This window comes from Geotrypetes seraphini, chromosome 3, assembly GCF_902459505.1.
Source record: "Geotrypetes seraphini chromosome 3, aGeoSer1.1, whole genome shotgun sequence".
NCBI classification, from domain to species: Eukaryota; Metazoa; Chordata; class Amphibia; order Gymnophiona; family Dermophiidae; genus Geotrypetes; species Geotrypetes seraphini.
This window is the reverse complement of record NC_047086.1, coordinates 127674912-127819090: the sequence shown is the minus strand read 5'-3', so window position 1 is coordinate 127819090 and position 144179 is coordinate 127674912. Positions and strand designations below refer to the sequence as shown.

Genomic DNA, 144179 nt, shown 5'->3' with positions numbered 1-144179 from the left:
TAAAAAAGCCTAATACGGCTTTATAAAAGGGGAGGTGGGGTGTATATTTGGGATGACTGTTTTATGAATTTGAGGTTGTATTTCTCTGTAGTGTTGTAAGATACCTGGGTTCTCATTGGAGGAGGGCAAGCAGATAAATGAAAAATGCAATGCAAAGAAGATTTTTTTTTTTTTAGTAAATGGTATATATAAATTTGTACAGTAATCCTAGTCTATCAAAATCATTCATTAGAGCAGGGGTTCTCAACCTAATCCTTGAGACACACCTAACCAGTTAGGTTTTCAGGATACCCACAAAGAATATGCATGAGACATTTACCTAGAATGGAGGTAGTGCATGCAAATTTATCTCATGCATATTCATTCAGGTTATCCTGAAAAACCTACTACTACAACTTATGTTTTTTTGCACTGCTAGACATACATAGCACTGTACATTAAACATGTAAGAGACAATCCCTGCTCGATAGAGCTTGCATTCTAATAAAAACAAAAAGGGCAAATAGGAGTTAGGGAATTTCTCACAGAGGAAATGATAAACAGAACAAGTGAGTAGGAGTTAAAAGTGGGCTTTAGCCTAGATTTGAATACTGCCAGAGAAGGAGCTTGATGCAGGGCAGGATTAATTCATCGAGGGTCCCTAGGCACACAAGTACACTGGGCCCTCTGCCCCGCCCTGCCCCACCCCACCTTGCGCCCAGGCAGAAACAGGAAGCTGTGTCAGAGGGAAGCTTTGGGCAAGCAGCACCGCTTGCACAATTACAGTTCCCATTGCCTTTCTTACCCACGTTGCTTGCTTGTCTTAATTTCCGTCGATGGGGGGGGCTGTGTTGCCGATCGATGCTGGAGGGGCCCATCGCCGTTTGGAAAAAACAATTTTGATGCCCTCCTTCATCGGGCTCCCCTGACAATTTCGGGCCCTAGGCACGTGCCTACTTGGCCTATTGGTTAATCCTGTCCTGGCTTGATGTTCTAACTCAGACAGTCTGTTCGAAGCATATGATGAAGTCTGGAGTTGGCAGTAAAGAATGACACAGGGACAAATTTTCCCCCTCCCCGCTGGAGCTCATTTTCCCGTCCCATCCCCGCGAGTTCTTTTCCTGTCCCCGCCACACCCTTGCAAACTCTGTCCTCATCTGCACAAGCCTCAAACACTTTCAAATCCTAAGTAGCAATATTCTAGAGCTCAGATTGTGATGTCATAATGCCTCATTCCACCAATGTCTAAGCTCCGTCCTCATCTGCACAAGCCTCAAACACTTTAAAATCATAAGTGTTCGAGGCTTGTGCAGATAAGGCAGAGTTTACAGGGGACGGGATAGGAAAATTGAGTTCCTGCGGGGACGGGGATAAATACAGGGTACAGATAAGAAACACTTACCTATAAATGGAGTTCCCAGACAGGAGTACAGAGAGAGGAGAGAAACTGAGGAGCTGCCATTACAATTTGGAGTAATCTACCTGTTTACAGTAGGACGGATATCAATTACTTAAGGTTTTGTAAAAATTTGAACACTTTTTTATATGACGTAATATTCATGTTATGATATTTTAATTATTGATTATTTTTGTATTTTCCTGTAGATTTTACAGCCTCTTTGAATGTAAATCGACTTGAACCTTTTTGGTATAGTACAATTAATAAATTATGGATTAGATTAGATTAGAATTGTATGCGGAAATGGATAGGAAGACAATTAAGTGACTTGAGGAGAGAGGCAATGTAAGCCTAGTGACATTGGCGGAATATAAGTTGTGCAGCAAAATTTTGAATGGACTTGAAGGGAGAAAGATGGTTTACTGGAAGACATATGAGAAGCAAATTGCAGTGACCTAGGCAAGAGGTGATAAGAGAGTGGATATGGGCTTTGGTAATGTGCTCAGAGAGGAAAAGTCAGATTTTGGTGATATTGTAGAGCACTGTTCTTCAACTACCGGTCCGCAGAAAATTTCTGCCAGTCCGCACAGGGCCAGCGAGATCGAGTCGGCAGTTCAAGTTCCTGCCGACTGTGGTTCCTGCCGACTGCCGTTCCTCCCAGCCTTGGGCGATCAAGACAGGCTGCCGACGTCGGGCCCTTCCCTCTGTGAGTCTTGCCTGTTCGGAAACAGGAAGTTGAAACAAAATAGGCGGGACTCAGAGGGAAGGTCCTGACGTCGGCAGCCTGTCTTCATCGCCCGAGGCTGGGAAGAACCGCAGTACCCTCAAACTATCCCATTACTGTCCCATCATCCCTAAAACTTCCCAAGCCCCCCAAACTATCCTCACCCCAAACTACTTCTTTGCAACTACCCCCTCCTACTACACCCAAAGAGCTCCACCCCTAAAACTACCAATGCAACTGCCCCCCCACTCCCCCAAACTGTTCAACCCTCCCAAATTACTCATCCCGCACCTATCCCACTACCCCAAATTATTCAACCTACAAAACACCCCTAGCAATTTCCCCTCACTCCTAGAACTAGCCCTCTAACAGCTCAAACCTCTCCCCCACACCACCATCACCCCAAACTCTATCACCCCACAAATCTACTCTTTGCATTTGCTCTACCATCTGCCCCATCCCTAAACTTACCCCCCTGCAACTAAACCTAGACCCCCAAAATACAGATACACACACACACACACAGACAAATAGGATTTATAAATAATTCCCTGTGGGATACATTTAATTCATTCTACAAGGGGTGCTGAAAAGTTCTCACCCCAACCAAGAAGGGAATGACAGGAATATGATTCAATCAATGATCTGCAGGGAGAGAGCTGCAGGTACAAGGGAGATGGTCAGCGTGTGCGGGAGCAAGATCCTGGGAAGCCTTCAACAGTGGCTGTCTCCCCTCCCAGCAGCTCTACTTGCCAGGGCAGTGATTCACCAGCAACTTCCTCTTTCCTCAGAGGGGGCAACGGACCCAAGGCTGCCTAAATAAATCACAGCTGCAGGCAAGTACTGAGAACTGTTGGAATGGGAGGAAGCCACTGTAGGAGGCTGGGAAGGTAATGGATAAAGGGAGAGCTGCTACTGGACCTGGAGGGAGGTAGAAGGAGAGATGCTGCTGGGAGGGGAGGAGGATGGGAAGAGAGTTAATGTTGGATAGGGGAGGAGGAAAGGGAGAAGGAAAAAAGGAAGGAAACAGCTGGCAGGGAGATTACAGGAGGGGAAGGGGATCAGGGTGGAATGGAGAAATCAGATGAGGGAAAGGGGAGAGAGAGGAATGAGAAAGTAGAGAGAGACTGATGCTGGAAAAGGGGTCAGCAGAGAAATGAGAGAGGGATAAAGATGCTAGATCTAGTGTAGGAGAGATAAAAATGAATAAAGCAATGAAGCTGGAATGAATGATGTAAAAAGGAGAGAGGAGGCACAGGCTGGATGGACAGGGGAGAGGGGCATAGAAAGAAGTAAGATACATATGGAAGGAGGAGAGGGCAGACAGTGGATGGAACGGGCAGATGCTGGATTGAAGAGACAGGGCAGACGCTGGAAGGAAAAGAGTGAAAAGAAGATGAAAGCAGAAACCAGAGACAACAAAAGGTAGAAAAAAATCATTTTATTTCTATTTTGTCATTAGAATATATCAGATTTGAAATATATATCCTGCTAGAGACATAACTGGGGACTGCAGTATTCTGTTAGCATGATATTTCTGTGTAGCATTCTATAATAACTTGGCTTGTTCAGTTTTCTTGATAGTAGAGGGGATATATGTGAAGGGGAGGGGAGACAGGGGTTTTGTTGGTCCGTGCTCTGTATATTTGTAATTATAAAATCACAATTGTTCAGAATATTGTTTCTTTTTATACTTTAATAAAATGCGTTCAATATAAAATCATAACTGCAGCTTGTGCAGATAGAATCAAATGGTTTGCGGGGACCGAGCTCGCGGAGATGGGGTATAAATGGGTTTTTAAATTTCAGTCTTAATAGTTTACCGGTCCACAAAATAATTCTTTTATTTCTGCCGGTCCACGGGTGTAAAAAGGTTGAAGAACGCTGTTGTAGAGCAACAAATGACAAGCTTTAGCAGTCTGTTGGATTTGTGCAGAGAAAGAAAGAGAAGAGTCAAAGATGACCCCAAGGTAGCAAGCTGATGAGAGATGAAAATGAACGATGAAATGAGTAGATGAAAATGAACGATGTAAATTAAAGAACTAAGGCTGGTACTGGTCTGTTTCCCATATGTGGCTATTTGGTGTAGGATGGGCTGGAGAGGGCATCAATGGGAACTCCACTAACTTGGGACGTGAGGATGTTACTGGCCAGACTCTACTGAAGGGAATAGACTTAGTAGATAAGGACAGGTTGTTCACCCTCTGCAAGGTAGGGAAAGCGAGAGGGCACACACTAAAATTGAAAGGAGATAGATTCCGTACAAACGTAAGGAAGTTCTTCTTCACCCAGAGAGTGATAGAAAACTGGAACACTCTTCCGGAGTCTGTCATAGGGGAAAACACCATCCATGGATTCAAGACAAAGTTAGACAAGTTCCTGCTGAACCGGAACATATGCAGGTAGGGCTGGTCTTGGTTAGGGCACTGGTCTTTGACCAGAGGGCTGCCACGTGAGCAGACTGCTGGGCATGATGGACCACTGCTCTGACCCAGCAGTGGCAATTCTTATGTTCTTATGTAGATATCCTGCAAACAGGATGGCTGGATAGGCTGGAGTAAGCTTGGACGGCAACTTCAGCATGAACCTTGGACAATACCACATGGACTTTACAGTCTATGAGCCAGGAATACCAAAGAAGAAACAAGTTAATTAATCATGTATTTATAATGGGCATAACTAATGGGCAGACTGGATAGACTGTTCATGTCTTTATCTGCCGTCATTTGCTATGATACTATAACTACAAAAGTTGCCAGGTAAAATCAGCAGCTGAAAGCTGCTTTCCCTTTGTGAATAAAAGTACCTGTGATATTTTACAGCTACGGGGAGTTTCCTTTTGCAAATTCACTTGCAGGTCAGTAAATGCTTGTAAGTGACACATCTACTTTGCTATTGAGACAGACATGGAGGAAGCCACTCCTTGCTCTAGGATTGGTAAAATGGAATCTTGCTGCTTTTGGGGTACCTGTGAACTGGAATGACTGCTGTTAGAAACAGGATACTGGGCTAAATGGACCACTGGTCTGACCCAGTAAGGCTATTCTTATGTTCTTATTTTAGAAATGCTCCCAGAGTGTGGTGTAGTGGTTAGAGCTACAGCCTCAGCACTCCTCCACCTCCCCAGGAACATTAGATAGACTGTGAGCCCACCGGAACAGATGAGGAAAATGCTTGAGTACCTGATTTGTAACCTGTTTTGAACTCCTTTGGGAGGACAGGCTAAAAAAAAAAAAAAAAAAAATCAAATTAATTAATCCCTATATTCCAAAACTGAATTTCATTGAGGAGTCTGGGACAATTCTTAGATGTTCTCGAAGGAAGAAGTAAACCTTGGAGAACATTTCCAGTGAGTACTCCCTTAAAAGACTCATGCATGGATGAGCATCTAGAGTGACTTAGACATGGTAGTGGTAGTGGGGCTTGGTCTTCAACGAACAGCTAAATAAACTGCAAGCAAATATGCTGCTTGTCTCAAAGTATTCATACTAGAAAATGACACGGAGACAAATTTTTTCCTGTCCATGCGGGAACTCATTTTCCCTTTTCCCGTCCTGGTGAGTTTTCTTCCTGTCCTTGCCCCATTTCTGAAAGCTCTGTCCTCATCTGCACAAGCCTCAAACACTTTAAAATCATAAGTGTTCAAGGCTTTTGCAGTTAAGACAGAGCTTATAGGAATGGGACAGGGACAGGGACAAAACTCATGGGAACGGGACGGGGGAAAAAACTGTCCCCATGTCATTCTCTAATTCATACCCAGCAATGGATCTACCTAGGTCTTATTTCCTGTGTTATTGGTTAATAGCGTCCTTTGTCTGAATAAGATTTTTGTAATGGGATAATTATCTCACAATAATTTCCTCATTTGTCACTTGAATTCAACAGCTGCATACTAATTGGCCTCATTTTTAAAATACGTCATTCTTCTAGAAAACTGTTAAAACAGGAAACCTTAAAAACATAGAAACCTAGAAATATGATGGCAGATAGAGGCCAAATGCCTCATTCTTATGTTTGTATTAATATATTTAAGACAAACTGGAGAAAATAGTTCTTCACACAATGTGTAATTAAACTCTGGAATTTGTTGCCGGAGAATGTGGTGAAATCAGTTAGCTTAGTGGGGTTTAAAAAATGTTTAGGTAATTTTCTGAAAGAGAATTCCATAGTACTACCACTATTACTAATCACTTATATAGTGCTGAAAGGCATACACAGCACTGTACATTTGACATGTCCCTGCTCAGAAGAGCTTACAGTCTTACTTGAACAGCCAGACATGATATGTAGGGTTGGGGATGCAGCACCCAAAGTGAGAGGAGTTAGGTGTCGAAAGCACTCTCAAAGAGGTGGGCTTTTAACTGGGCTTTAAACACTGCCAGAGACTGAGCCCACATTAGGGATTCGGGCAGCTTGTTCCAAGCATATGGTGCTGCAAGGTAGAAGGGACAGTCTGGAGTTGGCAGTTGAAGAGACTGGCACAGATAAGAGGGACTTACCAGCTGAGTGGAGCTCATGGCGGGAGGGGGGGGGGGACAAAGGGGAAGATAAGTGAAGAGAGATAGAGGCAGCTGAGTGAGTGCATTTGTAGATCAGTAAGAGGAGTTTGAATTGTATTCGGAAATGGATGGGAAGCCAATGAAATGACTTTAGGAGAGGGGTAGCATGAGTATAGCGGCTCTCCAGGAATATGAGTCGTGCAGCTGAATTCTGGATGGATTGGAGGGGAGTGAAGTAGGAAGGCCTGAGAGTAGTGCGTTGCAGTAGTCTAAGCATGAGGTGATGAAGGTGTAGATAAGTATTTTGGTAGTGTGCTCAGAGAGGAAGGGTCAGATTTTGGTAATATTATAGAGGAAGAAGCGGCAGGTTTTAGCAATATGTTGTATCTGGGTGGTGAAGGAGAGAGAGAGAGGTCAAAGATGATCCCAAGATTACAAGCAGACAAAGCAGGAAGGATGAGTGTGTTGTCCATAGAGAAGGAGAATGAGGGAAGTATTTGGGGTGGGTTTTGGCAGGAACATGAGTAGCTCTGTTATAGCCTTATTCAATTTTGGATGGCAGTGAGATGTCCAGGTGGCAATGTCAGACAGGCAGGCTGAGACTCTGGTCTGGGTTTCAGTAGAGATATTTGGTGCAGAGAGGTAGATCTGGGAGTCATCAGCATAGGGGTGATACTGAAAGCCGTGGGAGGAGATCAGTGCTCCAAGTGAGTGAGTATAGATTGAGAAAAGGAGTGGTCCCAGGACAGAGCCTTAAGGTACGCCAATCGATAGTGGGAAGGCTGTGGAGGAGGAACCACCATTGCATACACTGAAGGTGCAATGAGATAGATAGGAAGAAAACCAGAAGAGGGCAGATATCAAGAAGCAGGCGATGATCAATAGTATCAAAGGCGGCAGATAGATCGAGAAGGATGATGATAAAGTAGAGGCCTTTGGAGTTTGGAAATCCACTGCTTATTCCTGGGATAAGCAGCATAAAATCTGTTTTACTAATTAGTCAAAGACTATTGCAGGATGAAATGCCACTGCAGCATGCTGGTGCAGAAGGGGTGGTCCAAATCCAAATTAGTTTGTTTTTGTCTCAATCATGTCATCTATATATTTTGCCATTTGGACTCCAATCAAATTGCATAGGCTTGACAAGAAAATCTCCAACTTTGCCTTTAAAAAATTGTCAGGATGATATGAGAACTTTGAGGGGCATTTTCAATATGAAGTCCAAATCTGATTTTGGAAGTATTGGTAAAAACATCCAAAACACAGTAAAGAAAATGAACATTTTCAAATCAAAAATAGCTATGTCCTAGATGTATTTGTCCTTAGTGTGTCTATCCTTTTGAATCATTTTTGAAAATGCACAAAAAACAATCATTGGGATATAGAAAGGGCCAGCATTCTTAGCAGACTGGCCATGTCCCAGCACAGCAGTGGGTCACCTTAGGGGGCAGAGCCATGAACTTTACATTTAAGGTCCCAGGTACACATCTCACCATAGCCCCCTTACATTGTATGATGAACTCTGTTAAACTCATCCACAACCTACTGTACCCAATAGCCTTTATGCATGGCGGCGGCGAAAAAAGCAAACAGGATGTTGGGCATGATTAAGAAGGGGATCACGAGTAGATCGGAAGAAGTTATAATGCCACTTTATAGAGCAATGGTCAGACCACACTTAGAATACTGTGTCCAACACTGGTTTCCATACCTTAAGAAGGATATAACTCTGCTGGAGAGGGTGCAGAGGAGAGCCACGAAACTAGTCAAAGGAATGGGGAATTTGAGCTACAGAGAATGCCTCGAGAAACTGGGACTGTTCACCCTCGAGAAGAGAAGACTGCGAGGGGATATGATAGAGACTTTTAAAATATTAAAAGGATTTGACAAAATAGACCAGGATTCAGCATTACTAACATTTTCAGATGTGACACGGACAAGAGGTCATAGCTTGAAACTGAGCGGCAGCAGGTTCAGGACTAACGTCGGAAAGTTCTGTTTCGTACAACGAGTGATGGGCACTTGGAATGCTCTCCCGGAGGAGGTTGTGATAGAGACTACTGTTCTGGGTTTCAAACGCAAGTTGGATGCATACCTTCTTGCTACAATCTGTTATCTAGACTCAAAAGTTTTAAACCTCTTTGAACATCAAAGGATAGAATAGTTAATTGAAAGAGGTCTTCAAATATAAATTTTCTATAACAATTTTTTATTTTCAGAACCGCAGACCTCAGAAACCCATACTGTATGTATAGTGTCTTCAAAAAACATACAGATTAGTTACGGTAACCATGGTCGTCATAGGTCTCTAAAGCATTTTTATAAATATTTTATTGACTTAAGAAGTACTTATCTTATATCTATGCGGGCGGGGGTAGGCACTCCGACATAGACTATGTTTCGCCCCGAATGGGCTGTATCAAGGAATCCCCCTGCAAATAACAAAACTATATTATACCTTATCTTATTTAGAATATTTCTAAAAGATTTGTATCAATAAATATAGCAAACACTCCAACATACCTTATATCAAGCGACTCATGCTTCCCGCTATAGATTTTTAATCAGGAAACATGGCCGCGGCGTTCTAGGCTATAAATAGTCACAGCGTTCAATTAAAAAACGGAGTGACGTATACTCTGGCGTGAGACACACCTCCTGCCTGATTGGACAACTAAAACTACTCTAGATTAAAGAAAACCATTCGAGTTCAGCATTTAAACCTGAAGGTATAACAGTATTCAGTGTGTATATCCATTTCTGTTCTTTAAAGTTTAATTTTTCTTTAATGTTGCCACCCTCCCATCCACATCTAGCCTGATCTATGACCCGCCATTTCAGATCCGAAATCTTATGTTTCTTATCCTTCCAGTGTTGGACAAGAGGTGCCTCTAAGTTCTCTGTATTGATCCTAGATTTATGTTCATTTAAACGAATGTTAATTTTCCTACTCGTCCTGCCTATATAAAGTAATCGGCAAGGGCATTCAATCATATAGATGACTGAAGAGCTCTGACAAGATGTATTCGACCTAGCTCGATAGATCTTATTAGTTTGAGGATCAGTCCACCTAGGACCTTGTAGCGTTAAATCGCACCATTGACATTGGGTACAGGCTTGATGATTAAATATAAGTCCCTCATCATTTCTTTTAATTTCATATCTATGTGTAGATAGAAGTTCTCCTACTGTTCTCCCTCTTTTATAGGAAGCAATCGGTTTACCGGCAGCTGTCAGATGCTGCGGCTTATGTGAAGCTGAATAAAGACCCAACAACGGAGCTTACATTGGAAATAGAAAAACTTATAGAAGAAGGCATAAAAAGAAAGTTTTTAACTAAGAAAGAAGCAGGATTTTTGTTAGAAGTAGGTCCTTCTACTCCAAAAATTTATATGTTGCCTAAGATACATAAAAGGCTACAAGACCCCCCGGGGCGACCCATTGTGTCTACTCGACGATCAATCCTTGAACCTTTGTCTAAATTTGTAGACTATTTTTTAAGATCTGAAGTCCCTAAAATTCCCTCTTACCTAAAAGATTCTGCCCACTTGCTACGCATTATTGAGGAAAATAAAAATGTGGATAATATTACTTTTTTTGTCACTCTGGATATAATATCCCTCTATACAAGAATACCTCAAGAAGCGGCCTTAGAAGTGATTAAAGAAGTACTGATGTCGAAAGACTTAGGCAGATTTAATTATGAGTGGCTTTTAGAGCTAGCCAAGTTAGTGATAACTAATAATTTTTTCTGGTTTGATGGGGACTTCTACAAACAAATTCAGGGAGTAGCAATGGGTGCTACTCTTGCTCCATCAGTGGCGAGCCTGTATGTTGCTTCTTTTGAACAACATAAAGTTTTTCCTGCTCCTAACTTCAAGCATGTCATCCTTTGGAAAAGATATCTGGATGATATTCTAATCTTTTGGGATGGATCTGAACCCGAACTGGAGAGTTTTTTTACTGTGGCTTAACTCTCTCAACCCCTGCCTGAATTTTACTATGACCTACCATTGTGATCATATTTCATTTCTGGATATTTTATTAATGAAAGATAGATACCATCAAATTGAAACAACATTATATCGGAAAGAAGTAGATAGAAATCATTTCCTTCATTTCTCCAGTTTTCACCCTTTTTTTCTGAAATTTAATATCCCTGTGAGCCAATTCCTACGCATTAGGAAATTATGTTCCTCTGAAGAAGAATTTGAAAGACAAGCAAAGATACTTAGTGATCGTTTTTTTGAAAGAAGCTACTCCAAAAAATCTGTTAGACGAGCATATCTTAGAGCAAAATATGCTCAAAGATCTCTTCTCCTTAGAGAGAAAGTTGAAGATGTGGAAGACGATCGCCTAATAGCAGTACTGCCTTTTACACCTCTTAGTACTGCTTTTTTTGCTGTGATTAAGAACCATTGGCGGATTCTCCAGTTGAGCTCCCAATTTCAGAATTAACCGATTGCTTCCTATAAAAGAGGGAGAACAGTAGGAGAACTTCTATCTACACATAGATATGAAATTAAAAGAAATGATGAGGGACTTATATTTAATCATCAAGCCTGTACCCAATGTCAATGGTGCGATTTAACGCTACAAGGTCCTAGGTGGACTGATCCTCAAACTAATAAGATCTATCGAGCTAGGTCGAATACATCTTGTCAGAGCTCTTCAGTCATCTATATGATTGAATGCCCTTGCCGATTACTTTATATAGGCAGGACGAGTAGGAAAATTAACATTCGTTTAAATGAACATAAATCTAGGATCAATACAGAGAACTTAGAGGCACCTCTTGTCCAACACTGGAAGGATAAGAAACATAAGATTTCGGATCTGAAATGGCGGGTCATAGATCAGGCTAGATGTGGATGGGAGGGTGGCAACATTAAAGAAAAATTAAACTTTAAAGAACAGAAATGGATATACACACTGAATACTGTTATACCTTCAGGTTTAAATGCTGAACTCGAATGGTTTTCTTTAATCTAGAGTAGTTTTAGTTGTCCAATCAGGCAGGAGGTGTGTCTCACGCCAGAGTATACGTCACTCCGTTTTTTAATTGAACGCTGTGACTATTTATAGCCTAGAACGCCGCGGCCATGTTTCCTGATTAAAAATCTATAGCGGGAAGCATGAGTCGCTTGATATAAGGTATGTTGGAGTGTTTGCTATATTTATTGATACAAATCTTTTAGAAATATTCTAAATAAGATAAGGTATAATATAGTTTTGTTATTTGCAGGGGGATTCCTTGATACAGCCCATTCGGGGCGAAACATAGTCTATGTCGGAGTGCCTACCCCCGCCCGCATAGATATAAGATAAGTACTTCTTAAGTCAATAAAATGTACTAAACAAATATTTATAAAAATGCTTTAGAGACCTATGACGACCATGGTTACCGTAACTAATCTGTATGTTTTTTGAAGACACTATACATACAGTACGGGTTTCTGAGGTCTGCGGTTCTGAAAATAAAAAATTGTTATAGAAAATTTATATTTGAAGACCTCTTTCAATTAACTATTCTACCTTCTTGCTAATCATATTGAGGGATACGGGAAATCCGGGTCTCCATAAAGGAGTACCTAAATGGGCCTCCGCGTGTGCAGATCGCCGGACTAGATGGATATAGGTCTGATCCAGAGAAGGCATTTCTTATGTTCTTATGTTCTTATGCTTGCGGGTGTCACCTATATGTCAGTACAATGGGTTTTGGTGGGTTCATACTTTCCATCACAAGTGTACTAATTATAGTGAGATTTGGGCCTTCTGTAACTCACTATTACTTAACATCTCCCAAAAAGAAAAAAGAAGACTACAAATTATCCAAAATACAGCTATTAAACTAATCCACAATGCCAAGAACTACGACCACGTTACGCCACTATTGATCGACTCCCACTGGCTCCCTATCAGTCATCGCATTTTCTTTAAGGTTATGCTGTTAATATTTAAAACCTTACACCTTTAATGAACCTCAATTTATAGCTAGAATGTTAATACCCCATAACACTATACGACCACTCAGATCATCCTTCCAAAATCTCCTATCTATACCCTCTCTGAAAATAGTAGGCACGAGAAGATCTGATATGTTCTCCGTAATGGGCCCCCAATAGTGGAACTCATTACCACAATATATTAAAAATGAAAAAGATCTCACCTCTTTTAAAAAATCCTTAAAATCTCATCTTTTTAAAGATGCTTTTAACATTTAAATTTTAGATTTGTTAAATATTCTCAGCTTTTTAACTTTCCCGTTCCCCATTGTTCTCTTCCTTTTTTTGTCTATTTCTTCTAAACAGAGTTGTAACTTTCCCTCCTTTCCTCCCAATTCAAGTTTGTCCTGTCTTCAAGAATTTTGTCATTTGGTTTCTCTTTTTTCCTTTTTTTTTTTTTTTTTTTTCAATAATTTTGTACATCGCTTAGCAAACCGAATAAGCGATTCATCAAATACTAATAAACTTGAACTTGAACTTCTCTGCAGTCCACTGCACCTACTACCAGGCTATTCCAGAGACCTGCATGCTACTCTAATTGGACTGGCCATAACATATCACATTCATATCTTTGGGGGTTGGAAGGGGGTTAGTAACCACTGGAAGAGTAAGATGAAGCCACGACTTCATGTCTTCAGTGGTCATCTGGTTAGTTTGGCCACCTGTTTGGTGCTTATTCATTACTAAAACAGGTCTAGCCGCAAACATCCAAATTTTGCTGTGGGCGTTTTCAGCAATGTCCCATTATTACAGAAAATCATCCAAATAATAAGTCCTGCCCAAAACACGCCCCCCAACACATCCCCTTGAGATTTAGATGCACTTCAAACAAATAGCATAGAAAACCATCTAAAAATATGTTTTGTTTATTTTAAATTCTTTATTAATTTTCAAATCAAATATAAAAGTGCACAGAATATATAATCAATTTATACAATAATCAGCACTTACATCCAAACAAATAATAATATAAAGTACATTTCCCCCTCCCCTCCCTCCCACCCTCCCTGGATGTGTGTGAAAATCAATTAGGAATCAAAAGCTTATTTGTTCAATCAGTTTTTACAAATTCTGTTAATGGACCCCAAGTCTCTTTAAATCTTTTATAATGTCCCAGTTGTTCCGAATTCATTCTCTCGTATCTATAAAATTGACAGAGTTTCCCACCAAAAGTTGAAATTCAGTCTGTCCCAGTTTTTCCAATTTTTTGTTATCAACTGCATAGCTATCATTGTCATTATAAGAAAAGTCTGTTCTTGCTTGCAGTAACTGGACTTTTAGGTTTTAATAAAGTCCCAAATAACACTATGTCATAGGACAATGGAATCAAAGCTTCCAATATCAAGTTGATTTTGCCCCAAATAGACTTCCAAAATTGAGTATCAAAGGACAATAATAGAATAGCAAGTGATCCAGGGTCTCTATATCAAGATGACAGTGCCAGCATCTATTAGATTTTGAACTGTAACTTTTGCAAACAAACTGGGGTCCAAAAAATTCTATACAATAGAAAAAACCAAGTTTGTCTCATAAATGCTGACGCTGTACATCTCATTCTCCAAGTCCAAATCCGTGGCCATTGAGTAGCAGAAATATGGTGCTTTGTCTCAATGCTTCAAATGTCTTGTAGACTTGTTTTAGGTTTTTTATTCAAATATTCCGATATTAATTTATACCACTTGGCAGCCTGGTGCCCTTGCAAATCTGTCTGGAAACATAGGCCTGGCAAGCTATCCTGATTTTTTAAGTTGCGCCAATCAGGGAACCCTATCTGAATGGCCTTTTTCAACTGCAGCCATTTAAATCCTTGAGACTTTGATATGCCAAATGATTGTTGCAATTGTAATAAATTTACCATTTTCCCATTAGAAATTACATCTTCCAAAGTACGTATGCCTGCCTGCAATCAATTTTTCCAGAGGATTTTAGACTCACCAATTTGTAACTTGGAGTTTAACCATAGGGACTGACACATAGGGTTCCTTCCTTGTTCTTCCCCCAGCCCCGCCCCCTCAACCTGTTCGCTTGTCAGGAAGGCATCTACGGTAGACTTTTGTGTACCCTGGTTCTTGAGCTTTGGGCTTCTTTATAACTAATTGACACATCCCTGAGGCAAGCCTCCAGCTGGAGGTCGCAACACGAACCATGTCGGGTCATCAACTGGATCCTTTTATAACAAGGCCATTTCACCTCTAGGACTTTTTTTCATTTGTTTTTTATTTGTGTGTTTTTACATGTAATTGATTTTGAGTGTACAGAAATAAAGGATTGTCTGTCTCAAGGTTGACGTGTTCTATCCCACTCCCAACTTGTGCTCGTTCTGTGTGACGTTGCCACTTTGCATCTGCACATGCACAGATGCCGCCTTGACGTCACTTTTCAAAACCTAAACAAAGTGTCTTTTGAAAGGCCGTCCGGACTCCCGGACATGTCCTCGAAAAGGAGGACATGTCCAGGGAAATCCGGACATCTGATAACCCTAATTAGACAGCCTTTGAACCAGGTGAGGGCTCCAGAGCTCTCCGCAGATGTCTTGCAGTTATGCTAGGAGCAGAGCACTCTATCGGTCTGCAGCAGGAGGTGCAGTGCACTCTGTTCATTAGGAATTTTAGGGTTACCATATGACTCCAGAAAAAGAAGGATGGATTGAGACATCCAGGTTTTACTTCAATTGAAAGCAATGGAAGTAAAACCCAGATGTCTCAATCCATCCTCCTTTTTCTGGAGCCATATGGTAACACTTCAAGAGGACCTTCCCACTGGTCGAGGGCTACCCTGTTCCCTTTGACTAGAATTAATAGCTGTACACTTCAGACTGGAGAACTGGACTCTGGGAGAGCTTCTGCAGGAGCTCTTTTATGGGAAGGACCCAGATTCAGTAATCTCTTACGTTATCTTTTATTCATGGATGCTTATCTGAACCAACCACCATTTACACCAATGACACATAAACTTCCTTTTCTGAAGTTGTTCCCAAATGTTTCTCGTTACTATACTAAGGGCTCCTTTTACAAAGGTGCACTAGCGGTTTTAGCACGCACTACAATTCCGCACGTGCTAGACGCTAATGCCTCCATAGAGCTGGCATTAGTATATTCCGTGTAGTGCAGGGTTAGCATGCGTGGCGTTGTAGCACACCGTAAAAGGAGCCCTAAGCGTAATGATCAAAAAGAAAAAGGACATTATATTCATGTGCTTATACATGTATTATGTTTTTATTTGTGTTTGCAATTAATAAAGCTGAGTGTTTCCAAAGCTGACGTGTACAGTCCCATTCCTCACTTGTTCTTTTGCTCTGGTCTGCTTGACGTAGGGTTGTTGAACCTTGTTTTTGTGGTTTGCTCTTACAAGCACTGCCATTCTGCAATGAAATCTGTTACAATATCTTATGTTTTTATGCGTTATCGGAATACTTGGGGGGTCCATTTCCAAATAGTCTGTGCACATCAAAGAAACCAGGAGCTCGATTCTCAAAACTTTGCGGCAAAAACTGATGAGCTGCTTTCGCAGCCGTTATTGTAGAGATTTCAGGAAGGCTAGTCATTCTCAAAAAAACAGCACATACAAATGAGGTTGGCGGAGAGTAGTGGAGGTCAGCTAAATTTACGAGATGAGTTGCTGGTGAGAGTGACCAGCACATGCGCAGACTATATCATGAAAGAGGCGTAAATGTGCGCATGTGCTGGGAAAAACAACACTGTTAGTGGTGTGGCATTCATAGGCCAGAGAGAAGAGAAGGGAAGGAAGGGGAAATGCAGCACTGGCTTTCAAAAAGCGCACATAAGACATGCCTTTTCTCCCCCCCAAAACTGTTATAATTCATGTAAATCTTGTGATTTGTTTTTAATGTCAAATTTTATCATGAGCCACAGCCAGAAAAACATAAGACACGGCTATAATACACGTGCTCAAGAAGCATGCTTTTGTCCACCTCCACCAAATAAAGACTATAATTTTTTTTTTTTTTTCATGAGCCATAGTCAAAACACATGCCAGAATGCATTTTTCACAGTACCGGCACCCCCGGACCAGTCACAGATTTTTGGTTGCCAAAAGCCGATGCCGTACTTGGAGAATCACTCGGCAATGATGAAGAATCGACTGGAATGCTCATTTAAATATTGATGAGTCCATTTGCATAGCAGAATCGGAGACTGCTAGGAAGCTAAGAAGTCCATTTTGATAATCCACTGCTAAAATACATGCGCACTAAATCTGCTGGAACCGGTTTAGCGACCGCATTAAAGGCAACCTTAAGTTTTTAGAATCTGGCCCTACTTGCTTTAAGTGTCTGTACTTTACACTGATTTTCCCAGGTACAAAATAAGTACCTGTCTAAAATATGTAAACCGTTTTGATAGTAACCACAGAAAAGGCAGTATATCAAGTCTCATCCCCCTTTACCCATTTTCAAAGAGAAACTCTACAGGTACATTCTTGCTAAAAAAGAAACTGTGTAGTCATAAAGCAAGCATGCACTTTTCTCTCACCTTCTGGGTAAATACATTTCTGGGAATACCTCCTCACCATCCAAATTGCACCTACTAAGCAAGCCCATGCAAAATTTTAGCCAGGCATAAGATGTGCATTGTTTGACTATCCTAATTTTTTTTGGGGGGTGAATAGCTTTGCAAATTATCTTCCTCAAGATTCTTCATATAAACGTTATCCCTAAATATCTGTAAAAGTCACCACAAAGCCCAGAAAATTCTCTCTATGGTCCTATGTTTGAGCGCTCTACTCCTAAACTGGCCTCTTTGAAAATTTACTAGGACTGAGGGGGAGAAGATATCAATATGGGCTATAGTTGTGCCATTTTAGCACAGGCCCCATTTTTTAAAATAAGACCTTGGCTTTCTTTTGCTAAGGTGCAGTAGATGTTTCTACCCTGGCCCGGGGCACTAAATGCTCCAACACTGCTCTGACGCTCATAAAAATTAATTTAGTGTTCCGAGCCCTGGTAGAAATGGAGCAGATTTAAGGCCAAGGTAAAAGTTAGGAGTCTGGCACCTGTCTTCAGCACTAGGCTCAAACTACACTTCTGAATATAGACAGATAAATGGCAGGCCTAAATTTATGAGATAACTTAGGGTTACCAGATTTCCGGATTTCCCTGGACATGTTCTCCTTTTTGAGGACATGGCCGGGGGTCCGGACAGTTTTTAAAATCTGGAAATTTGTCCAGGTTTTGAAAAGCTTCCAGCTAGCAGTGACATCAGGACGTCACTCTCATGCGTGCATGCATGTGATGTCATTGCATCACACCAGCTCATGCATAGATGCCCTCCAGACAAGCGAACAGGTTAGGGAGCGAGGGCTGGGGTTGGGACAGGATATGACTTGGGTGGAACGGGGTGGGGCAGGCCTGGGGTAGGTCAAAAAATATTTACCTTTAGCTCTATGAGGAAAAGCACTGTTATATATTCCACGTATTCTTATAATTTGCATATCCATTTTGCTGGCACCAAAGTTTCAAATAGCATGGGGGGTTTTCAGCCAACACTCCTGGAACCAAATTTTATCATCACTAATTCTCAGAACTGCTAATGACCCTGTGGAATGGAGAGAGTTATGGCAGATATCAGGGGGACAAAAAGTTAATGGAGAATCACCATAAGCAATAACACAGAATGGAAGTCCAAAAGAAGAAATCAGTTCTGCCTGAGCTTTTATCTAATAAAGACACCTAAGTAGCTAGCAATATATCATTCTCACCTGGATTTATCTGAGCTACTAGCAAGGAGTTCCTTGCATAGGTGCAGCAAAGTCACCTGGAAAGATGAAAAAGGTTAGAAAGACATCAAAATTGCAAAGTACTATAGCTGCTAATGGTCCTGTGTAATGGAGAGAGTTGTGACAGATATAGGAATGAAAAGGTTAAAAGATAATCAAGAAAAGTAAAGTCTCATAGATCAGCATAAGCAATAACACAGAATAGGAGTCCTAAAAGAAAAAACACTGCTCTGATGGACCTTCTTAAACTAAGCATACCTACATGGCATCTGATGTCATAGGCACCGTTAGGACTTCCCACTAGAAAACTTTCAAATCTGATTGGGCGTGCTTTGGGTGTGGTTTGGCCAAACACAGATGCACTGACTTTTAATAATTTCTTTCACTTTTCAAAGCTTTGACAAGAAGCCATCTGCTTAGTCTGTAGAGGCTCTGTTACCAAATTCTAAACAAAGTTCTCTCTATAGCTCTGTGCCTTAAGGCACTGCTTTTGTCTTCCATAAGTCAGGGGTTCAAGTCTTGAGTGATGTTAGCAAATATTTTATATTCATTTTTCTACCAGAAAACCTTCAAACTCTTTAGCCATTCCTTTGCTTAAACATATTTTAGTTGATCTTTAAAATGATCTGCAGCAATTCTCAGCAGCCTATTCTCTCTCATCCTAAAACCCCCTCCTCCACCCTAACACACACTCCTCAGGCATGAAACCACAACCAGCCAAGCTGAATTTACCAACAGTAATGTATCTAGGATACATCTAAAAAAAACATGTACCTTTCTTCAATACCTGTCCAAGCCCTCTGAAGTTTTAGTAAACTCTTATACCTGTTGCCCTGTGCAGATACTGCATATAAAGAAATCCATTCCTACCACAATGGCTTGTAGCTGAGAGCAAATGAATGTATCTGATGCACCTGTGCCTGCAAACTGCAGAATGCTGATGAAAAACAGCAAAGTCCACCACTTATGAGAGCTGTTAAAATGAGTGAAGGTGATCTAAGATGGCGACTGCATAGGTTGGACGTGAGTCTGCTCCTGACAACCTCCTCGTATTAGCGAATTTTTTTCTTGTAATTAAATCATTTCTTACCAAGGATGCCCAAGCGGAGAGGGAAAAGCGTCGCTGGCGCCTCGCGATGATTCGGGACTCCCGTGGCCAGCGGCATTGAGGAGCTTATCCGGCGCATGCAGGGCATGTCAGCAGAAACAGGGCTGTCCCCACTGGAGACGCTGCAGGGGAACGGCATGCAGCAGTCCTCCTTGGGGCTTGAGACAACTTTCAGCCCTGAAACGCGAGCACCGCCCCTGCATCCTCAAACTGCCAGTACCCCGAGGGAGGGGGAGCTTCCGGGAGCTGGAGTGCTTCCTCTACCAGAGGCAGCAGAGATCGGCCCGGGGAATGGTGATTCAGGCTCTCAGCTTTTACTGGGGAGCTTGAACATGGAGTTTGAGGCTTCAATGTCGGTGGGAGCTGGTTTAGCTCAGCCTGAACAGCAGCAGGAAGACTTGCCAGTGGGTGAGCATAAGACTTTACATTTAAAATTTCCTCAACTTATAAAACCCCAGGAAGTAACGTAGGACTTGGTAGCTACTATACCTAAAACTATAACCTCTCAATTTAATCAAATGGAAGAAAGGCTTAAAGAGCATGATAAAGAAATTTCAGGATTACAGAAAATTGCCTGTGACTTTAAATCACAACTTGAAATTCAACATCAAGATACTAAATCCTTTCAACTAATACAGGAGGCTTTAATTAAAGATAACACTAACTTGAGGAGAAAGCTTTAATCACTTGAAAATTTTTCAAGAAACAATAATCTTAGATTAATTAACTTTCCCAAGATTTCTACAATAACTCCTAGAGATATGCTCAAACGTTATTTAGTGGAAATACTTGAAATTCCTGATTCGTCTATTCCACCATTTACACAGGCTTATTATTTGCCTGTTAAAGAAACTAGTGATCAAAAGAATCTTCAAGAAGTGATTAAACAACCTTTGGATATAATCGCTTTATTAGAGTCCTCAGATAGGGAAGTAGCCACTCCGGCTACTTTGCTTCTTTCAGTTGCTCTTACTTTGGATAAAACATGGTTACTGAAGTTATACTTTAAAAATAAACAGAAGACTTTTTGGGACTAAAAGTTCAAATGTTTCCTGATTTGGCCAGGGACACACAGAGGCGTAGAAAATAATTTTTATTGTTAAGACCTGCAATTACTGCCCTGGGAGCTACCTTTTTTTCTCTGATCCGATATCCCTGTAAATGTATCGTTCATTATAAATTGCACAAGTTTGTTTTCTTTGAACCCTCACAATTGACAACATTCCTGTCTCTGTCACGGCTGGAGAAAGCTCATGATGTATAGATGACTGCCTTATCATAGTTTCACCTATAATTGTTCTTTCCTTTTTAATTGATTACCTTAAATTCCATTTAATTTTATCTTGAATCTTTTTTGAGGACTTGAGCGAGATCTAAGATGGAATTTTTTTTTTTAAATTGGAATGAATGTATCATGTTGGATGTTTTTCTTTATTTCTTGGACCTTGCTTTCTGTACAAGTTTCACTTGATTGATTATATTTGAAAGTATATAAATAAATAATTTTTTTTAAAAATGAGTGAAGGTGAGAGTGGGATTTGAACCAGTGAGCTTGAGAAAATGGACAAAGTGCAACAAGGTGTATTAACTTTGTAAGCTACAAATGGCTATGCTCTGGCAAAGAAGTTTCCTCTCATGACAGCTTAGGATATCTAGCCATGGGAAGGTGAAAATAAGTTTGCCTGGAAAGGGAAATGTGCTGATAAAAAATGGCAAAGTTCACCATCTAGACCAGGCGTGTCAAATTCCCTCCTCGAGGGCCCCAATCCAGTCGGGTTTTCAGGATTTTCCCAATGAATATGCATGAGATCTATTAGCATACAATGAAAGCAGTGCATGCAAATAGATCTCATGCATATTCATTGGGGAAATCCTGAAAACCGGACTGGATTGCGGCCCTCTTATGACAGCTAATAGGAAGTTGTTAAAATTAGTAAAGGTGGGATTTGAACCGGTGAGTTTGAGAAGATGGGCAAGGTGCAACAAGGCACATTATCCTGGTGATCCAGAAATGCTTTTTGTGTAGAGATTGTGATATGATAGCTAATCAGATGATACATAGGCAGGTCAATAAGCTATATGACAGGACAGTGAGATGCACCTGATTAGAAGCTGATATAGCTCAATGTGTTAAAATCCTGTGCTGATTTTGCAGAGATGTGAGTTCAACACCCAGCGCATCTTTTAACTGTGGCATTCTACCTTGCAGGTGCTCCTTGATGATCTCACAATGAGGTCAACTTTGTGCAGTTGCACACCTCTATTTTCAAGGAAGGAAAATGCATGTTAAGGTCTGTATCAGGTTTTTCTATTTTTAAGCTTTGAGAAATGAAGTAATGTGTGCAATATTGATATCATTTTCATGTTCTTTGCTCTCAAGAAAGAGCTGATTGCATCACTGTTTGGTGAGAAAAAAGGGGGTTCTTTTTAAGCAGGAAAGCCAAAGGTGGTGTAATGAGTAAATCATATTACTTTTTGGGCAGAAAAGTACTATGTTTTCCATGCAATATGTTTATATTGATGTGCTCTATTGATATGGTGGCTTATTAAATCTATTAGGAGGGGAAAAAGTGGAAAAAAAAACCGATTCCTGAAGTCTATGTAGAATATATAATTTTGGAAGCCCAAAGCACGTCTATGTTCTGCCCATAGAAACCCGAGTTCAGCCCAATCAGAAAACAAGCAGAAACTACACTTAGACCAGCTTTCCATTTGCCTACAATTTCCACGATGTTTAGATGCAGTCTACCGCCAAAATAGCGTCTATTTGTTGCTTATCCTTAACCACACCCAGGTTACGCCCTCGTTATGCCCACGTCTACATATTTGGATGCGACTTTTCCAAAAACTCGCATCTATCTAGCGTTTATATTCTCATGATGCCTATGTGACGCCTACTTCCGTCTAAGTCCCAATTAACGCTTGTTAAGAACCTTAAATCGCTCGTTAACGACTTAAATCAGACACCTAAACCACGCCTAAGGTTAGGCGCAGTTTACAGAATCAAGGCCCAATTGTATACCCTGTCATTCTGATAATCATTTTCATCTCCCCTAAACTTTTTTTATTTTAGCCTGTTTTAAAGAATCCTTAAACGATGTGTCTGTTGAAAATTCTTCATCTGTTTATCATATTCTTCAGACGGAAATTTGATCTTAAGTTCAGCAGCCATATTGGACAATTTTACTTTTAATTCGTCCTCAAAGGCATTAGTAGGTTCAACTATTAAAACCATCAGGTCACGACTGCAGCGATTAAGGATTGCTGTCCACTTTTCTAGTAACAATTTATCTGTGGTAAATAATCATGGTTCTTTGAGCATTCAAAAGCCCCGTGTTCATCTGGATTCCACTCGTCATTCTGTCTTCTTGTTCCTGTGCTTTGGAATGCTCTTTCTGTTCTATTGAAGAAATAATTATTCTGAAAGAACTTCAGTGAAAACTCATTTCTTTTCATTGGTTTTTGCCACTTGATTTCATAGTAGTAGGAATGGAATATGGTCAAGCAACCTAGAAATATAGGTATTATTATGTGTGTGTCTTTTGGTTGGATATGCGTGTCCTAGTTTTCTTTTGGAGTTCCTTTTTCAGTGTGTTTTTGTATTCAGGTTGAGTTTGGTTACAGAACTGTGATTTTGAGATCAACAGTTGTTTAATATGCTTCTGGGAATTGCTATTCAATCAATCATGTCGGAATGGAAAGGTACTGTAATTCTGAGCTGACTATGACTGGGTGGTGGGATACTGTGTGTTTCTCAGATGGTATAAGGAGATGGTTGCAATTAGAAGCGGTAAAAGCTCTGACGCTCATAGGAGCTGGTGCTCTTACTGCAGTGGCCTGCAATTAAAAAAAAAACCTAGCGCAGCTTCATAAAAGGAGGCCTACGATAAATGCTATTGCCTTACATAGAAATACTGTTAAAAGACATAGGAGGAAATATTTTTTTTTACTAAAAAAGTAGTTAAGCTCTGAAACTCAATGCCAGAGGATGTGGTAACAGCAGTTAGTGTAGCCAGGTTTAAAAAAGGTTTGACAAGTTCTATAGTCTGCTATTGAGACAGTCATGGGGGAAGCCACTGCTTATCCTGGGATTGGTAGCATGGAATTCTGCTACTTATTTGAGTTTCTGTCAGGTACTTGTGACCTGGATTAGCCACTGTTGGAAACAGGATAATATTAATAACTTTATTTTCTATACCGTCAACACCCCGAACATTTCTAGGCGGTTTACAGGTAAGAAGACTGGACATTCAGTGATGAAATACAAATTTATAAAAAACACAGATGAAGTACACTGGTCTTAATCAAGAAGAAATTTTTTTAACAGGTAGGTCTTAACTAATTTCCTGAAAGAGCAGTAAGATGCAGCTTGATGGATCATATCGTCTAATCAGAGTTAGACTTCACCTGCTTGACAAGCCAAAGTTCTATCAAAAAACTTCTTGTAGTGACAGTTTTTAGGATTTGGAAAAATAAATAGATGAGTATGGCGAGTAAGCTTAACTGATCTTTGCCATTCAAAATGTGAGAACAGATAAGATGGAGATAATCCAGATAACAATTTGCAACAGATACAAGCGAATTTAAATAATATTCTAGCTTCAACAGGTAACCAGTGCAGTTGCTGGTAATAAGGGATGACATGCTCCTGTTTTTTCAACCTGAAGATTAAGCGAACTGCTGTATTTTGAATTAACCTTAATCTTCCCAGAATTGTTTTGAAAGATACCAAATAGATTATGTTGCAATAATCAAGAATAGACAAGATTAATGCTTGAAATAGTAATCTGAATGAGGTTGGATCAAAATTTTTTTTAATACTCCTCAATTTCCATAAGACAAAAAAACATTTCTTTACCAAAATAACAATGTGTTCCACTAGGGTTAAGTGATGGTCTAATGTAATTCTCGGGACTTTAAGAGAAGTAACTATTGGATATTCTTGTCCACTGAGATATAATGCCACTGTACAGATCCATGGTGAGACCTCATCTCGAGTACTGTGTTCAATTTTGGAGACCACACTACCGAAAAGATGTGTTGAGAATTGAGTCGGTTCAGCGAATGGCTACCAGGATGGTCTTGGGGCTCAGGGATCTCATGTATGAAGAAAGGTTAAAAAAACTGCGGATGTACTCGCTGGAGGAGCGAAGAGAGAGAGGGGACATGATTGAGACCTTTAAGTATATTACTGGGCGTATAGAGGTGAAAGATGATATCTTCAGTCTTACAGGACCCTCGGTAACCAGAGGACACTCGCTGAAAATCAGGGGAGGGAAATTTCGGGGTGATGCTAGGAAGTACTTCTTCACCGAAAGGGTGGTCGATCATTGGAACGAGCTGCCTCAGCGGGTGATTGAGGCCAGCAGCGTGTTAGATTTCAAGAGAAAATGGGATATTCATGTGGGATCTCTAGGAGAGTAAGAATCAGGGAGTGGGTCATTGGTATGGGCAGACTCGATGGGCTATGGCCCTTTTCTGCCGTCAATTTCTATGTTTCTATGTTTCTATGAGATGAAGAGTCTTTTCCGTAATCTTATCATTTGGGCTAGCAAGGAAAAATCTGTGTTTTTTCAGTATTTCATTTCAGTTTGGTAGTAAATGAGGTAACTGGTATCAAAATGGTGATATTGTCAGCTAGATGGACCATTGGTCTTACCCAGTATGGCTATTCTTATATTCCTATGCCAGATATATTTGTGTAACATATAGCATTCTATAAGTTACATGTCTACTCCTACTTGTACAATATACCCTGTGTAAGATACGTGCAGATTTATAGACTAGCACTGAAGTGGAATTTTGGCATTTACACATGTAGGTGTAAACATACATGTATAAATACCATTATTCTGATCATTAATGTATATATTTGGTGCCTAAATGTTGGCACTCACATTAGAAAATTATCCCCTACCTCTGATGATGTGATTTACTAATTACAAGCATTGATGCATGTTTTGGGTTGATAAATAAACCCCTTAGTTACAAAGAATTTTCTTCTGATATTTGTCTTAGGACCCCTTTTATAAAGCCGTGCAGCCAAGTGCCATGTGGCAAATGCTCCAATGTCCATTCAATTCCTATGGGCATCAGAGCATTTATAGTATAGCTCGCACCACCGGCTTTAGTAAAAGAGGGGGTTAATTTGAGAAATACTAGGCATACTGTATTGGATCAAGGATAAAGTAAATAAAAATGTAAAAAGAAAGTTGCAGACATGAGAATTTCTAAATACAAAACAGAGATATTGGAATGGTCACCTTCAAAGTGTTTCTTCGCTGAAAAGCTTTTAGTTAGAAAATTATGAAATATTTTAAAAATCAAAAAACCAGTCAACTAGGCTAAGTCCCATTTTTTTTTTTTAATTAATTTGAGATGCTGGGAAGACTAAAGTGCTAAAAATGAATGATTTGTCCTGAATGACAAGTACTTGAGCACATCAATTTATTCCTACACTGACTGAATTAAGAACAAACAAGCATTACTTAAAGCAAACAAAAAATAATGGTCAAGATGTTCATGTCTCAGTCTTATTAATTTTCACTATTTCTTTCAAATAAGTCAACTGGAATTTTCTCTTGAACTGTTTCCTGGAATTGAAAGACAGTGATTAAATTAATTTAAAAACAAAAGCATAATGTGTTTTGTTGATATTGCGGGGTTAACAATTCCTAAATATATTCTTAAAGGATAAGGTTGACTTTTTGCCATGGAAATTCTAAAGATATTTACAATGTGCTGTTATGAACAAGAGTCTTAGATTTCATTTTCTTCATTTATGTCAGCAGATAAGCTGTCATATTCACTGGAGCGTGTAGACTTCCCCTTATACTGCTTCAGTAACTTGATGAGTCTCTTTTGGTTGTTCAATTTTCGGAGTGACTTTCTAGCACCGATGAAGCCCCCAAACCTCTTCTGCATGCCACGGGCAGGCTCCAAAAACTTTCTGTAGGTATATTTCCCTTTCAGAAAGCCCCCATATCTCTTCGAGATGTCTTGGGACTGGCTTTGGAGGTCACTGAACACATCAGGCTCGGTCATATGCATTGGAGTCTCACTCCTATCAATGGTGTTGTCTTCTTCTTCTTGCTCTTGTATTAGGTCACTAATTTTGGATAGCCTCTTCTCTTTCTCAATTTTGCTCAGGTCAACCAATTTTGTGAGATCTTCTAAATGTTTCGTATTGCTCCGGAAAAGGCCATCCCCCATCTCTAAAGGTTTGTAAGTGTTGTATTCAGTGCTGTCAACACTTCGTTGTATGGCGGTCTTTGTCAGAACTTTCTTGCACATCTTCCAAATGACACCTGAATAGACCTCACCTTCACATTCCTCAATGCAAACCTGAAAAGACAAACAAGATGATTTCTTTCAGTATATTGTATGGAATCAAAATTCAGCAACTAAACATAAGTTTTTTAAAAATGTAAAAATGCTAAAGAGCATTAAGTTTCGCGCAGAAATTAAGATGCATGAGATTCAGTTAAAATACAACAAGATTTGCTACGACAAACCTCTGGAGGTGTGGCTACCTGCATCATATTGTTTGCCACGTTAGTTGTTAACTCATGGAAATGACCTCCCTGTTAACTGCAAGATGCAGACCCTGTCTGTATGTTAACTTTTAGCAGTTAGTGCATGCTAATAGTTCATGCACTTGCCCCAAATTCTGTGTATGGTGCCTAAGGTTGTGCATGTACATCGACACGTGTAGCTGATGTACATGCACAACTTAATTGACTAATTGGCTTAATTGGTATTGATAATTGGCAATTGACACCTATTGATTGACGTTAATTGGCATGAATTAAAAGTTACACATACCACTTGAGCCATGTCCAGTGCATGAATCTAAAAGGGGGCGTGGCCAGCGGTAGATTATGGGCGCTCTAAAAAGTTATGCACTGAGCAACGGGCCTGCATTTAGGCCTGGTTTTAACTGGCCTAAATGGGTATGCCTAAAATTAGGACATGCACTGATGCTAAGCATAATTCTATAAGGTGTGTGTAACTTTTACAGAACTGCGCTTAACGCCATACTAGTTGTCATTGAATTTTTAGATACCATATAGAGAATCTGGGTAAATAATGCAGTACTGAACTGTTAAAGTGCAGCAATTCCATATTAAAAAGGTAATGCAGCTTAGTAAATAGCACCCTAAGGGGTCTTTTTACTAAGTTGTGCTAAAAGGTGAATTTAGCGCACTCATAAATGGGTCTCTCATGAGTGCTAAGGCCATTTTTAGCATAGCCAGAAAATGGCCAATTTTCCATTTTCCAAATTAATGGCCACACACTAATTTTGCCATTAGCACATGGCCTTTAAAAAGATTAGCGCATGAGCACTTACTGCCACCTATTTTATAGACAGTAAGGACCAGATTTTATAAGCAGCATCTAGAAGTGCGGTTGTCAATCAACTGCTAGGCATCATTTATAGAATCCAGCCTAATGGCACCTAGGTGTACTTAGACATTGCTAGGCATCCTAGAGGTTGGCACCAGTATATTAGTACAGGACTTTTTTAGTCACAAGCCACTACTGTGATAATGATTAATACAGAAACATTTAGAATTCTTAAAAACATTTAAAAATTTTATAAAAAAATTAAGTTATCATATTTAAAAAGATAGTACATCTCTTGTCACAAGCCGATGATTGAGATTTAAACTGGCTACACGTATTGAGCTGTTTATTGCCTGAACGTGAAGTGTCTGAGGCTTGTGACTAAAAAAGTCCTGTACTTTTTGGATGCTATTCACTAAGGTGATTTTGGTTTTTGACTGGTTTCAATACACCATTTTTGTATTTGTTATTTTGGTTTTACCAGTATATTAGGCCAGGTTTTACTTGGCCTAATTTACCTGCGCCTAATTCAGATGCCTAGCAATGTCTAAGTCAACCATGCCTATTCTCTGCCCCCTAACCACGCCTACTTTTCAAATAGGCACGGTAAGGCGATGGAGGGCACCTCCTCTTAAGCATCGCTAGGCATCCTAAGAGATAGGCACCGAACTCTTGTTAATTAAAAAAAAAATTTTGATTGGTTGAAAACTGCTATAAGTTGTTTGATTGGCTGAAAACTGCTATACAGTTATAAAATTGGCTTTTAATTAAGCCAATTAAAAAAAATGTTGTGTGTGGATTCCGAAGTGAATCCAATGAAGCAAAACACAAAAAAGACTGCAGAGCTGATGTTCCTGATGCCAGTGTTTAATCAATTATCCAAACGATGCAAAGTCTCATTACAGTATCACAGTCCATGTATGCTTTTGGGACCCACTTTATACTTATCCACGTTGAACCTCATCTGCCATGTCGATGCCCATTCCTCAAGCCTGATTATGTCACGTTGCAGATCTTCACAATCCCCCTGCGTCTTCACTACTCTGAATAACTTCGTATCGTCCGCAAATTTAATCACCTCGCTCATCGTACCTATGTCCAGATCGTTTATAAAGATGTTGAAGAGCACGGGTCCAAGCACCGAGCCCTGTGTTGATGCTCGAGCCAGTTTTTAATCCACGTGAGTATTTCACCCTCGATTCCATGGCTCGCAATTTTCCGAAGTAATCGTTCATGCGGAACCTTGTCGAACACCTTCTGAAAGTCCAGATATACAATGTCAACCGGGTCGCCTTTGTCTATCTGCCTGTTTACTCCCTCGAAGAAGTGCAGCAATTTTGTCAAACAAGATCTGCCTTTGCTGAAACCATGCTGACTAGTCCTCATCAGACCATGTCCGTAAAAGTGATCAATGATGCAGTCCTTTATCAGCGCCTCTACCATCTTTCCTGCTACCAAGGTCAGACTCACCGATCTGTAGTTTCCCGGGTCTCCCCTCGAACCTTTTTTGAAGATCGGTGTAACATTCGCCACCTTCCAGTCCTCTGGAATCTTTCCTGATTCGATCGACAGATTGGCTATTAGTTGAAGCAGTTCAGCTACAGTCCCTTTCAGTTCCTTGATGACCCTTGGATGGATGCCATCCGCTCCCAGGGATTTTTCTCCAATCCATGCAAAATTCTGACACATGAAATATTACGTGAGAGCCGTCATGCTCACTCACATTACCTCTCTCCTCAAGTTACTTACTCCCCAACCATTTCCAAATACAATTCAAACTCACTCTGCAGCCCCTTAATATCTCTCCACATTTCTCTCCTCCTATGACCCTTCCTATTGACATGGATATAACCTGGACATACAGATGATTCAACTGGACATACTGGCCTCACTTGTGTATGCTGGACACTACAGACCTATATTTTCCCATAGCCAGGCCCAGCCTGTACCTTGCTGTCTGTAAACATCTGCAGCCTTTGCAATGCTAACAATGTTTATGTTTCCATTCCCTGCTGGGAGGATATTTCTCCAAGGTTCTGCTGAACTGTTATCAGTGCTGTATGACTTCATATGCCAGGCACCCTGGAAAGCCATAAAACTTTTATAATGAGCAAGGATCCCTGCAGGACGATGTGGGTGTAGCGAGATGAGAGAACTTGGTACCAAAACATTTGCTCCCTGTCTCTGAACCAAGTTATGGGAACCAAGCAGCTGGATTGTTGAAAAGTCACCTTTGCCAACTTTCAGCATACAAGGACACCATCCCGAAAATGCACAGACTAATTAACATCTACATATCTCAGTGCTGAAGAAAGAAAGTTCACCAAGAGTTCTCTGTTTCTGCAAGGCCCCCCCCCTTACTGGGGAGGGGGGTGGAGGTGAGAGAGGCGTGGACTGAGAGGAGGAGGAGTTAGATATACATTATTTTATGTACCAATAGGGAATTACATAACCAGAATTCGGGGATGGACTTTTTTGGAACAAAGGAAGAATTGCTCTGTATAAAAATCACATGTATTTTAGGTAGAGCCAGAGAGATTCACTTACTTATGCTACGGGGAACTGCTAGCCCCCTGCTAAGTATATGGGTGCAAATTCTTCTCTCCATTGCATATTCTGAACTGACAATATATTTTTCTGATATGTCTCTGCTGCTGTAATACTGTAAGTTTTTATACTAACAATAAACAAATATTGTTTGTTTTGGAAGATGCAATGCCGTCTTGTAGTTATTCCAATGAGGTAAACAAAGCAGCCTTTACTTCACTATGAACTCCATTCATCAGGCAAGTCCCTCTTATACGTACCCTTCTCCTCCACTGCCTCCTCCAGACTCCATCCCTTCTATCTTGTTCCATATGCATTGAACAAATTCCCCGAGTCATTACATCAGGCACCATCTCTGGCAATATTCAAATCCAAGCTAAAAGTCCACTCTTTCGATGCTGCCTTCAACTCGTGACTCTCATTCATCATTTTATCCATTTCTATTCTATCATTCTCTCTGCAAGAAACTCCCCAACCCCTATATGTCCTGTCTATCTGTCTGCCTGTTTACTCCTAGTATTTTATAAAAACCCATAGGTGCCTATGAATCTTTTTTTTTTTTTAAGTCTAAAAATAGGAACCTTCTTAACCTAGGCAAGCTATTATAAAATTATCCTCAAATGGAAAAGATGACCTTTTAAAGTTTTACATAATTTTGATTCATGACACATATTTTAGCCAGCTGATAATACATTAAACATATATCTCATGCACTTCAAGTTATACAACAGTTGAGTTGCTACATAAGGATCTCCCTGAGTTTCTTCCACCTGAGATTCATTGCACTGTTCAACCTATTGATTACAAATGCTAAAACTGATAAGGTATCCCATTAATAAGTTGATTACATGAGTGAGAACTTAGTATCTGTATATGCCGTTGATATGTTCACCGTGTGCTGCTAGCCTAATAGTGAATCTTTTCTCTAGCCTAATATTGTGGTCAATAATGAAAGTCTCTTCAGCATAAGCAATTGCACAGCTGGCCTTTTGATTCAGATGAAAAAATCTTAGCCCTGCTGAGAGATGAAATATTATGGAAACTAGATAGTTGTGTCTTTGGCTTCATCCTTTTGGCATTGTCTTTCCTAAGGGTTGTGCTGCAAAAGCAGCCAGTTCCCTGTCTCAAGTTCAGACACAAAGGCATTTTTAAAGTGAATTACACCTCGGATCTTTCTTAGTAAACAAGGTAGACAGTAAATTGAGGTTGCTTGGTTCAGCACAAATCAATACTTAATTCATGAAAAACAAATGTGATGGTGACACAATAAATCTAACAACATCAATACAAGGAAAAGCTTCGTAAGTTAGTCATTCTTATTTCTGAATTTTTATGTTTTTACATTGAGCATAGGAATTTGGACGCCCTCATGAAAGCTCACGGTTTGAAAAATAATAAAACAGGCAAAATGACATCAGCGCAAGATTTTAAAAATTACAAACCGTGCATAACCTTGCGCGTTATACGTGTGAGCGCGTTTTACAATGTTTTTTTTACATAGTTCTCCCCCCCCCGACATCCGATTCACCCCGCAGGACTGCTCGCACCCCCCCCCCCCCGACGTCCAATTCACCCCCCCCCCCCCGCAGGACCGCTCGCACCCCCACAGCCTCCCCACCCCCTCCATCATGGAGAAGCTCCTATCGTTCTCCTGCTGCTTCCTCTTCCGGCGGTCCCGGCCCTTCTGTGAGCCCTGTGTCTGCACTGCTTCCTCTTCCGGCGGTCCCGCTCTTTCTCTGACACATATGTTTGTATCTAACTAGAATTACCCAGAATCATATGAAAAACAGGCGCTTTTGTAGAAAAACTCCACAAAAATACTGCACTATCATGTCCATTCCATTACCGTCTCACAAACATCACCCCCTACTGGCCACGAGCCACTACTCCTCAACATCCAGAAAATATAGACCTTATGGTAGAGCTTAATTTAATTGTTTCTTTGGGTTTATATCTGTCCAATGTAGAATTGAACAATTCAGAGAAACAATTGTAGTATACAATGAACATTCAGTTGCTGCTAAGTGTTAAGAGATCTAAGTTTAGAATTATAGTAACAGCTTCCAGAAAATAAAGGACAGACTGAAGCAGTTTTGATTGAACTCATGTTATACAATGATTTTCCCAAGAGTAGCAGGGTTATAAGCTCATATGTACAAATTAGCAAAACTAAGATTGGTTCAGCCTGTTTCTTATACTCCAGAATCATCTTACCTAGATATAGGCAAGACTAACCAGCTTGATACCACTTATGAAGAGAGATAACATCTGCTCCTTTCCAATCCCACTTTGTCTCCAAAGATTCTTGGAACAGATTCTTCAGCAGATTGGCTGGAACCTCTCTGTAGTGATGCTGCCACAGTACCAAAACCCATTCAGTTCCTATGGGCGTCGGTGCATTTACAGCGGCAGCACTGCTACCCCAGCTTTGTAAAAGGGGCCCTTAAGGTCTTAGGCCCCACAGATTTGTCTACTTTCAGTTCTGCTGGTTTATTTCAATCTTCCCCTGAAGTAGCGATTTATGTGTCGCATAACAGGACCTGTCGGGATGCTTGCTGACTACATTGTTCATGGAAAGCTAAATACTGAATCGGTCAAAGCGTTTTGTAAAGAAAGAAAGTGGGAATATTAATTGCATTTGGGAAGACTTTTACATCTCATGAAAACACTGGTTGGAAGATTGGATTAGAGACATTTATTTGAAGAAAAAGGCTGCTATCTCAAGTGGATCTCAAGTGGATTAATTAGTTCAAATCACAAGAACAACTTACATGAACAGTATAATGACTTACTGTATACTTATGAGGGATTTTGAAATGTGTATGATGTGAAGATGATTGAGTGTGCATAACACAATTGTGTAGTGGCGTTTTTTTATGATAATGACTGAGGAGTAGGTGGCGCATTGGATGGAGCTACAGCCTCAGCACCCTGGGGTTGGGGATTCAAACCCCTCGCTGCTCCTTGTGACCCTGGGCAAGTCACTCAGTCCTCCATAGCCCCAGGTACGTTAGATCAGGGGTCTCAAAGTCCCTCCTTGAGGGCCGCAATCCAGTAGGGTTTTCAGGATGTCCCCAATGAATATTCATGAGATCTATGTGCATGCACTGTTTTCAATGCATATTCATTGAGGAAATCCTGAAAACCCAACTGGATTGCGGCCTTCAAGGAGGGACTTTGAGATCCCTGCGTTAGATAGATTGTGAGCCCACCAGGACAGATAGGGAAAATGTTTGAGTACCTGATTGTAAAACTGCTTAGATAACCTTGATAGGCAGTATATAAAAACCAAATAAACTTGAATGTGAGACAGTTCCTGATTTGTATAGGGCTGTTCTTGAAACTGAGGCTTTTTTCTCCACTATAGTGAGTGTGAAGTAAGTGAGCAGCTCTGTATGTTGGATATTGATTAAGACCCAGATTCTCTAAATCAGTGTATCTCAAACTGTGTGCCAAGGCACTAGTGTGCCGCTTGAGATTTCGGGTGCCGTGGTACACTGGGGAAGAGGAGAGGCACCAGCTGACTGCCTACAGGACGTGCCTCTCACGGCAAGAGGCATGTCCTGAAGGCAATCAGTGGGCGCCAGTACCTATCCTCTCTGGCCCTCTTCCCTTCTGGCACCCCCCACTGGCGTCTCAGGGTCCACCTGGAGGGCCTTCACACACACGCAGACATTGACATGATGATTAGAGAATGACACGGTGACAGTTTACCCGCGGCCACCGCATTTAAGCCGCGGGTCACCGCCGAAAACGGGGAAGAAAACTAGCAGTCGCTGCGGTGACGGGGACAAGGCCATTCACCGACCGCGGAAACGGTGAACAGGTTTGTCCCCGCGGGCCAATGTACCCCCTTCTAGGAACCGCTACTACGGCTGCAAGTCTCCCCTCCCCCCAGCGATCACGGCAGGAGGGCACCCAACCCCTCCTGTAGACCCCCCCAACGGCCCTCCCGACAATCGCAGCAGAAGGGTACCCAACCCCTCCTGCCGGTCCTCCCAATGGCCTCCCCTAAGATCGCCGGCAGGAGGGTACCCAACCCCTCCTGCTGGACCCCCCCCCCAACGAACCCTCCCACCCCGGAACCCCCTTAGTCTTACTTTCCAAGTTGGACCGGACAGCTCCTCGCTCGTCTGACCAGCAGGCCTGCCTCCGTCCAAATGAGGCGGGCCCGCCCCTCCCCTCCCCTGACTAACCCACAGGATCCTAGGGCCTGATTGGCCCAAGCACCTAAGGCCCCTCCTATAGCGGGAGTGGCTTTAGGTGCCTAGACCAATCAGGCCCTAGGATCCTGTGGGTTGGGCAGGGTAGGGGCGGGCCCGCCTCATTTGGACGGAGGCAGGCCTGCTGGTCAGACGAGCGAGGAGCATGCACATGATGTCTTCATGGCAATATTCGCGCACTTCCAGCTGCCTCGAGGCACGACCACTACCTTTAGTGTGCCGTGGCTTGAGAAAGTTTGCGGGACACTGCTCTAAATGGTGCCAGGTTTTTAGGAACTAAGTGCCCAAGCTCAGTAAAAAAACATTGTTTAAATGACATTTTTAACTGAGTTTCAAGGTGCCTAAAAATCAGCACCTTGGCGCTTTAAGCCATCTAACACCACTGTAGGCGTGGCTGACACTGGCAGTGGTTTTAGGCGGCCTAAAGCACCTAAAGAGGCATAATTCACATCAAAGGTAGGCGCTGGAAATGTAGGCCTGGAAAACATGCTGAATGCACCACGCTGCTTCCGACACTCATAGAGTTCCTATGAGTGTCAGGAGCAGTGCGGAGCATTCAGCATGGCTTCCTGCACTAATAAACGCTATCATGGATTAGTAAAAGAGGGGGTGGGGTAAGGGCAGTGAAAGTTGAACTATGAGCCAGAGAGAGAAGAGAAAGGAAAGAGGTGCAAAACAGTAATAAGAGATGAGGAAAAGAAAGAAGTCTAAAGTTTCAGTAGTGTAAGGTTATCATAGAAACATGATAGCAAATAAAGGCCAAATGTCCCATCCAGTTTGCCCATCTGCAGTAACCATTGTCTCTTCCTCTCTATAAGAGATCCCATGTGCCTATCTCACGCTTTCTTACATTCAGACACAGTCTCAGTCTCCACCACCTCTTCTGAGAGACTATTCTATGCATCTAGAAACATAGAAACAGAAGATGACGGCAGAAAAGGGCCATGGCCCAACAAGTCTGCCCACTTTAATGACCCACCCCCTAAATTCTTCCCTGAAGTGATCCCACGTGCTTATCACATTTACTCTTAAAGTCCAGCGTGCTGCTGGCCTGAATTACCTGCAGTGGAAGACTATTCCAATGATCAACCACCCTTTCGGTGAAGAAGTACTTCCTGGTGTCACTATGAAATCTCCCACCCCTGAGTTTCAACGGATGTCCTCTTATTTTCTTGGATTACTCCTGATCCTATCACTTCTTAACTTCATCCTATGCCCTCTCATTCCAGAGCTTCCTTTCAAATTAAAGACTCGACTCATGCGTATTTACATCACTTACGTATTTAAATGTCTCTATCATATCTCCCCTCGCCTGCCTCTCCTCCAAAGTATACATATTGAAATCTTTAAATCTGTCTCTATCTGCCAATGGTATTTAACCAGTCTTTGGCGACCACTTGGCCAGTCAGGTTTTCAAAGTCTCTGTCATCCATATTCATTGTGGATATCCTGAAAACCCGACTGGCCAGGTGGTCCCTGAGGACTGGGTTGAATACCACTGCTATATGCCTTATGATGAAGACCATGCACTGTTTTAGTAGCCTTCTGATTGACCGACTCCATCCTTTTATATCTTTTTGAAGGTGCAGTCTCCAGAATTGCATTCAATATTCTAAATGAGGTCTCACCAGAGTCTTGTACAGGTGCATCAATACCTCCTTTTTCCTACTGGCCACACCTCTCCCTATGCACCCTAGCAACCTTCTAGCTTTCATTGTCACCTTTTTAACCTGTTTGGCCACCTTAAGATCATCACATCCTAAGTCCTGCTCTTCTGTCATGCACTGCACATAAGTTCCTCATCCCCCTAAAATATACCGTTTCTTTGGGTTTTTGCAACCCAAATGCGTGACCTTGCATCACGAGGGGGTGGGGTGGGGTTGTAATGGTTAGAGCTATAGCCTCAGCCCCCCTGCTTCTCGTGACCTTGGGCAAGTCATTTAATCTCCCATTGCCCCAGGTACATTACATAGAGGGTGAGCCCACCAGGACAGACAGGGAAAAATGCGAATGTAAACCACTTAGATATAAGTTGTATATAAATAAATACATTTCCCAGCATTAAATTTTAGCCACCAAATTTCAGACCATTCTTCAAGCTTCGCTAGGTCTTTCTTCATGTTATTCACACCAACTGGGGTGTCTTTTCTATTGAAGATTTTGGTATCATCTGAAAAGAGGCAAATCTTACCTGACAGCTATTCAGCAATATTGCTCATTAAAATGTTAAAAAGAACAGGGCCAAGAACAGAACCTTGAGGTACACCACTGGTAACATCCCTTTCCTCAAAGCGATCTCCATTGACTACTACCCTCTGTCATCTTCCACTCAACCAGTTCCTGACCCAGTCCGTCACTTTGTGGTCCATCCCAAAGGCACTCATTTTATTTATTAGGCATCTGTATGGAACACTGTCAAAGGCTTTGCTAAAATCTAAATACACCACATCTAGCACACCCCCTCTATCCAATTCAGATTTGGCTGACAAGACCTACCTCTAGTGAATTCATGGTGCCTCCAGTCCTGTAATCCACCAGATTGCAGAAACTTCACCATTCTCATGCTTGCCTGAGATGCAAAAGGTCCCTGGTTTTAAGTCAGGTCCCTGAGTTTAAGTCAGATTTAAAAACTTTCGTTTTTAATGATGCCTATGCCTGAAACACACCTACTGTATATGAGGTATATGTGATAGAAGATCAAATCAGGAAAGATTCCAGAAGACTGGAAGGTGGCGAATATTATGCTGATCTTAAAAAAAGGTTTGAGGGGAGATCTGGGAAACTACAGACCGGTGAGTCTGACCTCGGTACAAGAAAAGATGGTAGAGGCGCTGATAAAGGACCGCATCATTGATCACCTTGATGGACACGGTTTGATGAGGACCAGCCAGCACGGTTTCAGCAAAGGCAGATCTTCTTTGACGAACTTGCTGCACATCTTCGAGGGAGTAAACAGGCAGATAGACAAGGGCAACCCGGTCGACATTGTATATCTGGATTTTCCGAAGGCGTTCGACAAAGTTCCACATGAACGACTACTTCGGAAAATTGTGAGCCATGGAATCGAGGGTGAAATACTCACGTGGATTAAAAACTGGCTGGAGCATAGGAAACAGAGAGTGGGGGGTAAATGGACAATACGTGGACTGGAAGAGCGTCACCAGTGGGGTGCCGCAGAGCTCGGTGCTTGGACCCGTGCTCTTTATAAACGATCTGGACATTGGTACGACAAGTGAGGTGATTAAATTTGCGGACAATACGAAGTTATTCAGAGTAGTGAAGACACAGGGGGATTGCAAAGATCTGCAACATGACATAATCAAGCTCGAGAAATGGGCATCGACATGGCAAATGATGTTCAACATGGATAAGTGTAAAGTGATGCATGTCAGTAACAAAAATCTCATGCACGAATACAGGATGTCCAGGGCGGTACTTGGAGAGACCTCGTAGGAAAGAGACTTGGGAGACAAGTCGATGAAGCCGTCCGCGCAATGCACGGTGGCAGCGAAAAGGGCGAACAGAATGATAGGAATGATTAAGAAGGGGATCACGAACAGATCAGTGAAGGTTATCATGCCGCTGTACCGGGCCATGGTGCGCCCTCACCTGGAGTACTGCATCCAGAACTGGTCGCCATACATGAAGAAGGACACAGTACTACTCGAAAGAGTCCAGATAAGAACGACTAAAATGGTTAAGGGGCTGGAGGAATTGCCGTACAGTGAGAGATTGGAAAATCTGGGCCTCTTCTCCCTTGAAAAGAGGAAACTGAGAGGGAACATGATCGAAACATTCAAAATACTGAAGGGAATAGACTTAGCAGATAAAGACAGATTGTTCACCCTCTCTAAGGTAGGGAGAACGAGAGGGCACTCTCTAAAGTTGAAAGGGGGTAGATTCTGTACAAACGTAAGGAAGTTCTTCTTCACCCAGAGAGTGGTAGAAAACTGGAATGCTCTTCTGAAGTCTGTTATAGGGGAAAACACCCTCCTGGGATTCAAGACAAAGTTGGACAAGTTCCTGCTAAACTGAAGCGTACGCAGGTGAGGCTGGACTCATTTAGAGCACTAGTCTTTGACCTGGGGGCCGCCGCATAAGCAGATTGCTGGGCACAATGGATCACTGGTCTGACCCAGCAGCGGCAATTCTTATGTTCTTATCCCCCTCCCTATGTGTCCTCAGGATTACTAGATTTTCCATTTGGAAAATCTGGACCCCCCTAGGCCCGCCCCCATCCCTGCACTATCCCGCCCCAGTCCCACCCCCAATCTTGCCTGAGCCATGCCCTCCGCTGCATGCTCTCATTGGGCAGGAGGTCATCTGCCCATGTGTAGATACACTGGGATGATGTCATGCGCATGCGCATGTGATGTCATCACGTGGCATCTGCACATGCACGGATGACCTCCTACCCGACGCGATGTGGAGGAAAGCCTTTCAAAACCCAAAGTGCTGGGTTTTGAAAAGCAGTCCGGACCCCTGGACATATCCTCAAAAGGAGGACATGCCTGTGGAAATCCGGACGTCTGGTAACCCGCACGTGTTCTGCTTTATATCTAAGAATTGTAGTTCACCCCTTCTAGTCGTGTCCTACCATATTCTCTCCCTTACTTTCTGTGTAAGCCCAGCCTTGTTTTGCACAATGGGTGGAGTTATAAACTCCTAATAAACTCAGAAACCTGGTTCAAAACCTAGCAAGAACAGTGCTGCTGTTAAGGGATTTCATCTGGTTTGGCCTCTGCTGGAAGCAGAATAGTGGACTAGATAGACCTTTGCTCTGACCCAGTATGACAATTCTTATGTGTTAGGAGAATTAAAAAGTGTTAGAGATAAGGAGCTTGATGTACTGAACAGTTTTTCCCATGTTGTGTCTATGAGAAAATGTTTAGAAACGAAGGAGAGACAGAAATAAAATGAGAGAGAAAGAGACTGGACAGTAACATGGAAATTAAATGGAATGGGAAAAGCTTAGCCAGTATAATGCATTTTGCCCTGTAGAGTAATAGTATAGTGATTCATAAACTTTCATCAAATGCCAGGGTCGTTTTAATAGACATTTGTTCCACTTTTTAATGCATTATGCTTTAATGTCATGGGCATAAAATATACTTATTTAAAATCTGCTCTAGAAAGTGAGTTGAATGCTAACCTAAAATGAATTATGGCAATATAATATAAAGGATTCACAAGAATGCAATACGGATAGTTTCCCCCATATCAGGATGACACCCTTTTAGACCCTCTTCTTTAGTGATTAGCTTCATTTTCAATTTTAATTTGGATTTGCATTTTTGATTTATGCAATTTCAAATTCAGGAATGAAGGCTTACATTCGAAGGGCTAGATTTTCTAGAATGTGTTAGCATGTTACAGGGGCAGACTGACAAGTATCTAGGCCCTTGGACAATAAGGTTCCTGGGCCCCCCTCCAGGGCAATAAGGCTCCTGGGCCCTCCCTTCTCCTACCCCTGGGGCAATAAAGCTCCTGGTCCGTCCCCTCCTCCCTCCCCCCCCATAACTATTCCTGGAGTGAATGAGTAGCCTAGTGGTTAGTGGAGTAGCCTGGGAACCTGGGGAACTGGATTCATTTCCCAACTGTAGCTCCTTGTGACCCTAGACAAGTCACTTAACCCCTCCATTGCCCCATATACAAAATAAGTACCTGTATATAATATGTAAACGGATATGATTGTAGAACAGAATGGTAATATATCAGGTCCCAAACCCTTTCCCTCTCTAGCAGAAGGCAGCAGTAGCAGTTCCCTTCAGCTGTCTGCCACTGAGCTTGCAGCCTGCTCTCTACTGCCACGGTTTTATGAAGCCACGTTAGGGGTTTCTATTACCAGTCGCAACAGTAAAAGCTTCAATACTCATAGAATTCATATGAGCGTCAGCACTTTTACTGCCACGGCCTGCAATAAAAAAAACCCCAACACAGCTTCATAAAGGTGGGGGGGAGGTTATTTGTTAATTTGTAAAGTGATGATTGTTATTTCTCTGTTTTTTTCAAATTTACATCTGCTCTTTATATTTTGCACAATATTAGGGGACATGCATCACTGTTTCTGTTGCTTGCATTGTATGCAGAATCCAGCTTCTTGGTGGTTTAGTTTAACTTTTGCCTACATATTTCTATTCTAAACTCCCTCCTCCCTCTACAAAACCATAATGCGTTTTTTAGTGCCAGCTGCAGTGGCAACAGCTCCAATGCTCATAGGAATTCTCAATGAAGATTCAGCTGAACATAGTTGCAATATTGTATATACTTTGGAAACGACTGACAGTGTTGTTATTTGGTAGATGGATAACCCAAACTCTACCCTGAACACCCTATCAGTAAAGTTCATATGACTGTGTCATCATAGTAACATAACCCCCCACCCCCCTTTATGAACTCATATTAGCTTCTTTTTTTTTTCTTTTTTTTGCCAGCTGTGGCGGTAAAAGTTCCAACGCTCATAGGAATTCTATGAACGTCAGAGTTTTTACCGCCACAGCCGTCAATAAAAAAATGCTAACACAGTTTCATGTCGGGGGGGGGGGGGGGGGGGGAGAGGGAATAGTAGTCCATTTTACTTGTTAAAGTTTACTATAAGATGTCTTTCTTTCCCCCACTGAGATATACAAGACCTGCACTGACACAATATAATGGCTAAAAATGTAAAAAAGGGAGACAAAAATTTTTTCAGATATATTAGTGAACAGAGAACTAAAGCAAAAATGTAGAGCCCTGGAGCGCATATGGAAAAAATCTAAATCCCCCACAGATAGACAGTCTTGGAGATTCAATATTAAGCTGTTCAATACAGTGCTAAAAAAAGCTAGGAAGAACTTCTACGGCGACAAAATCTCTAGATCCAACAACCAGAGCAGCACACTATTCAATATCTGGCGCTCCTTAACCTCCAAAAAAGACCCCCACCTCGCTCCCCTCCTCTCCCTCAGCTGATGTTCTGGCAAATTTCTTCAACGAAAAGGTCTCTACCCTGAAATGTTCCTTCCCACCTTCAGTCTCCTACAACTCCCTGATACCCACCGACCCCAATTCTTCCCAAACGGTCTCCAACCCTATCCCAGTCGACAGATCTTGGACCACCTTTGAGCACGTATCTGAATCCCTGGTTTTCAAATTCTGCCTCAAACTGAAATCCTGCAACTGTTCCTTGGACCCATTCCCCTCCTACCTATACGAGAAAATTCCCGCACCGGCCATCTCTGCTATTACCAAACTCATAAACTCCGCCCTACATTCGGGCCTTTTTACCCCAGAAATGGGTCATATTGCCCTGACCCCACAGTTGAAAAAATCTGACCTAGACCCTTCCACACCATCCAGCTATCGCCCAATAGCAAATATCCCTCTCTTAATCAAGATGCTAGAGTCTATCATATCTACCCAACTCTCATCATATTTAGATAGATTCTCTATTCTTCTTCCCTACCAATATGGCTTTCGTCCCAACTTCAGCACCAAATCCCTATTAACCTCCTTGATCTCAAAGGTTCAACAACTTCATTCTCGAAATAAGTTTGCCGTCCTCTTACAATTCGACTTCTCCGCCGCTTTCGACTTTGTCCATCATGATATTCTCGTTTACCAACTCTCTGAGATAGGCATTAACTCCACAGTCCTAGACTGGTTCTCAAAATTCCTACGTTCTCGTTCCTACTCTGTCAACATGAATGGCACCTCATCCTCCCCCTGGAAACCGATATGCGGAGTCCCGCAAGGCTCACCTCTATCCCCCATCCTTTTCAACATTTATATGACCTCCCTAAAACTCCTCCACCTATCCCCCCTTGAAACAATCTACACTTATGCTGGCGACATCCTCATCCTCCTTGAGACTGATTCGAACCTCTTCAACCTTTCAGAGAACATAGCCTCCTGTATAATGAACCTTCAATCCTGGGCCCACATTGTTCAAATGAAACTAAACGAGTCCAAAACAAGACTCCTTTGGCTTGGTCCAAAACTAGACCAACTACCCTCCTCCATCTCTCTGCCCTCTGGCTCCTCTCTGCAGCTTGAGTTCTCAAGCAAAGTTCTGGGCGTCATTATTGATTCTACACTGTCCTTCAATGACCACCTCAATTCCCTGGTAAAAAAATGCTTTTTCAGCCTTCACATGCTGAGGAAAGTTAGATCCTGTTTCCATCAAAATCATTTTACCGTCCTTGTCCAATCCATCATCCTTTCCAGATTGGACTATTGCAACTCTATCTACTTAAGCCTAACTAAGAAAAACCTTCATAGACTCCAGCGGATCCAGAATGCCGCGGCCAAGTTGATTTTCGCAAAAAGTAAATTTGACCATGTCTCTCCGCTTCTGTCCAAGCTTCACTGGCTACCAATAATCGCCAGGGTCCACTTCAAATGCGCCTGTCTAGCTTTCAAAATCCTACATGGAATCCTCCCTCCATGTATCCCTCTTTCTTGGAACTCCTCAAACCCTAATACCACCAGATCCACCCACAAACTAAAACTATCCTTCCCCTCATTAAGAGGCATTTTACCTAAAGGAAAACTAGGGACCTCCCTTCCCTTCAGAATCACCGAGCTCTGAAACAACCTTTCCTCCCCTCTTCGGAACCTGAGCTCTCTCCAACTTTTCCGCAAACATCTGAAGACCTGGCTATTCTCTAAAATCTGATACTTACTCCATCTCTGGCATTCTAAGCCCTCTAAAAACTCTTCATACTTGGACCTCTAACCCCTCATTGTAGTTCCTTTCTATCCCATCTCCTGCAAACCTCTACCTTTCATTGTAGTTCCTTTCCATCCCATCTCCTGTAAACCATGCTGAGCTCTACGAATGTGGAGATGATGCGGTATACAAACCTAAGATTTAGTTTCGTTTACAGTCCAGAGAATGAAGAGCTGTTTCTCCAGGATGAGAATGAGGCTTTGGAAAAAAATGCTGGAAGAACAATGGATTGATTGAGATGAAATTCTGAAACCACTTTAGGTAAGAATTTAGAATAAGTACAGAGGACCACCTTGTCATGATTGAATACTGTGAAAGATGGGTCTGCTACTAAAGCTTGTAGCTCATTGACTCTGCGAGCAGACGTGAGAGCAATGAGAAAAACCACTTTTCAAGTAAGATATTTCAGATCATCCGAAGACATTGGTTCAAAATGAGGCTTCATCAACTGAGCAAGAACCACATTGAGATCCCAAACCACTGGAGGCGGTTTGAGAGGTGGCTTGACATTGAAAAGTCCTTTCATAAATCTGGAAACTACAGGATGAGCAGAGAGGGGTTTCCCTTCTATTATAGGCTGATAGAAAGCAGCAATTGCACTGAGATGGACTCGAATGGATGTTGATTTGAGGCCTGGTTGAGATAAATGCAACAGATAATCCAAAACTGAAGACAAGGAGGTAGATTAAGGCTCCTTGTGATGAATAGTACACCAAGCAGAAAATCTAGTCCATTTCTGGTTGTAACATTGCATAGTAGTAGGCTTCCTGGAAGCCTTTAAAATGTCCTTGACAGATTGAGAGAACTGTAGAGTGGCAGTTACGTTGAGAGGTACCAAGCTGTCAGGTGTAGAGACTGCAGGTTGGGATGAAGCAGAGACCCCTGACTCTGTGTAAGCAGAGATGGAAAAACTGGTAGAATGAATGGCTTCCAGCTGCTGAGCTGAAGTAGAAGAGAGAACCACGGCTGTCTGGGCCACTGAGGAGCTAGGAGAATCATGGTGGCATGTTCGTGTTTGAGTTTGACGAGTGTCTTGAGAATGAGAGGAAATGGAGGAAATACATAGTAACATAGTAGATGACAGCAGATAAAGACCCAAATGGTCCATCTAGTCTGCCCAACCTGATTCAATCTAAAAATGCATACAGAAAATGATTCGTCCATTCTAGAAGAAAAGCATCTGCCTCCAAATGGTGAGAAGAAAATTTGATGGAGAGGCGACGAATTGAGCGTCCATTCAATTTGTCCGCCAGACAGTTTTTCTCTCCTTGAATGTATACCGCTTTCAGAAAGGTGTTGTGAAGAATTGCCCAATTCCAAACCTTCTGAGCTTCCTGGCAAAGAGGGAGAGATCCTGTTCCTCCCTGCTTGTTAACGTAGTACATGGATACTTGATCGTGAAGAAGATGTTGAAAAGCTTTGAGAGCATTGAAGATCGCTCTGAATTCCAACAGATTTATGTGACATCGATGATCTGTGCTGGACCAATGCCCTTGAGTATGGAGACCATCGAGATGAGCTATCCAAGTGTAGGAAGAGGAATCTGTCATGAGGAGCTTCTGATGAAGGGGCGTTTGAAACAGTAAACCTCTGGAGAGATTGGAAGAGAGCATCCACCAGTGGAGAGACTGTCTCAACGAAGGAGTCACTGCAATGTGCTGAGAGAGTGGGTCGAAATCCTGCACCCACTGAGATGCCAGAGTCCACTGAGGAATTCTGAGGTGAAGTCTGGCAAAAGGAGTCACGTGAACTGTAGAGGTTCACGTGAATGAGAACAAAGTTGAATGAGAACATCCTGACGTTGCTGAGGAAGGAATGCTCTGAGTTGCACAGTGTCCAGTAAAGCTCCAATGAACTGTAGAGTCTGTGAGGGCTGTAGCTGGGATTTTGGAAAGTTGATTTTGAACCCCAAACTTTGGAGGAACCAAATAATCCATTGGGTTGCTACAATAACCCCCTGAGATGTTGAATCTTTGATGAGCCAATTGTCCAGGTACGGGAAAACCTGAAGACCATGGCTGCACAGAGCTGCTGCTGCTACTACCACCAGGCACTTGGTGAAAACTCTGGGAGATGATGCCAGGTGGAAAGGTAGCACTCTGTATTGAAAATGATGATTTCCCACCTGAAATCTGAGAAATTTGTGAGAGGCTGGATGAATGGGAATGTGAGTGTAAGCCTCTTTAAGATCCAGAGACCATAACCAATCACTGTGATCTAGAAAGGGATACAAGGATGCTGGAGACAGCATCCAAAATTTTTCTCTGACAAGAAATTTGTTGAGAGCTCTGAGATTCAAGATAGGTCGGAGATTCCCCGTCTTCTTCGGGACAAGGAAGTAACGGGAGTAAAACCCCCTGCTCTGCGGTTCCAGAGGAACTTCCTCAATGGCACGGAGACGAAGCAGAGCTTGAGCTTCCTGAAGAAGAAGGGTGGTCTGTGATGGATTGGAAGGATACTCTCTTGGGGGAAGATCTGGTGGAACCTGGATGAAGTGAAGAGTGTAACCTTCCCTGATGATAGTGAGGACCCAGAGGTCGGATGTAATGATCTCCCATCATTGCAAAATGATGGAGATGACCTCCAATGGGGAGGCAGAAAAGATTGAGGTTATGCTCTGTGTTAATGGTCAAAAAATTGAGAGGCCTTGGGTGCAGCAGGGGTCTGAGGTTTATGCTGCTGCTACTGTTGCTGTTGCTGTTTCTTAGGAGGTGGCCTTGAATAAGGTGCTGGCTTTTGAGGAAAATGTCTCTGGTAAGATGGAAGAGGCCTATAATCTTTAGCGGTGGAAGGCTTTGGCCTGATTATGGAAGCAAATGACTTCTCATGCTCAGCTAAGTGCTTTGTAGCTGCCTCATTAGTCATCAAACAACTCATTGCCCTGGCATGGGATGTTGGCCAGTCGATCTTGTAGATTCGGGTCCATATCTACAGTGCGGAGCCAGGCCAGATGGCGCATCGCCACCATGGACGCAGTGACTCTAGAGAACATTTCAAACGTATCATATGCAGCTTGAACCATATGCTTGCAAAGTTGACCCAGAGTGTGATGCATGTGTTGAAACTCTGGAAGTCGATGTTGAGGAAGATACTTGAAAAACATCAGGCATGGCGTTGACCAAATGCTTCAGATAAGAAGTAAAGACAAAGTTATAGTTCAAAATTTGGTTTGTCATCATCAAATTTTGATACAGCCGACAACCAAACTTGTCCATGGTCCTGCCCTCTCGGCCAGGAGGGACAGTGGCATAAACTTTGGCAGGATTGGTTCTTTTTAAAGAAGACTCCACAAGAAGAGATTCATGGGATTATTGAGACTTCTCAAATCCCTTACAATGGACCATCTTATATCGAGAAAGAATGCCATTCATGGGTAATTTGAGAGAATCCCTAGGAGGATGAGACATACCCAGTTCTTTAAAATACTCCTTAGAGTATTTTGAGTCAGATTCCAAAGTGATGTTAAGATCTTTACTCATTTGGCATAGAAATTTTGTAAAGGACACCGGATCTGAAGAGGTATGACCTCGTTGAGGAGAAGGTGAATGAGAGCCCCTCGAGGTACCTTTCACAGCAGAGAACGAATGTGGAGCCTCTCTGGAGTATTGATACCTGAGTTCTGAAGCCATAGGCAAAGATGAAGACGAACGCCCATTTCTGGAATTTATTTATTTATTTATTTAAGATACCTCGCAGGAGAACTAGACTGACAAGAATGGTGAGGCTCTGCAACAGAACTCCTCAACAAAGGAGTTGGTGGTCTCAAAGAGTCTCGATGCCTTGATCAATGAGACCTGTCTCAAGAAGAAGACCTGGGCCTCGATGAATGCCTCGACAAATGATGTGGGGAAGAACTATGCCTCGAATTACAGTCCCGTGATTGAGTTGGATCCAGCCTCGAAGATGACTGTCGAGGAGTCCTCGTCCTGTGCCTCGAAAAGGGCAATGCCTTATGTGAAGAGATAGGACTGGAAGTCAGAGAACGACGTCGAGACCCTGAAAAGGACTCAGCTCCTTGTGTAGAGGTATCTCAAGTCACTCTTAAGGACTCAACTCCTTGCATAGAGTGTGTAGATTGAGCTAGAGGCACTCTCAAGGACTCGACACCTTGTAATACTGCTGAGTGCTCAGGCTGGACTGCAGGAAGCAGAGTCAAGGCAGGAGTCAATTTGGCAAGCATGTTACCAAACTCCTGATGCAGAATAGTTTCCAACATATTCTATAAAGTCAGCACCGAGACCACTGGATCTGGTACAATTGGTGTGGCTATGGACTCCGAGGAAGACAACCACAAGGAAGAGTATTGTGTCGATTTATGGTCCAGTTGATATCCGAAGGTCCATACAAATGAAAAAATAAAGAATTAATATATATAAATAAACATATATGATGAAGTGTATGTTAGTATTAGACTAATAATCTCTTTACAGTGTATATGGGGCCGCAATATGTAAACAGGCACATAATAGCCTTATATGATTAGAGATTTTAAAAGAATACAGAGAATAGTTAGTGATTTAGAGAGAAGTGACTAAGGACTACACTAACAATTGGTTAAGATTTATGAAGTGATTGTAAGAAATAACCAATAACCATTATGGCTGTAGAGGCAGTGAACCAACAAATTTTTAGCTTTTCTGATGAACAACACAGCACATTGATACAACGTCCCAATATCCTGTATTTAGAAACAATGGCAAGCACCATGGGAAGTTGGATGGACTTAGAGAATTTGCATAAACAATTAATACGAGCAGAATTACATGGGAACACACTGGCTCAATATGTTTCAATGAAGATGATTCCTAGGGGACTACGAGTGCAAAAGGGTCCTACTTTATTTGTGACAGATAAGTCATTTGTACAGAAATGATGTTCAATATTAAATAAGTGCAGTTTGGACCTTATGTTACTCATTATTGAGCAAATTATGAGCACAGAACAAGAACTTAAAACTTATATAGAAACAATGGCAAACTTGATGAAAAACTCTTATGAAATACAGGAATTTGATAAGTGAAATGACGATTTGAGAAACAATATGAACATGTATAAAGATTCAGTCAAACAAACAAAAATAAAGAAATTGAAAAGAGATGAAAAATATTATATTGAAAACCGAGTATATACTTGGATGTTCAAGAGGAACAGAATAAACGTGTCCAAACCCTTTGAAGTCGATCAAACATCTACAGGATTAGCTTCAAGTACAGATGAAAGTATATCTCGTCAAAGTAGGGGACAAAAAACTTCCAAGGAAGACGGCAACGGGGTCGCACCAGACAAAGAGGAGCATGCAGGGTTGACTTCCAAGATCAGTACTAAGGGACATACAGACCCCAAACATGTTCTCAAATACAAGGGAACCCATAATAGCAGCAGAATCCACGGTAATCAATATTTCTATTTCTACATGTTCTTCACTGCAAATTGCTGTGTTAAATTTGGGTTTGGGTTTTGTTCCAACCCCTCACTATGACCATTTTGAAACAAGACTGGCCATTTACCGTTTTTTGCGGACTTTACAAATAAAAATTTTCTTCGCGGAGCGTGCCTCTACAATAGATGATTCGATCATCACGTCCAAATCCCAATGTTGCCCGCCAGGCCCCTTCCACCCCTACATCGCGACATTTAGAGATCTAGTATTGCAAGATTTGGAGGATATAGAAATACAATATAGGGAGTGATATAAACATTTTAACATCTCTTATGAGGAAAATCAAATAATTAAACAATTAGGGCAGAATACGGATATCATTATATCTCGTGCTGATAAGGGTGGTGTGGCAATAATTCAATCGCAGGAGAAATACAATCAGGAAGCTTACAAACAATTAAATAATGTGATGCATTATAAACGCTTACCGGGCAATCCAGTGGAAGATATTAAAAAAGAGATAGAACAGATTCTTAAGATAGAAATGAATACCAAGAAAATCACCAGCAAAGAATATGATTTTTTGAGAGAGCAGTATCCCATTACACCCAGGATATATTTCTTACCCAAAATCCATAAAAACGCCACTGACCCTCCTGGGCGCCCAATAGTATCTATGCGTGGGTCCATTTTAGAACCTTTATCCAAGTTTCTAGACTGTTTTTTGAAGGAGGAAGTGAGCATGATCCGATCATATATTAAAGACACCACTCATATGCTTTCTATGTTGGCCTCCATACCACAAGTGGAAGATGATTGGGTTTTCGTTACATTAGATGTAGCCTCTTTATACACCATGATATCGGCTGACCATGCGTTAAGGTTGCTTCAGGAAATACTGAGTCGCAAAACCCATTATCCTGGAGTTATGAAATTAAAAATAAGTATGAAATTAAATGAATTTTAGAGTTTTGAGTAAATAAACAATAAAGTGGACTGATTAAGACAAGAGATTGTTGGGCATTATTTATGGTCCAGTTGTTATCCAAAGGTCCATACAAATGAAAAAATAAAGAATTAATATATATATACATAAACAAATATAATGAAGTGTATGTTAGTATTAGACTAATAATCTCTTTACAGTGTATATGGGGCCGCAATATGTAAACAGGCACCATATGGCTTTATATGATTAGAGATTTAAAAAGAATACAGAGAATAGTTAGTGATTTAGAGAGAAGTGACTAAGGACTACACTAACAATTGGTTAAGATTTATCAAGCGTTGATTTTGAGACACACTTCCTGGATAGCCTCAGACCCATCTATTCTAATGGTGGCATGTCCGGAGGGATTAGCTGAGCTATCTTATCTGATGGAGACACTGAGGATAACGGCGCCTCAGGAGAAGATTTAGCTGATTTCCCTGAAGATGAAGACTTCCCCATCAAGGAAGGTTTGAGCAAGGTTGAGGTGGAAGGTTTTGGCCCTGAAGAAGACTTTGCTGGAGTCGAGGTCGAGGCCGGAATCGGGGTCAAGGCCTTAGGTAAAGGCAGATCCATACCCCTGAATATTTTTTCAATCTGAACTGAACAACGTCTAAGGGCTCGATTTTGAAGTGTAGCACAGCGGGCACACGACTCCGGTCAATGATCAGGTCCTAAACACTGTACACACCACTTGTGTGGGTCAGTATTGGAGATCGCGCATTGACACCGGCTATACTTCTTGAACCCTGTGACCAGCCTGGACATGGAATGAAACACGGCCGCAGCTAAATCAAAGCCCACAGGCTGAGGCCGTGGAAGAGGCCCCATCGTGACATGATCAAAAAAACAAACAAAACTCTTTTTTTTTTAACAAACGCGCAAATAAACATAGTGATCCTGTAAAGAAAATACATGAGCCGCGGTGAGAGAAGGCACAAGTAGAACTAACTCTCGTGCAGAGGCTTGAAATGAGTGAATCTCAGCTCTGCGGAAAACACTGTCCATGGTAGGAAGGATGCCCACTCCCTCCTACCATGACCCATCGATCCCCCGCACCCCTGTCACTCCCAACACCCCCATCCAATTAGCAAGAGGGATGCCCAATCCATCTTTCTGCCAGCCCCGTCAATCCCCCAAACTCCAGACACTCCCCAATACCCACCCAACACTCCCCAACACCCCTCGCCACACCCAACATGCCCCAATACCCACCCAGCACTCTCCAACACTCACCGGACATTTCCCAACACACTTCAAAACTCCCTCACACTCCAACAGCACCCCTGACACCTCCCAACCACCCCACCCCCACCCCCGGTGTTTTAGGAGATGGCTGGCAAAAGGGATGCCCACTCCCTTTTGCAGACAGGCTCACTTCTTCCAAACTGGTGGACCTTCCCCTTCCCGGTGCATTTTAGGCTCCTCCCCTGCTTCTATAGACAAGTTCTCCATTTTTATGCAGATAATGGACCTCTTCCAGCAGGCAAAGATTGGCTAGTCACACATTTCAAAATCTTTGCTGAATGAGGTCAGAAGTATTCAATTGAAATTTGTTTGATTTAGGGGGTATCTTACTTGAAGAAGTTGGGAAACACTGGTCTATATTACACATTACACTTGATTCACTAAGTATTTTTCTCCTATACAGAGAGTGGGAACACCTATAGCATCCAAAACGGCCACCTTGAGACAAACTACCGGAATGCAGGAAGTGTTTGGAGACGCTGACTCCTGGCAGTTGGTGACTTCCTCCACAAGAAAATGCAGAGGACCTAACTCTGTCTCTTTTTCCCCCATACAGGACAGCTCAACATCGACACCTCATATCGCCCTGAGGAACAGATATCGGCTGCTACAGGAAGGTCCAGAGAAAGAGCTACAAGTAGTTGTTCAGCAGACGGTTCCAACTCCGGAATCAACAGTACAGCCCACCCCTAAGAAGCGCAGAGTGGTGGTCATCGGAGATTTGCTGCTGAGGGGCACCGAGGGACCAATCTGCAGACCAGACCTACAATCAAGAGAGGTCTGCTGTTTGCCAGGGGCCAGGATCCGGGATGTCACTGCTTGCATTGACAGACTCATCAAGCCCCGAGACCACTTCCCCATGGTTCTAATCCACGTCGGAACCAACGACACCGCAAGGAGCAGCCCGGACAGCATACCTGAAGACTTCAGGGCCCTGGGGGAGAAGCTGAGGAGGATGGATGCGCAGGTAGTCTTCTCCTCGATTCTCCCAGTGAGGGGCAAGGGCAGAGCCCGAGAGGATCGAATACAAAGGGCGAACGACTGGCTGCGAGGATGGTGCAAGGAGATGAACTTCGGGTTTCTGCACCATGGAGAAGCATTGCAAGGACTACAGGGACACGACGGGCTACACCTAACCAGAAGAGGGAAGAATGTCCTTGGACACCGCCTAGCCCGCCTACTCCACAGGGCTTTAAACTAGGTAAGTCGGGGGAGGGTACAGGCACAAACAACATACCAGGCGAACTAAAATGCCAATACATTTATGAGGCTGAGGAAAGTAGACACCGAAATTCTGGGTCAGAGGTGAGTGCACACACTTTTGAGTCGGGAGTAGGGTCACATCATATTTATGGGTCACATTGTAATTCCGGGTCTAGGGGGAGTACACACTGTAGTTCTGGGTATATGGGGAGTACACATTGTGGTTCTGAGCCTCAGGAAAGCACAAATAACACAAACAATGCTAAAGGTGTTCAAATAGCTCAAACAGGAATATCCCCACTGAGACATAACAAAAATATAACATGGAGGGCTATGTACGTCAACGCACACAGTTTAGGAAACAAGATCCTGGAATTGGAAACAGAAATAAGGAATGCCAACCTGGATGTGGTGGCGATATCCGAAACCTGGCTCACAGACTCCCACGGGTGGGACATGGTCATACCGGGTTACAACTTGCTTCGCCGGGACAGAGAGGGTAGGAAGGGAGGGGGTGTAGCATTATATACTAAAGATGACATTAAGGTCACGAGAATCTCAGATGTCCAGTATACTGGGGAATCCCTTTGGGTTAATTTGGCCAGAGGGAAGGACAAATGCTTGTATCTTGGCGTAATTTACAGACCCCCAAGACAACAGGATGACCTGGATATGGAAATAATCGAAGATATAGAAAATATCACCTTGCGTGGGGACACAGTATTGCTAGGTGACTTCAACATGCCTGATGTGGATTGGGTTACACTTACCTCTGCTTCCGGCAGCAGCAGGAGGCTATTAAACTCTATGAAAGGAGCAAGCCTCAGGCAACTGGTGTTGGAACCGACAAGGGATCAGGCAATACTGGACCTGATACTTACCAATGGAGAAAGTGTCACAGAGGTCTCAGTGGGCGACACATTGGCCTCCAGTGACCACAACATGGTATGGTTCAATATCAGGAAAGGTTTCACTAAATCTACTACACTAACCAATGTCCTCAAATTCAAGGACACAAATTTCAAAGAAATGGGAGACTTCGTTCACCAGGCGCTACAAAGCCAAGAAGAAACCGATAACGTGGAAGACATGTGGTCGACTTTGAAAGCAACCATACAAGAAGCAACAAACCGCTTTGTAAAATCAGTAAGTAAACGGCGAAGGAACAATAAGCCACAGTGGTTTACTGCGGAGATCTCAGACCTGATCAAGAAGAAGAAAAAAGCATTCATCTCTTACAAACAATCAGGGAAGCAGGACTCTAGAGCAGACTACCTGGCCAAATCAAAAGCCGTCAAAACAGCAGTCAGGGAGGCTAAATTCCTCATGGAGGAGTCTCTAGCAAAGAACTTCCAGAAGGGAGATAAATCCTTCTTCAGGTATATCAGTGATAGAAGAAAAAACTCAGGCGGGATTGTACGTCTTAGGAAACCAGACGGAGACTATGTGGAAAAGGATTCGGAAAAAGCCCAACTATTAAATGAATACTTCTGCTCAGTCTTCACCCGAGAAGCGCCAGGGCTCGACCCTCAGCTACAGACAAGGGTTGGCTCAGTTGACCCGTTTAGTAACTTTGAGTTTACGCCCAGCAGTGTCTACGGTGAGCTGTCAAAGCTCAAGGTTAACAAAGCAATGGGGCCGGACAACCTGCACCCCAGGGTGCTTAGGGAGCTGAGTGATGTCTTGGCGGAGCCACTGTCCGTGCTCTTCAACCTCTCCCTTAGTACAGGCAGCGTCCCGTTGGACTGGAGGACGGCTAACGTCATTCCACTCCACAAGAAAGGCTCAAAGATGGAGACAGCAAACTACAGACCAGTGAGTCTAACATCGATAGCGAGCAAACTAATGGAAACTCTAATCAAACACCAATTAGATAAGATCCTGGATGAGGAAAATCTACGGGATCCCCGACAACATGGATTTACTAAGGGGAGATCCTGCCAATCCAACCTGATCAGCTTCTTTGACTGGGTAACGGGGAAGCTGGATATTGGGGAGTCCCTGGACATCATGTACCTGGACTTTAGCAAAGCATTCGATAGCGTACCACACCGCAGGTTACTGAGCAAGATGAGTTCTATAGGATTAGGTAACACATTGACGAAATGGGTTGGGAGCTGGCTTGGAGGTAGGCTCCAAAGGGTGGTGGTGAACGGCACCCCCTCCGAAATGACGGAGGTGATTAGTGGAGTACCACAGGGCTCAGTCTTGGGCCCAATCCTATTCAACATCTTTATAAGAGACTTGGCAGAAGGGCTTCGAGGTAAAATAACATTATTCGCCGATGACGCCAAACTGAGTAATGTAGTGGGCAAATGCACAACAGACGAAGATTCAGTGCCCGACAACATGATGCACGACCTACTCCTACTGGAGCGATGGTCTAGGACATGGCAACTCAACTTCAATGCCAAAAAATGCAAAGTTATGCACCTGGGCAGCCAGAATCCATGCAAGTCTTATACCCTTAATGGCGAGATCCTAGCAAAAACGGTAGCAGAACGAGACTTGGGGGTAATCGTCAGTGAGGACATGAAGTCTGCCAATCAAGTGGAGCAGGCTTCGTCCAAGGCAAGACAAATCATGGGCTGCATACGAAGGGGTTTCGTCAGTCGTAAGGCGGAAGTCATTATGCCATTGTATAGATCCATGGTGAGGCCCCATCTGGAATACTGTGTGCAATTCTGGAGGCCGCATTATCGCAAGGATGTGCTGAGACTGGAGTCGGTGCAAAGAATGGCCACCCGGATGGTCTCGGGACTCAAGGATCTACCATACGAAAAACGGCTTGACAAATTACAGCTATACTCGCTCGAGGAGCGCAGAGAGAGGGGGGACATGATCGAGACGTTCAAGTATCTTACGGGCCGCATCGAGGCGGAGGAAGATATCTTCTTTTTTAAGGGTCCCACGACAACAAGAGGGCATCCGTTGAAAATCAGGGGCGGGAAACTACGAGGTGACACCAGGAAATTCTTTTTCACTGAAAGAGTGGTTGATCGCTGGAATAGTCTTCCACTACAGGTGATTGAGGCCAGCAGCGTGCCTGATTTTAAGGCCAAATGGGATCGGCACATGGGATCTATTCACAGGGCAAAGGTAGGGGAGGGACATTAAGGTGGGCAGACTAGATGGGCCGTGGGCCCTTATCTGCCGTCTATTTCTATGTTTCTATGTTTTTAAATTAGGTCCATTGCCTTTGAGACCATTCTAAGATCAAATGTCCTTCATGGTCTTTTCATTTTCTCAGGCTCCTGCTATATACAGAATCACACACAGCGGCCATACATGGCATAACATTTAGGAGTACCATTTAGGCCAAGGAAATCCAGGCCCAAATACTTGTGCCTATGTTGTGTGCAGATTAAGCATATTCTGTAAAATGTGCCTAACTTTTGAAAACACCCATAATCCTCCTATATAGAAACATAGAAACATAGAAGATGACGGCAGAAAAGGGCTACAGCCCATCAAGTCTGCCCACTCTGCTTACCCACCCCCTGTCTATGCCCTAATGACCCAATTTCCTTATCTTGACCCTCGTAGGGATCCCACATGGGTATCCCATTTATTCTTAAAGTCTGGCACGCTGTCTGCCTCGATCACCTGCACTGGAAGCTTGTTCCAATGATCAACCACTCTCTCTGTGAAGAAATACTTTCTGGTGTCGCCATGAAATTTTCCGCCCCTGAGTTTGAGCGGGTGCCCTCTTGTGGTCGAGGGTCCCTTGAGAAAGAAAATATCATCTTCCACTTCGACACGTCCCGTGAGGTACTTAAATGTTTCGATCATGTCTCCCCTCTCCCTACGTTCCTCAAGAGTGTTGAGCTGCAATTTGTTCAGTCTCTCTTCGTACGAGAGACCCTTGAGCCCCGAGATCATCCTGGTGGCCGTCCGTTGAGCCGATTCAATTCTGCGCACATCTTTACTGTAATGTGGCCTCCAGAATTGCACACAGTACTCCAGATGAGGTCTCACCATGGCCCTGTACAACGGCATTATGACTTCAGGCTTTCGGCTGACGAAACTTCTATTGATACAACCCAATATCTGCCTTGCCTTAGATGAAGCCTTCTCCACTTGATTGGCCACACCCCCTTTTCAGATTCACACACTAGTGACATACTGCTTTATAGAATGTGCCTACAAAGTTGTGTGCATAAATTTTAATAAATGCCAATTAGCATCAACTATTAGGTGTTGTCAATTATTGGTGCTGATTGGTTTGCTAAACAATTAAGTTGTATATGCAAATCAGTTGTGCACGCAACTTAGGATACCTAAGTGGACCCATGCAAGCTGCACAAGTGATAAGGATCATGCACTATGCAATGTGCAGTCCTCATCCATTCTCCACCCACAATTTAGCCAGTTCCTGTCCCCTAACATGGCAAGCAGTTAACATGTGAATTAGCATGCACTATCATGCCAAGTTGCCACACTCATATGCTAACAGTAAGCTTGCACTAATTTGCATGTTAATTGCTTAACACACTTTAGTAAAAGGACCCCTCATTAATCATAGGTATATATTTAGAAAGCAATTTGTTATTTTTCCATTGCTTAGTTAAAATTTGCTGTTTTAAGACAACTTTTGAGTTTTAGGGGTCTGGCTGTTTCATGTTACAAATCTAATAAGATTAGATTTATGCCAGATGTGTCTCTATTTTTTAAAATTGCCTTATAAGAACATAAGAACATAAGCAATGCCTCCGCTGGGTCAGACCTGAGGTCCATTGTGCCCAGCAGTCTGCTCACGCAGCGGCCCAACAGGTCCAGGACCTGTGCAGTAATCCTCTATCTATACCCCTCTATCCCCTTTTCCAGCAGGAAATTGTCCAATCCTTTCTTGAACCCCAGTACCGTACTCTGCCCTATTACGCCCTCTGGGAGCGCATTCCAGGTGTCCACCACACATTGGGTAAAAAAGAACTTCCTAGCGTTTGTTTTGAATCTGTCCCCTTTCAACTTTTCCGAATGCCCTCTTGTTCTTTTATTTTTCGAAAGTTTGAAGAATCTGTCCCTCTCTACTCTCTCTATGCCTTTCATGATCTTTTCTCTATCATATCCCTTCTATGTCTCCTCTTCTCCAGGGAAAAGAGTCCGTTTTGAAATATTTGCATTACCATTTTTACCGTCTGTCTACGGTTTCAATGTGTTAATTTCTACACAATTATTTATCATCTCTCTCCATACTATGTCTGAAAGGCAATTTAAAATATGATTAATAAATAATAATAATTAGTAGTAGTAGTAAATAAGTAGCTGACAGTCAAATGTATATTTTAGCTAATAGGATTTTTATTATTTGGATTGGTTTGCACCTCTTTCGGTCATAGGTAATTGTCCTTTTTGCTGCTGGAGTGTTTTCTCTTTCTGACTTTGTGTTTAAGTAGCATGTACAGGACTTTTAGCTGCTAAATAAATGTGTCTCATCAAACCTTTTGCCTCTGCTACTCTGAGCAATGATGCAACAATCTGCTGACTGCACAACAATGATGATATTAGCAGGGAGACATAAGGGTCAAAATGCAATTTTAGATTCTACACGAGAGCTGTTTCTTATGCTTGTCTGATGTTTTAGTTCTCTAGTTGTTTTCACTCTTGTGTGAATATCAGGTTCTTGTTGAACTTTCACACTACAAATGATTCATTGTCACACCATAATCGACTGTCAAATGTCACCACATGTGAAGATATTAGCAGTACTGTAACTCTGCCCTCCAGAATTAAATCCTAGTTCTGCAAAGCAGTTCCGTAAGAACGTCTATGGGACATGTTTATTAATGTACATTACATTTTTATATTTATTGCACCTTAAGTGCAATATTTCAGGTTATCGTTATGGTTTGTGGTTTATTAAAATTCACTATACTCTCCAATATAAAGAATAGGTCTAGGTAGTTTACATAAAAAGTTCCTTTTTTGTTAATCTTCAATGAAAAGATTGAACTTAAAAAGTAATTAAAGGAAAGAAAGGAACTCCCTTTCGCGGGCAATTTACTTCAATTGGGCTTGTAGCAAAATCCCAGGAAAGGCACTAGAAAATAAATGAGCACTCAAAATCTCTTATAAGAAAGTTCTTCACTGAAAGAGACAAATCATTTATTCCACAAGCCTGATGCACTTTTCTGGCTTTTACAGTGGTGGGAATAACCAATGTGTTCCAAAAGCAATCTTAATGGTGCAGCTAAAACAAATATGTGCATGTAGAAACTTATACTCGATGGTACTGTAGGAATAATGGGGTAATCTGATCAAATGTATGAACCTTGCCAAGAAAACAGAGTGCTACATTTTGCACTGTCTGTAAGTGTTGTAAATTTGCTCTAGTAATATCCATATGTTAAATGCTCTGGCAAATAGCACATACCTATACACTTAAGATGCAGCAGTGGCACAACCCAGTCCCCACCTCCCATCCCCCAAAACACTATCCCCCTCAAAAGGACATCCTCTGAGCACTCTTAACCTCACCCTGCTCCCACCAGGGGCTTTACTGGTAGTATAGTGAGACAGAATGGTAGTAGTCCTCCTCCATTCCTGCCCCAGTGCTACCTCAGGTTTAAAATAGCATTGATGATGTCACAATAGTACCGTGTTTCCCCTGTCTTATATTAATTTGGGGCCCAAAAAAGGCACTAGGTCTTATTTTTGGGGATGTCTTATTTTTTTCATGTACAATGATCATATCTCCCTTCCTCTCCTCCACCCCAATTCTTCCTATTTCCTTTCTCTTCCCCACAAGTGCAGCATCTTTCCTCCCCTCTCACTCATCCCCTTGTGCAGCATCTTTCTCGCCCTCCCTCCCCATCCCTTATGCAGTAGAAGTCTTGCAGCTTCTATCCCTTCCTCCCTCCCATCCCTTGTGCGTCAGAACCCTTGCAGCTTCTATCCCTCCCTTCCTCCCATCCCCCCTTGTAGCATCTTTCTATCCCCCCACCGCCATGTACCCCCGCCCCCTCTGCCGCCCCATCTCTCCCTCCCATCCGAACCACGAGCCAATTAAATACCTTATAACAAACGGGCAGCATTGGCAGCAATCTAGACAGGCTGCTTCGCGGTCTTCTATCACCTGGTCGTTCCTCTGCTGCGTTGCTGATAATGTCATCAGCAACGCATCAGTGGAATGCCCAGGTGATAGAAGGCCGCGAAGCAGCCTGTCTAGATTGCTGCCGACGCGTCCGGTTTGTTATAAGGTATTTATTTTGGTCTCGCAGTTCGGATGGGAGAGATGGGTTGGGGGGAAGCACTGCTGCCAGCATCAAGGGCTTATTTTCAGGGGTAGGGCTTATATTAAGAATGCCCAGGTGATAGAAGGCCGCGAAGCAGCCTGTCTAGATTGCTGCCGACGCGTCCGGTTTGTTATAAGGTATTTATTTTGGTCTCGCAGTTCGGATGGGAGAGATGGGTTGGGGGGAAGCACTGCTGCCAGCATCAAGGGCTTATTTTCAGGGGTAAGGCTTATATTAAGACCTACCCCGAAAATCATGTAAGGGCTTATTTTCGGGGTAGGTCGTATTTTCAGGGAAACATGGTACTACTAGGGGTCAATCTGCCAGATATGGAAGAATCGACCTTATGTGGCAGATAGCACAGTTACTTACTGCAACAGGTATTATCCAGGGACAGCAGGCAGATATTCTCACATATGGGTGACATCATCCATAGAGCCCCGATGTGGACAGCTGCAAAAGCATTTTTGCTTGAAGAACTTTAAAAAGTTTGTGACAGACCACACCGCGGATGCACAAGTGCCTTCCCGCCCGACATAGGGCGTGTGTCTCCTCAGTTTAGATAGCCAGCTAAGAAGTCAACCAGGGGAGGTGGGTGGGTTGTGAGAATATCTGCCTGCTGTCCCTGGATAACACCTGTTACGGTAAGTAACTGTGCTTTATCCCAGGACAAGCAGGCAGCCGTCACATTTCTCTCTGCACCCCCCTCACCCCCCCCCTCAGCAGCGAATATGCTGTCTTAATATTAAATTACATCATCTGGTGATCACTGGATGCCAAATGATCACACTTTTAATATCAGAAACACTCTACCCATTCATAAGCACTAAATCCAATATGGCCTCATTCTTCTTGGGTTCCATTACCAACTGCAGTAACAGCTCTCCTTATTGAGAATCCAGGATCTACCTACTTCTAAGAGACCCCACAATAGGGATACTCCAATCAACATCTGGCATATTAAAATCACCTATTAGTAGTACTTTCCCTTTTACAGATATATTTTGAAAGTCTTCTATTAAATCTCTATCCACTTCTTCTGTCTGTGAAGGAGGCCTGTATATTACACCAATGTAGATACATTTATCATTTCCTCTTTCCAAACTGACCCAGGGTACTTGTTCCTTACCCTGTAGGACCTGCAAATATGTGACTTTAATATGATCTTTAATATTTAACACAACTCCCTCTCCTTTCTTCCTACCTCGTCTTTCCTGAACAGATTATAGTCTGGGATAACTACCGTATTTGCCAGTGTATAAAATGCACCCCCTTTTTTAAAACAGTTTTTAAGAAAAAAATACTTATGCACATGTACAGTGCCCCCTCCCCTGTCAGGCTCTGCTCCAAGCCCCCTCCCTGCCAGGCACTGCTCAAAGCCCCTTTCCCTCCCAGGCTTTCTACCCTGATCCTCCCTCCCTGCCCTGTCTGTCCATTCGTCTGTCCTACCTCCTCTGTCGCTGGAATCCCTGATGGTCCAGAGGTACAGCGGGCAGAAGCAAGCTTTCCACGCTCCTACCCCACTGCTAACCCAGTCGGTCTATGTCTGCCACGAGATCGGATTTCTTCAGCTGCTGAGCAGCACCAAGCAGGAGCACGCTTTGGCGCTCCTGCTCAGTGCTGAGCAGCTTCTGCAAATTCTCTGGCTGCTTCCAGTACCATTACCAGTCTCTGCTGGTCACCATCAGTTCCTCCAATCCCTTTGCCAGTCACTCGCCAGACACCATCAGCCAAGGATCTCTAATTCTTCTGACTGCTTCTCTCTGGGTCTTTTGGCTGCATCCAGTACTATTACTAGTCCCTCTGCTAGCCACTTGCCAGTCACCAACAGCCTAGGATACCACCAGTACACTGGTCCCCCACAGACTCTCCTGTCATAGGTAACTTCTTGAGGACACTCCTGGTCACTCAGTCTTTCCCTGAGAACTCTCCTGATTACTCAGTCTCCACTGGTCACAGCCATTTGTCAAGCTTAAACACTCCCCAGTAACTCTAAGCTTACCGAGTGTTAGGCATTCAACAATATTCCTCCCCTCCAGGGTCACCCAAGCTTCAGAAGGAGCTCTTGTTTCTCCCAACTCTTTGCTCTAGAACTCATGTTTTCAAATCCCTTTTCCACTCAGGGTAAGTTAAGAGCTCTCAGGTATCTCTGCACCATCTGTTTGCAAATGAGTTCCTTTTTCTGTTGGTGAGACTTCCCTCTGCTGGCAGGTGATGGGATATGCACCCCGTCACAGGTAGGTTCTTCTAAAATTTCCTAACATACTGTATATGCATGCAAAAAGTAGGCACAGAGAAATCCTAGTAACTACATTTACATACATGATATTTGCATAACAGCAGAAAATAGGCAGAGCAGACATGGGATCAGCTTGAAAAATTGACCAAGGCAGTGAAGCCCCCACCCCATGAAAACAACAGTAGTTCAGCAGACCCCATTAACTTTGACTCTGAAGGAATCCCTGTGCAAGGAGGAGATGTTCTTACCCCCTTCCATATCACTAAATAGTAAGTGCTGGTACTGATTTTACTGTTATCAGTATTTAATATTAATTTATCTATGTGAAGTGCTAGCTTGGTAAACTTTTTCATATGAGCGAGTAGTTGAGTGTATGAGTGCTCTGCTGCTTCAGTAAATTTTTTTTCCTGTGGGTGTGGGAAAAGGGCCTCTTATGGCACTGAAATGGGGGAGAGGGTGCACTTGACCCAACTAATTGGTTTATTATTTGAGGCTAGAAGAATGAGGATCATGGTCTTATGCTTTGAAGTTATGCCTGCTCTTTTTTGCGAAAAGACTGAACACATAAGTTAAACAGAAAGCAGTTGAATTTTGCTGCCCCCAACCCTATGTCTTTTTAAATATGAGGACCCTGGTTTCCTTTCTACTTCTCACATCGTGCTTATTTGTGGCAGCCTAGCGTTCCATCGTCCCTCCTCATATTCTGGTTCCACATAATTAATTTCTAATGCAGTTGTCTCCTGCTGCTGAAGTACAAATTCAGGGACAGGTATTCAGGCTTCCAGTTTAACTGAAATTAAACTCATTCTAATTAGAGACATCTATGACAACCACACAACCACCTGCTGCAACTTAAAAGGTCTCATCTGACTATGTTGTTATCAGTTCGACAGCTCCCTGCATTGACCCTCATTCATTTATGTTTATTGCTTTATTCTTAATTGAACAGGAGGAGAAAATTCAAGGAGCAATGAAAACATAACAACATTAATAAAGAAAGAGTCACAATGTGGGCAATATTCAGTAAGATGACTTGATGCAGTGGATGTGGCTACCTTTTCTATTCACATAATTTGCAGTGAATTTTCACAGATAAATGCGAAAATGCTCATATGCTTTGCCCTGTTATTTGTGTGAGCCAAGGAATGTGCCTTTGAAAATACAATTATACACAGATGGAGGCTGATTTTGTAACTTGAGGCATAAGTGGATGTAGCTAGCATATGTAGAAAAAGCAGCAGTTTTATAAAGGGAAACTACATGTATATTTTCCCAGTGCCAAATGCATAATGGATATATATGTACTTGCTCCAGAGCACGCATAAGTATACATGTGTACAGAGAGTAAGGTTACCAGATGTCCGGATTTCCACGGACATGTCTGGGGTTCCGGACAGCTTTTCAAAACCTGGCACTTTGTCCAGGTTTTGAAAAGCTTCCTGTCAAAATCGCCTCAGGAGGGGGCATCCGCGCAGGCCTGGACGCAACACAGTGATGCCATCGTGTCGCATCTGCACATGCGCGGATGCCATCTGGGGGCGGAATGGGGCGCAACTGGGTGGTCCTGTGGGTATGGCCATGGGTCCAGATTTTCCTTTTTGAAAATCTGGTAACCCTAACAGAGAGTAACCACAAACAAAATTCACTGCTTCGTTTCGACTAAAACCTAAGCTAAAACTGTCAACCTCTCCCTAACTACAAACTCTGCCTTCCACCACCCAAAGGCTCTCCTCAGGCCTACCTTTAGAAGTCATGGTGGTCTAGTGGCCTTTTGGGGGGCAGGAGTGATCCTAAGTCACTCCTAGCCATACTGGCTATGCACTCAAAATGGCTGCCAGATTTGAACATGTAACACCATTGCTGAAACAGCTTCATTGTTAAATCTCATATTGTTTTCAAAGTTTTAGTATTGATTTTTAAAGTTATTCATTATAAGATTCCTTGGTATCTGACACAAATAATGTGTTTATATCACCCAGGGAAAGTACTATGCAGTTGAGAGCAGTTTACAATGCAGGGGACTGTACATAGAGAGGATGTCAGCACACAATTGGTACAACAGTAATCACTAATGGGTAAATATAAGACTAATTCTTCAACAAAATATACTTCCTTACAATACTGATTCCTGATAAATTAGCAGCAATTTATATTAGCTTATCACCAAGGGGACCTAACATTCCCGTCCACACAAAACAAGATTCTACCTAACCCAGCAAAACTGAAAGGTAATTCCTTCCTCACAATTGGATGTAGCCACTACGAATCCTGGGTATGGAATTTCGCTTTCTCAGGCTTCTGGTATTCAGCAAGCTGTAAGTCTCGGGGTTACAGATATCTTCGTCCGTTCAGACAAGGTCGTTTATCAGGGTGTAGCTGGAATAGATATTGCCAGTCCATCTTGTGATATAAAACAGAGCACTTTTAGATATGTCCAAAAGTCAGTTCTGCATCTTCACTCTCCTCTGAGAGCCAGTCACAAGAGGGATTCTTTTTATCAGTTCTTATTGTAAAACAATGCAAAATAAAGAGAGAGTGCACAATTATAAATCCAAGCTCCCCCGAATTCAAAATTGTCTAACTCTGAAAAAGCACCTCAACCCTTAGATTGTGTCAGGTGACCCTCGAGAACCAATCAAAGCAGAACAGCAGGTATGAATAGAGTTCTTCTTGTGCAGAAACCTTGGAAAGACATGAAGGCACCATAGCAGATAAGAGGACAAGGCATAGTTCATAACCAGATGAGAAAGTAACCCTCCTGGACATGCTGAGCTGGTAGAATGTCGTTGACTGTTGTCACAACCCCAGCCTTAAGGCTAGGTTTGTGCCAGGTCAAGCTCCTCCAACTCCAGGCCTTACCCTGAAAAGGGCTAACCAGAGTGATAGGCTAAGCGCAGACAAACAGATAGGGTCTAAGTTCCCATTGAGCCACCAGGTAACAGAACCCTGGGGAGGGGAAGATGAGAGGGAGAACAGCCTGGAGCAGCAGGAGGTGCCTTACAAAAAAAGAACAGCCTAAGAGGCAGGCTCACAGCTCAGCTAAGGCACAACTGCTGGGCCCAATTAAGGCTAATCAGAAAGCTCAGCAGAAGCAACAGGTTGTACCTCCCCCTTACAGGTTAGGGCGTATCCAGCTCAGGGCTTTAGAGGCTCAGCTGAGGAGAAACAATTCAGTCTGCCCTGGGTCAGCCCAGGAAGGAGGCTCGAGGGACTGGGCTCCTGAATCATCTCAGAATCAGGACATTGAGATGGCAGATGTTACCACTGTTCCTGAGACCAACCAGCCAGCCAACCAGGACACCATAGAACTCATGGATACTTCCCTGGAACCAGAAGAAAGCTACACGGATCAAAGCTAAGTTGGATTTCTTTGCTGTTTTTGTTTGCTTTTGAATTTGGTTTTCTTTTGGGGCTGTCTGGAAGCATCAGGCGAGTGCAAGCAGCGTGAGCAGTGCTAGGTTCACGGCTGTAGGTGTGCCTTATTGCCTGAGTCAGGGAAGAAAGTGTTTTTTTTTTTCTTGAACATTTTGACTTTTGCTTTTTTCTCTGTTTGGATGTGACTTTGTGACTGTCCGGGTGAAAGGGATAGTAGTGGGGAGAATCCACGTAAGATCCTCAGGGTGGGATTGTGGGGCCAATTTTTGGCAAGCTTTAAATAAGTGGATTCAACTACTCCCCTCCCCCACCAGCTGTTTGTTAAGTTGGCTGGGGAAGGCCTGTTAAAGACCAGGCCTAGGCAGCACATTCCAACAGTGTTTAAAAACCATTGGGAATAACTAGTAAAAAGACTGGGCGTTCCGGTAGCCGTATCGTGCCCTTTTTGACTGTGGGACTGACAGGGCAAGGCTACAATAGAACCATTTTGAATTTACCTGCAAGAAAGGTGTGGGCTGTATTTTTTGTAAGCCCAAATTTTCTGTTTATGTTTGTTTTTGAATTCGTAGCCCAAATTGTGGCAATTTGCTATTTGGGGAAATAAAGTTGGACTCAGTTTTGTTAAAAAGCTTTATTGTTCCTGACATTTTTTCTGTTTCACTCATAAGAACCAGCAGGACCTTCAACCTCTTTTGAAGGCACGTTATGGACGGTGTTTGCTGAGCCCTGGTCGGGAGCCAGTTGCAATACCCGGCACCGGCAGGCTCACACTGTACACACACACAGTTCTTGTAAACACATCCAGAATGCTTCAGGGCAGCAAAGATGGTTCATGACTTGCTTGACATAAGTCTTTAGCAGGAATCACCCCTAGTGGCCAAGACGTCTAAGTAGACGATTTTTTAAAAAAATTATATTTGGATGTCTAGCAGTTTGCCATTCGAAAATGGCCATTTTTATACCTCCAACTTTGGATGTTCAGCTGGAAAATGCCCCTTGACATCTGCATCTTGTAAATTGCTTAGGTTTAAGTAGGTTAGAAATTTTTTAAATAAATTTTGAGATTAGAACCAGTGTGGGCAAGAGTAATCCCCAGTCACTCCTGCCTACGCAGGTAGTGCCAATTTGTGCCTAATGTATCAATTACGTTACACGTGTAACCAGCATTATCCTATAACCTGCACACAAAAGACTGCTTGCTAGGCACAAAAATGTGAAGGCAAAATTATAGAATGAGGGGTTTAGTCTTCTATTGCTTCAGATGTGAACTTACCAGTCAATATTCAGCCTGTAGCAATCAATGGTTTTTAAACTGCTGACAGCTTTGGGCAGCTTTGGGTTAGATGGAAACTAAGAAGTTATGCAGATGCCAGGTAATATTCAATACAACACAACATAGAAGAAAAAAATCCACCACAGATAAATCACCAAAAGAGAACACAGTGGGGCTGACAGAAAACAACAAAGCATTAGTGATCCTAAACTACCCTTTATTGCAAAAAGGTAAGACTTGACTTGACAACACAAATTGTGTTTCGGCTGTAGAGCCTGCCTCAGGAGTCTAAGCAAATAAGAATACAATAAATCTTACCAAATAAAATAACTATATCGCAATAACATTCATGTGAAGATTTTGTACCAGTTACATCATTTCGCTTTTACTTGATTATTATTCAGTACTGTATTATACCTATTCAATACCTGTAAAATAAAAATAAATAATGAATAAACACTGTATACCTATTTTTGGCACACCTTGTATATATAAACAACAAAAGAAATAAAAATACATAAAAATATAACAGGAGAATAAAATATGTTAAAAAGACAAATAATTTACAAAAGAAATGCAAAAAATGTATCTAAATCTCTATATATCACATAAAGCAAACACAAAGGATAAATAATAATCAAATTGAAAGAGGGTGGACCAGAAAACATTTAAAAGATATCCAAAAATGTATTAAATATCAAATCACATCACAAAATTAGATATTCATAAACTGGAAATGGTAACTACCAGTAATTATAAACACAATATTCTTTCCTTCTTTCTCCATTTCTTCTTTTCCCCCTCCTTTTACTTTCCTTCCCGTCACCTCCTTTTTTTATATATCATTGTCTATCCTACCCCCATTCATTGTTCCCCACTTCTATCTCACCCCTTCCCCCTCCATTCTTTCTTCCCCATCTCCTCTTTTCTCTCCTTCCTATTCCGTTCTTTCTCTCCCTCTCCCTCCCTCTGTTCCTTCCCCCTTGTTTCCTTTTATCCCATTCAACCTCCCCTTAAACCCTTTCCCCCTCCCTTCTCCACAATCAGGTCAGTTTATTTATGTAGAGGGAAATTCTGTAAGAGGCATCTAAAGTTAGGCACCTAACTTAAACCCCCTTTTACTAAGCTGCGGTAGAGGTTTCTATCACAGCCTTGGGTGCTAAATGCTCCAACGCTGCTCCATAGAATTCTATGAGCGTCAGAGCATTTAGCGCTCCAAGCCATGGTAGAAACCTCTACTGCTGCTTAGTAAAAAGGGGGAGGGGGTTAATTAGTAAATTAGCTTCAATTATGAGCTTTAACAAGCTCATAATTGAAAAAAAAAGTTAATTGGAAGATAGGTGCCTATCCTCTTAGGTGCAATTCTACAAAACTTTGGTGCCTAGTAGCACCTAGAACCAAAGTAGGTGTGTTTAGGGGTGGAGAAAGACTTAGGGCTTCTTTTACTAAGCTGCGATAGTGTTTTTAGTGCACGCAGAATTTTACCGCATGCTAAACCCGCACTACGCAGCTAGAACTAATGCCAGCTCAATGCTGGCATTAGCGTCTAGCACGTGTGGCAATTCTGCGTGCGCTAAGCGCGCACTAAAACCGCTATCGCAGCTTAGTAAAAGGAGCCCTTAGGCTCTGCTATGCACAATTCTCTAAAGGACTTAGGCACCTTTAATGTAGGCCTTTAAAACCCTGGCCTATATTACAGTGCCTAAGTTTAAAGTTAGGCGTCGCTAAGCACGATTCTGTAACGAGTGCCTAGATGTGATTGACATGCAATAGGTGCCTATCTTTTTTAGCCATCCATTAGTGTTTTCATATAACATTTTACTATTAACATTTCAAACAAAATCTCTTCATACACCAAATTTTTTGGACAGATTGATTATTCCTTATTGCTCTTCTAGAACATTACGATCTAATACTCAAAATCTTTTACATATTACTTCTGTAAGACATCTCTTTTATGATACTACCCGCCAATGGATTTTCTCCGTTAGCACACCCGAACATTGGAACTCATTACTGGCCTATTTAAGAGAAGAGGAAAATATTGATAAATTTAAATAGAACTTTAAAACCTTCATGTGTAAGGATGCTTATAATTTATTACTTCCTGTACGACCAAAAAATCTCAGACCTTTCCCAATTAAATAATAACTAAGGAAGAGCATAGTTTCCCTTCCCCATTGTGCTACCCATTCTCCTTCTTTCCTATAAATGATTGTAGTTCCACACCTCTTCCCTTGTGTCTCAATGTGTCATGTGTCTGGAAACTTCGAACTATTAAAATATATTTTGACTTTGCTTCTTTCAGATTTCTGGTACAGTCTTTGATTCTGTCTGCTCTTGACTACTGTAATATTATCTATCTGGCATCCTATAAGAAAAATTTAAATTGCATTTGATTATTACAGAACACAGCAGTTCGCCTAATTTTTGGCCTAAAGAAATATGATCATATCAGTCCTTTATACCAGCAATTGCATTGGTTACCTTTCAAAGCACGACCTTTTTAAATTTGGCTGTTTTTGCTTTAAAGCTCTTTTTGGTCTGGCCCCGGGGTACTTATCTTCCCAATTTAACTTTTACAGATTATCAAAAAATACCCGTAACGATTTTACGTTTATGTACCCTTCTGTTAAGGCTTGTCATTACAAGAGATTTTTGAATAAGACATTTGCCTTTCAATTAGGAAAAATGAATTTTTGGTTAAGCCCTTTGATTTCCCAAATGTATTCTTATAATGTTTTTAGAAAGTTTCTAAAACATACCTGTTTGATAAGTTTGTTACATAACTGTACTTTTACTTTCTATTCCATTATTATGTTCTATATAATTTTATGCATACTTCACTGATTGTACCTTTGTGAACCACCCTTATGGATGGGCGGTATACAAGAATAAAGTTGTTATTATTATTATTAAGTACTAACGGTATGTCACCAATTTTATATTTTTAATGTAATGTACACCGCTTTGACAATTTTAAAGCAGTATATTTATTTATTTATTTATTTATTTTATTATAATATTGATAGTATAATATTTAATATTACTGTTAATAATTAGGATAAGAAGGGGATAAAAATTGTTGAATGTAATAATTCCGATGATAATAATGTATTTTCATACAGTTTTTCTGATTCTTCAATTGTATACATTATAAAGTTTGAAATATCAATAAAGATTTATTAAAAAAAAAAAGCAGTATAACAAATTTTAATAAACTTGGAAACTTGGATAAACTTGGATTTTCAGAAATTTTTTAATATGCTACAGGGATGGTCATCTGGATGTTTTATATCTAGTGCAAAGTTCTCCTTTCCCCTATAATATTGGGCTATACTTTTTTATTCATTTCTCTGGAACACGCACATACTTTTTGCACATTGGCACATAGATATACATATTTGGTACATAGATATACATATTCTTTTACCTATTTACCTCTCATGAGAATCTCAGAGAGGGTGAGAGCCAGAAGGCCTTGAGCATGCGCAGATGCTTAAGGCCCCACAGCAGCCCAGCAGAGAACCGGTGACAGGCACTTTCCACACCGGTGCATAGGTAAGGACAGGGCCGGTCAGTGGGGGGAGGAGACAATCTCAGTCACGAAGGGAGGAAGCAGCGCCGGTGGCCTCGAGGGAGCAGCAAAGCCGGTTCCCAGGGTGGGGTGTCAAAGTGGAGGACAGCAGTAGGAGAAGACAGAAGAAGCGATATGGGTCGGGTTGGGTGTTGGTTCAGCTCAGGGGTCGGAGAGATGCACCTAAGTCAGTGGAACGAATCATCCGAGTTGCCATTATGGCCTATGGGTAAGGTGGCCATACGTCCCGTTTTCAACGGGACCATCCCGTTAATGGACCGACCATCCCATTGTCCCGACCCACTGCTTCCCCTCCCTCCAGCACCAATTCAAACTCCTGTCCGCCCGCTGCCGCTACATCTTCTTCTTGCCGCCCAGAAGCCTTCTTCCCAACATCAATTCTGATATCAGAAAGGAAGTTCCGGGCCAGCCAATCATGGATGGGGAGAGGGTTTGAATCGGTGCTGGAGGGAGGAAAGGAGGGAGGCTGGAAGGCAGCAGCAGCGGTCTGGGGGGGGTGAATCAGGCGCTGGAAGGAGGCAGGTACAGCAGGGAGGGAGATAGGCAGACAAGGCTTTGGCAGCTTTGGCGAGGGAGGGAGGTAGGCAGTCTTTGGTGCGGCAGGCAGGCAAGCTGGCTTTGAGGGAGGGGGGTGGGACAAAGGCTGGAAGGCAGTGAGGGGGACATAGTAAGGAGGCACTGAGGATACTAAGGATATAGGAAGGAGGCACTGGGGCACTAAGGAAATGGAAGGAGGCACTTAGGGCACTAAGGACACAGAAAGGGGCACTAAGGACATAGGACAGAGGCACTGGGGCACTGAAGACACAGGAAGGGGCACTAAGGACATGGGAAGGAGGTACTGGGGTCACTAAGGACACAGGAAGGGGCACTAAGGACATAGGAAGGAGGCACTGGGGGCACTAAGGACATGGGAAGGGGCACTAAGGACATAGGAAGGAAGGACGGAGGGAATAGAAAGGGACAATTGTTGGGCCTGAATGCAGAAAGAAAGAAATGAAAGAAAGGATGCATAGTCAGATGGATACGCAACCAGAAACTCATGAAATCACCAGACAACAAAGGTAAGAAAATGATTTTATTTTCAATTTGGTGATCAAAATATGTCAATTTATATCTGCTGTCTATATTTTGCACTATATTTGTCTATTTTTCGATGGTTACTGAGGTGACATTGCATATTTTAAAGTCATCTGCCTTAACATCTTTGAAAATCCCCCAAATATAAATGATAATTAACATTTTCTCAGCATATAGTGTGCTTTGTGGGATTTTTAAAAATTTTATGGTTACCATTATGAATTAATAAGATATTATGTGTACATGAAAAGTGAATGGAAGAATATGGGGGCGGGATTGGGGGAGGGACTGCCAATTAATAGATGTCACGTTTTGATGAAAATAAATGATCCCTTTTCTTTAAATTCACTGAGCTTTGGAATAACCTCCTTGCCCCGCTGCGGAACCTAGGCTCATTCCAATTACTCCAAAAGCATCTGAAAACCTGGCTTTTCTCCAAAACGTAAAGCTATCTATTTAAATTGTAAAGCTAGCTATCCTCTTCATAACCCCTAATTTCTTATTATGTCCTTCCCTCATTTATTGAATTACCTGTAAACCGTGCCGAGCTCTATCTTTATGGAGATGATGCGGTATACAAACTTAAGGTTTAGTTTAGTTTAGTTACTTATAGGGGAACTTTGCTTTGATATACGAGCACTTTGGATTACAAGCATTCTTCTGGAATGAATTATGCTCACAAACCAAGGTACCACTGTATTTATATTCTATGTTGTTCTTACATATGGCAGTTGGTATTACTTTATAATATTTTTAGTTAAGCCATTTGTTTAGGGTCACAGTACATTATGTTTGTTTTACTTTGACACCATTCGGCGCCTTCTTTTATGCAGATGGTTTCTTGGTATTTTTTCACATTTATTTAATCTCACATTATTCATATTTTCATCTTTTAATTCACTTCATAGTAAATAATTTTTCAACTATGCACACAAATGTGGTGCCTTTTCTATGGTGGTTATCATAGGTCTGGATTGACAACTGTTTGTTTTTCAGTCATCACATTGTTTCTCGTGGTTATCGCTATGCTCACATTTTCATTATCACTATTTTTATTTGTATTGTTTTGTTTAGCATACTTATGATTGTCTCTTTTCTTTTTCTAATTGTGTTTTGTCTCAGGGCCTCTCTTGAAGATTTTTTTCTATTGGATTAGCTGGACACCTTTATATGCAACACTATGTCCGTTATGTGGTTTCTCTTTTCAAGGCATAATTTTCATGTAATAGATGTCATTTCATATATACTGATGTAATTGTTACTATCCCCCCTTTTACAAAACTGCAGAAGCAATTTTTAGCACAGGCTGGCAATCTGAATGCTCTGTGTTGCTCCCGATGCTCATAGGAACTCTACGAGTGGCGGGAGCAGCGCAAGCTGGCACGAAAAAACGCTTTCATGGTTTTGTAAAAGGGGGGGTATATTTCTAATAATGATTGTTTATACATTTAAATACCATTTTTAAGGTATACATGGAGGAGCATTTCCAATATGATGTCTAAATCCAATTGTGAACTTTTGGGGGAAAATTTCCAGAAATCCAATAGAGAAAATGACCCATTTTCAAACTAAAAAATGTTTATATATTTTGAATTATCTGGAATTAATAAATTAGATTTATATTGATTGAATGAACATTGAGCACTAAGCAAAAGGGCTTGAAAACCTTAGCCTGTGCTTCTAGGCTCTCTTTTATGTGGATGGTAAGGACTTCGTACACACTGCGCTGTAGTTAGTATACACAAGACTGTAGACTAGATATTCATTACATAGGACCATTTAAATGTAAGATTAATTTCCCATCCCTCTTGACAGGGCAGGATTATTTTGTTGCCTACTGCCGCCAATGCCAGTTACAAACATGGTAATTGACCTTTGCATAAGACCACTGAAACAGAAATGTTTCTCGGACTCATTTTCATTCTTTAATCATAGGGCTCCTTTTATTAAGCCGCGCTAGCGGGGTTAATGCGCGTGACTTTTCTTCACGCGCTTACCCCCCAGGCTGGCCTAAAAACTACCGCCTGCTCAAGAGGAGGCGGTAGCGGCTAGCGCGGCCGGCCGTTTAGCGCGCAGTATTACGCACGTTAAACCGCTAGCGCGCCTTTGTAAAAGGAGCCCAATAGTGTATGAGGAAAAAAGAACTGAAGAGAAACAGTATGGTCAAGGAATACAGTATAAGGGCAATGCTACTATTTAAGATGGTGTCATACTAAAGTTAAATGAAGCACATCTAATCAGTGATCTGATTAATGAATATAAAATGATGTTGCCATTTTAGCCCAGTTGAATAGGTAGAAATTAAAGACAGCATATAAATTATACGTGAGACCTTTTTATTGAAATGCTCTCTCTTTGTCCTCTGTTTGGAAGATTTCTATTCAGAATTCAGAAACACCTTAAAGGCTTACTTGTTCTCAGAGGTTTCTTCTCAGTTAAGGCTCCACTTCATCACTGACGCTGAAACCGTGGATTGAAGACAAAGTTTTATTTTATTTTTCTTTCCAGCTTATGATTTATCTTTAATCTTATCTATTGTTTTGCCTTTTGCCTTTTGTCTTTGTTTTGTTCTATTTCTATCATTTAAATTTCTCCAGAATTCTACTGTTCAACGGCTCCCCCTTCTGCTTCTATTCCTTTCTCTCCTCTCTTCTACCTTCCAAAGTATTTAGATCAATGCTGTCTTGTTAAAATGTTTATTTTATTTTTATTTTTCCTCTAACTCTACTTTTCACTTCTCTATTACCCTCCAGGTACTTTAGTTAGATTGTGAGCCTTCGGGACAGTAAGGGAATTTTTCAAGTACCTTTCTTATTTCTAATCTTAATGTATATTTTCTGTAAACCGCTTAGAACCTAACGGATGTAGCGGTATATAAGAAATAAATTACATTACATTACATTACTTATATGGAATACCCTTCCTTTGTACATTAGAAACATTAAAGATCTTAACCTATTCAAAACCAACTTAAAAACATTCCTCTTTAAAGCTTCATTTAGCCTCTAAAATTTTTCCTTTTTCAAGATCATTTACAACTTCAGTATTTTAAACCCAACCCTAGTGTTTTACCCCTCCCCTACCTACGTTCTCTTTTCTTCTTTTAAGATATAAAATATTGTAACTTTTTCCCTTACGTTTTTACCAAAGTATTCCAGTTTTGTCCTTAATGTCTGTATTGTCAGTTTAATATTCCCCTGTTTACTTATTTAATGTAGTAATGTTAATCTAAATCTAATGTTTTATCCCAATTATATATTTATGTAATTCGCTTAGAAATATTAAGCGAACCATCAAATTTAAATAAAACTTGAAACTTGAAAGGGACAGTGAGCTTCCTACCTTTAGATGATTACTGTATATTCTCTCACTACTTCTGTACTATTTCTACTCAACTGGTCATCTTCTGTCCTGTAATGAAATGGCGTTCTTTTCTTTTTCTTTGCATATTTTATTGTAAACCTTCTTTTTTTTTTTTTTAAATAAAGAAAGGCAGTATATCAAATTTAGGGCTCCTTTTACAAAGCCGCGTTACACTTTTTTATCACCGGCCGTGGCAGTGTGAGCTTCGATGCTCATAGAATTCCTACAAGTACTTGAGCTAATACCCCTGTGGCCAGCGATAAAAAAAGCCTAACACGGCTTCATAAAAGGGGGGGGGGAATAAACCATAATCCACTGGAGTAACTTAATACACTCAAATAATACCATACAATACCATATTGTTTCTTATACCCCACAATTGTCTGCTAGGAATTGTTGCGGCTTACATAAGATTAATACGAATTCATAACAGTAACATCAAAGATCAGACAATATAGAGTCTAAGTCCTGGATTATAGTCAGAATAGATGCATTTGGAACTCGAAGGTGGACTCGAAGAGTGATTTTCTCCAGTTATCACCTAACAAATTTGTCAATGCAAGGGGAAGGTGCATGTAAACTCTATTGGATAAAGCAATACATTTTGAGCACTCCTTCTGAAATGTAGTATGGATGGAAAGCAGAATCGGAAATGTCTGATCCACATCAGAGTACTCAATTCAATCATGGTAGGCAAACAGAGCAGTTTGACAAGGACAGACTGAAGCTTTTCAGGGAATCACTTCTCTCTCAATAACCTGTCAGAGCACTGATTGCCAACGTGGATAATGCAATAAAAAGAAATCTGATTAAAGCAGATTGAATATAAAGTGCATGTAGAGAAGGCCATTACTCAGTTTGGGTACACAAGTTCAGGTTATTGTCTATCTGAATGTTAAGCTTTGGTTTTCAAAATAGAAGGATCTATGCACTAAAATGCATGCTAAATATATTCTGAGTGCATGATCTACCTATGCCCTGAATTGTAGCTTGTCTTGACAGCAATCAAGTATGTCTACACCAATACCATCTGTACCAGAGTACAGCTACTACAAACTAACTTCTCCAAACTAAATTGAACTTGCATAGCCACTTTTTCCTAATGTCTCAGCATCCTTGCTGCAAATGGTCATCAGTGCTGAGGACAGAAGAGATCTGGATTCCAAGAAAGGATGTGAAAGAAGAAAAAGAGAGGAAAAACCTGATCAAAAGCAAGCCTCTAATGTCTCCCAGGAGACAGACTGATATTACAAAGCACCCCAGCCAGCCTTGACATAGAGTAGATTGAGTGGAACATTTCTGATACGACCTCTAAATCCAAGTTTGGGCATTTTGTAGAAAATGTCCAAAAACCCAATAATGAACATGACAATTTTCAAAACAGGAAACCATCTATCCTTTTGTTTCAAAAATGACCATTTCTTAGATGTGTTTGTGCAAAGTGGGCAAGATTCTATAAATGGTGCCTAGCAGTGCCTAACTCCTAGGTGGTTCCGCAAAGAAATAAAAACACTACTGTTCAAAAAATATCTCCCATCACTCTAACCACCACCCAATGAGTTCCCAACCAACGACTCGGAAACACCCATCTATACTATCTCTTGTCTGTGACCTAAATGTACTGTAACTCTTCTACATTACACCCGATTTAAACGATCGAGTTACCAAGTATTACCTCTGCAAAATGCATTATCTTCTGTTATATGTAATAACTTCTGTGATAAGTATTATCTTCTGTGAACTTGAAGTATCATAACTCTTTACTGTTACTGTAACATACTCCTATCCTGAAATGTAATTCTACTGGAACTGCCCAGATATCTTCCATAATGTAATCCACCTAGAACCGCAAGGCACAGGCGGAATAGAAATCCCTAATGTAATGTAATGTCATGTAATGTAATGTGATTGTCCTAGGTGATTGTCAATCAACCACTAGGCATCACTGATAGGATTAGGCCTAGTGGAACCTAACTCAACAGGCGCTGGCAGGCATTCTTTTTTCCTGGCCTAATTTACCATCGCCTAACACAGATGCCTACCAATGCCTAAGTCATACCATGCCTATTCTCTGCCCCTAACCAAGCCCACTTTTCAGGTAGGCACAGTTAGGGGCTAGTAGGCACCTTACTGACTTGGAGGAGCTGAGGGAGACAGAAGTATATAGAGGAGACCTACAGGGAGAAGTCCTACCTCAAGTCTGGTAGCCTAGAAGGAACGCGTCACCCTGGTGAAGTAGGAAATAATCCTGTAGCCACCTGGTCACTTGCCTGTCTGTTATGAAGGTGGCGGACCTCACACATCTCTTAGATAGGATTTTAGATAGTGCTGGGGAGGAGCCAGCTGTCTTAGTACATGTAGGTACCAATGACATAGGAAAATGTGGGAGGAAAGTTCTGGAAGCCAAATTTAGGCTCTTAGGTAGAAAGCTGAAATCCAGATCCTCCGGAGTGGCATTTTCAGAAGTGCTCCCAGTTCCACACACAGGACACAAGAGGCAGGCAGAGCTCCGAAGTCTCAATGCATGGTTGAGAAGATGGTGCAGGGATGAGGGATTTAGATTTGTTAGGAACTGGGAAACCTTCTGGAAAAGGGGAAGCTTGTTCTGAAAGAATGGACTCCACCTTAACTGGGATAGAACCAGGCTGCTGGCACCAACGTTTAAAAAGGAGATAGAGCAGCTTTTAAATTGAGATGCGGGGGAAAGCCAACAGTCACCTAGGAGCGGATGGTTCGGTGTGAAGTATCCTTGAAGGATACTATTGATTCAGGATATTTAGGGAGTCCCAGTAGAGAGGTTTCAATAATGGTGAAAGAAAGTCAAGAGTGTTTAAAAGGAAGGCAGAATAAGACTCAATTTTTTTCTATCTTATCAGCAGTCTGCAGTTACAAGGAAAAAACACAATTTGAAGTGTCTGTATACAAATGCTAGAAGTCAAAAAAATAAAATAGGAGAGTTAAAGTATATATATAATGATGAGGTAGATTGTCTACCTTCCACCAGGAGGATGGTGGACAATCAAGGGGACACTGTATTACCTGTGTACAAATTATATCGTAAGGATAGAGTAGATCAAATTGGAAGAGGGTTGCACTATATGTTAAAGAGGAAATTGAATCTGCATGACATAGACAGCAATGCGGAATCCATATGGATAGAAATTCCATGTGTGAAGGGAAGGAATAGAAAGGTAGAGTTATACTACTGTCCCACAGGGCAAAATGAGCAGACAGATGAAGAAATGTTTTCAGAGATTAGGAAAGCTGGAAAAATTGGGCAACAGTATGATAATGGGTGATTTCAATTACCACAGCAAAAAGGAGAGAGTATGTTAAATCACTAAATCTTCAAAACTCGTACTCTAAAATAATTTATATAGTTTTTCAAGTTTTATTAAGAATTTGTTATCCCGCCTTTTTAAATTATGAAGAGGCTTTACAATAAATAAAGACCATAAAACAGGGCGTACAGACATATTAAAATTAGTAACTAATTTTTATCCAATAAAGACATCTACAAAGTCTCACAAATCAAACTCACACGAGAGGAAAAAGGGTAGAACTACAATAAACAGAAAGAAAACAACAGTTAAAGGGAAAAACCTAGAATCCCCCTGCATTTAGCATATAATGATATAGGGTATTAGAGGAACACAACTCCACAGTACATTCACACATCAAAAAAAGCCCCAAAAGACATGAAAAAGAAAAGAAAATGGAGAAAAACCTCAGTTCTGCTTTATGGGTTCAAAAAACTCCATTTTCACAAATCATATCTGGACGGTCAATCAATCTTGTATCAGCAATGCCCTCCACTCACATCATGCAAAAATAGATTTTCAATTTGCAAAGCAAGTTCAAAATACCACAAATACCACAAAAGGCATAGTTCCAGCAAGGCGCAATCAAAGGCAAAATGGAAGCAGATACTGAGCTGCTACTAAAGAAATGCCACTTGTGCCATTATCCCCTTGTCTCTTGGATTGCACACACAGGACAAACGTCATGCTAAGCAGGCATCTTCAATACAGTACCCGACAGGGAACTTCCTTGTTTCGCCGAAGCTGTGTCAGGGGTCTTGCTTTGCCAATCCAAAAAGTGTCACTGCTAAATGCAGAAACCACACACACTCTCAAAATGCGCACACACAATGGCACCAGAGATCACAAACGCCGGCGTCTGTTGATGGAAAAGACTGACTCGGCTCTACCCACATCAAGGCGCAGCCAATGAGGATCAAACAGTCTGAGTCAAATCAAAAAGGCTCTTGTAATTAAATAGAAAAAGGCAGCCCATTCCACCCATGCATTCAGGCCAGATGCCCCCTTGAGATTTAAAGGCACTTCAGACAAACAGCATAGAAAACCATCTAAAAATTGTGTTTAAAAATGGCAATTTGGACATTTTAGCAAACAAAATGTCCAAATGCAACTTTGCTATTTTTTGGACATTTCTCTCTTTTGAAAATGAGCCCCGTATTGATTTTAGAATGTCAATTTGCTTATGAGAAACCAAGGGCCTCATTTATTAATGTGTGTTAATGTATTAACACATGTTTAGAACTACAAGAGCAACAAAAACCAGCAGGATAAAAAAGGATTGTCTCCACATAATATGTATGCCAAGTTTGCTGCTGCAGGATGCTTCTTTGTAAAGCACAGTGAGAGATTTTCAAATTGGTTTTCCTGCTTTCATTGGGATCATTTAGGCCCCCTTTTATCAAGCCGGGTTAGAGTTCTTTATTACCGGCCACTGCAGTAAAAGCTCTGACACTCATAGGAATTCTATGAACGTCAGAGCTTTAACCACAGCGGACGGCAATAAAAAAAACCCTCTAATGCGGATTGATAAAAGGGGGCCTTAATGTTTTCGTGATATATGACTTTTGGTTTATTGTAAAATTTGTGACTCCTGATACAGACAGGGGTCCGCCAAAACATGGCTCCTTGTCAAGTCTTGATGTGATTAAACTTTATATTGGATAAAAAAGAGTCTTGATTAAACTTTATATTTGCTGGAAGACCTTGTGTCCGACCCCTACTCCTTTGCTTTTTTCTTAGAACTACAAGACCCAGCATTAGTGCACATTAATCTGGATTAATTAGTATTAACTGGATAATACATCTATTTAAATTAAGATCTAAGCTTCAAAATGTAAAAAGCAAAGAAAATGTATAAAGAAATAGCCATTCACCATTGAATATGCAGGTTTAAAGTTGAAAATGGCCTTAAAAAAGAGCAGAGCAAGATAAAAAGTTATCTTGTATTACTGCTACATATCTGGTTCTAGATAGCAGCTTATATCATAACATTACATTCATTGCAAAATATCAGCAAAACAAAACAGGAAATCTCAATTTCTTTACTAACATAGACCTCAATATTTGCTTATAATAACATATTACAGACTTACAGAGCTCCTGCTTAGAGAGTTGCACGGGGACAGAAATCCCACCCATCCCCGCCTGTCCCCGCAAGGATCCTCTCCGTCCCCACCCGTCCCCGTCAGGATTCTCTCCGTCCCCACCCATCCCCGCAAGGAATTACTTCCATCCCCGCCCGTCCCTATAAAAAGCAGCAATTACTTCTGACAGGATCATCAATTCCACAGTTTCTTTTGTGTTTGCGCTGCTGTTTTCCTTGTGGAATCTCTTTGGTGGAACTCTTTTTTTTTGTTTTCTGTTCAGGTAATTAACTTATAAACCTTTACTGCCTACATATTGGGTCCTGGTAGGGGCTCATGTGCTAATGGCCTAATGGTATAATATGCCTGCTTTTAAATATCAGCAGCAGTGGGAGATCAATTGCTTTTACACCTAAGCAGCAACGGGACCAACCCACCAAAAACCCACAGTCCCGATCCTGCAAAAATGTGATCTCCACCCTCCCTGCAGTCCGCTAGGAAAATCAACTGCTTTTACACCTAAGCAGCAGCAGGACCAGCCACCACTACCAAGAGCCCTTTGCCCCGATCCAGCCAGGCATGTGAGCTCCTCCCTCTGCAGTCCATTGGAGAGATCAATCTACCTGCTTTTAAATATCAGCAACAGTGGGAAATCAACTGCTTTTACACCTCAGCAGCAGCGGAACTATCCGCAACTACCAAGAGCCCACAGACCCGATCCAGCCAAAAGTGTGAGCTCCACCTCCTCCTGCAGTCCACTAGGAAGATCAACTGTTTTTTACACCTAAGCAGCAACAGGACCAGCCACCACTACCGAGAGCCCTTTGCCCTAATCCAGCCAGACAAGTAAGCTCTTCCCCCAGCATTCCGTTGGAAAAATCAATATACTTGCTTTTAAATATCATCAGAAGTAGGAGATCAACTGCTTTTACACCTAAGCAGCACCAAGACCAGCTGCCACTATCGAGAGCTTTTGTCCCAATCCAGCCAGACGTGTATGCTCTTCACCATACAATTTGTTGGAGAGATCAATCTGCCTGCTTTTAAATATCAGCAGCATTGGGAAAACAACTGCTTTTACACCTAAGCAGCAGCGAGTCCATCCGCAACCACCAAGAACCCACAGACCCGAACCTGCCAGGAATGTGAGATCCGCCCCCCCTACAATCCGATAAGAAGATCAACTTTTTTACACCTAAGCAGCAATAGGACCAGCCGCCACTACCGGGAACCCTTTGCCACGATCCAGCCAGACATATAAGATCTTCCCCCAGCATTCCATTGGATAGATCAATCTGCTTTTACATACAAGCAACAGCGAAACCTACCGCAACCACCAAGAGCCCACAGACCCGATCCTGCCAGGAGTATTAACTCCTCCCCCTGCAGTCCATTGGAGAGATCAATCTGCCTGCTTTTAAATATCAGCAGCAGTGGAGATCAACTGCTTTTACACCTAAGCAGCAACGAGACCAACCACAACCACCGAGAGCACACAGACCCGATACTACCAAGAGTGTGAACTCTTCCCCCCCTGCAATCCGCTAAGAAGATCGACTGTCGGCTCCGGGCGGCTTTCCCGCAGAGGAGAGAATCCTGCATTCACCGTGGGCCTCATCTGGGGCAGCCTCCTTGGAGCGGCTGGGGCACGGGCAGTGTGTCTGGGAGGGAATGCATGGATGGGAGAACATCTCAGGGGAGGAGACATAGGCATCCTGGGACTGTCGGAAGAAGCCCTTTCTGGAAACATCAATCGCTCCTCCTACACTTACTTGCTCCACTTCATCACTTCATCATGCTTCTATTCCTTTCTCTCCTCTCTTCTACCTTCCAAAATATTTAGATCAATGCTGTCTTGTTAAAATGTTTATTTTATTTTTATTTTTCCTCTAACTCTACTTTTCACTTCTCTATTACCCTCCAGGTACTTTAGTTAGATTGTGAGCCTTCGGGACAGTAAGGGAATTTTTCAAGTACCTTTCTTATTTCTAATCTTAATGTATATTTTCTGTAAACCGCTTAGAACCTAACGGATGTAGCGGTATATAAGAAATAAATTACATTACATTACATTACATAAACCCCCTCTTTTACTAAGGCTGACGTGTCCATTATATTATATGGACGAACCCTGCTTCCAAAGCCTTCCATCCCCGCGGAAGTCCCGTTGGCTAGAGGGGGGGGGGTCCCCATGGGAGTCCTGTGGGTTAGGGGGGGATTCCCACGTGAACTCCGCGGGATTCCCGTGATCCCTGTTCCCTTGCAGACCTCTACTCCTGCTTAAGGACCATGAATTAAAGCTGCAGGTACCTTAGGAGCCCTTTTTCCAAACTGTGGCAAAAGAAGGCCTCAGCATATTCTTACATGCGTCATTCCCATGTGCTAAGGCCATGTTTACCACTGGGGTAAAATGGCCGATTTGTTCTAATTTCCCCATTAATGGCTACACACGAATTTTTTTATTCGTCCATGGCCATTAGCACATGAGCCCCTACCAGGACCCAATATGTAGGCAGTAAAGGCTCAAGCACTAATCAGTTAATGTGTGGCAATGAGCATGCACTAACTCAGGGGTAGGGAACTCCGGTCCTCGAGAGCCGTATTCCAGTCGGGTTTTCAGGATTTCCCCAATGAATATGCATTGAAAGCAGTGCATGCAAATAGATCTCGTGCATATTCATTGAGGAAATCCTGAAAACCCGACTGGAATACGGCTCTCGAGGAGCGGAGTTCCCTACCCCTGCACTAACTGATTAGCACAGAACAAACACACTCTCCGCCCCCTCCACCTCCAGACACACCCCAGCGCCAAAAAATAAATTGTACTTGTAGCACGTGGGAGAAACATGCAAAAATAACCATTGGATGCCTGCACACCCCCCCAGTAAGCCCTGTTTTTGCTGCAGTAAGCATGTGTCAGTGCTTAATGCAGCGTAGTAAAAGGATACTTAAGTTAGATATTGAGGTTATTTTTATTGCAGTTCTGTCCGTAAACTGAGACTGCAAGTGTATATAAATGATAAGAATAACTTACAAGAGTGTTGAAGCTGTCTTCATGGTGTAAATGTTCGTTGCAAGTCAGGCAGTCCCTCTGGCAGTCACTTAGTACATAGGTGAAGAGGCACAGGAGGACTAGAGTCCAAAGCAGAGTCTTCATTGCAGCAAACTGGAACGGGAAACAATGAGTGAAAAAGGGAGGATGGTAAATTTGAACATCATTTATAAAAGATATATAATTTGAACATCATATATAAAGATATATAAAATACCGTGTTACTAAAGATGAAAAGAATGAATGGCTTGTATAATTATCTCCAAGATTATTTAATGAACTAATGCTATAATATTCATTGCACACTACTTTTCCTAGAGAATGACAGGGGGACAAATTTTCCCCGTCCCCTTCCCATAAATTTTGTCGCTGTCCCTATCCTTGCCCCGATCCTGCAAGCTCTGCCTTAACCACACAAGCCTTGAACACTTATGATTTTAAAGCGTTTTGAGGCTTGTGCAGATGAGGACAGAGTTTGCAGGAATGGGGCAGGGACAGGAAAAGAATTTTACTAACACATGATTTCCAAACGTTGATCCTGCGTAGAGTGGATTATTGTAATTCACAATACTTAGGAGTTGCGAAAGGGAAGTTGAGGGATTTGCAAATGCTTATCAACTCCACTGCAAGATTAATCATAGGGGTTCCTAGGAGTACCCATATAACTCCTGTGTTGAAGAAACTACACTTCCCCCTCCGAATTTGTGGTTTCAGCATCCACGGATTCAGTTATTCACGATTTTAAAAAAAAAAAAAAACAACATTTTAATTTTTGGGGCTATTTTAAGCCCTGTAAGCCCCCTTTTAAGCCTTACCTGGTGGTCTAGCGGGTTTTCGGGGCAGAAGCGATCTTCCCACGCTCCTGCCCCATGCAGATCGCTCTTAGGAAATGGCTGCCTTGAGCTCTCATAGTCTCTCGAACCTATGACGGGAGCTCAAGGCAGCCACTTCCTATGAGTGATCTGAACCGGGCAGGAGCGTGGGAAGATCGCTCCTGCCCCGAAAACCCGCTAGACCACCAGGTAAGGCTTAAGGGGGGGCTTATAGGGCTTAAAATAGCCAGGGGGAAGTGGGGGTTAGGGGAGAACCGGCCCAAATATTATTCGTGTTTTTTTAATATTCGCGGGCTGGCTCTGCCCCTAACCCCTGTGGATACGGAGGGAGAAGTGGAGTGCAGTTTAAGATTGTTGCGATTATACATCAAACATTATATCATGCTTCCCCAAAGATCTTACAAGAATTTTTTCAGATCTATAAACCGAGAAGAGAGCTTAGAGATGTAATTGGGATGAAATTAAGTTTGGAGGGTAGAATGTCGACTAGGATCAGAGCATCAATGATATCTGTGGCTGGCATACAAATATGGAATGCCTTGCCTGGTATCCTGTGGTTTTGTATTGGGAGGATGAATTTTAAGAAAATACTGAAAACTCAATTGTTTGCTAATGCCTTCTTATGCTAAGATGCATTTCAGTTGGTAATCGCGTTCTAGAATTTTTTTTTTTTCTGACATCGAAGTATGATTTAAAGCTTGTTTGTATTTCTGAATTGATTGAATTTGTGCTCTATCCCTATTATAACAGGGATGATTTACGATGTTGTCTTGATATGTCTATGTTATACGTGATAATCGGAGGGAAACAAGAATCTATGCATGTCATATGGAAACCGCATAGTTGTATACGGTATATAAATTTTTAAATAAATAAATAAATGACAATAATATAACAATAATCTTATATACCGCTACAACCTCACAGCTCAACGCGGTTTACAAGAAAGAGAACTGCACATGTGCAAGGAAATGACAATTCTATATAAAGAATTCAAGGAGAAAAAATGGAAATAGAACAGTTGAGATACTAAGGGCTCCTTTTACTAAGCTGCAATAGCGTTTTTAGCGCGCGCAGGATTTTAGCGTGCACTAAACCCACGCTATGTGGCTAGAACTAACGCCAGCTCAATGCTGGCGTTAAGGTCTAGCGCGCACGGCAATTCAGCGCGCGCTAAAACTGCTATCGCAGCTTAGTGAAAGGAGCCCTAAGAATTCTTCGTAAAGAGATGAGTTTTTAATAATTTTCTGAAGTTAATGTAAGATGGAGAATAAACTACTAAACCAGTGAAAAGCACCCAAGAACCTTATAAAATCACCCTCTCTTGGGTTGAACTCCTACAGCAACAAAATCACCAGAGAAATGTGAATCCCCATAAAAGCCTTGAAAGAAAGAGAGGCAAGAAAATGTATTAAAGACACCTTCAGGCCCAACTATGGTCATAAAAAAAACTTCAGGAGGAATTTTAAGTTCATCTACAGAACCAAAGAGTAAAAACTTCATAAGGACTAAAGATAACGTCAACAGAAAGGCGAAAAGGTGGCTTCTACACAAGAGTACCACCAAAGTACCACCTTCAGAGTTGTCTGTAGTTTGAAGGATTTCTACAATTACAGGGGTAGTGGAATTGAGGACTGTAGGAGGCAGGGGATTCCTGGCTAAACTTTCTACATTTAACTGAGAGGAGTTCCATCCCCTTTATCGTTTGAAACATAGAAATACCTCCTGTACCTAAATATATAAGTGACCTACAAGCCTAAGGGCTATTGTACAGGTGGACCTTCAGTTACAGTAGTTTTTTTCTGTTCCTGGAGGGATCACCACACTATATGAAGATGTTTAAGTGGGATTTGTACCTGGTTCCCTTTGTGTTGTCCATTGCACTGACCACTAAGCTGCCCCTTCGCACTTCCCAGTTTACTAGGAATACTGCCAGAGAGATGTCCCTATGGCTTGTTTTTCCCGGGGGGGGGGGGGGGGTTCTGGTTTGATTATGGCTGTGAGACAGATATTTTATTTCAATTTGGACTTAGATGTCTTATCAAAAATGCCCCCTATGTATTTTTCAAAGTACATTCCTTACTGAAGAATCAAAGAAAATATTCAACTGAACTGAATTTTATTATACCGATTCTCTATTGATCCACCTTTTCTTTAACTGATATTATCATCATGAAAGAGAACTGTGATTTCCTGAGTTTGAGGGAAGGATATTATTAGTTCAGAGCTTACTTGCAGTGAGTTCCTCAATAAGTATATACTATCCAGGAAGACATAAATATGATAATTAGTAACATCACATATCATAATTGCCTCTATTACATGAAATTGCCAACAGTATTCAGGTAAATAGATGCAGTAGCCCCTAAAATCAGGCAGATAATTAACAAACCAACATGAGAGAGATTTATCTACAGCAGATGAAAGTAAAACTGTAGGAACTTTAGATCCTAGGATTTCTTGAGTAATACAAGCATATAATGTATCTACATCACAAGAATATTTTATTATTTGAAAATTATTGAGATATGCTTAAAGCTGTGGTGCAGAGTGAAAATTCCGCTAACTGAAGCTGTAAAACTGACTCATCTTATTGTAGTAAGCATTGGTGAAGCGAGCATAGGAGGCTGGAGTGTCTCTGGATACCGTGCCTTCCTTTCTGCCGAAAATGGTGTCGGCATTCCATGTAAATCGTAAAGTCCAATTGCGTTTCGGTTACAGGTGGAAAACAGCAGGATAAGAATTTGGTGTTGCTAGATGTCAGGAGAGGTCTTCTTTACCTTGAGGAAACAAATCCCTTTTGTCTGTCCAACCATCTTTTTGTATTGACCAGCTGTAGCCGCCTGGGAAAGACAGCCTCCAAGGCTACTATTTCCAGATGGATTTGAGTGGCTATTTGTTTCTGCTTACATTGGCTTTGGTAAACAGCCTCCAATTTCATTGAAGGCATATTCCATAAGAAATGTGGCTTTGTCATGGGCGGAGTCTCAGGCTGTACTGCCCCAAGCGATTTGTAGGGCAGTTACATGGACCACACTCCATACTTTTATGAAGCTTTACAGAGTGGACATGGCAGCACAAAATGACTCAGCTTTTGGGTCCTCAGTACTTCAAGCACTCATCTGCCCTGTCCTAGATTTGGGGGACTGCTTTGATAAGTCCCTATAGTCCAGACTACTGCAACTTTGCACTGGAAGCAGTGGCATAGCGGGGGAGGTTAGTGCCTGGGGTGGTGACACCCTGCATAACCATACTGTGTACCCTCAAGTCATCCCCACCACTTGAGCACTCCCCCCCACTCTTCCTGCCACATGAGTGCCCCCCCCCCCCGCCCCTGCTTATCTCTTGAAACGTTTGCCAGTACGAGCAGCATCTTCCACCTGCTGCTTGCGTCAGCCACCGCTCCCTTCTGATGTCATGTCTTGGTTACCTTAATAATCTTCTTTCTTGTAAATGGGTACAGTAATCTGGATAGCCCACCCTGTCTGAGTAGACCTGCTTAAGGTCTTAGTTATATTGTGAAGTTCCAGACACTTGTCTTTGGGCAGCCATAAGGTAACGAAATGCTCATGGGATGCCCATCTAAGAAAGATGAAAAGTAATATGCTAGCTCTCTCTATCAAAAGCTTATAAGAAGCAAGAAATGGAAACAGCGATCACAACATGATCCAGTGCAAGCTGGAAATTGGATCATCAAAGGTGAAAAGAACCACAGTGACAGCACTCAACTTCAAAAAAGGGAATTATGATGGCATGAGGAAAATGGTGGGAAAGAAACTCGACGGCAACACAAGGAAGATGGAGTCTGTAGAAAAAGCCTGGTCCCTACTCATGGGCACAGTGCAAGAGGCACAGAACCTGTACATCCTCAGATTCAGGAAGGGGTGCAAAAAAAATAGAACAAAAAACCCAGCGTGGATAACAACTGCAGTGAAAAAGGCGATAAGTGACAAGAAAGCATCGTTCAAAAAATGGAAACAGGACCAAACAAAGGACAACCAAAAGGAGCACAAAGAACACCAAAAGGAGTGTCACCGTGTGGTGAGGAAAGCTAAAAGAGAATATGAGGAGAGACTGGCGGGGGAAGCAACAAACTTCAAATCGTTCTTCAGATATGTGAAGGGGAAGCAACCGGCAAGGGAGGAAGTGGGGCCATTGGATGATGGAGACAAAAAGGGAGTGGTAAAGGAGGAAAAAGAGATAGCTGACAGGTTAAATAAGTTCTTCATGTCAGTCTTCACGAGGGAGGACACATCCAATATTCCGGAACCGGAGGACATCGTAAATGGGGATCGGGATGAAAAGCTGGTCCAACTAGTGGTAAGTCAAGAGGATGTCCTCAGGCAGATAGACAAACTAAAGAGCGACAAATCGCCAGGTCCGGACGGCATTCACCCAAGGGTACTCAAGGAACTAAGGAACGAAATAGCAGAGCCACTTCGCCAAATATGTAACCTATCCTTAAAAACTGGAGAGATCCCGGAGGACTGGAAAATTGCAAATGTCACGCCCATCTTCAAGAAGGGTTCAAGGGGGGACCCGGGAAACTACAGGCCGGTGAGCTTGACCTCGGTCCCTGGAAAGATGATGGAAGCACTGATTAAGGACAGCATCTGTGAACACATAGAAAACAATGGACAGCTAAAGTCGAGTCAGCACGGCTTCTGCAAGGGTAGGTCATGCCTCACAAACTTATTGTACTTCTTTGAGGGGGTAAACAGCCAGGTGGATAAAGGGGAATCCATTGACATCATTTACCTTGACTTTCAAAAAGCCTTCAATAAGGTACCGCATGAAAGACTGCTTAAAAAGCTGTGGAAACACGGGGTGCAAGGGGAGGTCCACCGATGGATCAAAAACTGGCTGGCAGGCAGGAAACAGAGGGTTGGAGTAAAGGGCCATTACTCAGACTGTCAATGGGTCACGAGCGGAGTTCCGCAGGGGTCAGTGCTGGGACCGCTCCTGTTCAATATATTTATTAATGACCTGGAGGCGGGAACAAATTGCGAAGTTATTAAATTTGCGGATGACACCAAACTCTACCGCAGGGTAGAAACCATGGAAGACTGCGAAGATCTGCAAAAGGACCTAACGACACTAGAAGAATGGGCCAAAAAGTGGCAAATGAGCTTTAACGTAGGGAAATGCAAGGTCATGCATGTAGGGAAAAAGAACCCGATGTTCAGCTACAAAATGGGGGGATCACTGCTAGGGGTAAGTAACCTTGAAAGAGACCTGGGAGTGATGGTAGACACAACTTTGAAGGCGTCGGCACAGTGCGCCACAGCCTCAAGAAAAGCCAACAGAATGTTGGGTATCATTAAAAAGGGTATCACGACCAGGACGAAGGAGGTCATCTTGCCGCTGTATCGTGCAATGGTGCGCCTGCATCTGGAATACTGTGTCCAGTACTGGTCGCCGTACCTCAAGAAGGACATGGCGGTACTTTAGGGAGTCCAGAGAAGAGCAACGAAACTGATAAGGGGTATGGAAAACCTCTCATATACTGACAGACTGAAAAAGCTGGGGCTGTTCTCCCTGGAAAAGCGGAGACTTAGAGGAGACATGATAGAAACCTTTAAGATCCTGAAGGGTATAGAAAAGGTAGACAGGGACAGATTTTTCAGATTATGGAGAACCACAAGTACAAGGGGGCACTCGGAGAAATTAAAAGGGGACAGGTTTAGAACAAATGCCAGAAAGTTCTTTTTCACCCAGAGGGTGGTGGATACATGGAACGCGCTTCCGGAGGCTGTGATAGGCCGGAGCACGTTACAAGGCTTCAAAGAAGGTTTGGATAGATTCCTAGAGGATAAAGGAATTGAGGGGTACAGATAGGAGTAGAGGTAGGTTATAGGGATAGTCTGGGTCCACTGCTCAGGCAATGGGCCTGATGGGCCGCCGCGGGAGCGGACCGCTGGGCGAGATGGACCTCTGGTCTGCCTCAGCGGAGGCAACTTTTTATGTTCTTATGTTCTTATGTGTATAAATGTTAGTGTTGGTTGCATTCAGGTAGGTGGGTTGTTATGTTCCACCTTGGTTATAGTATGTTTTCATTTGATTAATTACCGGTACTTGTTTTGATTGCAGAGCAGAACAAAATTGACTTTGTTGGGGAGTTCCCCATGTTCTCCTTGTTATTTCTATTTAGAAGTTAATACCATTGCTTTGGTACAAAGTGAGGAAGAAGTGCACTGCGCCGTGACACAAGGAGGTAGAACTGAAGAATCTGATGCCTCCTGCAAGTTTCCCATGAGTATGGGGATAAAACCCATTTACTGGAAAGAAGAATATTGAGGTAAAAGCCTAATCATCCCATCCTTAGGTAATTGAGGTCTTTCCCTCCATCTACATTCATACATCTAAAACTCGGCAGTTTAGTCACTAGACTCCTGTCTATAGCTACTTGAAAACTCCCTACCTGCCCTGCTGCTTGAAATATATCTTGTTGTTTAAATTTGTGTGATAGCCAAGATCTATTATTTTGCTATGACTGCAAGTGCTCTTTGCCATTCCCCAGAAGCTGCTGCTCTAGGCGACTGCCTATAAAATACTGAGTGGAGTGGAAAGGGTAGACGTGAATCACTTGTATACTCTTTCCAAAAATACTTATACTAGGACTGGGAGCATGCGATGAAGCTACTAAATAATAGATTTAAAGCATACTGGAGAAAATATTTCTTCACACAATGTGTAATTAAACTCTGGACTTTGTGGCTGGAGAATATGGTTGGGCCAGCCCTCTTATATTCTTACTATTACTTTAATGTTTCATCTATATGTCTTACATATACATAGGGCAAATTCCCAGCTTGCATGTATACATAAGGTCCCCTTTAGACAAGTGATTTTTACTGATCTTGAGAGTGTAGTTGTTGCTATAACTCAGCAGTGGTAAAACTGGGTTTTTATTGAAGCCTGTGGCATAATATTTTTATAAATGAATATTAATTTTATGGCTCCATTGTTATTAATATATAAACAAAATATACTAAATCAACAAAAAAATAAAATAAAATATGAAATACCCATAAAGCTTGAAGAGCCAATATGGAATACCAGTGGGTCTCTAAAACTAGACTGAAATGAACAATAAGATATAAGCTGTATAATAAACAAATAACATAATCTCATCAAGATATAATATTGTGACAGAACATTGAAGTAATTAGGTCACACCATATATTACCAATTAGATCATTGCTTAAACAATATATATAGCCCAAATAACATATTTAAAACCACTAACACCCCCTTTTACAAAACCATAGCATGGTTTGTAGCACCAGCTGTTACCGCTGTTACCACTGTGGCCGGTGCTAAAAATCATGCTAAAGTTTTGTAAAAAGGGGATTTAGTGGTTTTACAAAATATTTTTAATATGTTATTTGGGCTATATATATTGTTTAAGCAATGTTCTAATTGGTCAATGCTTAGTTTATGTAATAGCATATATGGTGTGATCTAATTACTTCAATGTTCTGTCACAATATTATATCTTGATGGGATTATGTTATTTGTTTATTATACAGCTTATATCTTATTGTTCATTTCAGTTTGGTTTTAGAGACCTACTGGTATTCCATATTGGCTCTTCAAGCTTTATGGGTATTTAATTTTTTATTTAATTTTTTGTTGATTTTGTATATTTTGTTTATATATTAATAACAATGGAGTTGATATATTTATGTACAAATGATATTCATATGTTTATGTTATTTTAATGTTTATATTTTTAATTTGTGTTTATAATGATGTATGATTTTTGGATTATGGATATATATTTTTTGCTGATTGTATAAATATCTTGCCTGAGGCAGGCGTTTTTACACCGAAACATGGACTGTACTGGTCCAAGAATAAAGTTTTCCCAGATTACAGATGGCCCTTGGTGCTTTTTTGTGTTTGTCTGGTAATATTGTACTTTGACCCTCTCCTACACACAACAATAAAACTTTTCTGTAATATAAAACCTGTTTGTATTTTATGTTGAACATGAATGACATTTTGAAAAGATATTAAAAGGATCATTTAATAATAGTCTGCATATATTCTCTGCTGAATAGCTAAGAACATAGGAACATAAGATTTGCCACTGCTGGGTCAGACCAGTGGTCCATCATGCCCAGCAGTCCGCTCACGCGGTGGCCCTTAGGTCAAAGACCACTGCCCTATTTGAGTCTAGCCTTACCTGCGTATGTTCTGTTCCAGCAGGAACTTATCCAACCTGTTCTTGAATCCCTGAAGGGTGCTTTCCCCTATAACAGCCTCTGGAAGAGCGTTCCAGATTTCTACCACTCTCTGGGTGAAGAACAACTTCCTACGTTTGTACGGAATCTATTCCCTTTTAACTTTAGCAAGAGTGCCCTCTCGTTCTCTTCACCTTTTAAAGACACATTTGGAGTATAATAGTCCTTTTAAGGACTGTAATGGAACTTCGCTCCTTGCTTTTCTTATTCATTTTAATCTTTTCTACAAAGTGCTAGATTATTTATTTTTTGTTCCCTCCCTTTTGTTTTGATCCTTCTCCCTCTCTTTTTCATTACACAAATGTATTTCTACCCTTTTTCATTTTGTTTCAGTAAGTTAATGTTCGTCTATGTGTTTGACTGTTTTAATAATTATAATTTGTTTTTAATGTATGTCTTTCTACTCTTTGTTTTTATATATTATGTAAAACCACTTTGAATTTTGATAAGGCGGTATATCAAATTTTTAAATAAACCTGAAACCTGAAACCTTGGAGAGGGTGAACAATCTCTCTTTCTCTACTATGTCAATTCCCTTTTATATCTTGAATGTTTCGATCATGTCCCTTCTCAGTCTCCTCTTTTCAAGGGAGAAGAAGCCCAGTTTCTCTAGCCTCTCGTTGTACAGCAACTCCTCCAGTCCCTTAACCATTTTTGTCACTCTTCTCTGGATCTTTTTGAGTAGTACTATGTCCTTTTTCATGTATGGCGACCAGTGTTGAACACAGTATTCCAGGTGGGGGCGTACCATGGCCCAGTACAACGGCATGATAATCTTTTCAGATCTATTTGTGATCCCCTTCATAATCATTCCTAGCATTCTGTTTGCCCTTTTTGCTGCCACCATGCATTGCGCGGACGGTTTCATTAACTTGTCTACAAGTACTCCCAAGTCTATTTCCTGGGGGTTCTCTCCGAGTATAACACCGGACATCCTGTATTCGTGCATGATTTTTGTTACCGACATGCATCACCTTGCACTTATCCACGCTGAACATCATTTGCCATTACGCAGCCCATTCCTCGAGTGTGTTTATGTCTCATTGTAGGTCTTCGCAATCCTTCTGTGTCCTCTCTACTCTGAATAACTTTGTATCGTCCGCAAATTTAATCACCTCACTCGTCATGCCAATTTCTAGGTCATTTATAAATATGTTGAAGAGCACAGGCCTGAGCATTGAACCCTGCAGCACTCCACTCGTGATGCTTTTCCAGTCCGAGTATTGTCCATTTACCCCCCACTCTCTATTTCCTATCCCCCAACCAGTTTCTAATCCACATGAGTATATCACCCTCGATTCCATGGCTCACAATTTTTCGAAGTAGATGTTCATGCGGGACCTTGTCGAACACCTCCTGAAAATCTAGATATATGATGTTGACTGGGTCACCCTTGTCTATCTGCCTATTTACTCCCTTGAAGAAGTGCAGTAAGTTTGTCAAGCAAGATCTTCCTTTGTTGAAGCTGTGCTGGCTGGTCCTCAGCAGATTGTGTTCATCAAGGTGATCGATGATACGGTCCTTTATCAGCGCTTCTACCATTTTTCCTGGTAATGAAGTCAGACTCACTGGTCTGTAGTTTCCCGGATCTCACCTCGAACCTTTCTTGAAGATCGGTGTAACATTTGCCACTTTCCAGTCTTCCGGAATCTTTCCTGATTTGATCGATAGAATGGCTATTAGTTGAAGCAGTTCAGCTATAACCCCTTTCAGTTCTTTGATCACCCTCAGGTGGATGTCGTCCGGTCCCAGGGATTTATTGTTTTTAAGCCTATCAATCTGTCTGCAAACCTCTTCTAGACTGACCGTCGACCCTGTCAGTTTCCCGTCTTCATTTCTTGTGCATAGCCTGTTGGCTTCTGGTATATTGGATATATCCTCTTCAGTAAATACAGACGCAAAAAATGTGTTCAGTTTGTCGGCGATGTCTTTGTCCTCCTTATGTACTCCCTTTATTCCATGGTCATCTAATGGCCCCAATGCTTCCTTCGCAGGTCATTTCCCTTTAATATATCGAAAGAACGGCTTAAAATTTTTTGCCTCCTTGGCTATTTTTTCCTCGTAGTCTCTTTTGGCCCATCTTACCGCTTTATGGAACTTCCTTTGATGTTGTTTGTGCTTTTTCCAGTTTTCGTCCGTTTTTGTCCTTTTCCATTCCTTAAACAAAGTCTTCTTGTCTCTGATCGCTTCCTTCACTGCTACAATGAGCCACACCGGTTCCTTGTTCTTTTTCCTCTTGGAACTCTTGTTGATACATGGTATATATAAATTTTGCGTCTCTGTGACTGTGTCCTTAAAAACGGACCATCCTTGCTCTAGTGCTTATCCTCTTCCTCACCATGACTTTCATCCCTTTGTAGTTCCCTTTTCGGAAGTTCAGTTCCATGGCAGTCATTCTGGATCAAGTTTTTGTTCCTGTGTCTAGGTTGAAGTGGATCCTGTTGTGATCACTGTTTCCCAGCGGCCCTTCTACTTCTATACCTTGTGCCGTTCTTGTAGTCCATTTAGAATTAAATCCAGAATTACATTTCATCTTGTATTTTCCTTGACAAGTTGTTCCAGGAAGCAATCACCTACAGCAGTGGGTCCCAACCCTGTCCTGGAGGACCATCAGGCCAGTTTGGTTTTCAGGATAGCCCTAATGAATATGCATGGAGCAGATTTGCATGCCTGGCACCTCCATTATATGCAGATCTCTCTCATGAATATTCATTAGGGCGAGCCTGAAAACCCGACTGGCCTGGTGGTCCTCCAGGACAGGGTTGGGAATCACTGGCCTACAGCATCCAGGAACTTGGTCTCCCTACTGCAGTTGGAGTTGCCTAGGTTCCAATTTATCCCCGGATAATTGAAGTCGCCCATGATAACTTTGTTGTCTCCCTTGCATTCGTGTTTAATCTCGTCCATCATTTCTCCATCAGTCTCTTCAGACTGCCCTGGAGGTTAGTAGTAAATGCTGATCTTCATATCCATTCCATTTGTTCCCGGTATTTTGGCCCATAGAGACTCTACCTTATTGTTCGTTTCCGGCATGTTCTCTCTGGTAGACTCAATTCCCTCTTTTATGTATAGGGCAATGCATCCACCTTTTTGTTCTACTCTTGTCTCTGCAGTATAGCTTATATCCCGGTAGTGTAGTGTCCCAGACGTTGTCCTCGTCCCACCATGTTTCCGTGATGCCGATGATGTCTAGGTTATCTTTTTGTGGCATAGCTTCCAATTCCCCCATTTTATTCCTTAGGCTCCTTGCGTTTGTATACGTACACTTAAGTTTGTGGCCTGTTACTTTCTTGCACTTCCTTCCTCCTTCTGTCTCCCTCGCTTCCATCCCTTTCGATCCGTTGGGATTTCTATCTTGCCTATGATCCAGTGAGTCTTCCTGCAATCTTCTTGCATGGTATCCTTCTTAGTATAAAAACTTCTCAATTTCTCGCTTGATGTTGCTTGCAAGTAGCCTCGTTCCATTTCCGCTGAGGTGGAGTCAATCCTTCCTGAATAGCTTGCTCTTCCCCCAGAACGTCGTCCAGTTGCACATGAAGTGGAATCCTTCTTCCTCACACCAGCGTCTCATCCATGCGTTGACTGCTTGCAATTCCATCTGCCTCTTCCCGTTGGCCCTGGGACCCAAGATCTCTGAGAACACTACCTTTGGCGTTCTGATCTTCAGCTTTCTTCCTAGCATTTGGAACTGGTCTTTCAGTGTTTCCCTGCAGTAGTTCCTGTTGCTCACGTTGTTTGTCCCAATGTGGATCACCACTGCCATATCTACCCCTTCCGCACTGTCGATGATCCTGTCGATGCGGCTCACTATATCCTCCACCTTGGCTCCTGGTAGGCAGGTCACCAGACGATCCTTTTCTCCTCCCGCTATGTGGCTGTCGACTTGTCAGATGATGGAGTCCCCCACAATAATTGTTGTCTTCTTTATCTTCCCTTGTCTCTCTAGCCATAGGTCTGTGTTCTCAATGTATATCCATCTCTTTAGCCGCAGGTCTGTGTCCTCGGTGCACTTCCATCTTTCCTCATCCCGGCGTTGGCTTGCACTGGACTCGGCTTCCTGTGGGTTCCCTCTGCTGTTTCCAGGTCCTGCTGCTGTGTCATCTATTCCTCCAGGTGGTCCTCACTCACTGTAGGTAAATCTTGGCAGTTTCTCTGTTGTTGATGATTTTCCATGGCCTCTCTGTATACCTCCTCGATGAACTTCTCTAACTCCCTGACTTCTTCCTCAATGTTCCTCTTTTTCATGAAGTTTTCTGCCTCTCTGATCTCCTCTTCAACTGCTCAAAGTGCTTCTAGTTCTAGTACTCTGCCCTCCATGAGTCTGACTTGCTTCTTCAGGCCTTCCAGTTGCTCGCATCAAGTGCATACATAAGACTGCCTCCCAGAGGGGAAGTAGTCATACATTTGGCAAACGGTGCAGAAAACTGAGTAGCTCAGCATCCTGCTTCTATCTGCTGATTCCATTGCTGTCTGCTTGCCGGTCTGTTGTCTGAACTGGCTTCTCCTTGTTTCCCAGGTCCTCTATGCTTCTTGTTCTTCCCTATATGCCTTCTCACGCTTCTCAGTGTTGTCTGCAGTGGCTTCTCCTTATGGAGGAATCTGTGTAGCGTCCTTGGTGTTCTTACTGTGCAGTTCCTCTCCTAATTATATACCTGCTATCCCTGTTTCTTATGTCCTCTGCGTCTGCTGTGTTTTTCCTCTGCGACTGCTGTGTTTATTTATCTGCTGTTTATGTCTGTCCTGTTGCCCTTGTGGTACTTGCCTGTGTAGTTGTCCTTCCCTGGTGTTTCTTCAGTGCAGTGACTTGTCCCTTCTTAAGGCCCTTTGCAAAGGCGTTCTCACTAAGGCGAGCGCCTTTAACGCTCACCTTTGACGCACGCCGAACGGCTGAGCACCGTTGGCCCCTCCCCTTTTAAGGGGGAGCTCCAGATCCGTTGTAGATGATGTCGGAGGGGTGTGCGAAGCTACCTCTCGCCGCTGGCCCTCTCTTTCTGCTGCTTTCTCTTACTCTTTTTCACTTTCTCTTGACTCCTCTTCTCTCCGCCCGACTCTCTCCTGCTTGCCTGCCTCCTCTTCCTGCCCAACTCTCTCCTGCCTGTTTGCCCCGCTCTCTGGGCACACAGTCTAATCCTATTGGCCCCATGGCAGATAGCCCTAAGTTTTAGTAAATGACCTCTTAATAGTTGAAGCTTCTTCAGGTTGTTTTAAATAGACTGAAAATGACAACACACTTTTTGTGAAGGCATAGAGTGCTCTGTGTCAACAATCATGTCTGATTACCTGGAGATAGTTAGTCATATTACTGCATGCCAAATCCAATATTAGTACTACTTTTTATCATTTCAATAGTGCTACTAGACATATGCAGCGCTGTGTATAGTATATGCAGGTACTTTCTATGTCTGTAGTGAGCTCACAATCTTCTGTTCAATCTGTCAATCTCTCTGCAATGAAAGACAAGCCTTCTGATACAAAGCCAATTATCCTGCAGCAGCTCGCAGTAATTGCACCAAAGTCCATTGGGAATTAATGGACTTCAGTGCCATTATCATGCTGCAGCTGATAGTGCAGCTTTGTAAAAGGGAAGGAAAGTATCTGCTTATATTGGAAAATAAGAATCTTTGGATAATTCCCTAAGGAACAGGAATCTTACCTGCAGAGATATTGATAAGGCAATATTTTAAAACACCCCCCACCCTCATTCCCCACTATAGCAATTTGATGAAATATATTTTAATTCATCACTGAGGTTTATTTAATGCTCACTGAAATGACAGTATTGTAGTGTAGTTATTGAGCCACAAATGCATGAATTAAAACATGACAACATCCATCCATCCATCCATTAAAACATGACAACAAAGGGTACCTCATGAAAGACTTCTGAGGAAATTACAAAGTTGTGGGATAGGAGGTAATGTCCTATTATGGATTAAGAATTAGTTAAAAGAGAGTAGGGTCAAATGGTCAATATTCTGAATGGAGAAGGATAAATAGTGGGGTTCCCCAGAGGTCTGTACTGAGACTGCTGCTTTTTAACATATTTATCAGTGATCTCAGAGATGGGAATACCTAGTGAGGCAATTAAATTTGTTAATGGTTCGAAGTTTGTTAAACTGCAAGAGGACCTTACGAGACTGGGAAACTGGATATCAAAATGACAGTTGACGTTTAATGTGATACTGGGTATTTGGTTTGATTCCACATTTAGCATGAAGGATCAGATATTGGCAATGGTCAAGTCTGCTTTCTTCTACAAGCGACTGCTGAGTAAATTAAAACCTATGCTTATATCTTATGATTTGCGTTTAGTGATACAATCTATGGTAATTCAAAGATTAGACTACTGCAACACTCTCTACTTAGGAATTGCATCTTTAAGGTGCAAGGTGTTGCAGGTAGTGCAAAATTCAGCAGCTCGCTTGATTTGTGGTGGCAAAATATTTGAACATGTAACGTCATTATTAAAACAGCTGTCAAGTTCCAGATTGTTTTTAAGGTTCTAGTATTGATTTTTAAAGTTATTCATTGTAAGACTCCCTGGTATTTGACACAGGTGATGAGCCTATATCATCTGAATAGATCCTTGAGATCAGAAGGAACTTTATGATTGATAACAGATGGATTGCTACATGTATATTATGTAAATACCAAAGCATCTGCGATTTGTGGAATAATTTGACAGGACTATTACGAATGCTCCCTGATATTAAAAAATTTAAAAAGGTTTTGAAAACTACTTTGATTATGGAAGTGTTTACTTGATTCAAGTTTCAAGTTTCTTTATTTTTGATATACCGTCTATACAAATACATGTCTAGACGGTGTACATTATAAAAAATAATAGAAAACAATTAAAATACTGTACTATTGCCTGAGGTATATGTCAGATAAGCTATATTTTATTATTATGTTAGATCATAATTGTGTTTGTATTTTTGTAAACCACTTATGTTTAAGCAGGTTAGAAATTTTTTACATAAATAAATAGTATCATTTTCTATAGATAATCTTGTTTTTTTGAGTCTACAGTGAATGCTATTCTCAAGGTTATCCCGTGGATGGAAAGAAAAGATAATGTACTTATTGAAAATATTGTTCAATGAGAGCAATTTGAGGAGATAGGGGAGGATCAAGTGACAATGTTGTTACAATCGTGTCATCCAACAATCTCTTCTGGGGATCTATGTTCCCCTGATTTGGTAAGAAGTATGGGGAAGGATATTTGATCTATAATAACACAACTGACAAATCTGATGCTGAGAAAGGGAGTCATAGCAAAAGAACTGAAAGCTGCTACAATCCAGTCTACTATTAAAGATCAGAGATTAGGAGCTAGTCAAATTGTGAATTTTAGACCTGTTGAATCTTTACCAATGTTGTCTAAGATAATGGAAAAAACTGTTTATGTGCAATTAGAAAACCATTTAAAACAGAACAGAATGAAATTTTGGATATTCATCAGTATGCTTTTTGAATGGCCCACAGTACTGAAATGCTGTTTGTGGCCACATTAGAAGAATTACATTGTGGGTTTGACCAAGGGAAGAATTTTCTGATTGTATTTCTTGATATTACAGCAGCGATTGATACGCTTGATCATAGTAGTTTGTTAGAAAGACTCTGTGAATGAGGACTTTGTGGAACTGTGCTTCATTGGTTTTGATCATTTCTAAATGATAGAAAACAAGAAGTTTTGTATTGGAGAGCGTTGCTCGGCACAAAGGCCAGTTAGAGAAGATGTCCCACAAGGATCCACTTTATCAGCAATCTTGTTTAATCTGTATCTTCTTCCAGTGTGTAGATTGTTGAAAAAACTTGAGGTCTCATATAGGCTGTATGCAGATGATATTCAATTTTTCTAAAACCAAACTAATGCTACTTTCGAGAGATCCAGATTTAGATCTTCAAGTGTGTTGAATGTGGTTATGAACTTCTCTAGACAAGTTTTCTATTTACATGTGACCTTAGACTCGCAGTTGACATTCAAGACACATATACTAAGGGCTCCTTTTATGAAGGTGCGCTAGCGTTTTTAGTGCGCGCACAAGATTAGCACACACTATAGCGCGCGCTAGCCGTAAAACTACCGCCTGCTTAACAGGAAGCAGTAGCGACTAGCACGCGTGACATTTTAGCGCGTGCTATTCTGCGCATTAAGGCCCTAACGCACCTTTGTAAAAGGAGCCCTAAATGTGATTTTTTTAAAAGACCTTATTGATGATTCATAGAAACAGGATGATGTTTGAGAAGTATCTGGTATGTTGTAATATTTGCATGTTGTATTGAACGCTTATTATGCATGTAAGGTTGTAATCTGCCTTGTTAAAGCTGGACTATAAATAATATACTATAAACTATATTGATTGCCAGTTTTCAGTAGTGCTTTTCTCAAAGCTGTTCTGTTATTTACTAGTGGGGTGAGATACCTCCTTCCCCACACATACTGTACACCAGGGTTATCCAACCTTTTGGCTTCCCTGGGCCGCATTGGCCGAAAAGAATGTTTCTGGGGCGGCACAAATGCACAAACGCTGCAGAAAGACAGAGGGAGCCGGCAAGACGGTAAACCCCCGGGGACAGCAGAGGAAAATACTGCATCTCCCTCGATCGGGGCCACACGAAATACTTCACGGGGCCGTATGCAGCCCTCAGGTCACAGGTTGGACACCCCTGCAGTATACAGTATATTGATGTATTGTTGTTGTTTTTTTGCTGTACTTTGTAACATAAATAAGGTTCAGGTTTTTCCTAAAAAAAGGTACACCTACAACTAAAATTAAATGAAATAAAAGGATAGTGGTAAAGAGACAGGGAGTTAACTACCAGAATGATGATTTATAACTACAGTACACAACAGTTGAAATATCTTTCAAGTTTTAAAACATCTACTATCTTAACAGAGGTTAGAAGTAGGTCATCACTCTAGTCACTGTCCTGAGGACAATGCAAAGAAATCTGACTAATAAACTACTGTGAAAATTTCAGCCTTGTAAGTAGGGCACAGAGCAATCTAATGCAGACACCTGAATTACAGTGTAAGTTGGGCTATGCTTCTTGTCTTATTTTCCCACCGGAAGGAAAAGTACTGTACCTCTCTTAAAAATAGAAAACAATGCCACCAGTACAAGTGCTGTTTGGTACCAAAAGTGTAACCAGCATTATATTTACTCCGTACACAAATATATATTTGAGTACAATTACATATTGCTCTTCTTTTTTTTGGTTCAAATTTTTTATTGAATTTTGGAGAACAGAAAATGGAACAAAAATAAATCTGAAATATCTGCATCATAAAGATCAACAGTATCAGTTAACATTATCAAGTAGAAGAGTAGCGAGTGAAAAGCAAAAAAAAAAAAAAAAACAACAACAACAACAACAATGAGGGAAACTGTAAGATGAGAAAAGTACAGAATGTAAACTATGGAATGGTCTGAGTGGGGGGAGTTAAGAATCTGTCAAGGAACTTCCAAGGGGACAGAGGTAGAACAGAAGGCATTAGTGTAATATGACGTTTCTCCATAGCATATTGTTCATTTCTGTTATACAAACATACAGAGTTCCACCAAAACGTATAATCCAAAAGAGAGGCTGACTTCCAGTTCTTCAGGATATGCATAATTGCAGTTACCAACATCGCATCTATCAGTTTTGAAGGGCAGTCCGTAGTAGCGAAACAGGAATGTTGAGAACGAAGCATAACTATATCAAAAGTGATATCCACTTGGATGGCTGCGATGGATTGGATAGTTTTCCAGATTCTGTTCCAGAAAGGTCGTATATTAACACAATGAAACAGCATATGGTCCAAGGTGCCATCGGGAAGCTGGCAATGCCAACAAGAGGAGTCCGGTCTCAAGCCAGCTTTCCACATGCGATAAGGGGTCCAAATTGCCTGCCACATAACAAAGTATAAGGATTGGGCAACTCTAGAAGACAAGAGTGGGCATATTGCTCTTCTAATAGGATTTTGTTTGATAGCATGAGAGCATTAAGGGCTCCTTTTACAAAGGTGCGCTAAGCGTTTTAGCGCGCGCTACAATACTGCACGTGCTAAACGCTAACGCCTCCATAGAGCTTGCGTTAGTATTTTTCGTTTAGCGAGTGGTTGGCGAGCGCTAAAAAACGCTAGCGCACCTTAGTAAAAGGAGCCTTAAAAATCTTGCCCTTGGGAATTTGTGTGTGGGAAAAGTGGTAACAAACCACATGTCATCAGTCACTTGGAAACTTGAAAAGGAAAAAAGAATGGGAGAGTATAAAATGCCACATATTAAAATCAGTTCTTGGGTGAAAGGACAAGCTATGAAAATTCACCCTGCAAATAATAACAGTCAACTGAGTGCTATGGACTCGGTGAAGTCACACTAGTGTACAGATTTTGAACTAAGATATTTCACTGACGATCAGACGGTTTGTGAGCCTTCACTTCAAGAATGCAAACATTATCATTTTGTGAAGATCTTATGTAACGATGGGATCTACACTGACTTTGGCTGAACTGAATTTGAGGGCAAATTGCAATGGAATTTTCACACATAAAATTAGGGTTTACTCTATGTGCAGAAATATGGCTTCTGAAATTTAGCCACCGCATATGCTCCCCATGACAGAGCTGGAGCAGTAACCGCGTTTACATATAGTAGATACTTTTGAACCCAAATGGGTACCCAAGACTCCTTGTCTCCTGTAACCTTTTCAGCAGTTGGTCTGTTATTAGGAGTGTATGAGGGGTTGCTGAAAAGTTCTCAGCCCAACCAAGAAGAGAATGATGTGGATATGGTTCAATGATCTGAAACAATGTCAAAACATTGAATTTTGTTCCTGCAAATCAGCACTCAATGAAATATGGTAAGATAATACCCTTTTCAGCTACAGTGGCAAAATAATGCTCAGAATTTAGAAAGTCAGTTGGTTGGGCTGAGAACTTTTCAGCACCCCTTTGTAGTCTTTTCAGCAGCTGGCCCTCTCTTAGTTGAATGCCTTGCCTTTTTCTATGAGAAAAATGTTTATACAGAATCAACATACTGTATGTTTCTTGTGCTCTTTCAGGCTTTGTTTTCTGTTATATTTAGTTTTATTTTATATATAATGTAATTTTTTTTATTTACATAATAACATAGTGATTGGTAGCAGATAAAGACCTGAATGGTCCATCCAGTCTGCTCAGCAATCACATGTATTATTAATTCATGAATAAATTATCTTTCTTTGACATTTCTGAGACATAGACTATAGAAGTCCATCCGGTACTGTTCTTAGATTCCAACTACTAGAGTTGCCATTGAAGCAGACTCCAGTCTATCCAAACCATGTCATTTGTGGGATACAGACCATAAAAGTACAATCAAAAAAGTAAAAAAAAGTAAAAATATAAGCAACCCCCCCCCAAAAAAAATCAAACAAACCCCAAACACCCAACCCTTCAATTCAGCAGGCTCTACCTCATTTGGGAATAAGTTACAGTTCTCTCCTGATCCTCCATGCCCTTCCTTCACTGTGAGACCTCTGGCTCTACCTTTTACCAGGGGTCTCAAAGTCCCTCCTTGAGGGCCGCAATCCAGTCGGGTTTTCAGGATTTCCCCAATGAATATGTATGAGATCTATGTGCATGCACTGCTATCAATGCATATTCATTGGGGAAATCCTGAAAACCCGACTGGATTGCGGCCCTCAAGGAGGGACTTTGAGATCCCTGTTTTAAACTCTCTCCTCCTCTACTTCCTGGTTTTGCACTTTTCTACCCTCCTCCTCTCCTAAAGCTGTTTTCCTTTCTGAGCTGTCCAGGAGGTGGAATGCTGGAGGTTCCTCCAGGAAACCTTCTGTCTGAGGAGCTGAACTAACTCAAGGAAGGGGCAAGGTTTCATACCCTCTGTCACACATGCTTTGTAAACTTTATTTTGCCATCTTTGTCAGACTTGCCCAGGTGCATTAGATAGTGCCCAGCTCTAGCCTCATATTCCAAATTCTAGATTTTCCATCGAAGCTCTCCCCAGCTCATCCTAAACCAAATTGCCATATACGAGACACAGACCAGCAAGTCTGCCCAATAGCAGCCTTTGTTCTTCATAGCCAGAGTCACCATCTAAGCTCTGTTTGACACAGCCACACACACACAGCTATTTTTGTCTTTTTATACCATTCATTTTCTAATTAGAGATCCTCGGTGCTCTATACAGCCTAGCATCATTCTGTTTACAGCTACTGCCTTGTCACACTGATTTGTCGCCTTCAGATCATCAGATACTATCACCCCAAGGTCGCTCTCTCCAACTGTGCATATCAGCCTCTCACCACCTAGCACATATGGCTCCCTTGGATTTCTATTCCCCAAGTGCATTCTCAAGTTTTACTACTTGGAATCTACTGTAGCTCGGTGCTTGAGACCTGGGTTGGCCACAGAAACTTGATACTGGGCTTGATGGACCTTCAGTCTATCCCAGTATGGCAATTCTTATGTTCTTACTCTGCACTTCTTTGCATTGAATTTCAAATAAGTTCAAATTCAGACCATTTAGATGTGGGAGGGACCAGCATTCTGATGCACTGGTCATACAGACATGTCAACAGAGCAGTGGGGCACTGATGTGAACTTCACATAAAGGGTGCCACATGTACATCTCACCATAAACCCTTTATAATTTATGGTGAGTCCTCCACAACTCCCTCGAAACCTACTATACCTGCCTATCTACCATCCCAATAGCCCTTATGATTGCAGGTGGCACCTATATGGCAGTATAGTAGTGTTTTAGTAGGTTTTGGTGATCTCACACTTTCCACCATAAATGTAATGGTTAGAGTAGTTTATGGGTCTGACTCCTCCTCTCTTTGGCTCAGTGGCCCACTCACCAGGCTACTTATGACACCTGTGAGATGCTCTAGTAGGTTTTTCCATACTAGATGCTGCTGTTCTAGGGACAGGTATGCATTGTTTCATTCTGATTTTGGGGGGTGGGAGTGGGTTATGCTTACTTACCTCCAGTGGTCATCTGGTCAGTTTGGGCAGCTTTTGTCTACTTAGACACTTCTAAAACAGGTCTAGGCTGAAACATCTAAATTCCATTCAGGACGTCCTTGGAATGGTTTTATTATAGCCGCAAGACGTCCAAATCTAAGCTTGCCCAGAACTCACAAATAGTCAACCTCAAACATACCTCTAATACACCCCTTTACCGCTTAGACATTCTGGAGGGAGAATATCCTGCAAAACATCTAACATTTTTGTTTCAATTATCAGCACTTGGACGTTTTAGCGAGAAAAACATCCATGTACCAATTTATTTGGGGTTGTTTTGGACATTTTGGAGTTTTTAAAATGCTTCTAATGGAACTTTGTAAGTCTAAGTGCTATGAAAATGAGCTCCATGGTAACAGTAAATTATGTCAAATAAAGACACACATTGTCCATTAAGTCTGCCCAACAAAGGCACAGATGAACCTATATCTCTGTGCAGGTTATAATCATTCCTGGTTGTCAATTTGCTAATCACATATAGGTAGTTAAATATGATGCAGTCTTAGGACAATATTTAAGAACTGAAAGTATTACTAACAGTATTATACTTGCTAATCTCAACATTTAAGATTTTTCCTATCCCTCATGAGATGCTCCATTGAGGTGTTTTCCCCTCCCACTTGAGACCTTAGAAGTTAATTCAGCATTGGCCTTAGTTCCCTAAGCCACACCTGCCTTTTGTCATTTGCAGGACACAGACCATAAAAATTGGTCCAGCACTGGCCTTAGTTCCTTAATCCACACCAGCCTTTTGCCATTTGCAAGAAAGCAGACCATAGAAGTCACTATTGGCCTATGTTCCCAACTACTTTTGTCCAACATAATACTGCAAAAGCCATGTTTTGTCCTCCTATTTAGGCAACCTTTGCGTTTATTTCATTGTGATTGGGCCAAGCAGTATCACCCTTCACATATCCACCTGCAGGCACCTTCCATTCTCTTCCAGGTCACAACATACAGAGTTACACACAAATATTCCATTATAATACCCAACCAGGTCAAAATACCCAACCAGGTCATCCCAGCTCCTCCTGGTCCTCTCCGGGTCTTCCCTGCACTCCGTCCCTCTAGGTCTTCTCCTGAGTCATTCTTCTGACCCTCCATTGGGCCATCATGTCTTTGGCAGCTTCCCAGCCAGTCCCTCTACCGGATGCTCTTTAGAATTCTGGCCAATGCTCCCAGAGTCTATCAAGCTGCCTCAGGGATCCACTGACTACTACCGGTGCCATTACCAGTCTTTCCACTGGTTGCCACCATCCCAGCCGGTCCCTCCATTGGTCAGCTTTCAGTCCTTCCCCCTCAGTCTTGGACTCTTCTAACTTATCCGTGACCCACTCGTCTTAACCTGCACACATGCACTGAGGACTCTGCCAGCCTCTCAGTGTTACCTCTATTGATTTAAATTCCTATTGTTGTACCTTATTCTTTCAATTGATTTCTGGAAAGGGTGAGTCCTGTTTATAAATTTTAATATGCAAATAAAAAAAATAAAAAACTTCCATGTTTGTTTTCAGAGGGGAAATGAATATACACAGAAAAAGCAAATGCATTTTTCCACATTTTCAAAGGGAAGTAGATGTATACTTGCCTTTTGAGAACTGGTATAAAGTCCACAATTAAAGGTGCCTGCAGACTATGCAACTAACCACAAAGTTCTGAAAAATATCCTAATAAATAAACTATACTATGTTATTTTCAGCAACTCTATCAGGTTCTAGCACTGTTTTTTTAATGCCTGCTATTATAGGCGAATGCCAAAACTTGCAATTTACATACTAGAAGAGAGGCAGCATGGAAACTGGGAGGCATACAAAGGACAACAACTGAGTTTTCTTGATTACCGGTAGTCAATGCAGTTTGAAGATGGACTATTTTTAGTCAAAAAAGCATAATTCACTATTGTTCAGACATTGCCATGTAGAAAGGCCTGGCTAGTTTCTTTAGACATAGCAGCTATGAACAGGTGCTAGGGAAAAGTCTTAAATTTTCAGTTAACTACTGTCATGAGTGCTTCTGTTCATACCTGATTCATTGATGATTTATTCTGAGCTGTCCTAGGAAGAAAAGAGCTAAGACATCAGCCTATATTCTTCCCATCCAATGTCTTATCTATAGTTTTAGCTGACAAGAAGATACCACAGGGTTCATTTTCAAAACAGAAATATAGTACGTCCAGAAATTGTCACAAAGAGGGATTAGGACACCTATGTAGGCACAACTCTATAGACGATGCCTATGTAGGGCTGACTCTATAGACGATGCCTGAAAAAGCAGGCACCTAGAAACATGGCATAAGAACATAAGAATAGTCTTACTGGGTCAAAACAATGGTTCATCAAGCCCAGTAGCCTGTCCTCACGGTGGCTAATCCAGGTCACTAGTACCTGGCCAAAACCCAATGAGTAGCAACATTCCATGCTACCAATCCAGGGCAAGCAGTGGCTTCCCCCATATCATTCTCAATAAAGGACTATGGACTTTTCCTCCAGATTGTCCAAACCTTTCTTAAAACCAGCTACACGATCAGCTCTTACCACAACCTCTAGCAATGCGTTCCAGAGCTTAACTATTCTCTGAATGGAAAAATATTTCCTCCTATTGGTTTTAAAAGTATTTCCTTGTAACTTCATTGAGTGTCTCCTAGTCTTTGTAATTTTTGACAGAGTGAAAAATTGATCCACTTGTACCCGTTCTACTCCAATCAAGATTTTGTAGACTTCAATCATATCTCCCCTCAGCTGTCTCTTTTCCAAGCTGAAGAACCCTAACTTTTTAGTCTTTCCTTATTTGAGAGGAGTTCCATCCCCTTTATCATCTTGGTCCCTCTTCTTTGAACCATTTCTAGTGCAGCTATATCTTTTTTGAGATAAGGAGACCCGAGTTGAACACAATACTCCAGGTGAGGTTGCGCCATGGAGCGATACAGGGGCATTATAACATTCTTAGTCTTGTTAACCATCCCTTTTTATATAATTCCTAGCATCCTGTTTGCTTTTCTGGCCACCGCCACACATTGGGCAGAAGGTTTCACCCAGATCCTTTTCTTGGGCGCTAACCCCCAAGGTATACCCTAGCATCCGGTAACTGTGATTTGGGTTATTCTTCCCAATATGCATCACTTTGCATTTGTCCACATTAAATTTCATCTGCCACTTGGATGCCCAGTCTTCCAATTTCCTAAAGTCTGCCTGTAATTTTTCACAATCCGCATGTGTTTTAACAACTTTCAACAGTTCAATGTCATCTGCAAATTTAATCAACTCACTCGTCGTTCCAATTTCCAGATCATTTATAAATAAGTTAAATAACACCGGTCCCAGTACAGATCCCTGCGGCACTCCACTGTTTACTCTCCTCCATTGAGAAAAAAAGACCATTTAACCCTACCTTCTGTTTTCTATCCGATAATCAATTCCTAATTGATAACTGAACTTTACCACCTATCCCATGACTCTAATTTTCTCAGGAGCCTTTCATAAGGAACTTTGTCAAAAGCTTTCTGAAAAACTAGATATACTACATCAACCGGTTCACCTGTATCCACATGTTTATTCACACCTTCAAGGAAGTCAAACAAATTGGTGAGGCAAAATCTCCCTCGGCTGAACTCTGTCTCATTACATCATGTTTGTCTACGTGTTCCACAATTTTATTTTTTATAATTGTTTCCACCAATTTGCCTGGCACTGATATCAGGCTTACCAGTCCGTAATTTTCTGAACCTCCCTTGGAACCCTTAAAAATCAGCTTAACATTGGCCACCCTCCAATCTTCAGGTACTACAGATGATTTTAGCGACAGCAGGTCAGCAATTGCATGTTTGATCTTTCGTACTCTGGGATGTATACCATTCAGTCCAGGTGATTAATCACTTTTTAACTTGTTGATTTGGCTTAGTACATCTTCCAGATTCACCAAGATTTCTTTCAGTTCCTCCGCATCATCACCCTTGAAAACCATTTCCGGTTCAGGTAGATATCTTACATCTTCTGTAAAGACTGAGGCAAAGAATTCATTCGATTTCTCTGCTATGGCCTTATCCTCCCTTAGCACCCCTTGTGCTCCTTGATCATCCAACGGTAAGTAATGTAAGTATGTAATTTGCTACAGTGTGCCCTTGAAGTGTTTTGTGCAACAAATGTAGTTTTATTTTGTATGTTAATATGTTACTTGCCCTGGATATGGGCAGGTGAGAAATAAACAAACAAATGGTCCCACAGATTCCCTCACAGGTTTTCTGCTTCTGATGTACCCAAAAAAATGTTATGAGTTTTTGCCTCTTTTGCAAGTTTCTCTCCATGTTCTTTCTTAGCTATCTTTATCAGTGCTTAGCATCTAATTTGCTGGTGCTTGTGTTTCTTCTTATTTTCTTCATTCAGATGCTTTTTCCAATCTTTAAAAGATGTTTTTATTAGCTCTAATAGCCTTTTTTACTTCACCTTTTAACCATAGTCACCCTCTCATTTCCTCTTCTTTCCACCTTTATTAATACGTGAGATACATCTGGTCTGAGCTTCCACGATGGTATTTGTAAATAACATCCACGCCTTGTTTACAGTCCTAACCTTTGCAACTGATCCTTTTAGTTTCATTGTAATCATTTTCCTCATTTTATGATCGTCACCTTTTCAAACATTAAATGCCTCTATAGTAAATTTTTTTGCGACGTCACTCCTGCTATCAGCTGAGATTTAATGATCGCTGTTTCCCAGCGGACCCAAATTAGTTAACTCCTGGCTGTGTATCAATCACGTTCAGACACAACTTAGAGAATTGCAGCTAACAGCACCTAACGATGAACTTAGGTGCTGGTAATGTAGGCCAGGGTTTTAAAGGCCTTCTTTTACAGCACCTAGGTTCATCATAGAATCTTGCCTAGTGGTGCTTAGTGACGCCTAAGGCCAAATTTACCCCTAAACCCGCCTACTTAGGCATGCATCATCACCAAGCACTGCTAGGCACCCTGGGTGTTAGTCGCTGGCCTCAGGAGGCACCTAAGAGGCACCTAGATTTTTTTAAATTGTTTTCTAATTGGCTTTTAATGGCATGATTGATTATCGTGCCACTTAAAGCCAATTAAAATAATTAAGTTAGGCACCGGCAAGCACGATCTAGGTGCCTGCCTGCATCTTACTTTAGGTGGCCCTTACAGAATTTCCCTCAAAAGGTCCAACACATATAATCAAATATTTTTTTTTAAATGCTTTCTGCAGCACTAGATGCTCAGGTGAAGACTTCCAAAAAGTGTGTGTTTCATTTGGCAGAACAAAGGCCTGACTTGGGCGGTGTTAGCAGATGAACATCTTCGAGCCATAATGAATGCCTAAAGGATTTGTCTGGGCATTCCAAAACACACCCAGAGTTAGACTTGTTTAAAAGTAAATAAGGTGAGCAACAATTCGTCTTTTGACCCACTACTGATTTGGTTGTGTTGGAGAGTGGAGAGCTAGAAGCAAGCGTTTGTCTGAATCACTGGGCAGTTGCTGAGTACTGTATTGCTTTTTTGCCGGTGTCTCTGCCTTAACCCTTCTTCTTTGTATGATCCTCTCTCATCACCCAGCCACCCCAATCCCCCACCCTTTCCACCTGCTACTTGCCTATTATCTCCACCGTTGTACTTCCATTCATTCATCTTCTTCTGTGTCACTGTACTGTCTCTCTCTGTCTGTCCTGTGTGCCAGGAGCTGCAGAGTGACTGCTGATTGAACGTAAGAACATAAGAAGCGCCATCTCCGGATCAGACCTTCAGTCCATCAAGTCCGGCGATCCACATACACGGAGGTCCTGCCAGGTGTACACTTGGCGTAATTTTTAGTCACAATAAATTTTACAATACAAGCTGAATATCTTCAAAATTTATAACCACACCAAATTGATATTCATAAAATTCTACTATCGGAAACCAAGTGCCCTAAACTCTTCAATTTGTAGAAATGGTAAAGATTCACTATTTGTATAATTTTCTTTTTTACTTTTTTAACTTTTTTACTGTTTTTCAAAATTTAGTAAAAAAATAAGCACTTATCTCAATATTTCCTTCCAAAAGTGCAAAATCACCGCAGTTTGCAGTTTAGGGTCTAGCACGGTACCAATCTACCACACTCAGAGAATTTCAGTTCAATCTCATTTACATAGAGATATCCCGACAGGCCCTGTTTCGCCCTTCGGCGAAATAACCCTCTGATGCAGCCGAAGGGCGAAACAGAAATTCCTGATATTTGTCCCCTCTTAGCTTCATCCCATGTCCTCTTGTCCGTGTCAAATTGGACAATGTAAATAATTTTTTCTGCTCTATTTTGTCGATTCCTTTCAGTATTTTGAAGATCTCATCTTTGTCTGTCTGCAATGGCTGAGGGGGTGGGCTACTATTGCTGTGTCCATGTCTGGGCAAGTGAGTTCCTGGGGGGGTCATCTGTCTAGGGAGGGGAGCACAACATCGGCTATACACAGTGCTGGTAGTTAGTGGGGATAGTGGGCTGTACCTGAGGTGGTGAGTCATGGAGCACCTCAATGCATTGGTGGCAGTGGGAGCTATGTTAGAGACAGAAGAGAGCAGTCAGGGAGGCCCTGCAGGAGATATCCCTGAATTAGAGTCTTCAGTGCCTGCTTCTCTAGACCTCACTGACAGATACCATTTTGACAGGGCAGCCATACACAATCTCTGTGAGTAGCTCAAAAAACTCATCCAGACCCATACACATAGGAACAACCCCTTAATCGTCCACCTCAAGATCACTGCTTCCCTCGTTTTCCTGGGCACTGGTATCTTCCAGTCAGTCCTAGCAGCCAACACAGGAATCACCCAGCCAGCCATCCCCAACTGCCTCACCCAGTTCCTAAAAGCCTTCCTCACCATTATCATCTTTCTCACCATTCCCAGGACCTATAGAACACCATGGGTAAGTTCACTTCGCCTTGGTTATAGATATCATCAACTAATAGATGTCATCAACTACACACACACTACACACACATCATACTCAGACCCCCACACCCAAGGCATACACGGCTACCTACAGAAACAGAAAGGCATACCATTCAAAGAAAATACTGATTATGTGTGACGCACAGGGGAAGAAAGTGAATGTGTGTGTTAGGTACCAAGGATCCACACATAATGCCTATATCCTACCGCAATCTGGCATCCACATCATAATGACCCTATGGGAATTCACTGGCAACTGGCTGCTAGGTAAGAAGCACACAGATATACCAACCCTACTCTCCTTTCCTCCCCAACAGCTTGCCCAAGCATTCCCCCCACCCACCCTAACTTAACCACAAACTAAGAGGGTTAAAATCAACAATTCCAATTCTGCTCCCTTCTATCCAACAAGAGGCACAAGACAAGGATGCCTACTCTCACTGCTACTGAGCATGAAAGTTTTAACGCCACAAATAATGGTCCACAGCCCTGACACAGCTGAAAGGCGAAACAGCAGCTAGCAAACATCGGCGAAGGAACCAGCAGAGATGGCAGGAGCATTAAGTACCTGCATTTGAACGCCAGAAACATACCCTGTGCAAGCTAATTTTATTTTGATTTTTTGTGCGTTATGAATAAGAGCGAAGCGTCATAACGCATGTTTAAGAATTATTTCTATGCGGACAGGAGGGGGACTATGAGCCAGTGAGGTCATCTCCCTATCTAGTATGGTTGTTGAACGTCACAACGCGATTGTCCTCTCCACTCCGCCTCACAATTACGTACAGACGCAGGTAAGCACTTGCGTGAGATTACAGCAGTGAGGCCGGCAACGTTCCAGAACAATGGTAACATGCCAAGGGCCTCAAAATAGTAGCTGGAGGGCCACATGCGGCCCATGGACCGCAAGTTTGAGACCACTGGTATAGATGGTGTAGATGATATCAGGTGTTGAGGCATTGGTGACCTCAATGAGGCATGCCTTGTAGCAGACACCAAAGATGGCGCTTGTACGCCTTTGTCTCTAAGCATCAATGTTTAAAATGTGTCAATGGTGTGGATGCTTGAGATGCCACTGATGCATGCTGGGATGTGGATGAATGCTTAGAGAGGGAAGTATACTTATGCTTCTTAGACTTTTTACTAGGGTCTCCTGATGGCTACCACAATGATATTTAGACATCAAATGAGGTGTTGATGTCAGTGCCAGCTTCGATGCTGAAAATAGGACTTGTGTGTCCCGAAAAGTTTTCGAACTGAAGCTGTCTAGCCTTCAGTGACCTCTTCTGAAGTTTAAAGCAGCAATGACAAGTGTCTACAGGCAAGGGACTGAACATACCAATTATGTGGATCAGTGACTGAAATGGTCCTGTTGCACCAAGTGTACCATTTGAAGCCACTAGAAGACTTTGACATGGAAGGAAAGACTACTTACACAAGATTGAAGGATTCTATGGTCCTAGAAGGTCAAGTAAATTTGAACCCGAAAAAGGCTCGATGATCCCAGCCTGAAAAGAAGCTTGGGATGGACCAAAGGCCCAAAAACAACTTTGAAAAAAAAATCAAAATTTCTTCATGGAAACAGTTGAAAAATGAAATAAAAGGAAACAATAATTGGAAAGGCACAAAAAAACAAGTTTGATGCGCTTCTGGAAGAACTCCAAATAGCACAACTTAGCTCCGTGGAAAACTAAGAACTGATTGTCCCGTGAGCCGACGTCAGTGGGAAAGCATTGCCGAGTGCAAGGTACGGATAGTCTCAAGACTTTCAAAAAGTTTAAAGAGACAGTAAACTTTTGTACTGTCCATACCAGGCTCCATGGAAGATGTCACCCACGTGTGAGAATATACTACCTGCTTGTCCTAGGATAAATGTTAATGTTTCAGAGATGAAACTGTATCCGACAGCATCAGCTCCCTCAAAGCATAGGAGCAACTCTATGGGTGCTGTGGATGCTTGAACATTCTCAATATTAAGCAAACTCTGTGACTGTGTGTTTAGCACATCCCAGCCCCCCCCCCCCCCATCATTTTGAAAAACTGACTGCTATGCCTCAAAGAGAGGCATATGGCATGATTTCTTTTGAACCTGTATAATGAAAAGTAATAGAGCTTGAGTGCTACTACTGCATATGAATTGTAAAACAGAGAAAGGTCAATTTAACCAATCACATTCGGTTTCTTTTACTGAGAATTAATAGGGACAGCATAGCTTGCAGGGCCACAATGTGAGGAGAAAGACAGAAACCTCTAAAATTTCTTGCACTAATGGTCTTAAATTGCAAGAGACTTATTTCTGGTGCTTTATATAATGTATTTCGTCTTAGTTCTTAAGCAGTGCTGAAATTAGAACACATTAATGCGACATACCATCTCTGAACAATTAGCTGTGATCAATATTGCAAGGTCAGTTTCTTAAAGCTATATTTAGAGTGACCAATGACATCACAAAGGCACTTCTATTCCTGCTAAAGTTCATTCAACATTTTGATTTACAATGACATTCAGTTCATAGGTAGCTCTAGCTTACTTTTTAGCATGAGGAGACAGGAATTCTTGCCTATACAGGAGGGAAATAATCTCCAGGGCCTTCCAATGGGGAGAGCAAATACACTTTATACATTGCTCAATCATGGAATTAAACATTTTCTTATTGCCAAAGAAGATCCATTTATGTAGAGAACATAACATAAGAACATAAGCTGTGCCTCTGCTGGGTCAGACCTGAGGTCCATCATGCCCAGCAGTCCGCTCACGCGGCGGCCCATCAGGTCCAGGACCTGTGTAGTAGCCCTCTATCTATACCCTTCTATCCCCTTTTCCTTCAGAAAATTGTCCAATCCCTTCTTGAACTCTAATACCGTAATTTGTCCTATCACTCCCTCTGGAAGCGCGTGGAAGGTGGATAATAAATACACTGTATATTTACAATAGACAATACAGTTCTTCACAGTGGTTCTTTAGAACATTGTATCAAAAAACTGTGTGCCCCAGCAGATTCCAGGTGTGCTGCAAGATGCCGGCGAGGCGGACAGGCATCGGCACAAGCTGACTGCTTACAGGACATGCCTCTCACGGTGAACCAGCATCTCTCCTCCTCGCCATTGCCTCTGCTCCTAAGAAAGGATATGAAGAGAAACTTGCCAAAGAGGCAAAAACTCATAACAACTTTTTTAGGTACATCAGAAGCAGAAAACCTATGAGGGAATCCGTGGGACTGCTGGATGATCAATGAGCAAAAGGGTGCTCAAGGAGAATAAGGCCATAGCAGAGAGGCTGAATGCATTCTTTAATTTGGTCTTTACGAAAAAAAAAGATGTAAGAGATCTACCTGAACTGGAAATGATTTTCAAGGATAATGATGTGGAGCAACCGAAAAAAATCTTCTTAAATTGGTGAATCTGGAAAGTGCACTAAGCCAAATAAACAAGTTAAAATATGATAAGTCACCTGGACTGGATGATATACACCCCAGGGTAATAAAAGAACTCAAACATGAAATTGCTGACATGCTGTTATAGTGATTTGTATCCTGCCACTAAAATTGTCTGTAGTACCTGAAGATTGGAGGGCGGCCAATGTTATGCCGATTTTTAAAAAGGGTCCCAGGGGAGATCCAGGAGATTAGAGACCGGTAAGCCTGATTGGGCAAAATAGTGGAAACAATTATAAACACGATTAGACAGAGTCAGCATGGATTCAGCTGAGGGAGATCTTGCCTCACCAATTTGCTTAACTTCATTGAAGTGTGACTAAACATGTGGATAAAGGTAAGCCGGTTGATGTAGTGTATCTAGATTTTCAGAAAACATTTGACAAAGTTCCTCATCAGAGGCTCCTGAGAAAATTAAAGTCATGGGATAGCTGGCAAAGTTCCGTTGTGGATTAAGAATTAGTTATTGGATAGAAAACAGAGGGTAGGGTTAAATGGTCATTTCTCTCAATGGAGGAGAGTAAACAGTGGAGTGCCGCAGGAATCTGTAATGGGACCGGTGCTATTTAATTTATTTATAAATGATCTGGAAATTGGAATGATGAGTGAGGTGATTAAATTACATATGACACTAAACTGTTCAAAGTTGTAAAAACGCTTGCAGATTGTGAAAAGCCAGATCTTAGGAAATTGGAAGACTGGGCGTCCAAGTGGCAGATGAAATTTAATGTAGATAAATGCAACGTGATGTACATTGAGAAGAATAACCCAAATCACGGTTACCAGATGCTGGGGTCCACCTTGGGGGTTAGCGCCCAAGAAAAGGATCTGGGTGTCATTGTAAACAATACGATGAAACCTTCTGCCTAATGTGTGGTGGCAGCCAGAAAAGCAAACAAGATGCTAGGAATGATTAAAAAAGGAATGGTTAACAAGACTAAGAATGTTATAATGCCTCTGTATCGCTCCATGATGCGACCTCACCTGGAGTATTACATTCAATTCTGGTCTCCTTATCTCAAGAAAGAAATTGCGGTACTCGAGGAACGTAGGGAGAGAGGAGACATGATCAAGACATTTAAGTATATTACCGGCCGTATTGAGATGGAAGAAGAGATTCTCTTTCTCAAAGGACTCTCAGCCACAAGAGGGCATCCGCTCAAACTCAGGGGTGGGAAATTTCATGGCGACACCAGGAAATATTTCTTCACCGAGAGAGTGGTTGATCCTTGGAATGAGCTCCCGGTGCAGGTGATCGAGGCAAACAGCGTGCAAGAATTTAAGAGCAAATGGGATGCCCTTAGAGGGTTAAGCCAAGGGAATCTGTCACCAGGAGTGGGATCCCTAGGATAGTAGACTTGGGGGTGGGTCAGTAGAGTGGGCAGACCTGATGGGCTATGGCCCTTATCTGCCGTCATCTTCTATGTTTCATCATCTTCTAGAAAAGGTTAAAGAAGATTGACCAAGATGATAAAGCAGATGGAACTCTTCTCGTATGAGGAAAGACTAAAAAAGTTAAGTTTCTTCAACTTGGAAAAGAGACAGCTGAGGGGAGATATGATTGAAGTCTACAAAATCCTGATTGGAGTAGAACGGGTACAAGTGGATTAATTTTTCACTCTGTCAAAAATTATAAAGACTAGGGGACACTCGATGAAATTACAGGGAAATACTCTTAAAACCAATAGGAGGAAATTTTTTTCACTCGGAGAATAGTTAAGCTCTGGAACGCATTGCCATCTGTTTACTACTGTAATAATAAGGGGATAAATACTGAATGCCACAGATATATGGCTTTCCATATGTACTTACAGATCTTGAACTGGATAGTTCAAGGATAATGAGTTGAATCCAAAAGGTATTTATTTAAGACAGCATCTGAAAGTCTCAGCCATCCTGGCACACTCCTCTGCTTCTATGTATTATGACAGCTTTAACTGGTTCAAGGTTGAGAGCCAGGCTAAGGATATTAATGACAAGAGGCCCATGTAAAAATGACTTCCTAATTAGAATAACAAGGTTAAGATCTGTGAAATGTAGAAAGACAGAGCTACAGTTAAAGAACTGACAGAGGAAGTCAGTTAAATGGTATTAAAGCCCATAGGTTATATCATGGAAGGGCAAAATACCTGTGCATAAGGAACTTTAGCTCCTGCTTCGGAAATGTATTTAGGAGTAAATTATATATATGTTTGATATAGAAGTTAAACGGTATACTACAACCTATACTCTGTAATCTATATCATGTAGGATCAGAACAGATGTAAATATGAAACTTGTTACCTGCTTATAATTGCTGTTTGGATGGAATTGTGGAAAGTTGTTTAATGAGAATCCCATAGTGAAGTATCCACTTAAACATGTATATAGAGCATTTAAATAGTACAATAGTACCCTGCTCATTTTAGAAAGGGAACTATTCGACCCAGAGAGCTAGAGGAACCAGTCTGTGACAATTTTGAAAATCCAAATTACACGTGCTTGTATCTTCCATCCTAACCCTGGCTCTAGAATCTCCTCCACACAATACATTAAAAGTACATGCCTTGTATGAGTAGAACATAAATACTGTTTGAAGGATGGGTCTTTTTATATATAAAACAAAGGGTCTCATTTTTAAAAAAATAAAAATGGCATAAAGTGGCATAAAGGGGCAGATGGAAAGTGCTGCATACACCTTTCATGCTACAGAATGCTGCCTACACCTTTTATGCTATAGAAATGATAAGTAGTAGTAGTGTAAGGTTTTGCAGGGGATGATGTTGCAGCAGACAACCCTCCAATGATATAAGGTGGTGGCCTTACAGTCCGCCAGGTCCTGGGTTCAATACCCTCATAGAAGGTTTAGTAGGAAGTGAAATTAATGACAATGACAGCCAAGAGTGATTGCATAAAGAATATATTGTGCAGAAATAGGCTTAATATTACAGAAAGGCAATGTTTAGAAAGATACATGAAGCATATGCTGGGTTACAAATGTACAGACAGGGATAGAAATAAGCTCTACAAATACAGAGTGAATTTAGAGACTGCTTCTGTGTGTGAGAGAGAAAGGACAATTTACCTGAATAGATGCAGTGAGGGAAAAGAGAGAGAGAAAGGGGTTCCAGAGAAGAGGCTTTTATAGGTTGGAATCTCATTCTAAAAATAGAATCTATTGTATTTCCCAGTATCTTTCTGTTTATAATTTGTAAACTGTTTGAAACAATGGTTGGTTTAATTGATAAGGAAGGTGTGACACTTGCAGGAATGATAGATGGAATTTGTCTGGCTTCTTTGTCCCATTCAAGGAGCATATCTTCCTGATAAACAATCCAGTCTGGCTGGATGCTTAATGTAAGTGAATTCTATGCAGGAGTATTTAGAGATCCCATGCCTTCTTGAATTCAGACACAGTCTCTGTCTCCACCACCTCTTCGGGAGACTGTTCCACGCATCTACCACCCTTTCTGTAAAAAAGTATTTCCTTAGATACTCCGGAGCCTATCACCTCTTAACTTCATCATATGCCCTCTCATTCCAGAGCTTTTTTTCTAATGAAAGAGACTCAACTGATGCACATTTACACCACATAGATATTTAAACATCTTTATCATATATCCCCTCTCCTGCCTTTCATCCAAAGTGTACATATTGAGATCTTTAGGTCTGTCCCCATATGCCTTATAACGAAGACCACACACCAATTTAGTAGCCTTCCTCTGGACCGACTCCATCCTTTTTATATCTTTTTGAAGATGCGGTCTCCAGAATTGTACACAATATTCTAAATGAGGTCTCAGAATCTTACACAGAGGCATCAATACCTCCTTTTTCCTACTGGCCATACCTCTCCCTATTCAACCTAGCATCCTTCTAGCTTTCACCGTCACCTTTTCAACCTCTTTGGCCACCTTAAGATCATCACATACAATCACACCCAAGTCTCACTCTTCTGTCGTACACATAAGTTCTTCACCCCTAAACTGTACCGTTCCCTCAGGTTTTCTCAGCCCAAATGCATGACCTTGCATTTCTTAGCATTACATTTTAGCTGCCAAATTTCCATTCTTCAACCTTCGCCATGTCATTCTTCATGTTATTCATACCATCCGGGGTGCCCACTCTATTGCAGATTTTGGTATCATCTGCAAAGAGGCAAATCTTACCCGATAGCCCTTCAGCAATATTGTTCACAAAAATGTTAATAAGAACAGACCCAAGAACAGAATCTTGAGGCACACCACTGGTAACATCCCTTGCCTCAGATCAAGATCTATGCTTGAAGTGGAACAACAGATTCAGATGATGTGGCAGAAGAACCAATGGCGGACGCTGTTGTTGCTCTAGAGCAGTGGTCTCAAACTCAAACCCTTTGCAGGGCCACATTTTGGATTTGTAGGTACTTGGAGGACTTCAGAAAAAAATAGTTAATGTCTTATTAAAGAAATGACAATTTTTCACGACGTACAACTCTTTGTAGTTTATAAATCTTTCCTTTTGGCTAAGTGTTAATAATAATATTGTAATTTATAGCTAAAGAGACATATAATCAAGAAACTGTTTTATTTTACTTTTGTGATTATGATAAACATACTGAGGGCCTCAAAATAGTACCTGGCAGGTCGCATGTGGCCCCCAGGCTGCGGGTTTGAGACCACTGCTTTAGAGAAAGTTAGGAAGAGGACAAAATATAATACTGAGGATATAACCAACATAGCCCTTGCCAGTTTAAGACTCCATACTAGACTGAGAGAGATAGCAATGATTGCTACTTCTGCCTGGATTGATGCAGGACTCATCACTCACTTGGACACTGCTTTGATGATTGATCACAGTAAGATGTTTGAAGGCTTAAGTGAGAATCCTTAAAAAATTGGATGTACAGTTTGAGGAACTACAACAGAATAGCATCAGCTGTATTTTCTTTGATGGTCATTGTGATGATACTAGGGTCAAGTTAAAGGCAGAGGAGAATGGCAAAATGTATCCAGGTATAATGAAAGAGGAACATTACACAGTTTGTATGGAGCCAGATAACTGTGATATTTTATTCCTGTAGACGCAACTAAAGACTCATGCAGAAATAATTGCTAATAATTTGGTTGCATGACTAAGAGAAAGAGGAGCAGATAAAATTGTCCAAGCTATTGGAGGCGATTCCTGTAATGTAAACATTGGTTGGGAAGGAGGAGTGATGCATAATGTTGAGGAGAAGCTACTTGGCGACTGCTTTAGATTACAAGACATTAAGCAACAACAAATTGTAGATCTAATTGGAAAACTGCTGGATTATGCTATTGAACTAGAAATAAATCCTGATTTTATTAAGATCTCTGTTGCCTCTGATCTCGCTAAGCTCAGTGATCAAAGACTTAAGCTCAGTGATCAAAGACAGATCAAAGTTATGGCTATGGAATTGTAATTACCATTAGAACAGGTATTTTGCCAAAGGCTCAGTTGGAAATAGGACCTGTGTCACGTAGCAGATGACTCACAACAGTTCTAAGGTTCATAAGCATATGGGGCTCAAAACTGAAACAGAAATACGTCTAAAAAATCCACCCAAATCAGCATTTGGACAACCTGAAAGACAGGCTGTCCAAGTACCGATAATCGAAATGGGTTTTTAGATAGAAGTCTCCAGAGACTTTCTAGGCCTCTGAATCCTGCTGTGTGCCGAGAGCTGAAAGGGGCGTTCTTGAAGGTTTTGGGTGTGATAGTATGTGATGATCTTAAGGTACTAAAAATCACTTTGAAAACTTGTGAAACACTGAAATCCTCAAAAAATAGGCTATAGCATGAGTCCAAACCAGATAATTGGATTAAGAAATTATTAGGATCTCAAGTGCTCACAGTTATATGCCAGTTAAACAAATCTTAACATATAACCATCATGTGAGCTATCATCGGTCCTTTAGGTTCTTATTGTATTATTTTATTTCATTTATTCCAATCTTATTATGCAATTTGTTATGCTACTGCATATATAAAATTATTCAAATACTTAGCTCGGGTGTAGGTGCTTAACCCGGCCAACTGGAGACAGAACGGAATGACGGAAGATCTCTGTTTCGCTCACACTAAAAGTGATAGAGCTTCTTCAGGGGCAGTGCAGTTTATCATCCCGATGAATAAAGCAGCAAAAAAGTTAAAAAATAAAAATAAACCTGCCCTGAAAGCCTCCTGCAGCCCCGGCTCTCCCACTGCCCCAGATCGCCTGCCTGCCCCAAACAATTGCCTGCCCCGATCGTCTGCCTGCCCCGACTCCCACCCTTTCCCGCAGTGCAAGCCCGTGGTTTTAACCCGTGGGCTTTAAGCGGGTTAAAACCACGGGCTCCTAACGTTAAAAAAAGAGAAAAAAAAAATCTATGCCGGGCCTGGAGGTCTAGCGCATGCGCAGACATTCTACAGGGATTCAAACAGGGATTGGACGGATTCCTGAGGGATAGGGGGATCGTGGGATACTGAGAGAGGTGCTGGGATGTAACACAGGTATAGAAAGCAAACCAAGTAATAAGTATAGAAATCCAACCAGGTCGTGCATGTGCAAGACCGGAGGGTTAGGACTTCGATGGGAAGATAAGACTCAATGGGAAACCAAGGGGGCCCCTTTTGGTGACTCAGACAGGCCGTGACCTGTTCGGGCCGCCGCGGGAGCGGACTGCTGGGCAGGATGGACCTGTGGTCTGACCCAGCGGAGGCACTGCTTATGTTCTTATGTTCTTATGTCTGCACATGCGAGGGGATCGCACAACAGCGATCCATGCCTGCAGATGGGGGCGTTCCTCTGATTGCTCCCATCTGCATATTTTGTTGTGCAGAATTCGTCAGTCCTGCCCGGATCGGGCAGGTTGGTGAATCCGGGCCAAAGTTAGGTGCCTACCTTAATTACTTATACCATCCTAATAGATTCAATGATGAGCTTTAACATAATTGAAAGAATTCCAGCTCCTTATGAAAGTCACTTAACCCTCCATTGCCCCAGGTACTATAGTTAAATTGTGAGCCTGCCAGGACAGATAGGGAAAAAACACCTAGTTGATAAATTAGTTGGTTGTAAACTGCATAGATATACTACAACATATCTACTATGATATTTGTTTCTTTGTTTATAATCCGACTTTATCAAAGCGGAGCACAATGTGACACACAATAAAATTACATACAATATAAAAAGACATCCTAAAACATAAATCAAGAATTCTAAATAATAACAACACTGACAACACATTATAATTTGTAGAGATAGGAAATTCAGACTATTCCCTTAACTGAAAGAAAAAATTTAATTGACCTGATTCTATAAAAGGTAGGCACCTATAGCATGGCACCTAATGGTGCCTAATGCCTAAGTGGGTATGTTTGGGGCAGAGACAGACAGAGACACTGCTAGGCATGATTCTCTGAAGAACTTAGGTGCCTGCAATGTAGGCTAGTAAAATCCTGGTCTACATTACTGGTGCCCAAGTTCATAGGTGCCAGTGGCGTACCTAGGGTATGTAACACCCGGGACCCATTGTTTTTTGACACTCCTGCCATCATTTTTTACCCCCAATGTAAAAAAATATTTTTAGTTATGTTCCCCCAGGTGCAAGCCATGAAGGGGGTGTTCCCGGCCTGGAAGTCATGGTCCGGGAACTTCCCTTCTCATGGCCCAGTGCCAAGGCTCTGGATAGTCCCTGTGGCCAGCATGTTCCCAGCCTTCTCTCTTGTCCGATGGCCCGTTACCTTCCATGAAGCTGAAAAAACAACCGACCTCGGCAGTGATTCAGCTACGTCGCCCGCAGCTCCCCTTCCTGCTTTCCATGTCTACCAATGACGGAACTTCCTGTTTCCAACAGGTGGATTGCAGCAGAGGCAGATATGGAAAGCAGGAAGGGGAGCCGCGGGCGACGTAACTGAATCACTGCTGAGGGCGGCAGTTTTTTCAGCTTCACAGAAGGTAAAGGGCCTTCGGACAGGAGAGAAGGCTGGGAACATGCTGGGCCACAGGGACTATCCAGAGCCTTGGCACCAGGCCATGAGAAGGAAGTTCCCGGACCATGACTCCCAAGCCAGGAACACCCCCCTCATGGCTTGTACCCAGGGCGGACCGCCCCCCCTTGGTACACTACTGATAGGCACCATTAGGTGTGATTCTGTAAATGGCCCCTAAGCATGATTAACACATGGTCAGCCCCTTTTTTCTAGGTGCTTGCAGATTTATGCACCATTTACAAAATACAGCCCAATATGTATACTTTGGAGGAAAGGCGGAAGAGGGGAGATATGATACAGGTGTTTAAATACTTTTTCATTTGAAAGGAAGCTCCAGAATGAGAGGGCATAGGATGAAGTTAAGAGGTATAGGCTCGGGAGTAATCTAAGGAAATTCTTTTTTTACAGAAAGGGTGGTAGATATTTGGAATAGTCTCCCGGTAGAGATGGTGGAAACAAAGACTGTGTCTGAATTCAAGAAAGAGTGGGACAGGCATATGGGATAAGGAGAGGAAGAGATAGTGGATGCTGCAGATTGGGCAGACTGGATGGGCCATATGGCCTTTATCTGCCGCCATGTTTTGTGTTTCTATCCTAAAAGTCAGTAATAGAAGCTTAATTGATATTGCTGTTTATCCAAATCCACTTTTTCTGTCCTTCTTCAGATAAGTATACAAGCTCTAATACTTATCTCACTTTGTTCTTCCTTCAACCTATGAGAATTTTTTTAAAAACCCAAAACACACTATAATATGACAGAATAAATTCCTAGAGCTTTTCTGTGTGGCAGAATCAGCTGAGATTTCTTACTTATTTCCTATCTCTACAGATTATAATGTGCAGTCAATGTTATTATTATTTAGAATTCTTGATACACTACAACATATCCAATAAGACATCTATGCAGTTTACAACCAACTAATCTATCAGGCGCTCTGGGTGTTTTTCTCTATCTGTCCTGGCAGGCTCACAATCTAACTCTGGGGCAATAGAGGGTTAAGTGACTGTCATAAGGAATGGCATTGGAATTGAACCTGCAACCTCAGGATGCTCAGGCAACAGCTTTAACCACTAAGCCAGGGGTGTCCAATGTCGGTCCTCGAGGGCCGCAGTCCAGTCGGATTTTCAGGATTTCCCCAATGAATATACATGAGGTCTATTTGCATGCACTGCTTTCATTGTATGCTAATAGATCTCATGCATATTCATTGGGGAAATCCTGAAAACCTGACTGGATTGCGGCCCTCGAGGACCGACATTGGACACCCCTGCACTAAGCCATTCCTCTACTCCAGCATAAGTCATATGATCACTTTTAGAAATAAACACTGTTTGTCTGTAACTGCCAAACTTTTAAAATGTTATCTGTTCATAAAAATCTATTTTTAATGTTTTATGAGTGGGAACAAGGGTTTAACAAAAACAAGCGTTTAAAGAAATTAACTATTCTTTCATAAAGATTTAAGTGTAGACTTCTTGAAAATCCTCCCAAGTTGTTGATTGATTATTTGAAGAAAAGGTCTGAAGTTTATTTCTGGCCTGGAAGATAGCGCCTAGAATGGGTGCCATGCAGATGCAAGTATTAATCTGGGAAAGGCAGCAGCAAAGATAAGATCGATGTTTTCCTTCCCCTTAATTGAATGATCTTATCAGAGTTGGAAGGACTAATAGTAGTTTTTCAGAATGACACTAGGACATGCTTCCAACAAAATCTGTTACAGCAGAAAACAAATGAGAGACTAGGCAGGGCAAATTTTAAAGATTTCTCAAGGTTTGCTTTTAAATTGCTTTTGCATTATTGTAATAGAAGGAGAGATCGGTTTTATTATTAATATTGTGGAAAATACTAAGCTAGAATAAATGTCATACAGTGGAGAGATAGCGAGAGAAAGGCAGGAAACCAGAGAGTAAAAACATGCAGGAATGGGTGCGGAAAAAAATATGAATGAGATTGCACATGTGCCAGCTTGAAAACAGATAAAGCTGGGATCACAAGTTTGTCTGTGTATGTGTAAGAATATGAATGCTTTTCCAGCTGGAAAGCAATGTCAGCACAGCAGATGTAAGTATGTAATTAAATGACGGGAAGCCATTCATATTTCACATGAAAGGAATTATAATGCACTTGGATTTTATTATATGGGAACCAACAGTGTATCCAACTAAAAGACAATAGTTACTCAGAGAAGAATCCTTTTTCATTGTATTATCACCAGATCTCAACTATTAGCTTTTTTTAATCTTTAGAAATGTAAATCTTTCTTCAAACATTCAGAAATTTCATGTGAGTATGCCATACCATATGCTAGATTTCAGTGCATGCTTTGCCTTAGTATAGGTTTAGCCAGGGTAGGATTAATTTGTCGAGGGCCCCTAGGCACACAAGTACACTGGGCCCCCTGCCCCACCCCGCGCCCAGATGGAAACAGGAAGCTGCGTCAGAGGGAAGCTTTCGGCAAGCAGCACCGCTTGCATAATTACAGTTCCCGTTGCCTTTCTTACCCACGTTGCTTGCTTGTCTTACTTTCCGTCGATGGGGGGGGGGGGGCCGCATTGCCAATTGGAGTGGGGCTCGCGTTGCCGGTTGGGGGGCCCATGTTGCCAATCGATGCTGGAGGGGCCCATCGCTGTTTGGAAAAAACAATGTTGATGCCCTCCTTCATCGGGCCCCCTTGACCATTTCGGGCCCTAGGCACGTGTCTACTTGGCCTACTGGTTAATCCTGCCCTGGGTTTAGCCCCTCAAAATGTTCAAATCTTCATGCCTCTGTTTCAAGTTAATTTGGGGATTGGCCCCTACCTACTTGTTATCTCATTTCATGCTATATAGCCCTGTGAGGGTAACCAGGAATTGTAACTTATTTGCATACCCGAAGATTTTAGGTTGTAAATTTAGGTCTTTTTTAGACAGGATGCTTGCATTTCAAGCAAGTAAACAACAGTCCTGGTTGGGTAACTTTATTAGCGGAACCATGCTGTCCTACCGCACCTTCCGAAAAGAAATCAAGGCAGTATTATTTGATAAATTTATCTCTTAATTCGAAATTTTATTCTCAATATAATAATTTTACTGTATTAACTTAAATTTTTACTGTCCTTTTAGTTAATATGCTGTATTCTTATTATTGCCATTTTGTATTTCGCTGATTGTCCAGTTTTTCTCTTTTGTGTAAACCGCCTAGAATTCTTTTGACTGAAGCGGTATAGAAAAATAAAGTTATGTTATGTTATGTTAAAATGTGCATTTTTGATCTTTGCAATACTTTGTTGAGATATACTTAATGTTTTTAAACTCACAATGTAGCAAGCCACCTTTGAAGTAGAACCCTTACTCTGGAACTCAGTCTTGGGTTGAGTGAAACCTTTCTGGGAATATCTCTACTTCAGGAAGTAGATGAAAGCCTGACTTTTCTCTCAAGCCTTTAATGGAAGAAATAACTAACTAGTTAGTCACACACACTGACTGCACATACTGTTCGACTCTTACTCTAGCGCAGGGGTAGGGAACTCCAGTCCTCAAGAGCCATATTCCAGTCAGGTTTTCAGGATTTCCCTAATGAATATGCATTGAAAGCAGTGCATGCAAAAAGATCTCATGCATATTCATTGGGGAAATCCTGAAAACCCGACTGGAATACGGCTCTCGAGGACCGGAGTTCCCTACCCCTGCTCTAGCGAGATCGTTTTCACACACCTTTTCCAACTCCAGGTGTAGTTTTTTTTCCCTTATGCTAGTCACCCTTATTTCTAACTCCTGTTATTCTCTCTTGTCTATGTGTTCCACCTCCTCTTACATCCTATGATGTCTATTAAATGTTTCAGGACTCCTTTTACTAAGGTGCGCTAGCGTTTTTAGCACGCGATACATTGCTCCGCGTGCTAACCCCAAGCTACGTGCCAAAAACTAACACCAGCACAATGGAGGCGTTAGCATCTAGCGTGTGCGGCATTGCAGCGTGTGCGGCATTGCAGCGCAAGCTAAAACCGCTAGCGCAGCTTAGTAAAAGGAGCCCTTAATGCAGGGCTGCCCAAGTCCGCTCCTTGAGATCTACTGGCAGGCCAGGTTTTCAGGATATCCACAATGAATATGCATGAGAGAGATTTGCCTGCACTGCCTTCTTGGTATGCAAATCTCCCTCATGCATGTTCATTGTGGATATCCTGAAAACCTGGCCTGCCAGTAGATCTCGAGGACCGGACTTGGGCAGCCCTGCCTTAATGTATATTGTTTCAACATTGTGAATAGCAATATATGCCATAATATGCATTATTTGAATATGTTTACTGCTACAATTGTCTTTAGCCTATGTCTGGCTTATTCTTGATGTATACCATCTTAGTGGTGTAAATCAAGAACAAGCCAGAACATACTGTAAATTCTAAGCAAATGAATAAAAAGAGGTGACCAGTTTTCATTTGATGCTGTGAATCTGTAGGTAGTGGTGAGTTTCAGATGAATTCTCTTATTTAAACTTCACTCATGTAAGTATAAAAAATATGTGGAAAGTGTAAGACTACTGAATGGAACAACAGAACTATTGTTTCTAAGTTGCAAAGTTTATAGAATCAGCCATTAACAAATGCTGAAAATCTTTCCACAACAGAAAATAATCTACCAATGAGTGGTGAATGAAATTGATTTTAGCAAAATGGTAGTCAAAGTGTGTCCCTCACAGGCAAAATGACTGGTTTGCTTTTATTCTCCAAGCGATTTCCTTCGAAGCGAAGGCATGAAACTACTTTTATAGTTGCTATTCTAGACATATTACAAAATGATTTAACTGAAATGAACAAGAAAAGGTTTCTGATTTCTTATATGATAAAACTGGTGTACTAAACAAGGAAAGGAACCATCTTTTAAAAAAATTCCTAAGGAAGAGATCTGAAATGTAATGCCTTAGAACCACAAGAATATTTGGATCTTTTCACATTCTTCAGATACAGAAACTTATAGAACTTACATATCCATTACAAAAAATCAATTTCAGTAAAAACCCAGCAAAATGTAATTTTGTCATATACTAGATGCCAAAATATCTTCTCTATAAAATTCATTGTAATTGTAGGCAGATTGTACGCGATCTATTTTTGCCTCCTCATCTGTTCATTTATTTTCAATAGAAACACTACCCTGTGTGTCCAGTTTTTGTCCAGTTTACATGTTATGTAGGTGGTATAACAAAGAAGCTACAATATGTGCTAATCGTATAGAGACTGCTAAAACCAGTAGATATGGTCTAGATAAAATAGCCTTATTTTTTTGTCAGTTTTTATTTCTGCCTAGTAAATTGTGCTTTCACTTTTATTATCTATGTTTTGCACTTCTCTTTGCAAACACTAAGTTGTGATAGCAAAGGAGGTGACATTTTCTTTGTAAATCTGCTGAACTATAGAAATACACCCCCATTGGCTGAAAGGATTTCATGCATTATTAAGTATAAGCAGGGATGCAGTATTTCAGGGTCAGAAACAATTATCAAACTGTGTACTGATGGACTTTCACTCATTCCTTTCCAACCAACCGTGCCCAAGAAATGCTCCACATATTACCCCTTTTGTAACTAAGTAAATAGATTACACTTTGCTGCTAAAAGGCAGCTTCTGCTTCAGTTGTATTTCTCTTTCAAAGTACAGAGAGAAAGTTCTAAGTAAAAATGAGATGGTATTTGGTACTGAAAGTGATCCTGTGAGACATAGCAAAAGCAGAAATTTTTTTTATTTTATTCAATTTTCTATACCGTTCTCCCAGGGGAGCTCAGAACGGTTTACATGTATTTATTCAGGTACTCAAGCAGTTTTCCCTCTCTGTCTTGGTGGGCTCACAATCTATCTAATGTACCTGGGGTAATAGGGGGATTAAGTGACTTGCCCAGGGTCACAAGGAGCAGCGTGAGCTTGAACCTACAACCTCAGGGTGCTGAGGCTGCAGCTTTAACCATTGCGCCACTGCACACGCATGTAGGAAAATCTCACATCTTAATCATCTTGGTGGCAACAAAAAAGCACAAACTAGCCTTCACGACCCACATCTTCCGGGACTGGGGAAAGGAAGGATGGATTTTTATTTATTTTAATGTTTTTCAGTTACATTAAGTTTCAGTTACATTAAGTTTATTTTAATGTTTTTCAGTTACATTGCAGTCCAACTAATCGCAGGATAAGCAGTAGCTAGGAAAGCTACAAAATGTATTACTACGTAGAAGCCACAGACAGCTAATAGATGATACTGTATACCAAAACAGAATACATGAATGATGAATGGCAACGTGTACTACATTCTATTCACTAAGTCACACATTGTGCTTTTTGTTATTTTGGCATGCAAATATTTCTTCCATCCCTGAATGAATAGCAAAAAGGGGTGAGAACTGTGAAAAAGAAAACTTTTTCACACTTCTGATCCAAATCTACTGGGTCCTCAACATCCTTCTCCGTTGTCTGGGGTGAAACTCTTTTCAAGGTGCCCGTTTTGGCTTAAGAATCAAAAAGGAAACACTTTGTAAAGAAGAAGAATAAAGAGAGCGCAGCTAATCTGAAACTAAGCAAGAATGCCGAAAGCAGAATCAATTAAGCATGTATAGTGCATAGTATCAAAACACATCTAGACATTAAGAAAAAGAAGTCATCTTATGTGCCCAGAGTCCTACCTGAATATGTGCTGTCAGGAGCAGAGGCTCTTCTATGCGACTCTGTTTCTTGTGTCTCTTTACAGTAATATATATACACATGTACACCTCCCTTTCCCCACCTCTCCAGCTCATGCACACACACACACACACACGACTGCACATATCCACACCCTCCTTCAGGACTCTGGCTGACAGAGTAGCAGAAGGGGACTTACAGCAAGCCATTCACCCATTGCCTACCTTTCCGGACAGAGTATGTCACATTTGAGCTCACTTTACCATAACCCTTTAATGGGGACAGCTCAGTCTCCTGCTTCTTTCATCCAACCCGGCCTCATTTTCTCACTCGCTATTAAAGGGGACAGCTATAACTCATGCTCAGATTAATTGTCAAAGCAGTCACCCAACTGCAGCGGCACCCCCCACTTAATTAGACCGCCATCATTAAAAGTACTCTTTTAATTTCTGTTGAGGACTAACATTCAGCACTAGTTACTGGGTTAAAATGAATGAATGAGACAATTAATTCACTGAGTACCTCTAACAGTGAAACAGAGCTGTGAAACTACCAGGCTGAAAGGATTTGCCGTTTTTTTTATTATCATTTTGCATAGTGCTGCTGACAGCAAACACCACATTGAACAAGGCCAATAAAGAAAGATGTGTTAACCCAGGGACACAATGAATGGTCTAGGTAAAACAAGAAAGAGTATTCACAGGAAGAGCTTACAATTTTTTAAAAAATCCATTTTTCCATCCCAATAATCCTTTCTGACAAGCTTGACCTTCCACTACGAGGGGGGAGGGGGGAGGAGTAATAGGCTGAAAGGGAATTACTGTGTGAAACCAGTAGATAAATCCAGAAATTAAACCAGAGGTACTGGATTTCCATCAGAGAGAGTCCAGTTATGCAGCTTTGTATGTAAAAGTTTTACTCTACAGTAGAAAATAACTTAGAGGTCCTTTTGCTAAGCTGCAGTGAAAAGTGGCTTAGCACATACTTACTCGGGTCTTTCCTGCATGCTAAGGCCATTTTTACTGCATCCAGAAAATGGTCAATTTTCTATTTTTTTTTTTTTAATTAATGGCCGTGTGCTAATCTTTCGGGGAAAATAAAGAAGACCAATCAGATTTTTTAAAAACAAACACAGTCTTTATTGAACGTATTCCCAGGACAAAATGATGTGCCCAATGTGGCTGTGTTTCACCAATATGGCTGCATCAGGGGCAAACCAGATGATGATAGACATGTTAAAAACACTAAAGCTGCAAACCCAAATGCGCCTGTTTGTTCTGCTTCTTTGTTTTCCCTTCAGTGGATTTAGTTGATTGGCCACCGCCTTATTTTCTTATTTATTTACATTTCTATCCCGTTGTCCCCAAAGAGCTCAGAACAGGTTATTTTCTTACTTATACATGTACTAATTTTGCCATTAGCGCACGACCAATAAAAAAAACATATCAGCATGTAAGCACTTGGGATTGGATTCTACAACCTGCACCGATATTGGCAGTTGCTGATTGCGTGTCAATCACACATTGACACTGGTTTCAGAATTGCATCTACAGGAAAGATAGGCACCAGAAATGTAGGCCAGGGTTTTCCAGGCCTACATTTCTGGCGCCCATAGGCGTTGGAACGGAGGGGGGGGGGGCACAGGGGCAAAAGAACAGTTCTGAGGCACAAGCTTTTCCAGCATTCATAACGGCTTCCAGGCATAGCTGCTGCACTGCTGCTAATTAGCTGCCTCCATGCAAATGTACCTCAGTGCCAAAACCCCAGCCAACAAGCAAAACAAAAATAGCAAAAACCCAAAGTTTTCTCTGAGCTAGTTTGAAAGAAAAAAAAACCCCACAAGCTTACAAATGACACAGTTCCTAAGCAAGTTTGCTCCTGCCAGCACACACCACTTTCTTCTAGGCAAAAATACACAAAAAAACAAAAACACAGTTCCCGCAGAGGAGAGAATCCTGCATTCACCGTGGGCCTCATCTGGGGCAGCCTCCTTGGAGCGGCTGGGGCACGAGCAGTGTGTCTGGGAGGGAATGCATGGATGGGAGAACATCGCAGGGGAGGAGACATAGGCATCCTGGGACTGTCTGCCAAGTCTCTTCCCTGAAGAAGCCCTTTCTGGAAACGTCAATCGCTCCTCCTAAACTTACTTGCTCCACTTCATCACTGACGCTGAAACCGTGGATTGAAGACAAAGTTTTATTTTATTTTTCTTTCCAGCTTATGATTTATCTTTAATCTTATCTATTGTTTTGCCTTTGTTTTGTTCTATTTCTATCATTTAAATTTCTCCAGAATTCTACTGTTCAACGGCTCCCCCTTCTACTTCTATTCCTTTCTCTCCTCTCTTCTACCTTCCAAAGTATTTAGATCAATGCTGTCTTGTTAAAATGTATATTTTATTTTTATTTTTCCTCTAACTCTACTTTTCACTTCTCTATTACCCTCCAGGTACTTTAGTTAGATTGTGAGCCTTCGGGACAGTAAGGGAATTTTTCAAGTACCTTTCTTATTTCTAATCTTAATGTATATTTTCTGTAAACCGCTTAGAACCTAACGGATGTAGCGGTATATAAGAAATAAATTACATTACATTACATTCAAAGTAATGTCCTCCTCAGAGAGTTAATGGCACATTTCAGCACACTCACATTTACAGCAGTTGATTTCCATCAATTCCATACTAGGTTCTGGTACACTCTCTGCTGCTTCAAAATCTATAACTTCCAAGTTATTCACCTGTTCCAGTCCCACAGCCTCTCAGCCTGGCTGGAAAAAAACATCTTTCTCTGCCTCTTTCCGTTTCCTGCTCCGTCTGCTGGGTACCTCCCAGCTCCTTCTTTCTTGATTCCCTCAGTGGCTTCCATTTAGGGAGCTCCAAACCACGCCCCCTCTGCCTGGCTGAGGGGGGGGAGGTGAATCAGTGTTGGGGAAGCAGGGAGAATGCAAAGGCAACGCGAGTCTATCGCGGGCTCCGCAATCAACTCGCATTGCCTTTGCGATCTACTGGTCGATCGCGATCGATCTTTTAGGCACCCATTTTAGTCCATGGTGCGACCTCACCTTGAGTACTGCATTCAATTCTGGTCATCTTATCTCAAGAAAGATATAGTGGAACTAGAAAAGGTTCAAAGAAGAGCAACCAAGATGATAAAGGGGATGGAACTCCCCTCGTGAGAGGAAAGACTAAAAAGGTTAGAGCCCTTCAGCTTGGAAAGGAGATGGCTGAGGGGAGATATGATTGAAGTCTACAAAATCTTGAGTGATGTAGAATGGGTACAAGTGGATCGATTTTTTACTTTGTCAAAAATTACAAAAACTCGAAGTTACAGAGAAATATTTCCTCCTATTGGTTTTAAAACTATGTTCTCACTCAGAGAATAGTTACACTCTGGAATGTGTTGCCAGAGGTTGTGGTAAGAGTGGTTAACATAGCTGGTGTTAAAACCATCCAGCATGGTATAAAAAAAAAACCCAAAAAACATGTTAGCTGCTTAATACAGGTAGGAGTCATTGGTGCCATTTTAACACTTGGAGCCAGGTGGGGCAGGAGGAGAGCAGTATGAAGGACTACACCAAAGTAAGTGTCAGAATGCTCAGGGGAGAGTTGGGAGATGGAAGATCAGGTTGGAGAAGGTGTTGGGTCTTTGCACTTGGAATGGGACCTCACCAATGATTTGAGTTTGGGGCGAAGGGTATACCTCCATGGCACTACTTTTTATTTTTATTGTACCAGCACCATGATATATGCAGTGGCAGCATGGGAACACTTGTACTAACAAAGTGCACATGTCTTTCTGTGCTGTGAATGCAGGACAGATGCTGGGTACAGCTCCTGAGATTAAAGCACATGCTATGAACTTACCATGTGTTAGTTTTTGCCCTAACAGGTAGTCAGTGCAATAACTAACTGCCTTTTAGTAAAAAGAGTCCCTTGATTAGCTGAAGATAGACAAGGTACTATGATGTAATTGGTTTATGGCATTTTGTATATGTAACCCCCTTTGTAGAAGTAGCTAGGCAGCAGCCTTGTACATACCTGGATGCAGTAGGAATGGGGAGGGCACAAGCTCTTTACCTATAGTTGAGGGACCAGAGCTATGACTAGGAGTCATCCCTTAGACGTTGAGCAAGCATCAACATTGAAATCTATTCTCCACTTAACACAGTCCATTCCAATCTCTTCTGAACCAAAACTTTTACCTGTCCTTTACTTGGGGTTCCTTTTACTAAACTGTGGTAAGCATTGGTGTCCCATGGTAATTTGCCTTAATGCATAAATACAACGCATGCTAAAATATTTCCTATTTTTATAGATTAGTGTGGGGTTAGCACATAGGCCCTTACCACCTACAAAAAATAGGTGTTGGTGGAAACTCATACAACAACTTATTTTAATGGCCACCTGCCAATGATGAAACCAGTGCGTGGACATTGGTTTGGAAACTGGTAAAATGTGCCATTTTCCATCTGCAGCACAAGTGGCCTTAGCGCATAGGAAAGCCATGCCTAAGTGGCATGCTAAAGCTTCTTGATGAGGTAACAGATGTAGGTACTTGAAATATATGGCAGTCTATATTCAGTTTTATCGTCTCTCCTCTAGGAGCAAATAGCAACTATGCTATTACTCTTTATAGCCTCTTAGGCTTTTAAACCAGCTCACTGGAAAGGTGAAAGTCCACATTAGCATTGCTCTTATTAATCAGATGACTTGGGGTATAAGTGTCAATTACAGGTATTAACCACCAACAATTTTGCAGGCAGCTAGACAACAGACACTTAGGCTCTGAAAAGATGGTCTTATCAATTCTTATCAGAAGTTATTCCCTTCTGCTCTAGATAATATCTGCCCTTGAAGGTTAGGAACAGGATATTTGGTGGACATAGCCAGTGCTGGGTAGTAACTAGTTACTGTAATTAGTTACATTTTAGGTTACTAGTTACCTTTTGATAAGATTGACTAAATTAAGTAACTAGTTCTACTAGTTTCTTTATTTTAGTACGTATTACCAAAATTTACAAGTTACGTTTGTGTTACTGTTTACAAAGCATACAGAACAATTGATGATGAATTTCCATTCATACTATTTTATTAATTAAGCCTCCAATTCAACTCGTTTCTCTTGCCTCACCATAGTGCATTACAGCAAAGCACAGTTACTTATCGTAACAGGTGTTATCCAGGGACAGCAGGCAGATATTCTCACGTATGGGTGACTACATCCATGGAGCCCCTATGCAGACAGCTGCAAAAGCATTTTGCTTGAAGAACTATAGAAAGTTTGTGACTGATCACACTGCGCATGCGCAAGTACCTACCCGCCCGACGTAGGGCACAAGTCTCCTCAGTTCAGATAGCCAACTAAGAAGCCAACCAAAGGAGATGGGTGGGTTGTGAGAATATCTGCCTGTTGTCCCCGGATAACACCTGTTACAGTAAGTAACTGTGCTTTATCCCAGGACAAGCCGGCAACATATTCTCACGTATGGGTGACCTCCAAGCTAACCAGAATGGGATGGTGGGAGCATTGGCATTTAGGAGAATAAATTTTGTAATACTGTTTGGACAAAATGGCCACCCCATCTGGAAAAGGAATCCAGACAGAAATGAGAAGTGAATGTATGAACCGAGGACCAAGTGGCAGCTTTGCATATTTCCTCCATGGAGTGGATCTAAGGAAAGCTACTGAAGCTGCCATAACTCTAACTCGACCCTCCAGTTGCAGCCCAGTCTGAGCATAATAAAACGAGATGCAAGCAGCCAACTAGTTGCAAATTGTTCTCTTGGAAACTGGATGCCCCAACTTGTTTGGATCAAAGGAGACAAAAAGTTGTGGAGAAGATCTATGTGATTTAGTCCTTTGAAAATAGTAGACCAAAGCAAACTTGCAGTCCAGAGTATGAAGAATCGCTTTACCAGGATGAGAATGAGGCTTGGGAAAGAACACTGGGAGAACGATGAATTGATTGAGAAGAAATTCTGTAACAACTTTTGGTAAGAATTTTGGATGAGTGTGAAGTACCATCTTATCATGATGGAAGACTGTAAAGGTTGAGTCCACTACTAAAGCTTGTAGCTCACTGACTCTGCGAGCAGATGTGAGAGAGATGAGGAAGGCTACTTTCCAAGTGAGGTATTTAAGATGAGCCGTAGACATTGGTTCAAATGGAGGCTTCATTAATTTAGCAAGAACAACACTGAGATCCCAAACCACTGGAGGTGGTTTGAGAGGTGATTTGACATTGAAAAGTCCTTTCATAAATCTGGAAACCACAGGATGAGCAGATAGAGTTTTTCCCTCTAGTGGTTGATGAAAAGCAGCAATTGCACTGAGATGGACTCTAACAGAAGTGGATCTGAGGCCAGATTGAGATAAATGAAACAGATAATCCAGAACTGAAGACAAAGAGGTAGATTGAGGATCCTAGTGATGAAGATTGCTCCAAGTAGAAAACCTTGTCCATTGTCTAGCAGGTTTTCTGGAAGCATCTAAAATGTCTCTGACAGATTGAGAAAACTGAAGATGTGAAGTTATACTGAGAGATACCAGGCTGTCAGGTGCAGCGACTGCAGGTTGGGATGAAGAAGAGAACCGTGATTCTGTGTGAGCAAAGACAGAAATATTGTTAAAGGAAGTGGTTCTCTGCTGCTGAGTTGAAATAGAAGGGAGAACCAAGGTTGTCTGGGCCACCGTGGAGCTATCAGAATCATGGTGGCAGATTCCTGTTTGAGTTTGACAAATGTCTTGAGAATAAGTGGAAATGGAGGAAATGCATAGAAGAACTTGTCTGTCCAGTCTAGGAGAAAAGCATCTGCTTCCAGGCGATGAGGAGAGTATAGTCTCGAACAGAACTGGGGCAACTTGTTGTTGTGGGGAGATGCAAAAAGGTCTACTTGAGAAGTCCCCCATTGAGAAAAAATCTGATGAAGAGTTGGTGAATTGAGTGTCCATTCATGAGGTTGTAGAATGCGATTTAATTTGTCTGCTGGTGAATTTTCCTCTCCTTGAATATAAGCTCTCAGAAAAATATGAGGGATTGCCAAATTCCAAATCTTCTGAGCTTCCTGACAAAGGGGAAAGGATCCTGTTCCTCCCTGCTTGTTCATGTAGTACATGGCTACTTGGTTGTCTGTACGAATGAGTACAACTTAATTTAGAAGAAGATGCTGAAAAGCTTTGAGAGCACTGAAGATCACTTTGAGTTCCAACAGATTGATGTGATTTTGACGATCTGTGGTAGACAAATGCCCCCGAGTATGGAGACCATCTAGATGAGCCCCTCAAGCATAGGTTGATGAATCTGTCTTGAGAACCTTCTGGTGAGGGGGCATTTGGAACAGCAAACCTCTGGAAAGATTGGAGGAGAGCATCCACCATTGAAGAGATTGCCATTGAGAAGATGTCACTGTAATGTGCTGGAAGAGCGGGTCAAAAGCCTGTGACCATTGAGAAGCCAGGGTCCACTGAGGAATCTGTAGGTGAAGTCTGGCAAAAGGCATCACGTGAACTATAGAGACCATGTGACCTAGGAGAACCATCATGTGTCTCGCTGAGTGTGAAGGAAGGGTGGACACTTGTTGGCAAAGTTGTACAACAGCATCCTGATACTGCTGAGGAAGGAATGCTCTGAGTTGTATAGTGTCTAGAAGAGCTCCAATAAATTGCAGAGTCTGAGAGGGCTGCAGTTGAGATTTGGGAAAGTTGATTTCAAAGCCCAAATTTTGCAGAAACCCGACACAGTCTGTTGTGTGGCTACAGTAACCCTTTGAGACGTAGGGTGTTTGATGAGCCAATCATCCAGATATGGAAAAACCTGGAGTCCATGATTCCGTAAAGCTGCTGTTACTACTGGGAAATGCCAGGCCGAAAGATAGCACCTTGTATTGGAAATGTTGATTTCCCACCTGAAATCTGAGGAACTTGCGAAAGGCTGGATGAATGGGAATGTGAGTGTAAGCCTCCTTGAGATCCAGAGAACATAACTAATCATTGTGATCTAGAAGGGGATACAAGGACGCCAGAGATAGCATCCAAAATTTTTCTTTGATGAGAAATTTGTTGAGAGCTCTGAGGTCCAATATTGGTCGGAGACCTCCCATCTTCTTCCAGACAAGGAAATACCGGGAGTAAAATCCCATGTTCTACTGTTCCAAAGGAACCTTCTCGATGGCATTGAGGACGAGCAGAACTTCGACTGAAGAAGGGAGGCCTGCAGAGAGTTGGAAGGAAACTCTCTGGGCAGTTAGTCTGGTGGAATTTGAAGGAAATGAAGGGAATAACATTCTTGAATGATGGAGAGAACCCAGAGATCTGAAGTGATAAATGCCCATCAATGGTAGAAATGGGTGAGACGACTCCCAGTTGGAAGAGGGGATGGAGACACAGAGATTGGAGTTATGCTCTGCAGAAGCTGGTCAAAAAGGCTGAGTAGTCTTGGACACAGCAGGTGTTTGGGCCTTTTGGGGATGTTGTTGACATTGCTTCTTCTGCAGCAGTCTAGAATAAGGTGCAGACTTCGGGGGATAACGCGTCTAGTATGAGGAAGATGGTTTGAACCCCCTAGATGGAGAATATTTAGCTTTGGGCCGGAGCAACGATGCAAAAGATTTTTCATGCTCAGAAAGCTTCTTCATCGCATTCTCAATGGAATCCCCTCAGGCAAGGGATGTTTGCTATCCGATCTTGGAGGTTAGGGTCCATGCCTGCAGTTCTCAACCACGCCAGATGTCTCATGACTATTGAGATTGCTGAGACTCTGGAGGTCAGCTCAAATGCATCATATTAAAATTGCCCTAGATGGACTCGGAGCTGTGAAAGAGTACGGTACATGTGTTTGAACTCGGGCAGTCGATGAGAGGGTAAGTATTTGAAAAAGGTTGGCATGGTCTTGATCCAGAATTTTAAATATGAGGTGAAGAAAAAATTATAATTCAGAACTCTGTTGGCCACCATAGAGTTCTAGTATACTCTCCTTCCAAACTTGTCCATCGATCTACCCTCACACCCTGGAGGACCGTAGCGTACACTTTAGAAAGGGCTGAATTTTTCAGGGTAGACTCTACTACCAGAGGCTGGTGAGACAATTTAGGTTTTTTGAAACCCTTACATGGGATAACTTTATAACGAAGAGTCCAGTTTCCCATGGACTGCTGGTACTGAGTATGGGGTGTCCAAATTCTTGCAGAAAGTGTGTTTAAGGATGCCATTCATTGGAAGTTTGAGCAATTCCTTAGGAGGATGTTTGATCTCCAATTCTGCCAGGTATTCTTTGGAATATTTGGAGTCTGCTTCCATCTTTATTTTAAGCTCTTTACCCATCTGTCGAATAAACGGGTAAAAGAGACAGGTTCGATGTTGAAGGTTCCCGATGAGAGGTGGAACGAAGAGAACACTCTGCTTGGGAACCATAAGCTTCCGTGGAGGAAGGTGAAGCTTTGAGTGTATATTTGAAATGAATATCTGAATCTTCATGCATGGAAGAGGAAGAATATCGCCTCCTGGAATGGTACCTAGTTGATAGAGAACGTTTACACTTGGCTGAACATACAGGAGAGAGATGCTTAGATTTGGAAGCATGTTTTCCAGCTTTTGAGGAGGAAAGAGATGAATGCCTGGAAAAACTAGACTTGTGACCGAAGCAGGATGGTGCTTCTGCTGACTCTCTGAAGAAGCAAAACGATGCCTAGAAGAGTGATGCTTTGGAGAAGGGGACCGAAGCTTTGATGCTCGATGCTTTGGAGAGGAAGACCAATGCTTAGATGATCAACGTTTTGGAGAAGATGATCGGAGCCTCAATGGTCGATGCTTTGGCAAAGATGACAGGTGCTTCAATGGTCATCAATGGTTGATGCTTTGGAGATGACCGATGCTTCAATGGTCGATGCTTTGAAGAAGATGAAGACAGATGCTTCGGTGAAGAATAACGCATCTGTGGGGAGCGACGCTTTGAAGGGCAATGCTTTGGTGAAGCAGATCGATGCCTTGATGACCGGTCCTGAGAAGCATGGCTGGATGATGAGGATTGATGCTGTCAAGGTGGTACCGATGGGGCAACTTTGGTACCTTCAGTTGGCATGGAGCAATGATCAGACTGGACCGGTACTGGAGGAGCCGATATAGGAGTGGGCATCAAGAACACGCTGCCAAACTCCAACTTTAAAGAGAGCATCGAGCTTCTCTTTAAAGGCCTGCACCGATACCTGAGGGGCTGGTGCTGCGGCTCGCTCTGGACAGAAAGACATCAAAGAAGATGCACCTTGAGACTTGGAGGCGAACTGTATCAGAGGTCTTTGCTTGGACTCTGTACCTTTATGGCCCGAGACCCTGTCTGGGAAGCTGGTGGCTTCCTGGCTGGCTTACCTGACTGGGACGGCGACACCGACTTGGACACCAGTACCTCTGACAATATCAATACCTTCGATGTCTATGGTTTTACCGGTGTCGAGGGTACCAAAGCAGCATCCATGGTACCGAAGATCTGCCTTTGTTGAATAATTTGGTTTTTAATGGATCTTTTTTGTAGTGTGGCATAGCGCAAACAAGACTCCACACAATGGTCTGGGCCCAAGCACTGGATGCACCACTTGTGGGGGTCTGAGAGGGAAATTGTGCACTGACACCTGCTACACTTCTTAAAGCCGGTGAACAGACGGGACATGGACGGAAACACTGCGTCAGCCAAATCAAAGTCCAAAGGCTGAGGCGGAGGATAAGGCCCCGCCATTGAAAACGGTCAAAAAATAGAAAAAGATTTTTTTTAAAAGAATATTTTCTATTTTATTAAGGAAAGGAAAGAGCAAAATCAATAAACAAACCCGAAGGGAATAAATCCCGCAGCGAGGAGGCATTAGAAAAATCGTGCAGAACTTCGAAATAGAACTTCTCAGCTCCGTAGAAAAACTAGAACTGAGGAGACGTGCACCCTATGTTGGGCGGGAAGGCACTCGCGCATGCGCGGTGCGGTCAGTCACAAACTTTGTACAGTTCTTCAAGCAAAATGCTTTTGCAGCTGTCCGCATCTGGGCTCCGTGGATGACGTCACCCATACGTGAGAATATTCTGCCTGCTTGTCCTGGGATAACTACCTATGTACCGGCTATAAGTGGTGATAGCCAGCCAAACAGGCTCTGCTGAATTGAAACAATTGCTTCATAAATCAGATCTTTGTCCTCTTTGATATGCTTTAGACATATCAAAGACATATTTGTATAACAAATTTCTGAATGACAAATAAGAGAGTTAATAGAGCGATTCTGCTGTCCAACTACTTACCCCAAATGGCTTTTTTTTTTTTTTAAGTAAACTTTTGTTAACCAGTTTGAGTCTCTCTGGGGAATGACTTGGTATATAAGACCAAAGATTAGATTAGATTAGATTAGATAAAGGGCTAGACTATTTTTGTATACTTAAAGGGACTAATTTGCAAATTCATTTACATATACTGTTATTAGTAATAAAAAGGGTCTCTGAAGTAGCTAACAGGCCCTAAACAATGGAGAGAGAACCCCAGAAGGGGTGTCCCCTCCCCACTTCCAAAAGGAATCCTCCAAGAAGGATTACTGTGGACATAAAATATTCTCACCCTGAGATAAAAAGAAGGCAGTGAAAGACTGTGGACTGGAAAAGCACCTTGTCAGGGTCTTGGGAAACTGGGACTTTCCGGGCAACCCTTGAGGGGATGAATGCTTAGTAAGCCCACAATGGAGAAAAATGATAATCACAACGTAAGCTCATTTGAGTGTTCAATCTTTATTGAAATATCCTTGTATATTGCAAACTTTCTCTGCCGACTTCTAAGCAGACCTATAGCTGTGCAACCAATCCTAAAGAAAATCTTAAGAAGCACCTGCACAACGTCCACCCCACTGTGCATGAAACTCTGCCTTCTTTGAAGAGATCAGCTAGCTGTTCTTCGTCAGACATATCAGAATTCCTGCCAAAGAAACAGCAAACTTTGGCTGCTTCATGCAGCAGTAATAGGGACATCATTGTGTCACAGAAAAGGGTCAATGATCTCATCACAAATTTTGTTATTGGGGACATGCAAGCCTTCTCAGTGGTCAAGTCACCAGAATTCATTCAGTTCGTCACTGGTCTTCAAACAGGCAAAACTGTATTGACTCACAAGGCTCTTACTGGACATATCGAGAACTAGTATTGTAAGATGACAGACCTTCAGAATAAGCTGTCACTTGTGACTGAAGTCTGCACAACAGCTGACATATGGACCTCCCACAACAGAAGCTTTTTTGGAGTTACCATACACTGAATCGAGATCAGAACATTGGAATGAAAGTCTGACATTGGCATGTTCACATTTGCGAGGACAACATATTTTCAACCTGATTGCATCCACACTTGAGAAGATCATCTCCAAATTTTGTATCACTGACAAAGTTCTTTGCACAGTTATTAACAATGGATCAATCTTTGTTAAAGCATTCAAGGTGTTCTCAGAGATGGAAACAATGATCATAGAACCAACACAAGTTGTGCCATCATAATTTGACAATAGACAGGTGACCTTACATAGTAGATGATGGCAGATAAAGACCTGAATGATCCATCTAGTCTGCCCAACCTAATTCAAGTTAAATTTTTTTCTCTCTTCTTCTTAGCTATTTCTGGGCAAGAATCCAAAGCTCTGCCAGGTACTGTGCTTAGATTCCAACTACTAAAGTCTCCGTCAATTCTCACTCCAGCCCATCTACATTATCCCAGCCACTGAAGCCCTCACCAGCCCATCCTCAACCAAATGGCCATATACAGACACAGACTGTGCAAATCTGCCCAGTACAGGTCTTAGTTCTTCAATACTTTCTATTATTTTCTGATTCTAGATCCTCTGTGTAAACCCCACGCTTTTTTGAACTCTGTCACCGTTTTCCTCTCCACCACCTCTCTCGGGAGCGCATTCCAGGCATCCACCATCCTCTCCATAAAGAAGAATTTCCTTACATTTCTCTTGAGTCTCCCTCAGCCTCAAATTATGCCCTCTGGTTTTACCATTTTCTTTTCTCTGGAAAAGATTTTGTTCTACGTTAATACCTTACAAGTACTTGAACGTCTGAATCATATCTCCCCTGTCCCTCCTTTCCTCCAAGGTATACATATTCAGGGCTTCCAGTCTCTCCTCTTACATCTTTTGGCACAAACCTCCTATTATTTTTGGTGCTCTCCTCTGGACCGCTTCAAGTCTTATGTCCTTCACCAGATACGGTCTCCAAAACTGAACACAATACTCCAAGTGGGGCCTCACCAATGACCTGTACAGGGGCATCAACACCTTCTTTCTTCTACTGGTTACGCCTCTCTTTATACAGCCCAGCATCCTTCTGGCAGCAGCCACTGCCTTGTCGCACTGTTTTTTTGCCTTTAGATCTTCGGACACTATCACCCTAAGGTCCCTCTCCCCATCCGTGCATATCAGCCTCTCACCTCCCAGTTCCTTTCAATTACTAATCCCCAAATGCATTACTCTGCATTTCTTTGCATTGAATTTTAGTTGCCAGATATTAGACCATTCCTCTAACTTCTGCAGATCCTTTTTCATGTTTTCCACTCCCTCCACGGTGTCTACTCTGTTACAAATCTTGGTATCATCCACAAAAAGGCAAACCTTACTTTCTATCCCTTCAGCAATGTCACTCACAAACATATTGAACAGGATCGGCCCCAGCACCGAACCCTAGGGACTCCACCTACTCACCTTCACAAATATTGCAGACATCCTAGACAACCAAAGAGATGTAGAAACAACACAGTATGCATTTCCATCTCACTATCATTGTATTACCCACACAGTGAACTTGATTGCTGTGTCTGATTTAGAAGGGGCCAATGAAAATGCAAATTACAAGAAGTTAAGCCATGGAACCTTGGCGAAATGCAGTGTCCTCTGGAACAAGTGCAGTAAAAATCCACAGGCAGCTGAAATAGTGTATGAAACGTCAGAAACCACACTTGCTGTACCAAATCTTATTAGATAGAATTCATTCTATTATGCTGTTGGCAAAGTGTATTCTATTGTAGAGAAGAAATCTGAAACGGTGCTCAATGACAGTTGTGAGAAGCTTTCCCTAACAGCTTCCAACTCATATCCTAACATGTATGGTATACCCCAGGGATACGTTCTGTCGTCTCTTTTGTTTAATATTTTTTGGCCTCTTTATTGACTCTTGAACAATCTATTGGATTTACGATATATGCATATGCAGACAACATCCAGTTACTACATCCCATTGATCCAATCAAGCAGAAATACACAAAATAAACCAGAAAATTAGCAATTGGTTAAATGTTAATATGTTAGTTCTTAACATAGCAAAAACTAAAATAATGTTGTTCCCTCATAAATAAGGAATTTTGTTTGCAAGCCCAGTACTTCTGAAATCCTTACCATTAAAAAC

The 144179-nt window shown here is 41.8% G+C and overlaps 1 protein-coding gene across 1 annotated transcript; it reads right to left on the bottom strand.

Annotated features, from left to right (window-relative positions):
• Window positions 1-25896: 25896 nt before the first annotated feature.
• Window positions 25897-82826, bottom strand: PNOC (prepronociceptin). Its single transcript, XM_033935555.1, has 2 exons — window positions 82694-82826; window positions 25897-26791 (listed from the first exon to the last, which is right to left on the bottom strand). The coding sequence occupies exons 1-2, from the start codon at window positions 82814-82816 to the stop codon at window positions 26207-26209; spliced, it is 708 nt and encodes a 235-aa protein (XP_033791446.1). The 5' UTR covers window positions 82817-82826; the 3' UTR covers window positions 25897-26206.
• Window positions 82827-144179: the final 61353 nt, after the last annotated feature.

Bases quoted from the DNA above. Each gene is read 5' to 3' on its own strand.
- PNOC (XM_033935555.1), bottom strand. From the start codon at position 82,816: ATGAAGACTCTGCTTTGGACTCTAGTCCTCCTGTGCCTCTTCACCTAT. The intron at 26,792-82,693 runs GTAAGTTATTCT...TTGTCTTTTCAG, and splicing joins AAGACAGCTTCAACACTCTT to GTTTGCATTGAGGAATGTGA.